Raw genomic sequence first — 137,621 nt, forward strand, 5'->3', positions numbered from 1 at the left:
TGATGAGAAAAAGAGGAAAATGACACTGTTGATTTCAACGGTGTCCTGTTTGTCCCTACAGGTTTTCTCTGCTACTATAGACTTTCACAGTTAATCTAAAAAGTAACCACCGGGTTAAATGGGAAAGATTAATGAGACCTCCCTGAAGAGTGCAAGTTTGTCCTAAAAACTAATGAAATAGCGTCCTTAATTCTGCAGGTAGAAATCTAGTTTTAGAATCAAGAAACAAAAACTCCCATGCAAAAGTCAACAAAAACTTTATTAAATAGAATTCCTATTTCACGATACACTAGTCAGCCGTGTCCATTTCTCACTGACTCTCCACAGCCACTTCCCTAACTCCGAATCTGCCGCTTCCCGACTCACCTCCTCCACCCTAATATTACTAAAAACCCTTTCTTCATTGTCTAATCATTCATTACCCAATAACCCGAAACGAACCTAAAATACTGTCCGCTAATCCTCTCTAAAGCAGGGTCTAGTGCCAAATACACCACCCCCTGACAGCCCTGCCGCGGGCTTCTGACAAACGGCCATGTCAATGGCTTGAAAATAATGCTTGCAAATGAGCTCTTTGAAAAGCCCATATGTCGCACCAGATCCGTGTCCACAACACCTGGATTCTCCACATTTACCGTCACTCCAGAGCCTAAAAAAATTTTCAAAAAAACGGCCCAAATGAGACTGAATTTAGCTAACCCTCACACCTGCCAATTTGGCTGCTAATTCTTTGGTGAAAAGCACATTGGCGAGCTTGCTCTGTTCATAAGCTGTGGCTGGATCATAACTCAAAGTGCTGTTTAAGTCATCCTTGTTGATTTTGCCCCGTTTGTAGGAGATACATGACAGATTTATTATTCGACTAGGGGCTGATTTCTACAATAGTTTTCAGTAGCAAAAAAAGGGCTTATATAATGACTGACCTTGAGATAATCCAGGAGTAAATTGGTCAAGAGAAAGTGGCCTAAATGGTTCACTCCCAATTGCATCTCAAAGCCTTCCTTGGTTTTTGATCCCTTAGGAGTCCGCATGACCCCTGCATTGTTGACTAATATATCTAGTTTCTGCTCTTCAGATTTAAAACAATTTACAAATTTTCTGATTGAATCAAGTGAGGCTAAATCACAAGACCTACAGTAAATATACTTGTTTTTTGTGTCTAAAACTATATCTTTACGAGCCTAAAATGAGAGAAAATTACAAGACAGGGGTAATGGGAATCAGAAATAAGAGGAAATAACTGATCTGCAGTGATAAGACTTAGGATTGAGATTTTTGAAACTAAAAATGGTTCTTGGTTGAATTGTTGCATATTTGCACAATTAGTTATTAAATAAAATACAACTTTGAAATGAACAAAATATTAACAGAGGATACAAACATTTGGAAAAAATTATACATGGTTTTAATATGAAAAGTCTCTATTCCTTGTTCCATTTTACTGGAGATTAAGCCGTGGTTAAATTTATCAAGTTACTAACTTTGTTAAAAAGTTTATTTCCATGGAAACTAAGAAATAACTAGAGACTTATTTTTTTCAGTTATTTCATGGAAACTATTCTCTAGATAAAATTTCCACTACTCTGATTTATATTTGTCTTAAACAGTACTTTTTTTGCATGAACCAATGCAATTATTAAGTACTAACCTCCTCACATCGCTCCATATCCTTGCAAGCCATATACACCTTTGCCCCTCGTCTTGCCAGTTCCCATACAGTCTCTTTGCCGATGCCAGAGTTTGCCCCAGTGACAATGACAACCTTTCCCTCAGCCCTAGTTGGGCCCTCATAGTAATCTCCGCCGGTTTTTTGCCTAGAGTCTCCTTTAGAGTCTTAAAAGACAGACAAAGGTTTGAACTTACTTAATTAGGACGGAGACGCCGAAAAGGCCACAAATTGCCGAGCTTATGTACACTGGCAAGGGGATTTTTGATGCAATACTCATTTCTTAAAAGTTTTGCATAAGTTTTTAAACTATTTGAGGGCAATTTTGAGTTAATATTTGGAATATTTGTATGGGTAAGTCTGTTTTAAACATTTGAGGGTTGAAAAGTTATAACCTAACTTTTTGTGGAAGATCTTTGAAAGGTAAAGCTTGTGCAAATACATCTATCTTTTCTTTAGATATTTAGTTAGAGTAATACAGAGATAACTAAAAGGAATTGAAGACGCAAAAACTGCTATCCTCACCTATGATGGGCTATAATAACTACTGTTTTTACAATTACAGATTTCATCTCGGAAAAAATAGTTTGTGTTTTTGACTCAATCTATCATTGTCTGGAACATTAAATTTAAGCAAGACAAGCAATGAATAAATTTTTTAGCGCCATCTGTAATCAAAATCCAACGTTATTGGAAGTCAGTCTTTGGGCAAACGTCAAAACATAAAATCTGTGAAAGTTCCTACCGTGATAGTTTTTCCAAAGAATTGTTAGCTGCTTTTTCCAATTTAAAGGGAAATTTTAGTTGAGATTATAAAAAATTAGTGCGTGGACCTCAAGCTTCGCAATGCTTCATTTGGTTGGCCCATAAATTTATCGTAATATGAGCTGTTGATCCCTTAAAACCTGGGTCTATTATTAGGTAAGTACAGAGAAAGTAGGACCTATTTTGGCTGGTGTTGTGTACCACACTTTCCCGATACTTATTTACTGCTTTCGTACTCAATTTAAGTTCAACAAAAAAGCTATAGAAACATGTGAGTAGACATTTTTTGTTTGAGAAATACAGAGACCTTTGAAAGTCAGTCTAGAGATTTATGTTTACACTATGGTAATTAAAAGTTTGCTAAGCATTACGTTTTAACTGTTAAAAGTGAATTTCCATCTCCTCCTACATCTGAATCATCCATTACTACTTATATGAACTTTGTCCAAAAATTCCCTTCATAAATCTGAGGGGTAGATCTCTGAAGTATTAGATTTAGTGTACGCATTTGAGGCATTACAACATATTTCTCAGTATTTTCAAGTTACTTTGATATATTAATGTTTCATCAGAAATCTACTGTTTCTAATAAAATCTCAAAAATTTGACTCCAAAATATAAAGCATGAATCTAAAATAGCACTTGGGTAGATTTTCTTGGTTTTTCAGTCAAGTTAGTTCAAGTTAGTCATATTTTTACTTATCTAACAATATAAGAGTGATATCCAAGGAAATCCTACTAAAGTTTATCTATCTGATTGAGAAGAGAACTTGTCTGTAATAAAACTAGCCTCAGAAATACTGGAAAATTGCATGATTGCTGCTGTGAAAGTTTTACGGTTTAGTCAAAGGTTTAACACAAGAAATCTAGTAATTAAATGCCTGAAAAATCTTGAAAATTGAGTGAGTTCTATAATAGTCCCTCTCAATGCAAAGGAGTTTTGGGACTTGTTTTGGACAGTATGTATAATGCTATTTTTGTAGGCATTTTAATAATTATAGTTGTAGGTGGTTGTAGATTAAGTAGTAAATTGTAGAGATCCTTAAAAACCACCCACACGCTCTTCTTAAAACTTGAAAAAAATTCCCAGATTCTTTGGCACTATACAAGTAGGGTCAAAAATAATACCCCTGAAAATTTCAACAAGTCTCACTAACATTCCTAAAAAATTGCATGGGAAACTCCTCAATAAAGCTGTGGAAATATCTTTACATTTTCTTCTAATGATGTACAATTTTAGAAATGTTCCAATGTTGGAATATGTTGAATCTCTAGTAAAAGTCAATAAATACCATATGAGACTGATCATGGTATAGATGGTTCTTTACATGACAAGTGTAATATGCACACGCGTATAACATTTATAAAAACGTATTATACGGCACCTCTGTACTCTTCCAAACAAGTTATAAAATACAGAATTATCCAGTAAAATATTATACAATAAAAATTTGAACGTCTAGATGGCCAATTTCATCTACTAGCATTAAGATGGCGCTATGCTTGCTCACGGCATACTATTAATAGGTATTTATTATGCATTAATCAAACTTTATCTTTTCATGCAAGCTTTAAGTAGTATCTTAAATAACTTTGAGATTCGAATTTAAAAGATTTTATAGCATATTATTTATGCATTGCAACTTAATATTGATGAAAGGGGGAGCAAACGCAGATGCTTTATAAGAACATCTCAAATGATACTTTTTTTTTCACTTGTAAAATGAGTTCTGGTGGTAGTGGCGATCAGTCGCTTCATGTTATATGTAATAAAGGTTTGCATAGAATAAACGTTGGAATAAAAATTGTTGCTGTATGTATAATTTATGGTATTATATCATACTGTAGTATCCACTAGTTTCATATCTTTAAGTATTGTACTTTCCCAACTCTGCCAATAACACATTGTTCATGACACGTATCGTCCAAAATTGCTAGTGTTCCATTGGCGTGGTTGCATGTTGGACGCTCCGTTCTTCCTATTTAACCCGTCGTTCCAAATCCAATCTGTCAATAATTCTAGAGAAAACCACTTCTACGCCTGTGAACTATTTTTTCGATTCAAAAAGGGAAATGGCTTAATGGTTCATGATACCAATCATCCACGTAGCCAACCAAATTGCTAGCGTTTTTCAGTAGTATGCTTGAATCTTGGGCGCTCCTTTCTTTCCCAAGTACCTTGGTACCTTATCTGTCATTTCATAGGCGTGGAAGTGGTTTATTCCATAATTAATATTTTTACCATCCAAAAAGAAAAACACTTAATGATTCGTGACACCAATGGTCATAACCACGGTGTCACCATGACCGGTGACGCGGTTGCATGTTGTACTTTTGCGCGAGGTTGTTTTTCAGGAACTTGCCCCCAGGATACGTTCCCCGTGGATTTACGTTAAATTTGCGTATGCATTGACCTTGTAAATAGAAGAATTGTTTTGCAATATAGTTTTGACGTCATTCCAAGTGAATTCTCCTGACCAAAATCTAAAAACTGGGCCTCTGATCCTACCAAATTTTATGCACTTTTGGTGACTACTAATTTAAGTTCAGACTACAAAAACTAATTATCTTGCCAACTTAGTTGCCCCCTAATCCCACAGATTTGCCGCCCAGATGAAATGAAGAACCGCCAGTCATCCAGTTGCCATAACATTTCGTGTTTCTCTCGACTGAAAACCTCGGGCGAATAAGCCCGCAAAAGTGGTACCTCACAACCCACGCTGCGTACATATTATAATTTTTTTGCAATTCAATTCCTGGCCTTGACATTGAACTTTGCGACTACCTACCAACCCACCTATTGGCCTGAAGGCGGACCACAATGTTGGTATAGGCCATGAATAACTATAATAGATTAAAACGTGTATTTGCTAAGGATGTGCATGCACATTTTCAGCGTCAATTGCTCGCTGGGTACTGCGTTTTATCAGCAAATTTCCGTTTTTGAGTGTATGTTCGGAACTCATTGGCGTGGAAACCGCTAACAACATAGGATATCTAGACTGTATCACTGATGGCGCTTGATGCATGAAGATGACAGTGTTTCAATGTTTGTTTTTATTAAGTGTTTCGAAATGCCCGCGTTTGATCAAATGATTTGAAATCAGGCCTACAAGGAAGTCGTTGAGAGAGATTAAAAAATAGCATATCCGGCTAAAAGTCAAACTAAAACGTCGGATATCCGGTTTTCGTGCCTGACAGGGACTTAAACTCGGAAGTGACTAAATTCTTTTAATTTTTTTTTAAAGCTTCTACTAAATTTTCACACTGCACAGTCGGGCTCGAGCAGATTCGGACAGAAAAGCAGTTCGCACCTGCACCTCGCCATGCTATACGCCCCAACCAATGTTGCCAATACCTTGACGAATCACCTCAACTCATATGTAGGACCGCTGAATCGAGTACGAGCACTGTCATTCATTCCCACTTTTTCAAACTACGGTTAACAAAGGATGACCAGTATATTATGAAAATATGTGGTTGACTACGTTCCGCAACGCCCTTAGTTGAAATTCCCAATCGAGAACTTCAAGAAACATATGCGCTGCCTCGTGGTGAAAAAGAAGAGTTAGTAAAACTGTCATTTAATGTCACTTTGAGGACATGTTTCTTTATTTGATTTATTTAGATAGCACAGCGCCCTCTGAGTTCGAAATTTCCAATCCGCAACTATAAGAATTGAATGTTCTGTCGAGCAGACAAAATACGAATTAACTCAAGGCTTAATCTGCATTAAATCAGGCCTACAAGGAAATCTAGTGGCACTATGCCAGTACAACATCAATCACACCAAGATAACTTTTCAGAGTTAATTTCTCAAATTTTCAGCGTTGGAAGAATAATCGAGACAAGCTGAGTGTTAAATTTACTCAACGCTCTAACGGCAGTAAATCCGGTGTACGAGGAGAGCTAATGCAACTACTTGAGTGTGAGTTTAAACAAGGAGAACTTGTGTTGGGCTGCTTAAAAATGAAAGAAAATAGCAACAAACTATCGCGAGCGGACGCCTCTGACCCATCGTCGAACTGCATAAAACTAATAAATGTTTATAAATCGACGAGCGATGTGCCTAATCCCGCGGCCTGCCTAATGCCGGCTCTACACCATATGGGTTACTCGGTTTCTATTCCTGCTGGCTGCTGCACGCGAATGCGAATTGTTTCTTCAGTAAATATTCGATAATCGCCGGTCGAGCACACATTTATTTTTTTTGCGCGCTGGTCTCTGTCGCCCGCTTTCAACCAGTGCGCGCAACTGCCCTTTGGTCAAAGTTTCGTGATGGAGTGTTGGATGCAGGACATGGTAGGTATTCACTTAATCAGGGGTGGTCAGTGGGTGGCTGGTAGTCAGTGGCCACCTCTGACTAACTATTAGGTAATTTTTCTGTAAAATCGCTTGTATTCATAATCTTCATCATTGTTTGTGATCCGCGCAAAACTCGAATAAATATAAAGGTACGGACTTGTCGCAGGTCAGTTTTTTCTATTCAGCCGGCCGCGACTGACATGTGACTCGAGTGTCGTTCGTGTATAGTTACTCTTCTAATTATAGATGTGGGTATGTATGTAATAGTCCGCGGCTCAAGGCCATCATTTTTCTACGATTCAATTTTCGCCACGCAATTGCAGCGGCACTTACGCCGCTCTGCAGTGGCTAGGTCAGGGCTGCGCGGGGGCCGTTAAGCCCCATAACTCGCCTACGACGCTATTTTCGCTTTTGCATAGCGATAAGGACGCGTTTTAGTTAACTGCCATGACCTTTCCAATGCCATTTGTCAAGGTCTAGTCGCTGATTAGATAAAAATTTGAGTACATAGCCGCATATTGTTACTTACCTCTGAGTAACACCAGTTAAAGGATTTTTTCCTGGTTTTTAAGTGCATAATAATTAGGCTTTGGAAGTTGTAATGTGGGCGGCAGTGTTCATTGCCAAGGCCAATGCTAATGGAGGTGTGCTGCGCATCGCGTTGTGTAGCAGAGGGGGTTTATTGCCTTAGTGTTATTAAGCAGGTCAGGACTTTACATAGCTAAACTAAAACAAACAAAGCCATAGTAAATATTTAGTGACACGTTTCCCAAAATTCACGTACTGAACCACTTTAGTTTAAATTTATCTTGTTCGCAAATATTATTTTGCGCATACTTGAATACTCTTATCATCCACTATAATCAGCGTTGGGCAGGTCAGTATCTACGTTTTGTTTGCTTATGAGAAATTCCTAATAGTTGCTAAATATATAAGCCCCCTATTAGAGAGATTAGATTAGAAGCTAGACAAAAACTAGGCAAAACTGGATAAAACCGGATTCGCAAATACTTGTATATTATAGGAATTATGGAAACTAGTTGTTATGCAAAAGGAAGTATATTTAAATCTGGGAAATTTTGAAGAGTTCATCTCACTTTATCTTCATTTAAGTTTAGGTTATTTCTTAATTTTAACTAATAGCGTTTTTTTTTCACGTCTAATGCCAAACTGGTGTATTCCGACATTTACTCTTTAACATCCAATAAAAAGGAGCAAAAATACTGCACAGATTACCTCGATGGCTATCTCACTTAGTAATTTACGCAATGTTTTGTTTTTTCATTATTTTTCTAGCTCTAGTAATGAAAAACCAAAATATTGCGTAAATTCCTAAGTACGACACATCGATGAATGTATGATAAAAAGTTGTCTTAAAGTCGACAAACAAATTATCAGCGCCATATTTAGAAAAAAAAACTGATTATCATTCTTCACAAACGAAATGTTATAGAACGAGACCAAAATTGTAGTGTTCAAGCTTATAAAAAACTGGAATGGAAAAGTGGTTTTAACCCTCATCCATATCTTACCACATCTAAGGAAAAAATGAATTTGAAAATTTCTGCTTTTTTGAAATAATTGAAAAACCAAAAATAATGTTATAGACGGTTTGCATCGTAAAACCACTTAAAAGCCGAAGTTTTCTCTCATTTAACCAAGCCTGTATCTATCACGATTTACAAGTTCCCCATGCTAGAAATTCCTATCTTAGATCTTTTTATTCATAAATTCAACCAGTTTAACTTCAATTTATCCTGTTATTTCACGTATCATATTGCGCATCATAAGTATTTGAAATGCTCATACATCAGCCACTCTAATAAGCATTAGGCAGGTCAGTACTTTATTTGACGCCGGAATAGTTCCGATATTTTCCTTGCCTTAAAGATCATATGGATTAAATTAGAAGTACCGACGCGTAGATTTAGTTAAATCTATTTATAATAGGATTTGCAAATACTGATTGTAAATATACAATTTTTCAAAGATAATTTACAGCACAACTCGAATGGCGTAGATAATTTAGTCTTTTTCTATAAAAATTTTTAAATACCTTTCTTTCGAGTGTTGTCCACGTGACTGCATTAGTATTTTACTGTTTCTTATCTAAATAAGTCGCAAATTATATAATGTTCTTTTGTAGCGATTTCCTTACATTTTCGAAGGTCATCAAATACGTCCCAACTATGTACGTCATTGTCTCTGACCCAATCAAAGCATAATGGCAAGTTATGTTACTAAGAGTAAAAGTGGGTCTTTTTGTGTTGAGTGTAGAGATTGAAAGTTCTCATTTCGTGCATCCACAAATGTGTATCCTCTATAGCACTGGCAGTGTTTCAGTTCAAATCATAAATTGCACCACGTATAAGTTTACAATTCTTGAGGGATTATTCGTCATAAAGCTCATTGGCGTACATGGTCGTATTAGATTATTTTTATTTTCCAAAGTTATCTTTACTTCTAGGCTCTCGTGTTTATTGTATTAGAAACTACCCCCACCCCAAAAGTTACTTTATGTTTCTATCCTGCGTGAATGATTGAAATTTCCTAAATTCTAATTCTCAGAATTGACAATATTCCTTCTTCCATGCCTGTTTATTTTCAGCATTATAGAACGTTGCAGAAATATAATAAAGGTATTTATTAACTTTGATTTCTTTACTTGAGGATGCAGGATTTTAAGAAATGTAGATGTCTTAATACGCCCCTGGGTGTCTCAATTTTGAGCTTGAAATCGTAACCAGAGGCGTCTCTTAAAAGGTTGTGCTAAAGTGGAAAATTTTACATTCACTCTGTTATTAAGATTCCACGTTTTTAATGAAAATTTTATTGTATGACACGGAAATGAGGGCATTAATTTTGGGCAGAAAAATACAAAAACTTCAGAAATGCCGTAATCTCAATGCGACTTAAATATCAGGAACCATAGGCATCCCTGAAGGGGTTATACTACAATGTTGCTCATTACCTTGGTTTTTTAGAGTCCGGGTTTTAATAATTGTTTAATCCTTGATACTGTATCCAGGGATGGGCGACTCATAAAGAAGTCTGAAACACTGCCTCTACTCGTGCTGCATCACCGTATTGCCACTTCAGGAAAAATTTCATCAGGCACTTTCAAATTCCTACGCAAAATGGACAAAAACGCGTTGATTTATTCATAAATGAGGCACTATGAGAAATATTATCGTCTAGGTCAAGTTCGCTAGATTCCAGTCTATTTATACTTGATATTGACTGTGCGAATCGTGAATAATGCAGCCGATTGTTAGTATTAAAATGTGTCTGAATAATATAAATATTTTAAGCTGGCGGACCGGGGCGAATTTCCCAGGGCCACTTAATAATATTCGTATTACCATAGGTCGCATGTAAATTATCGATAATGTAACTCGGAGTCTATTCGCTCAAAAACGAGTAAATTCTCAAAGATATCCTTCTATACCGGCTCTTTAGAGCAGCAATTGAAGTAAAATATAAAGAAATAATCCACCGTCAATAGCTCTGATTGACGACTATGTTGTGCTTATCATTTATCAGTTCGCGATGACGCTGTGAATCGATAAGTAGAGCTTATTTTACTCTAACATTTCGTCCCATTTTTGACCTAAAATGGCGGAAGTTGCCATTGAAAACATACCTAAAGTAATCTAACCTCAATACCTGAGCTTGACAGCTGTATTATCTTTATAAATTGTCAATTTGCGACGGTACTGTCAATTAGAAAATAGAAGTTAGGTTATTCTTAAATTTCGCGTCGTTTTGTGGTTTAAAGTGACGGCCTTGATACTGAGAATACACTAAAGTTTCGCCATCAGTCGCCGTTTTATATTAAAAAAATATATAAAGATTCAAATAAACTATTTATGCCAATGGATTTCAGAGGTAGTATCGTCTAAGTATTTTGCAATAATAGAAAAATGTGCACCTAGAATGAATAGCAGTAAACAGTCGTCTAGAGAATAACATTTTTTTGTCACAAATGGGAGCTAAATTTAAAAGTGGATCTACTCAACATTTATGATTGAGGGCAAATATAGCGTTTGTCATGCGTCAATTCTGTCGCGACATTGTCAATTAGAGCTGTACAGGTTATGTTCGCTGAACCGAGCCAATTTACGGTTAAAACGGCGATACCTGCCATTGAGAATATCGTCTGTATGTAAACTAAAACTTGTGTTAAATTAAAATTAATTTCTTTGTTTACAATAAATAAGCTCAAATCGCGTAAATTGGTTTTGTTTTTGTAAACAGATAGCGATAATTTCGGTTGCTGTCATCAATTTAGGAGCTCTAATCCTCTTCACATCACAAAAGAAATACGTCCATGCTATTTCTATAGATTTGACACTAAGTAACTGAGAAAAAACATCTTTATCAGCATTCAGTTTAGAATTTAGTGCACACCAAGGCCTAATATTCACGATGCTTCCACGAGAACTTATCACCATAAATCCTCGGATCATTCCTAACATTGCGACCAACTAAATCTAAACAAGAGATATTAAAAATCGGCTTGACGAGCGCATCATGTAAATGTGGACGCGCTAAGTACCAGCTGATGGTGGCAGCACATGCGTTCATTACAGATGCACTTGGCCTTGCACTTGAACCAAAGAGAATGAGCGAAAAAACGAGCCAGTGCTCAGTCAAGGCCGCCAACTTGGCATGCTGCTTTTTTTTTCGCTGCTTTGACTTACCGGATGACGGCTGTGCGGAAACACGATATAATACCAGCGGCGGACCCTGTAGATTTCTATTTTTGGTAATAAAATTACTGGCAACAATGCAAGAGCCGCGCCTAATATCATTGGATAATACTTAACCTTTCAGTTGGCCTCCTTAATGACCAGATCTAAGTCTACCACGTTTTAAGGTTCACACATCGTGAAATTATTAAATGAGTATATTTAATTTATTTCAGGTGTCAATAATGACAGATCCAGGGTTGGCACCCGCTGCCAACATCCAACAGCCAATTAAGAAAGAGCTGGACACCTTCGGTGAATGCTCGCCATCCAACAGCGACCTTTACTCTCCCACCACCACAACCACTCTGATCAGTGATAACGTCATTCAATCTTCAGACGTACGTTCGCATTTGCATTAAATTTCTTGCTTTATCCGTTTTTTTTTTGCCAGCGGATAGAGTTCAGGGATCACTATGAAACGCGAATGCAATCGCCAGACAGTCCGGAGAGGCAGTATTGTTCATCAACCACGCAGCCGCATACTGAAACCGGCCTTGGCCATTGCGAGGTAAGATTTGCCACTTGTCAAATTTTAACATTAACATTGTTTGACAAGTTTGTTGCAATGCTTATTCTTTACATCTAGAGTGACATAAAAAATGAAGATGACGCTCCTAAACGGCTGTGTCTTGTATGCGGAGATTTTGCCTCGGGTTTCCACTATGGAGTCGCTTCGTGCGAGGCCTGCAAAGCCTTTTTCAAGCGCACGATTCAAGGTGATCTCAACCAAATTGCCAAATGGAAATAAATAACATTTCTTGGAATATTCAGGTAATATCGAGTACACGTGCCCAGCTTCTGGAGACTGTGAGATCAACAAAAGGAGGCGGAAAGCGTGTCAAGCTTGCAGGTTTCGGAAATGTCTCCGATCAGGAATGTTGAAGGAAGGGGTGCGATTGGACAGAGTAAGGGGTGGTAGGCAGAAATATCGCCGCAATCCAGATAGTCCCTATCAGGTGCAGGTGGTGTCTGCGCAAAAACCCCATATTATGCTTGAGGGTGAGTCGAAAAGCACATTTATCGCTGCTGTAGTTGAAAATTTTCGTAGCGCCATCTGATGTCTTCTTAAGACACCCATAGCGAGTTCTCTAAAATAACAACAAATGATTCTATTGAAAGATGGATTTAGGACTAAATTGACAAGTGACATTGGTTGTTATTCGAATGCTGCTGTTTATTTATTATGAAGTAAAATTTATTAAAAGAGACTCATTGTACTCCTGTTATTAAGTCAATGGCGTTCAATATCACCTTTCCATTTGGTTAGTTTCAGTCAATTTTCTTAATTTGGTGAAAAAAAAATCGAACTTTCAGTGTGCATTAGAGTCTACTCAATTTAAATGCGCTATGCCACTGGCTGTTGCGCAACAAAATCACGAAACACATTCCGATGAAAGAGAAGCTTTATGCTAAGTTAAGTCAGTGGCGTGGACCTCGTCCATGCGGGTCTAATAGTCATTCATTTCGTGCGGGACAGTTGCAACTAAAGGGGAATGTAGCTGAACTAACTCACCACGACACTGGTTTTTATTGCGTTAATGTTTCTCAGGAATTTTGGTGTGCCGAGACGTTTCAAGGCATGACGTAGTTGTAAGCCCATTGGCGCGCACTGACCATAACGAAAATAAAAATGGTTTCCAATGATGTTGCGATTTTGATTAATTATAGCAATTGAAATAGGCCTTCCGCGCCAATGAATTTTTTGGTGAATATTCTTTTACTTGATCTTTATCTTACTGGATCGAATAAAGAACAATCGCTTAATAATAGTGCATTTGATGGCACGGCATGAAAAGGTGCAAAAAAAGTAGAGAAAATTGGTGTTCAAAAAAATGTAATAATATGAATAAAACTTTGATTGAGTAAAAAATGAGAAAAAAAAGAGAAATGTATTAGAGCTCACGACCAAATTAAAGAATAGAAATAAGAAAAAAATAACTACTGTGTGAATTCTCCTAAATATTTTCTATAAATAGTAAAATTTGCAATTTGATCGAGTAAGCAACAATGATGTGCGATGATGAGATTTTTTAAAATATTTATATTATTACTCCAAGATAGATTATCTGAATTAAATCATTACCATTAAAAGACGATAAATTTAAATCGAGAAGCCAGCAATCGTTACCGGTTAATGGTCGCCCGTAAAGGCTTTATTAGCCTGTAAAGTGCAGGCACGTGGAGAGTATAAAACTGTTTTACAAAAAACTGCGCATAGATGTAAATGATAATAGTACTGCGCACCCTGAACTAATCTCTTTTTTACCCTTGTTCAGGTTTCTTTTGGATCATTATCATCTGCATCTGACGTTTTTGTCCATTGCTTTATCCAATACTTGTATTTTTACCGGGAAAATACAATTTCAGACATAAAAATGCTTGAAGCGCTGATCGCCTGCGAACCAGAATGTCTAGAAATCAACACCACACTGGAAAACTCCAAACATCGGACTTTGGCAATACTGAGCGATCTGTATGACCGCGAATTAGTGGGAATTATCGGGTGGGCCAAACAGATTCCTGGTAAGTACGATTGGGGGGTCAAAAGTCATTATTTCACTGTTTGAGACAGCTCCGTTAGCCTTCATTTACACATCTTCTTCCTCTTATTGTGGGATCAAGCAATCATAACTCTCCTCTCAAGACAGCCTCCTTTATATTTATCTCTCACTCTTCCTGTCATTCTGGTCCTATTGGTGATTTTTCCTTTCCTTTATCTTCAATATGCGTTCTTTTAAGGTTTCCTGGATCTGTCGTTAAACGACCAAATGCGCCTGCTCCAGAGCACCTGGGCCGAAATCCTGACGCTAACACTGGCATTTCGTAGCCTACCAATGGCCAGTTTAGGGCGACTAAAGTTCGCCACAGATTTCACTCTAGATGAAAAACAGTCCAAAGACTGCGGTGCTCTTGAGCTCTATCAAACTGTAGGTTTTGCCATTTTTAGTTGTCTCTTTATAGCTTAAAATCAACTCATAGTGCGCTCACATGGTGGAACGTCTAGAAGGTCTTTCGATGCTCAAGGAGGAATACTACCTGCTCAAGGCACTGGTTCTAACGAATTCTGATGCCAAATTGGACGAGTATCATTCGCTGAAGAAGTTTCGTGACAGTCTGCTTTCCTCCCTAGGTGACGCCATGAGCGTTTTAAGGTGCGTTGATTGCTTGGTGAATTTGAGGGTGTATCCTAAAGAGACGTATTTCAGGCCGAGCGGCGTTCTCCATCAAATCCAACAGTTGCTGCTGTGCCTGCCCGCACTTCGTCAAGCCGATTTCGTAGTACGCAAGTTCTGGTGCGGTGTCCATTCCCAGGATTTAGTTCCGATGAATAAGCTGTTTTTGGAGATGCTTGAAGCTTCCAATCGGTAGCCCGCATAATATTTTTGCTTGCGAGAATTTGACCGACGTTTTAATGCTTTAGCGAACGTCAATGTACAAATTAATTTTTAAGGTGTCTTAAGGACACACGGGTCGAAGCTACGGTTGTGAGTAAGCCATTTATTATTATTATTTTAGGGAAAAGAGTATTTTTTCTATGTAGATAGGTGCGGTAGTTAATAGCAATAATTAAATTACTTGCCGATGAATTGGAGCGAGCATGTGATGTTACTTGGTAAGGTAGCAGTAGTAGCGCGCGTCGGTCAAGTTTTCCACCTGGCACAAACGTGATGGGACATGAACATGATTGCAGATAAAGGATTCAATATGCCCTTAAAGCTAACATTACTTTGCAAATATTATGAGGGTTAAGTCGTGTAAATATGACTATTTTAGTGTATATTTTATATACATGATTAGGTAGGGAAATAACGTGTACAATATTATATAATTATTTTTATGTTTATGTCAGGTCAGAAATGGAATAAAACAACTAAAAGCGTCATAATATACTTCAAAGTGCATTTTTTTATTCCCAGAATTCAACATCACTACATTTTCTTCATAAAGAAATGGCAGTACTAAAAGAAATAAACTTTGAGAAATTCTAATAACTCATATGGTCCATCTACGCCAATGAGTTTCACGGCGGATGTTACCTTAAATATTGTGCACTAATAATAAAATTTTCAATTTCGTTGAATAACGAGAACTGCGGTATAGAGAAAAATTATTTGTTGTCAGGAAAATGAGAGCCAGACACGAATCATATTCGGCGGTCTAGATCAGAAACAGAACCCCCTATAATTCCAAATTCTCTAGAAAAGTTTCAAAACAGAGGAGGAAAATGCTTAGTTTTCGAGGTTTTTTAAACATTACTCATGCAAAGTAAAAATAGCTTATACCGACCTCGACATTTCAAAATTGGTGATGCTACTGCTACGTTGCCGGTTCTTCTAACTAGGCTCGTGGCGCATTAGTTTATATGCCTTAGAAAGAGCAGGAACATAACCTCAACCCTCAAATTCCATCACGTTTATAATTGTTCCTAAAATTCTTTAAATGATTGTCAATTAAAATGAATAATACAAGTAAAAGAATATTCATACGTAATCTACCAGAAACATTGACTCAAGAACAACTGAACACTGCTTTTTCCCAGTATGGCCAAGTAAATTTAGTCGAAATAAAGGAGCGCAAGGAACTGGGACCTTACAATCATTCCTGGTTTTTTGCCTATATAACCCTAACCATCGATGACCAGGCCCTTACAACATGTAAGCTACCTTGTTTAGTTTATTAGATGTGCCCTGAATGGTGTTTTAAGGTTTTCAAGACTTCAAAAGCAAGAAATACTGTGGGGAGTATTTGCAACTTCAGATAGCTCGAGAAAGCTTTCTAGACAGGTTAAAGCGGGAGAGAATGGAACAGAGAGAACCTAAACAGGAAGAAAATGTGAATTCAACAGTTGAATCTCCAATTTTACCTAAAAACGTGTTAAATGAAGGGGTTAAACAGAAACAAAAACTTGAGCAAAAACCTGTGGATAACATTGAGGACTTGAAAGTAGAGAAATCACAACATATGAAACTTCTAGGGGTTTTAAGCAAAAAGGAAGCTTCAAAGCCTTCACAAGACAATAGGTAAGTGATGAAATTTAATCCTATTGTGTAGTCTTCCATTTAGTTATTTTAAAGAATGACAATTAACTGATATTATGGAAGTTGTGTTTATATCTAATACTCTAAAATAACTGAATATATTATCGTTTTTTACAGTTTTGATTTAGCACAAGACACCCTAACCCATGGCAATGAAATCAGAACACCTGATTTTATTGAGGTTCCAGCAAACAATTCGGTTATCTCTAGCTTTTGCAAATCTGAGAAGAAACAAGTAATAGATTATGTTATAAAGAGCAATAAGAATAACATTTCTCTCAACTCACCCCTCAAAATCCCCTCCTGGGAAGCAAAGCCAATACCTGCAGTATCCACAGTTATTGAAAAACCTGAACCCAAATTGTTGGAAAACAGCAGAGTGGCCAATGCTAGAAGGCTGCAGTCAATGCAGGCCATGACAAATAGCTACAAGACCCAGAAAAGGCTCATCAAAGTTTCCCTGGCTTATGGTGCAGAAAAGCATAATCATAAGATTGTTTTTGGAGATGCCAGAGAGTTTGGGAATGATGCAAAAGGCTTGGATTCTAATTATGTTAATGGAGTTAAGAAGAAAGAACTCTTTGAAGGGGATGAGTCAGATTTTGAGGGCGATTTTGAAATAAAGGAGCAATTTGAAGGGGACAGTGGACAAAAGGTAAGTGTCATAAAAACGTGAATATTCTTTTAATTTGATGAATTCTTGCTAAAACACTAAAAACATTAGAAATTGTCAAAAAGAAACTCCTTTAAAATCAAATTTCTCAGCTTTTAGAGCTTCAATCCCGGTACAAAAATGACAAAAGATTTATCCTGGATAAGAGATTTATTGACAAGGAAACCCCAAACGACAGTGCAGTAGACATTGACGATTTGGAAGTGGAAAAATCCCAACAAATGAAAATTCTAGAGGAGGTTTTAGGCAAAAAAATAGCTTCAAAACCATTAAATGAGAACAGGTAAGTAATGTAATTTAATATTGTTGTGTGGGTCTTCATCTTGTTTCACCGTCATTTTTACAACCTATTTTGTCATAAAACTTCTAAAATTTTAAGAAATGTATTGCTAAAATCTTTCCAAAACACACAGTATAATTACTTATCTTACAACTTTTCTATGGTAGCTTAAACAAATCCATGGTCAAATTTGACCCACTACAGCCCAGACATAAAGACTTGTTTTTAAAACCTGAAGGGGCAGTCACCAAATCAAAAAAATTAAAAAAGGAGAAACATAGTGATTCGATTGAAGAAGATTTGCCCCAAAACCCTACGCCTGTCGTTTCCAAAGAAGTCTTCTACAAAGTCCCTGAACGACTCAAAGAGACTTTCACCAAGACTCAAAGTCAATTCAGTGTGCTTGGAGCTTTTGGGAAATCTGAGCAAATGAATGAGGAAGAATTTGTCCTTGCAGATTCTAAAGATATCAAAGCTAATCCGAATTTGATGGGCAAAAACCCATTTAAATATGACTCTTCTGATGATGAGGACGAGATTGATGATATTCCTCATAAGGAAGACCTTAGTAAAGCTCCAGAGTGTAAAAGCGATCAGAAATTCCCAAATAACTCGTTTCAATCCGTTTTCTGGACTGAACCGTTCTTTTTCAAACATGATGATTTTCGGTTGCAAGGTAGAGATTTAGATGAAGCTTTTGAGAATTAGTTTATGTATATATATATTTTTTTGTTTAGAAGGGCAGGATTTTATCGAGAAAGTCGGAAGCGATCACAGTAAAGAGTTTTCAAAGCTGCGGAGGGATGTTAAGGGCATTGTTAGGGCTAAAGTGAAGAACACAGAGCGAAAGAATAAGATGTTTAAGAAAAAGCTAGGTGGCAGCAAGAGGAGGAAGCAGGTTAGGATAAAAAAGGCCCTGAAAAGGTGATCTAAGAGAGGGGAAACTTAGTGTTTTTTATTCCATTAAATGGACTTTTTTAATGTTTTGTGTTTTTTTTATCGTGCATTGTTGGCCTTCGGAACCTGATAATATAGTATAGTCAGAAGCAGTATGGGTCTCCATCTAAACCATTTTGTCAAAAGTATAGATAATATATTTGCAGGTCAGTAGGTTAGTTCTATTTACTTTAGCAGACGAACACCAGTTTGATTCCTTTAAATTTAAAGCTACATCAAACATCGCTCTGTTTGAACAGATAAATAAACTGATATCAGATCGTGAAAAATATACACAGTGTACCGGTTGGAATTTTCTACGCATATTTATAACTATTTGAAATTGGTTTTTCTGCAGGTATACTTTGCGGACGTTAATGTATCTTAATTGTGGGTATTTCTACAAGCTTATAGCTACTTATAATTTCTTTGTATCTCAAATACCAACAAAAATATAGATTCAGCAAGTCAGTCCATAGAGACTGATAATGTAGCCAACGTAAAAATGTTATTCTAGAGTGAAGATAACGTGTTAGAGCAGACCAGAATAAACGCGGGTTTAAATAAGATAAAATGGATTAGATATGAAGAAAAATTCCTTGGAAATTAAATTTTTACGGTGGAAAAATAATTACGAATAAGTAGGGTTAGGTTATTTACAAATGCAGCGTTGCCAGTTTTACCAACGACCCGTCAAATAAAGATGACTCATAAAGACGTAAACTTTTTGCCAATAACTGATTCAGATCAAAGTAAACAAATCAATGTTTGTTTTTTTTTTAAAGCTAAAATCGAAAATTGTGTGAAATTTGTAAGCAAACAATCCTTAAATTAAACCAAAACACATCTATTTTCCTTAAAAGTCCAATATGCCGGTGGACATTAAAGAGCTGACTGAAGGCTGGCTGGAGCTTGAAAGCGATCCAGGCCTCTTCACTCTTCTTCTTGAAGACTTTGGTGTTAAAGGAGTCCAAGTTGAAGAAATTTATGACCTAAACAAACCCCTGGACAGCCAAGTATATGGATTTATCTTCCTCTTTCGTTGGGTGGAAGAAAGGCGTTCTCGGAGGAAGGTGGTCGAGCAGACTGAGACTTTCGTGAAAGATGAAGATGTGGTCAACAACATCTTCTTTGCGCAACAGATGGTGCCCAATTCCTGCGCCACCCACGCTCTGATTTCCATTCTACTGAACTGTGCCAATATACATTTAGGAGACACATTGTTCAGGCTCAAAGCACATACTCATGGGATGTCTCCAGAGAACAAAGGATGGGCCATTGGCAATACTCCTGAGTTAGCTTGTGCACACAATTCACATGCCATGCCACAGGCAAAAAGGAGACTTGAGAAGAGCAGCGCAGTTGCAACAGGCCGTTTTACAGGAAGAGGTAAGAGTTGTGATGGGATGTTTTAATGTTGGGTAAAACTTATTCTTTAAACTGTCTAGAAATATTCTACAACAAAAACAATTACTAATAATATAACACAGAACATTTTGCACCTCAGGAATTGCTAATTTAAGTATGTTGCTAGAAATGTTATCAATTATATGTTATAAATTTTTAATTGGAATAAGGCGTTTCAAAACATTGTCAAAATGAACGCACATTTCAACCCACTATGAAATACATTTCTTTAGGAGAAGCCTTCCACTTTGTCAGCTTTGTCCCAATCGGGGGACGTTTATATGAACTAGATGGCTTGAAACCATTCCCAATTGACCATGGTCCCTGCAATGAACAGGACTGGACTGACAAATTCCGTAGCGTGATTCAGGACCGCCTGGGCATCACTGCCGATGAATACAATGAAATTAGATTCAATTTAATGGCAGTGGTACCTGATCGTAGACTTGCCATTCAACACAAGCTTAAAATGCTGCGCACTAACAAACAAATCGTGCTTGACGCGCTGCAGCAGATCATGAAGATTAAGGACAAAGGAGGCGGTAAAAGCCTGGAAAATAATCCTATAGAAGCTCCGAAAGTTGAAGCGAAATTGGATAATGAAGAATTGCATGGGGAGGAGCCAGTAGCGGTGCCAACGACAAGTAGCAGTAGTTTAACACTTTGTCCGTTGGATTATTCCACTCCGTTGACCATTCAGACCTCACCAGCGCCAAGCACATCAGGGACGGACACGCCGTCGGATGCCGGTTCAAGCTCAGCGTTTAATTCGCCCACCCAAGGGTGGAATTGGGCGAATGCCGCCCAGAATAGTCCAAATTCGAGGGATTTGAAGCGGTTTGTGGTGTTGAGGATGGCGGAACAAGAGAAACACCACGGTGAGTGACCAGGTATACTTTGGTTTCGGATTGCCAAAGTTATGTAGAAGCTGTAAGAAAAAGATGCCACTTCTTCAGATTTTCCGGTCATAAGGCAAACTTTGTATTTTTCCTTCAAAAGCTCTAGAAGAAAAACTAAGTAAACCTCCGGAAAAGAAGCCAAGCAGTGGTGTGGTGCACGCCCGAGTACACACCAGCGATGGGGACCCTGTGATCGCCGAAAAAAAAAATCAGGACATCTTGGAACCCCATACTTTTGCACCTAAGGATCTGTTAGCGCTCTTGCGTAATCTCGACAACGAAATTTGCCTCTGTGAGATGAATTTGAAAGACGAGAATGATAAGCAAAACAAATACAAAGTAGGTATATTGTTGATCTAAAAGACCTTGCGGGAGCATTCTCTGATTTTCTCTTTAGATCGACGATTGTCGTAGAACTCACAACTACGACGAATTCATCTGCACTTTCCTCTCGATGTTGGCTGAACAGGGGAAATTGGCCGATTTAGTAGAACAGAACTTAATTGCGCCGAAACGTCCGAATGCGGGCGTTCCAGCACCGAAAACTGTGAAAATTGGCAAAAATAAGGAGGCTGGAACAAACGCCAAACGCAAGAAAAAGGGTCGGTCTAAGGTTAAAGTGAAACGGCGGAGATAAATTTTAAAATATTTAGCTTTTATAGTAATACTACAATTACTTAATTTCTACGTACATATAAAACAATAACTATAAACTATTTAGTAAAATGTGTTTCTTTTCAACTACAATAAAAATGTAGCTTCCATACAAATATCACAGTGATATGCCAATAATTTAAAAATATTTTAAATATGTTTAACAAGGCGAAATTGGCAATTTAAACCATTGACATCGTCAACCAGAGGCGGACCTACTAAATTGATCACGATTGACTATTCTTCTGAAGTTGTTTTATAAGCAAAGATTTCTTAAATCAATTTTGGAATACAAATAACTTGTTATGCCACTGCGTTTTTACAAGAGAATTTACTGTGAAGAATTTGAATTTGTTTGCCAAAATGAATTGCAGCAAAACTTGACTTTTAAGTTGAAATATAGAGAACAAATGATTTCTATTAAAACAAAAAAATTATGAATGCACCTTCAGAACTCCCTCACTAATTAAATAGCACTATTTCGCGAAACACATCTCATAAGTGGGCGGCTTTTCTGGAATATTATAAATATCCAAATCTCCGCTTTCGAACCACTGTATCTCCTCCTTTGTCAGTTCTTCAGGCTTCGAATAAATTGCTGTGTTCACATGACTAGTTGATGAATTCAACCCAAAGGGCGTGGTCGGTTGATTCGGGGCTACGCCACCGAAAATCGTAGCCGAATAGCTTGGTGGGGCGTTTTGCGCCCCTGAAGTTAATTGGAGTTTTATTGAGGGCGAATTTGCCACACTGTTGGGATTATTTGAGGTTCCAAAGACATTATTGGGTTGTTGATTGGAGATAGGGAACATGTTTGTAGTTTGAGTGGGAGAAGAGAAAATATTATTTGAAGATGGAGGTTGAGCAAAAATATTTGCAGATTGTTGAGGTTGAGGGACAAATGCAGGTTGTGGATTTGAAGAAAAAATATTTGTCGAAGGGGTAAAGACATTGTTTTGTGTATTAGCAGCAGCTCCAAAGATGTTTTGGCTCTGCCCTTGTGGGGCTGCAGTTGACGAAAAAATATTGGAAGATTGTGCAAAAACATTGTTTTGCTGCTGCCCAAATACACTTGACGATCCCCCAGTTTGCACCAAAGCTCCTCCACTAGATCCAAAGATGTTTCCACTTGAATTTTGACCATATACCTCAGTATTTACAATAGGAGCAATATGAAACCCTTGCAAAACTGAAATAATCTCCCCAGATGGATTTTGCAAAGCTTTTACTTTCACTGCAGCATTCTGCATTAATTCCTGCAGTTGCTGTTTCTAAACATACTCCCAGTTACAAAACAATCCTTTCAAACCCAAAAAAAGAAACTTACATATGTGTCCAAAGTTCCAGCCTTGGCAGCTTCATAAAGCCCAAAGCGAATCTCCTCAGGGCTATAGTCCTCAAAACCAGGAAATGATGGTTTTCCTTTGAAAGGAGCATAGTAAGATAGCAGCCATTGGCCTCCTTTTTCCCATGTCAACATGTCCTGAGCCACCAGTTTGATCATGGTTAGAGGATTATTTTCTGAGTTAGGGGTTGTATTGGAAGCATTTTGAGTGCTAAATGTAGACTGGCGAAGTATTGAAGTGGACTTTTGAGTGTTATCATAGTTTGTATAAGAATATTTGCCTGCAATTTGAAGAGAGATTACGGGTTAATGGAGTGATTTTCTTGGGGGTTGTTAAAGTAGGTATTTGTGGCAAATTAGAAGATGGTATGGGCTGAATTGTTACCAGGAATTTGATGCTCAAAGTTGCAATAAGTGCCGTATTTGCAATTGCCTTGCAGGAAAAACTTGCACACGACCATTTTCTATGAATTGAAGGCAGAAGGAAAAATAGGATGTTTAAAAGTATGGAAAAATAGCAAAAAAGTCTAAATTTCAATTAAAGAACAAATATTTATATTTAAGTAAACAAAACAAAAGAGAGATTAATGTCAATATCAGTTCCTGTCATTTCCAGTATTATTTAATTCTAATATGGCGGCTTATATAGTCATATGTAAAATACCCCGAAAAGAAATGTTAGTAACAGGACCTAATCCAAAAAAAAATAAATTCAACTCGTATTCATTTTAATGTACACTTTCCTCTTACAAACGGTAAACATAGCGCTTTGGTTAAACTATTTGTCATTTACAATGCAATAGAATATGTCCAACACGTGCCTCTAGTATTTCAAACGCATATTGAATGTTGTTTTATTTAACTCCTTAAAGTAATTGGCGTTCAGTGTAGCCTGATCTATCGGTCTTAAGTTATTTGATATCATACAGAAAATATTAGGGAAGGTATTGTCAACGATGTAAATTTAAAAAGGACAAAGACAATTAGACAAAACTCTTCTTTAATCAATAAACTGTGGAACACCCGAAAATCAAACTTGCCATGCCAGTAGATTGATTATTTTCTAAACTTAGTAGCTCTTGGTCATATGATTGAAGAGATCCAGGGTAATTGCGCTTAAGAATACCGGAATCGACTTCTGATGACCCAGATGCAGCTGAATCATCGCCTCTAAGTTAGCGCTGAAGTCGTTCTCTAGCAAATTCAAACTACCATCTTCGTCCACCTCGAAACATAATACGTCCTGCTCGCTTTCAGCATACATGCTCGTTAGACTGTATTTTTTGACCGAATTTGAAGGTTTGTCCAATTTATACCCGAACAGCATATAAATCATATCTCGCAACTCCTGGTACAAGGACTTGAAGTTATCCTTCATCCTCTGCGTCTTTTTCTCGTTGTTTTTAATTTGCTCTTTAAGTGCCGCCACCTCTTTCGGGCAAATGGATAAATCTGCGAGTCTGCTAGTCTCGATACCTTCCTCCATTTTCTTCAATTTATTCTTCAACTTCAAATTCTCTTCTTGCAGCTCCTCTAGTTTCTCATGCCTCTGCGCCAGACAGTCGTTCAAAGGATTTGCGTTTAAATGAAATACCTGCCCTCCCATCAAGGTGTCTTGTCCCCGGGTGAATTCTTCCAGTTGAATCTCTAGGCGGTCTCGTTGTTGCCGCAATCGCTCATTTTCCTCACGCAGTTTGGCAACATCGTCTTGCAACCGCGCGATTTGCTCTTGTCTTACAGGCACCGCCTCCTGGTGCAACTGCGGCTGAGCCTCTAACAGCTCATTTTCGAGTTTGGTCACCAGATCACGGTAGCCTTCCACCACCTTTTCTAAGTTATCGATGCGCTCTTTCTGACTTTGGATGATGTTTGTATTGAAGTTAGCAGTAGTGTTATTCACCATGGTCAAGTCCTTTTCATATGAATCCAACTGGAGTCTGTAGCTGTCCCGCTCGCGGCTGACCAGCAGTAACTTTTTCTGCATGCGATGGATCAGGGTTTGCTTTTGGTCAGAGGTTGACTTAAAGCTAGTTAAGAGCTTCTGAATTTTTTCTAGTTCTGTTGAGGCGACTTTGGCATCCTGAAAATTAAATCTACAATGTTTTAAAATGCATGGAAAAAAATATTAGGAGAAAAAAAGTGTAAAGAAAAATAAGAAAAGTTGGTCACAGTTTACATTCAGTAGGGGACTATTTGCTAGTTTATCCAAAACTTACATGCTGTGCCGATCTCATCTGACTTTCATATTCAACCTTCTCAGCAGTCAAAGTCAGCTCCTGTTGCTGCAACTTTTCAATAGCAGTGCGCAGTAAATGCGGTAATACTGCGTCGCTCTCAGTAGTTTCACAAAAGCCCCTGGCTACAGCCCTCCATTCCCCAAGGTACATTTGGGTTTGGTCGAATTGGGCCTGAAATATTACATTACAAAATTTCTTGGACTATACAAATTGAAGTGTTAACTACTTGTAAATCTGCCACTTTCTTTTCTAGATCCTTATGTTTTACCAATCGTGTCTTCAGATGAAGGACTTCCTCTTCAAGGAGGAGTTTGTTCTTTAACTCCACTTTCAAGCGATTAAAGTCTTCCTTCAGTTGAAAGTTTTCCTTTTCCAGATCTGCATAGTGTGCTAATTTATGTGCCTGGGTCTAAGTTTAATGAGAATAATTGAATTGCTTGATTATTAAAGTTTTAAAGATTTTTTACCTTAGACTGTTGCTGAAACTCCAAATATTCCTCCTTGGCATTTTCCAGTTGTCGGATTTGATTTCTTGCCTTTTGCAGCTCCACTTTTTTTTGCTCTAATTCAATTTCAGAGGTGCTTTTTTCACTCAGTTGTTTTGCTGTTTATTAAACATTAAAATTAAATTAAAATACATAATTTAAAGGTTTCTTACTAAGCTCTGAAGCCAACTTTTTTTGAGCTGCAGCATCTTCCTGCACTGCCTCCAGCATGGTCTCTAACTCTGCAATATTCTGCTTCAACCTATAAACCTCCATATTTCCATCCGAACTGGATGTTTGGGACTGATCTTGCAAATCTGCAACCTCCTTTTCAAGCACAAAAATCTTCTTTTCTGTCCCAGTTTTCAGTTTATCATACTTATTTTTAAGCTCGGAAACCTGAACTTTTAGACCAGTTTCCCGCTTGCGCACAGTCTGCAATTGCATCTCCAATTCCTCAATAGTCTTTCTATCATAATCATGCTGCCTTTTCAAGTGTTCAGACTCATTGTCAAACATCAGACGCATTTCCTTTTGGACTCCATGCATGTGCTGGACCCGACCTTCTAAGTGAATAATAGTATTCCTTGCTTCCAAGAGATCTGCCCTTAGGCGGTTTATTTCCCTTGGTGATCCCACATAGGACAAGTTAAAGCTGTTTTGGGCTTTGAACCTCTTTACTGGGGTGTGCTCTTCAAGGCTGCTCTCCGAGTTGGAACTAAAAGACCTTTTAAAGGGCCTAGTGAAATCATTGGTTTTATCCGGGCAGCCGATTTCTTTTAGGTCTTGCACCATTCTGATTATGGTTTTGTTAATTACAGAGGGGACTTCACTCATTTTCTTTGAGGGGGACTGGACTATACTTCGGTTGGCGATTGGGACATAGTCAGGCGAGGAAAAGGGACAAGGGGGAAGGTGGAAGTTGCACTGAAGGGTTTTGAATTGATAAGGATTTGAGTAAACCCTAATTGGAGTGTTTTGAAAGGGTGAGAATTACTTCAAGCGTACAAAAACACCTCAAATGCCGGAGAATACAAAATAACAGGCAGAAGTGATAATGACAGGGACAGACGATTTATAAGTGCCATGTTGTCATTAGAAAGAATTCATAGGTAGATAATGTAAATAATTATAATTAACAATGTCATGGCATGTTTAAGTAGGCTAGGAAAATTATATTATTCTAGAAACTAAATATATTCTTATTTTATCTAATTTTATACAGGTTTTAATGCTTTCACGATCCACAGGGAGCCTGTTTACATTATTGACATACTAAATGCATTTTTGGAAATATGATAACGCATGGGTATTTTTATACGTCCGAAGGTAAGTCTCATATACCTGAATTAGATTTCTTAACCCTTTATCAGTGACATTCAGCCGTTCATCTGGAATTTCAAAAAATATTCTGTGACGTCATGTCGAAACGGCGTTTCAATCTTTCCGCTTCCAATGTTAAGACATTGCTGCCAAGTGACAAGTTTCTTAAAACATGGAGAATTTCCAAGAAAATTCTTTAGTCTTTTCGGAATTTCTTCTTTTTACAGAGCAATAATTAAAATGTTTTTTATAACATATATCACATAGTAATCAGATTAACAAGTTTCATTACATAATATAATGTAATTACTAGAATTTTTAGGAGGAATTGTCTTGAAAAGATCTAATAGGCCTCGTGAATGTGGCAACGCGGCATATGAATTACTATTCGTTCAGCTTTATAGTTTATGTACATTTATGTGGAGTTTTGGTCGAACTGACCCATGTTTTGAGGTTTTATCATTGGTTTTGGGTGATAATTTGACTCAAGTAAGATAATTGGGGGTTGTTAAGCCTTAAAATGTCTATGTAAAACGTGCACAAAATGCGTCTAGGAACATTCTGGAAGAATCATTGGCAACCTGCGTTCAATAATCCTGACCAATCACAGCTGTTTCTTGGCGATGCACACGCGCCTCAGCGTCATTTCGCCGTGTTGTAGGAAATTGCAGTGGTAACGTACGCCATTTTGTAAGCGTCGGCTTCGTTCGAGTGTGGTTCTCGCGCCAAGTCAGCGTTTTTAACACGGTAGTACGAGCTGAAATCGCGTTTGGAGACGAAAACAAAACGCCGGTATGGGTGACTATCAAGTTTCCGGGGTCCAGCAAGATGCACTGGGAGCTGTGCAGCTGGAACTGGGTGGAAATCCAAACGCTCTAGCCCTTCGCCGACCATTCGACCCCTTAGCACACGACCTGGAGGCCAGCTTTAGACTGACCAGGTTTGCTGATTTGAAGGGCCGCGGCTGCAAGGTGCCCCAAGAGGTGCTCAACAAGTTGGTGGAGGGCCTCCAACAGGACTACAATAGCGGAGGCGAGCATGAGCACCATTTTATGCATATGGCCATTCCACGCATTGGGATCGGCCTTGATTGTTCGGTAAGCCGGTTGCCATTGTTGTTTTGTTTTTGTTTTTTTTTTGTTTGCCTGTCAAACTTGCATGGCCAACGATGCTCATGTCAGGGGAGTCCCAAGAAATAAAAATTTTTTAGGTTAGTTTTGTTGACATAGCTCCTGAGACAAATTAAAGAACTAAAACTTAAAAAACACACAATACAGGATGTCCAAGATGAGGATGCACTGTATGAGGATCTCCAAATGGATCAAGAAAAAATTACATTCAAGATAAGATAGGCCTTTTCCTGGAGCTTTTCATAACCAATTCAGTGATGTATAACACAATAAGATTCATAGTGGTTATGTGAAACAAACCAATTTTTATAAAAAAATGCTATTGTCAGTTCTGACATGTCAGTAAATATTTCACAGTGTGGAGGAGTACCATAAATAATGTATGACAAGACTTTTTGATTGAGCTGCAAATGATTTGGGAAAAGACAAAAGGTTTAAATATTATTGTATTATCGTGTTTTATAACATTTTTATAGTTGTCTGAAAGATGTATAACAATAAATATTCTGCAAGAAGACAATCTAATAGATCTGCCTTTATCTTCATTAAAATTTTTTATTTTAATTCTTGAGATAAATGGTATACTTTTAAATACTTATTTAATAGATACTAAAATTGACATTTGCATTTTTTAAATTACCTAATTAAAAATAAGCATAATTTACTAAAACTTCTTTATTGGTGTGGAGCCAGTGGAAGCTGGGATGTGAATATCAATCACAGATATATTCAAAATTCATAGATTTCATAGAAATTTAGTTTGAAATTCTTTGAAACCCATGAAATGAAAAAAAATTAGAGTAATCAGGGATAAAAGTCAAGAACTTTGCAATTTGCATGTCTGTCCAATCCTTAACATCTAGATCATAGTCATAAAATTGCTTAACACTGTAGTAAACTTTGCCTTTTAGCAGTAATGACATAAAGTATGTGAATCCAGTCAGAATTTGAAACTTTCAGGTTTAAGGAGATTTATGTGCCATTAGCAGCATTAATGTTCTTTATTTGACAAACAATGGTCTGCAATGGTCATCAGAGCAGGTATAAGAAAGCATCTCAATGCTCCCTTTTGGAGAATGATTTGATGAATTGAAAATTATGATTGTTGTAGAATCTTTAAAATGCTATGCCATGTCTCAAATGGTTCTCCAGCAATGAAAAAACACTGCTCTTGTGCTGTCAGTGTGGGCTCAATGAGACCCATTCATTTACATTCTGAATATGACTCATAAATTTGAATTGATTAGTAATGAAAAGGCCCTAAAAATTTAACAGTCTCTACTCTCGATACTGCAATCATCCAAGTTTATAAAATATGATGCAGACCATTGCTTAAATTTCAGAATATCCTTCAAAACAATGTCTTTAAGTAATTCAAGTTGACTGTGAGACCATAAGGTAATTGCATCATCTGTGAATATTGTACAGTGTCCCCAAATGTCCATCAAGACCAGATTATTTATATATAAAAAGAACAATATGGATCTCAAATAAGCATCTGAGGAATGCCATACAGCACAGTAAGTGCCCTCAAAACTTTATCTTTTGTCTTGTGTCTATCTGGGTCATATCTCAGAGAAATGACAGGAACCAACTCAGAGTCACCCCTCCAAAAACCATATTTTTCAATTTTCTTTAATATATAACTACACAAGATTAAGTGTGTTTTCTTGCCTCCTTGAAGAGGCAAGCCTGTGAGTAAGTATGATACTTAAATTTTAACAGAAGGCACATCAGTTCTTCATATACATCTTTGCACTTACTCGCGAGGCTTCCTTACGTTTAAATAAGCGCAAAGACATGTTTGATAAGTTGTATGCCCTGTAATAACTCTTGAAAAAGTAGTTAAACTTACTGTAAGATTTAAGTGCTTGAAACACTGAGATCTTGTTAGTAGTTACAAAAGTTTTGTCAGATTATCATTATCAGTTTTATTTGATAGTTTTCTCTGTATTACTTTCAGGTCACCCCTTTACGTCACGGAGGTTTGGTCCTGGTACAAACCACCGATTTCTTTTACCCGTTGGTAGATGATCCTTACATGATGGGCAAAATTGCATGTGCCAATGTGTTGAGTGATTTGTACGCTATGGGAGTCACAGAGTGCGATAATATGCTGATGTTATTAGGAGTGAGCACGAAAATGACAGAGAAGGAGCGGGATGTAGTGATTCCCCTCATCATGCGAGGGTTCAAGGACTCTGCTTTGGAGGCAGGTACCACTGTGACTGGAGGACAAACGGTTGTTAATCCTTGGTGTACAATTGGAGGGGTAGCGTCCACGGTTGCTCAGCCGAATGAGTATATTGTGCCGGATAATGCGGTTGTCGGGGATGTATTGGTGTTGACGAAGCCTTTAGGAACACAGGTGAGCGGATGCACCTCTTATGATTATTATATATGAATATGTTCTCGATTTTTGTGATACGAAAGTTGGCAGTGATGGAAAAGTCGTCGCTATCCTTTTTTCATAGATATAGGGCGATTTTCAAAATCCATCGCAATTAGAACTCACTTGTCTTAAGTTTATAAGAAAGTGAAAATACGTTTGTTGGGTTTAAATGAAATTAAATCTGATCTGATCATCACTATGTTGGAATCTATGAAACCTTTCGTTTTATAAAACCTGGGCGGAAGCAAAGTGTTTCTAACTTCAATAATAACTAAGATTCCTTGCACAATGTAAAAAGTGCACCTTGAATTTTTATATTTTATACCCGACGCTTCTTTTTCTGACAAGAATAAAATTTTCTTTTTAAGGTGGCAGTCAACGCTCACCAATGGCTCGACCAGCCTGAGCGCTGGAATCGGATAAAACTGGTGGTCAGTGAAGAAGATGTGCGCAAGGCCTACCACCGCGCCATGGACTCCATGGCCCGACTTAACCGCATCGCCAGCCGCCTGATGCACAAATATAACGCGCACGGTGCCACTGACGTGACAGGTTTCGGCCTCTTGGGCCATGCCCAAACACTTGCCTCACATCAGAAAAACGAGGTGTCCTTTGTCATTCATAACTTGCCAGTAATCGCCAAGATGGCAGCCGTCGCAAAAGCATGCGGAAACATGTTCCAACTGCTTCAAGGTCATTCGGCGGAGACCTCCGGGGGATTGTTGATTTGTTTGCCACGAGAACAGGCCGCCGCCTACTGCAAAGACATCGAGAAACAGGAGGGTTATCAGGCGTGGATTATCGGCATCGTCGAGAAGGGCAACAGAACTGCGCGGATCATCGATAAACCGCGGGTTATCGAGGTGCCTGCCAAAGAGTAACCTCTGAGATTGATAGACTCGCAATTGTTTTTTTGGGGCGTGACAGTGGTGAGCGCGTCCGATTGACTGATGAGCCGTTTCGCGTTTCGTTTTTTTAACGGTTATTTTCGTCATGAATTAGGCATTTATTTCGTAATCGATAATGTACATTTTCCTCGATCGAAAGCCTTAATTTTTCACAAGTTTTTACTATTACTTATCTGTTTCTATTAATTTCTAGTTGATTGTATGGCGAAATGTATGTATTTTATCAATTATTTTCCAGCACAGAGTATCAGTTTCATCTCAAAGATCGCGTCTGTATTAGCTTGTAGTGGTATTTTGTAAAGTAATAATTTGTATGTTCCCGCAACGTAACTTCAAAGACAGAAATATATCCTATTTTTATTTGGACTATTGGTATTATTTGTTGCGGCGGTATTGCTCGTTTGTTATCCTCCAAGAAACGCTCTGCAATCGGGCACACATCATCAAATAAATCTAAAAAGACCTGTTTTGCGATGTGTGTTGGCATTATAGAACACTTTGACGATGTAGCGATTTAATTTCTACCAAAGAGAGTGATTAAAGACAAATTCGAGCTTAATTGAGATAAAATTAATATGTATCCACAATTACTATACCGCACTACGTTCGTTGCCTTTGGGAATTATCAGTATATATATGAAAGATGAGGCATTCTGCTCTTCATTGAATTAATTATGTTCGAATTGCAATAGATTGGAAACCGAGGTGGCATTTTGGAGAGATGCAAACGAAATTAGAGATTATTTTTTATAAAAATGTGCCAGTATAACTTTCGGATTGCAAACAACCTCGTATTTTATATTTTTTCCGACTTCATACAAAGCAAATTCCATATTGGATAAGGGAAACAATGGCGATAACAAACAATAAATACCATTTATTAAAGAAATATTTACATGAATATACAAGGCGTTTTAAAAAAACTGCAACGACAATAAAAAAAATAAAACTCGAGTTTTGGGTCATAACAACTGAATACAACGTAGTTGTTGTGATGTGTTCTTACAGAGAGAAAACCATTTAAACCTGAAATAATATCGCACGGTATGTTTATACATTATAACTCTGATCCTAATATCCCCGCACCCAAAGAAACTTTACTGACTGGAAATGGCACGACACCCTTTTCGGTGAAAAATTTTAACACCGCAATTTAAGAAGTGTTCATATCCGCCGAAGAAGCCGCTGCAATCACGTGCAACTGCTTTCCCTTGCTTTTGTTGAACACCTGCCCTGAACTAAATGGTTCCAACTTAGGATGCACCTCGCTTTTCCCACCTTTCTCTGAAATTATCAAGTTTTTATTAATCAAACACAGGGTTGGGGGAACTGACCGGTATTCGAAGGCTCTGCCGGAATGTACTTGGAAATGCGTACTAAAGGAAGAGGTAAAAACCCGCTGGTTAGCGGCATGACGTCCAGAATCACTCGCTGTACCGATGCATCTTCCTCTGGAATTTAACATTAATTCGAGTTGACGGTCAAAAAGGAAGCTTGTTACCAGTCACACGACTGAAAGAAATAACCCCTGCGGTTCTTCCGCAGACAGCCCAAACGCTCTGCTCGGCTAGTACCTCGTACATCACCTCGTCCCCTACAGGTGCGGCCCGATTCGTTATAGAAAGGTGTAAGTGACAGACTACACCCACGCGACAGAATTCGCTGCCTTTGGCTGGTTCCACAGACGCATCCAGCACATACAAAGTCTGCAAGAAAACTGTAGAAACAAAGCACATATAAAACGAAAAAGAAATAACCTTGAAGTCGGTAACGTCGAAATTATATTGATACGGCTTATAGAGGTCCGTCTCGTGCAGTCTATATTCAACCCCAAATTCGGCCTTGACGGAACTAGAGGCGGAAGAAATATGAGCTAGTTCCCATAGAAACGAATAGCTTAAACCATTAGAAATTATCTGTAAAAACGGTCTTTGATGTAAAGGCTTATATCGAAATCGTCTACCATGACTATGGTAATGGCTTTGACGTAGGTCAGATGTTAATATAACAGGCAATATTGCTATTAAAATTATTTGGAGCAACAGTACTGTTAGTTTCAACTGTCACAATAATTTCTGGGATTGTTAATTATCAAAATGGTTACATAGTAGTTAAAGGAAACTATAATCAACATGGTCAGTAGGAACGTCTCTATGATAGTTCCTGGAAACATTTGCGTTAACACTGTTTCTAGGAACAATAACGAAGATAACGTCTAACCTAACGTATGTCAAATTCATCAAGCATGGGGACGACACATTGCACATACGCACCAGACTAGAATCACAGTGTTTGGCCGTAACAAGGACGTCTTTGATATCCAATTGTGGTCGGCAGACTATCAAGTTGTCAACGCAGTGGCCGACCACGTTAACCTGGACGAATTTACGGTCGTCCACTGTATAGAGGCGCCACGTAGTGGACAAAGGCGATGAGAAATTGAGCGGTACCATTACCGGTTTAGGAAGCCATGGCACGTGAATGGTAACTATTGAATTTTATTGTATTTCGTGAACATCTATAAGAAAGAGAAAATCAAGAACCTTGATGATCCTTTGTTAGTAAGTCAGCCCAGACTCTCAGAGCTATCCTAGTGCTGGAGAACATAGGCCTGTCCCCTACTTCAATTTCCACGTTACTCGTCAGCACCTCCTTCGGGTCCACTTGCATAGTCAACCCCGGCGAACTGGTCAGCTTAATCTTGGCCTTCTGCGAAAAGAAAACTTTGTTCGCGAATCAAAAAAAAAAAAATGGCAGAACACAACTCACCGGATCAATTGGATAACTCCCAATAGTAAGTATCAAATTCATCCTCTGCTCGATACCGGACAGCAAAGGAGCGGCTTGTTTGTACAACCTCACCGAAGGTCCCACCTCCTTGATCTCTATCGTCAAACGAGGGTTAAGTTGGGTCGACACAAACCTGAGTTTATCAGTAAGGTGAACTGCCACCGAAACCAGCGAAAACTGGCCTATTTCTTCCGCTTTTCGGCTCAATTTGATGACGTTCAAACCCGGGGTGAGCAGCAAAGGCTTTAAATTAAATGTTTTAATACGAAAAATTATCAGTAAAATAGCGGAAGACACGTACCAACGTGTCCACTTCTAAGGATAGGCTAAAGTCAGTCTTGTAATGTTGGTGATGGTGAGTAGGAGCGTTGCTGTCTTTACGCAACAATTGCGTGAACTTCGCGGCGATGCCTGATGTTGCAAGTTGTTTGTCCTGCTTGTAGTCCAGCGTGCGCTTTATTTTCAGTTTTTGCATAATCGGGTCCGGGTATTTCAAATCCTGCGCGACAAAGAAGTTACATCACGCCAAGCTAGATGAACACACGAACCATTTTATTCAGAACTTTTCCAGTGTAGTAACGCACGTTGCTCTTGAGCTTGTCCTCCTTCTCAAGGGCGATGGCCAACAGCTCGCACAAAATTTCTCTGGGAAAATTGGACACCAGTGTGAGCTCGACTTCGATGTTGCAGCCCTGCATGGCCACCGCGTCACTCACGAGCCGCAGAGTATTAATTTTGATTATGTGCCCGAAGGGTACTTCCAGTGGTTTATCTAGCTTGTCTAGGGATTTGGTCAGTTCGTCGAAGTACGTCCACCTAACCAAAGTATCCATTTCCAAAGCGGCACTGACCGCCGCGCATGCTTTGATGTACTTGCGCACATCATTTGCGGCACGATAACATTCGGCCAGATTGAGCTGTGTCTGCGCCGCCAACTCATGCCAGCCGTCACTCTCAAACGTGCGCACCGCGTCTCCTAAAAACGCGGCCGACTTTTGCGTCTCTCCCAGTAAAAGGTAGAAACTTGCCACCTGTTGACCAACTATGCGTGCCATCCTCAAGCGTCCTACGTGCTTGTAGGTGCCCATGGCCAGCTCCGCCAATTCCTGGAACAATCTGTTACTTCACTATAGTCGAAAGATTGAAAACATTACTAAATAAGTTTTGACAAACACGTCCTGCGAGCAAAGCGCTTCTTTGAGCTTGTCTGTGGGGGAGGGCTGGTCAGGGGGGCCCGGGTTATCCCCCATTCCAGCGGACAGACCCACCACAATGTGCAGTTGTTCGGAAGTCGGCCGTCCCTGCGGCATTAGGCCGCACAGTTCCCCTAAACAGCGCAGCTAAAACGTGAAATGATAAACAAAACGTCAAATGTTAGAACGGCGATGCTCACCTTTTGACTCGTATACTCCCAGAGGGCGGCGGTGTGCAAGGAGTATTCTTCAACCTGATCCGCTTGATTGAATTTATCACATATTTGCAACACCTCAAGGCCAGCTAGAAATAACCAACACCAAACAGCCCCAGGAGGCGCAGTGATCTCTAGTACAGTCAGCTCTCTAACGCAAGTGTGCAAGAACGGCAGACACCGGGACGCCATCTTGAAACGGGAGCGTCAAATAGCGACAAATTGATGAGAACATATTGTCGAAATTGTCGCTGGGCGCAACGTCATAGTCAACCGTCAATTTGGTCACTGGGAATGTATCTCGTCAAAACCAAGGCACGGAATGTCGTTGGTTGTTTTTCGTTCTTATACAGTTATGATTGCAGTTAACAGATGGGGAATTCGAGTATCCGCACAAATGCAGCAATATGGTCAAGTTTTTAGGCTGTTCTTCTTTTATTATGTCGTTTGGTAATGGATCAGATGAATGTAGTTAGTGTTCGTTGACCATATTGACGTACTGGTGCGGGCGCTCGAATTCGCCATCTGGTAACTGTAACCAGAAACACATGTGAAAGGAATACGCTCACTGTCCAAATTAAAGTGGTCTCACGGAGTACCATCTGTTAAAACTGTCTCGAAGAATTTTAAAATTAGGTATCAAAATGCTTTACAGGAAATCATCTTTGCTGATGTCAATTAACAAAATAGTTACTCAGAAAATCACTTCTTAAAATAGTTGTGAGGAATGAGGTAATTATTGTCAGTGTCAAATAGATAAAGAAAAAGCAGTTTGTGACAAAATATTTACCTCCCAAACCTTGTTAACAAGTAACAGCATCTGCGCTTGTCGGGCGAATATATATGCTCGGAATTCCAGCAGAGAGGGACCTTCCTCAAGCACAGTGGAGGCCAGCCTCAGTCCCTGCCACTTCTCAAGGGGGTGTTGAAACTGACTTAACCATTTTGAGTTGTTGCAGGTGATGCAGTTGGCCACAAATTGCGAGAAAAGAGCGTCGAGTTCGTCGTATTGGACTAGAGCTTCGTCACTGAGACCCAACATTTCCAATACTTGCGCTAACTCTTCCTGTCAAGTTAGTATCAATTGAAATTTGAGTGCTGCAAATAAAAATAGAAAAGAACATACTTGCAGTAGAAAATATTTCATGAAGTTCCATCCAGGTTCGTTGCGTCTCTCTCGTTGCTGCCTTACATGATCTTCAAGGCGTGTTATGGCTCTAGCATAGGCAACTAAAAGAAGGTGGCGCACCCTGGCGACTAGACCCCGCCAAGACTCCGCGCTTTTATTTTCTGGTTTGCCTGGATTGATTACAGAAATGCATCGGTCACCTGAAAGACCTGGAGAGTCATGACAAAAGAACTTTAGTTGGAATACTGCACCTTGTTTTAGAGCAAAATCGGCTCGAATTTTATCCAGAACTGTGGTTCTTGGGATGAGTTGCTTGCTTCTCCGCCCATCATAGTTTTCAACTACAACAATGAGCCAATCAGGGATTTCCCTAGAGGTCAACTCTCTAAGCCAATTCTCAATGTCTTCTCTAATGGAGGCTTTGTAGGTATCCACATCCTAACATATCAAGAATATATAGTGAGACATATACAATGTGTGACATGACCCAACTAACATTGCACTCGGTCCAATAAATGTGAAACAAAGGTTGTCGTATCAGGTCCCATTGACCAGGTTTAGGCAAGGAGACGGGACTGAAGGGCACAAAATTGGCCCCAATATGGACATTCTTCACAGGTCGGCCCAGTGACCGTCTCCATTCACATACATCCTTTGGAAGAGCATTGGTCAAGTTTTCCTCTATAGATGAAAAGACCTCTAACTCGCCTGCACCTAATAACAAACGCGAAGCATCTAAACTAGCCCTAATTTAGAAGAAATATCGACCTACATGTTACAATAGGACGCCTGTCGATGACCGGTTGAGAGAGACTTTTCGAGTCCTCCTCCAAGGCGCCATTCATCTTCAGGTGGTTGCTCGTTAACCGGGAGGCGTGAGCGGTCTCATTGTACTCGAAAACGGCGGTATTTAGTTACGGGAGGTACGCAATTCATTCAAAAGTGTTTACTTAAAAAATGCCAAATATTTTGCTTATTAATTTTTTATTGACGTTTCTTAGATGGGTTAAATTGACAATTACCAGCTGATTGTCATGTCAGATTTTAATTAAATTTACTTCTGATGGATGAAGTTGCGTCATTGAGAATGAATGTACGCTACTCAGTATGCTGCAGTTGATAAATATTTAAAATTTGCGCTACTGCTACATGTTTTTTTTTAGATATTCTGGTCTCATCAGCATTTCTTTATAGTACAATTACATCTAAATTACTGAGACAGTTCAGGCACATTTTAAAACTTTTCGTTATTTAGCATATATTTACGTATCTGTTATAATATAAAATAAAACGAAATAACGCTTTCTTTCTCTATTTACTATTTCTATCATTTAATACAACGAACCTTTGTCCTCAGGATACAAGAAGTAAATAGTAATATCTCCTTTATCTGTGTGGACAGTTTCCTTGTGCCTAATCAGAAATATAGCTGCAATACCATAGGTCAAACAGGGCAATCCTGAAAATCGTCCATGTTAGGGTCAAATTATTAACCTGCTGTTAACTGCAAGCTTAATTTGATGAAATTCATCAAATTATTTGTTTCTAGTATAGTAATTAGCTAATGGTTAACTCAAGAGCACATTAACAATTTGGCCTTTATCAAATGTATGTTTGTTTAACTTGATTATCACAAAAATAGAAATATAGAGGCGTTTTACTAAAATAGTATTTCAATTTTTTAATCACTTAATTCATTTTTCCAACAAAATTTGATAAATTCTTTATATATTTCTTACAATAATTAATGCATTGTTATTGTACCAACCTTCTTGAAACCTTACCTAAATTAATAACTTTAATCGCCCTAAAAAATTGATCCTCCAAACTCAAATCCTGCTCCTTTCTCTTTGAGCAATGGTACTTAATATATGGGTAACAGCCTGTCCTGAGAATATGATAATTTGAATCCCCTACTTTCCAGTTAAAATGTGAATTGCCCCATTGATCATCATTGACACTGTTATACTAAAATAGGGCTAAGTGACGACCAGTCTGGTTGAAAAGTTGGTTGGATATACCTTACTTTAACGAAGTATGAGGTCCAAGGGGGCTCTTGGCATTGCTTTAGGTAGCTCGATAAGACTTCTGAGGAGGTAGGGAGAAGCAGCTTTTGAGGCCCTATTAGCGATTTGTAAACTTTGGATAACATTTTATTTCTATTAATCTTCTTTTAGTTTAGATATATATAATAATCTATTGTTTACATAATATACGTCAGCTGTTTTTGTTTACGATAAGTTCTAGGTTATGTTGTTTTTATGAGGTCTGTCAGACATATCTCATTTCTCTCACTAAAGCTAAATTTTTTGGTTAGATAAAGACAGAATACGGCTGATTCGTTTACTCATATTCACTATTCTTGTTTTTTATACTCCGACTGATAGAGAGCAATGTGGATTAGATTGACTAAACGAATCGTGTACCCTGACAAAAACGTCAACAAAAGCTAAAAATAATGGCCGACTTGCGACGTTTCCTAAAATTCCTTGTAAAGTCACAACAAAAACACTGAAAAAGCCACTAAAATCAGTCTTTTAGTGCTCGAAAACACGCGCTGAGAATCGTGCTAAAATGTAACAATTCGGTGTTTTCCACACGATTCGGCAAAGTGCGAATTTTCCGTGTTTGACCTACGTGAGTGCGGGCCCTACCGTAGAAGCGATTGCCCAATGAGGCTGCCTACTGTTGTATTTCCCACAGGTTTCATAGGCCCATTTCCGGTTTAAGACTGAGTACGAATTAAACAGTGAAAAGCACATTGAGTTGGAGATGGAGAAGGATCAGGAAGTGCTGCTTTCTGTGTCATCAGGTAAGGATTTTGGCTTGAAAAGTTGGTCTATCTGGACTTATGAGGCAGGAAAAGCTATACGGGTAAAGGGCGTGCATATTAGGAAATGGGGGCGTTAATCTTATTTGTGTTTGAAGGGGTAAGAAAAGAGCAGGTTTGCCTAATACCTAGATATATAATTGTATGGAAGTAATTTACTCATGGAGACATTGTGAGAACCTGAGAGGTTCTTGGTTTTACTGGTACTTCAGTCCTATACAATATTATATTATGGTGTCATGCGGCTTGATTTAATTTCCCCATTAACTTTGTAACCATTTTTATGATTCTCAATCTTGGGCCTAAAAGTAGCTTTACATATGATTGTTTAGTAGGTTTAATAGTGGAAGTGCATTATAGATGTGTCTTAATTTGGTTATTAACAAAACACACTTGTTTTTTAATTTTAATGTTTTTTTTTGGGAAGATTGAAGGCACTTGTCTTAGTTTTTCACATCTTAGAGAGAATTGCTTTTGCTGTGTGATTGTGAATATGGTAATCAGTGTACAAGTAAAATGAAAACTAGATCACGAAAGAAAGTCATTGCTTTATTAAGGAGAAAAATGTCCTGACAATCCTGGGAATCCTGTCCTCTCCTTACAATCTTATGCCTTTAAAAAAGATTTTCATGAAATGGTTTATTTCCCCATCAAACTTTTAAGGACTTACTCCCCTTCAGTACCTTCCTGACTTTAGATAATGTAGATGTAGAAATAAGAAAACATTTCTTTTTATTACAATTTTAGGTTGTATATGAGAAAATGTACAGATATATTAGTGATTTTCATCTAATGATGCAATAAATAAGAAAATAAATGTTTCAAAAAGCCATGAAGTCAAATGTAGTTCCTTTACCTTATTTTTTAACCTTGAAATTAAAAACTTATGAAAAGAGATGACAGCGTAGTATGAGAAACAATTGAAAGAAAAAGAAGGGTAAATTAAGGTAGCATGACAAACTTGTTTATTCTATTTTTTTTGCTACGCAGCCTTCACAAGGTTCTATCATTTTGAAAAAGATATTTTAAGCTTCATTCTATTATTTATTGTTTTTAAAACTGCTATTGAAAAACCATTAAAATCTGAGCATTACCTATGGATTTATAAATTTTGTTTCAAAGGGCTTTGAAGGTCGGGCTAATGACATTTTAATAGTACAAGAATGTCGGTGCTTGACTAAATTTCCTGATAATATAGATGTTGTGACTGACAAAGGTTTTAAACATTTAAGCCCTATAATTTTGCGAAAGAATTGTGGTTTAGCCAGATCTGCTAGTGTGTGTCAGAGTGAGGAATTAACTAAAGTACAGGTAAGAGAATAGACAGCTTGGGTATTCGTGTAGAGACTTATTTGCCGTATAAGAGAATTCAATTTCTTAAATCCATGTGCACATTTTAACATATATTCCATAGATCCCTTAAATGCTGCCATGATTATGTCATGCCGTATCATTATGAGCTCTTTTCTTGTATTATTATATGATGAATTTTTTAGTTACTTAGCCGTCTGGGTGGACAGATTTGAGGCTGTACGATTTAAAAATTTCCCGATTATTAGTGTTATTATTTATAATTAGGAATTTTTGGCAGTTCACGTGACATAACGACATGTAATTAAGAGTTAAATTCTAGTTTTATTTACCGCTTGTGAATTTCCAAGTAATTTTAAAACCGCTTTGACGCAGATTTAGACTCAGTGGTTTCTAAAATCTATTTCTTTCACTTCGCGATGGTTTTTATTTTTAATTTGTTTTAATTCCTGTTTAGCACTTTTTTTTTCAAAATAAAATTGTGAGGTTTCAATATGCGCGAAAGACAGTAAGGTGCCTATTTTTTTTTTCAGAGCCTTTACAAATTTTCATAATTTTGAGTTATAATGACGCTTTCTTGAAGTTAAGATTCTTTTAACCTTTTCCTATACTACCCCGACTCTTTGTGGTTATGACTACAAAAAAATTAAAACCTGAATTTTGAGCGAGTTACAAAAAAAGTCAAGGCCGTCAAATATGGTATTTTATATTGTTTCTTCCGATGTGGCGCCATTGGAATTAGTATCTTAAATCCAACTCCAGTGACCGTCATTGTCATGGTTAAGTTTTTTTAATGGTAAACTGCCCTAAGAACCCTGGAAACAAGTTGTCTAGTTAATTTAGCGTCGCCTCATTTAAATCACGGATGGGAGGAATTTAATCACCCTCGCTCAGCTCCATTTTTCACATTCAATCCTCATTAATATTGATAAGAACCAGCGCGTCATAGACCGGAGAGACCCCCGGAAAGGAGCGGCAATATCTCCTCTCCTCCTCCACTTTGAGGCGACAAAAGACGCTCAATCGCACGTGTAGGCTCAAATTGAGCTCTGAACGCCTCCGTACAGCCTTGAGGCAGCTCAATTCGCTCATAACTCGTCGATTCTAGTCGCCGATAATTATTAAGAGTTCGTCTGTTTTCCTGATTAGCGGATGTCGGCGGCCACTTCCTCCTAGAAATCCTTGCCAGAAGGACGGCCAGCTAAGCCCCTGGAAGCGTTGAGACGTTGGGGACGCGTGCGTCGCGATTCATCGATCGACGCAGCTGTCCAGGCCGGGCGTCCGGATCCTCAGTATTGTTCGCGCTTCCAGTTGGGACGGGTCGTCTGGATACTGCCTGGATTCTGTTTCAACGAGCAGGACAAATCCATTGAGCTGCCGTACAACAGGTACATTGTTGGATTTTGGGATCGTTCTTGTTGTTCGGCCTCCAGTTTGCTTTTCTGTGTTTTTATTCTGTTTGTTTTTCTTTGAGTGAGCACTTTTGAGAGCCCTTAACTCTCGATAAATGGTGATGTGCTTTTTTTATTTGGTTTTTTAAAGCTTAAAGTTTTGTTTTCAATAATAAAGCGAATGTGTTTAAGTTTTGTTTTGATTTGTTTTACAGTTTTTTTTAAGTTTAATGTGTGATTTTTATCTTTAGCAATAGTTTTAGGCGCATTTGAATAGTGACAGTTTCACGTCACAAATTGATATGATTATTTATTAAAAGTTTAAGAATTGAACCTAACACGGTCCTGTCGAGAATTTGGCTTATGCTAATTTAAACAGACAGTGCCGTATTCAGTTAAGTTTTGATGACATCTTAATACTAGTGATGATATTTGCTGTAAAAATACCGTAATTGATTACGAAATACAATTTGCATACATTTCCGTATATACAGTTCCAAAGGTCTTCTGTTGGTTTTTCCTATCGATAAAAATCCGGTAATGTCCAAGTAACGTCAAACCACTACAGATTTTCTCATTCTTATGAGGTTTAACATCAACAGTCCTAGGACGTTTTGGCGTCATTTCTGACTGTACGTTCTAAACATTTGCTGTTTTTTACTGCCAATTAAGGCACTATGACGTCAAAATGAGGTTACAAAACGTTTCTGTAACTCTCACTGGCAGCAAGCTCATTATACTTTGATGTTAATTTCGCGGAGTTATGGAAGTTTTTTCTCTTGATAGCTACCGTCACTTTAAAATACCGTTGCAGAATAAAGGATGGTTTATATTATCTGTTAGGTTACGGTTAGGTTAAATATTGTGACATTCATTTCATATCGTTTATTTGCATTAGTATGCGTGGTCAAGTCACGGTCAAATACTACAAAACGAACGCTATAACATTTGACTACACGGTGACCTGACTGATAATATGGGTCATAGTTCATTTTTGAAATCCGTCATGTCACAAGCAGGCTTTGATGTAATTTTTCGATCAGTTAGGTCCAGGTTACTGTGCTTTGCCACTGATTCAGTGACCGTGATGCCATGACGTTGTAAATCGACGTCAAAATTACGTCATTAATCCGCCCTTCTTCGCATTTTCTAGTTTTACAAAGTCTTAAGTGTAGATTGAAGATGCTGTTATTGATTCAGCTAGTTTAAATTTAATTTATAATTTTCAGTTGATGATACATAGTCTTTTCAGGAAAATGTTCCTTTTTCACTATTTCAAAGAACAATCTTCTGCAATCAATAAACTTTCCAAGGGATTAGTCATTTCCATATAATTCAGCGCAGAATCTACTCATCGTTTAATTCCACAAAACCTCAAAAAATGACTCAAAACGCTGTGTGTATGTATAAACCCGTTCCGCATTTTCATGACACCCAAAACTTATTACTTCTGCAAAATATTTTGAAGTCTTATTTAGCACCTCAAGTCAAATAAACACAAAACGTTACGTGGGCAATAAGTAATCTCAATTATTTATTTCCAGATAGCAGCTCCAGCATTGAAAAAATAATTATTCTCCTGCAGGTTGAGGGGTTTATTTTAGCAGGTGTAAACCGAGCGTTCAACGTTTCAGCCCTGACATGTTCAGATTTTCAGAGTTAAAAATCCCCAGTAGACCTGAGCTGTTTTCCCCTAAATGAAGCGCCTTGAAAATGGCGACTAACAAGCGGCGGAGGGCCGTTCTTGACCCACTTTCGGCTCCCATAAAGCAGCGAGGAAATTGATGGAAGCGGAGTTTCAATGTCGTCTGTTTTGTTTTTGTGAGAATAAAAACCTCTATGAGGAATAATCACTGCAGATTAGTCAGTTCAGGCAACGTTTACACTATCCACTCATGGTTTATTTAATTCGAATTCTGGGATAAACGATAACTTAATCGTCTTATGAGCTATTTGCAGCCAAATAAAAACATCATCCACCAATAGATTATCTGGTTTAAACGTTATTCCAGTTAAGGTATGCTAGTGACTCAGAGGGGGTGTATGTGCAATACTTAAGGGTAATTGTAAATGTCTTCGAATGTACAGATTTAGGGGATGTCGGGAACAAGAATTTTACATTCTTTTACTACCTAGAGATATTTTAGACATTTCCATAAACGTCACACTTGCCGACGAATCAACAAATGTGAACATTTCCGTAAGTGTCGCAAAACTTTAAGAATTCGGCAAAGACTTAAAAACTGTGGAAATTCACTAAGAACTTCCCGGAAATTTCCATAAACGTTCCACTTCGCAACAAATCAGACACGAATAAACGTTCTTAATGTCGCTGTACTTAAAGGAACAAAAATATTCGGCAATTTTCGCTGCTTCAATTCTTGAAGAACCATTAAGTATGAAACCTCGGTCAGGTATTTCTCAGTTTGCAGGACTAGTGACTTTAGGAAGGAAAAGTTCATAAATGATACGTTTTTCGAACCACCATAAAAACGGCAACGTTACCCTAAGTGTCGCTCAAGTTTAAAGACAGAAAACAATTACGATATTCTCAAATATAAGAAAATCTAAAAAGATCTAACTTTGAATGTAAAAATATTATGCTTTTCCTAGACGTTACGTCTGCCGTGTATTTAATTGACTTCAGGCATTCAACTTCGGTTAGAAAAGGAAATTATTATGTTTTATAATTGAGTGGCGGGTTGGCGGCCAACATCAGCCTCTCAGTCCAGAAATAGCTCCGCCGTCAGCGTGGTAATCGCACGTTATTTTTGACAAGTTTCAATTCCACTTTGTTGTTTTTGTATGTCGCTTTAATAATAATTGGAAAATGTGAAAATAAACTTCATTCACAGTGTGCCTCCTGACCGCTTCAAGTTTACGGTCACCTACTCTTCTGGAAACACCGGTTGTTTGCTGGAATTGCTTCGTTAGCCGAAATTCTTCGCAATTCTGTTATTTACGGCTGCACATACACGTGTGTATATTAGTTCAAAATGTTGTTTTAACATGTCCATTTTTAGATGAATGCGGCGGAAGCGGTGGCGAGGCTGATAGTGACGAGGACGTGGTCACCGACTACCACTCAGCAGCCGCCTACGAAGCCGCTATGTTGCCGGGAAATACTACGGCAGCTGCCCCCCGGCCGCCTGCCGGTCCTCTGCCCACCATCAGCGTCACGCCGCACTCGCCGGCCGCCGCCCCTAAGACTTACGCTGTGCTGGAGGATAGCCTTCAGCAGGTGCGTGAGCTGCACGAATCTGTACAGCTTATGAGGAACGCCACTGCTTCAGGAGGAGGTCAGAAAAAACTCTGCTTCTGTCAGCATCGATAACTGTCTTTTATTCATTAAAGGTTATTCGCATAATTCGAGAGAGTTCGCAGCGTTTGCTTTGAATCCGCTGCTCGCGCAGGTCGCCCGACTGAGTTCGAGTTGTCCAGTGTTGAACGAAGCTGGACACGAGCCTGAGGCATTTGGCGGCTCGCTGGGTTCCTCCCCACTGCACCTCCCGCCCAGTAGGAAGGGCAGCGGTGAGTTTTTACTCTTTACGCTATCCTACGGGTTGCACCATAGATGAAAACTTAATTTTTACTATTGGGGGGTTTGTTTAGGTACCCAGGATTGGCTGTCACAACCGGAAACTCAAAGACGGAAATCATGGACTGCCTTGGAAGACTTGTCCGGCACTGGGAAGATGGGCAAACATGCCAGGCAGAGAAGGTAAGATTGTCTATAAATCAGGTCATAAAATTAAAATTTCCTTCCGAAGCATTTCCTTGAGCTCAATGGAATCGGAAGCGGACGAGTCCTCGTTAATCGACAACGTAGATGGGAGTACCGTGCGCCTCTTGGGGCCGGAAGCCCCAGTGGTCATCCGCCACCGCACACGAGCTTCCACAGGAGGCGCCAGCACTCATTCTCTCAACGAAGCCGATTTGCAGGTTTTCGCCGAAACTCGTCCACGAGCACGCCCTTTCGCTAATAACGGGCGGTTTCAGAACGACTTTAATAAGATCAAAGCGAAGCGGGAAGCGGAGCAGATGCGGCTGCTTCCGCAGCGGCTGCCTCTGCAGAAATCGGTGTCTACCCCGTCGATCATAGCGGTGAGGGACTTAGCACCGGAGCCGACTTTGAGCGGAGCGCAGCCCACTTTACCAATGTAAGTTTGTTTTTATTTTGTGAGTGTACTTTTTTTTGTCCAATCACGGATTTTGAGGCTTGTTATGTGGGTTTTTGCACTTTTTTGTCCGTCATGCTTTGGAGTGAACGATCAGGAGAGGATGCAACGGGTTTAATAATGTCGGTAATATTCGGGTAATCCTGCCGACCGCATCAAACTTAACAAGGTTTTAAATCTGAAAGTAATCCTATCGGCTGTGCCAAAATTGGAGTGTTCATAAGCAAAGAAATGTTACCGGCTGCGTTTTATGCTGATAAAAGTCTGAAATTCGTTTTTCCAATTAATCTAAGATGATTATTGTTATAAATCAAAATAATCATACCCATTGCGCCTTACGTGACACTAGACTTTTGACGCAATGGTAGTTTACGCATCCTACCGCTTGTGTCAATTACTGTCGCAGTTCTTGTCGATATTTAAAGCCTGAAGTAACCGGGAAAACAATAAGTTCATAATGATTTAAATTTATCTTTTGGAAGTCTGCTCTATTCCGAGCTAAAAATGGTCGAAAGTAGTGCATGTGCTTAGCTTAACGTGTGACAGGGGCAGACCAAGCGGCACCGAGAGCGAGACCGAGGAAGAGGGCAGCCGTTCGGGGCACTTGCCGCACTATGACGGCCGCTACAAGCAGCATCTCCATGAGTAAGTACTTGTTTTTTTCGCTCCCTTGCAGCATGCCGCGTGTGTCCTCTTTCGTACTTTTTTGTTTCTGTTCTACAATTATTTATCCCCTGTTGACCACAATAATTCGTTACACAGCATCCCGTATGACAGGAACTCGGAGAAGAGGCGCAAGCGTGGCAGCTTGTTCTTTAGGAAGAAGAAGGTGTGTTTAAGTCTTTCGAATTGAGAAAATTTGTTGATTATTTTTCTCTATGTTTAGGACAAAACCAAAAAGGTTTCCTCCCATCAGTGGGTGTCGGCCTGCTACGGCTCCTGTCAAATCTGTGACGTCTGTGCAAAACCTCTAAGCAATAAGCCCGCCCTGTATTGTGAAAGTAGGTAATTTCTTCAAGAATCTTCTCGTGTTCATAATTCTCGTTTCAGCTTGCGGGACTACCGTTCACCAAAACACGTGTAAAGACAATATTTTAGAATGTATAAATGTAAAAATTAAAAGCGCCAAGGTGAGTTTTTTTCTATTAGATGAAGTTTGGGGGTTTTGTTCAGTGGTTTTTCAGAGCACGAGCAAATTGACGGGTTTCGGGGTGCCCCTGGGAGCAGTCAGACACACCTCTTCTAAGCGGGGATCAGGCTCCGCCCCTAATTCCGTGACTCCCACCAGGTAAGTTTGGTGTTGATAAGATTGGAAAATGTAACGTGAAATCGGGTTTATATAAGAGCTTACTACAGTCGCTGCGTGTTTTAGAGGTAAAAATTATACAAAATTGATTTAATATGGAAAATTTAGTATTTTGGGTGGCAGAGGCGATACGAAATATGGATAGTAAATAAAGTAATAATATCCGGTTATTCTGATATTTGCGCGTTTTCGGTTGTAAGGACCAAAGTAATGAAGCAATTTCCTACAGTGACTGCAAGTCTCACATTTTAAATGCAAACAGACGGTTATTTTTTCATATTTTCCAAAAAAAATTAAGCAAGAATTTTTTCAAAAGTTAAAATAGTGTAATGTTTACGGAATATGCGCTGTGGATTCGTGGTTTTCGAGGTGCAAATCTAATTTAATGTGATCAATTGTTTAAACTACCTTGTAATATATTAATTTCACGATGGCGACTGGTAGATAGCTCTGTAACTGGTTTGAAAATATGACGCCATTTTGGTTTTCCATAAAATGCCTCTTGCACCAACATTTTGAATTCCAACACGAGATGGCGATATTTCGTTGAAACGGAAATTTTGTAGTCTCTTTAAATACGCATTTTTTTCCAAAAATATATTAATGATGTTGACAGGTATGACATTTGCGCAATCAAGAACTATGGCGCAACGTTGCCACCTCACATTTTTTTGCAGTTATTACAAGAACTAGTTCAATACGCGTTTGTTGCATAACAGAAAGTTACTGTGTAGACCTTTTGACAGTTTTGTGTTGTTTGCGCTAGACTTTTGTAGACTTGGCGATTGGCATGCAGAAGAGTCGAGACTCTCTAAACGCGTAAACTTTCTCTCTCGCCTTCCAGCCATTCTTTTTCATTTTTCAACCGAAAAATTGACGTGTAATTTTCTAGAAATATCTAGCTCTATATCAGCTATCTGCGTACGTTCTTTAGGACCTAATTATCGTTGGTAATTGTATATATTTACTCATCACAAGTGTCTAAGGCTGTTTCACAGAAGTGTAAATTGATGCAAGTGTGGATTGGCCTTAGCTAGTAGTTGTTAGGTATTGTCTTAAGTCTAAGGATGCCACATACATATGTATACTCTCACAACATACTATTCTCTCTCTCTCTCTCTCTCTCTCTCTCTCTTTCTCTCTCCTTCTTTGTCCTGCCCCGCTTCGTAGCTTCTTTGCTTCTTTTCTTTTCGATTATTACGTGTTTGATGTGTACAATTGCACCGAAAGCGTCAGGAATGTTCGCCACTCTCTCTCTGTGTGTGTGTTTGTCTTGATGTTTAAATTGAACTGGGCGTGGCCAATACTACATATAAATGTTCCCCACCCCTCCTCTTTATAGGAGGAGCCAGCCGGGCTATTCGCCGTGGCGCAGGGTCGCCACCAAACTGGGAGTGAAGTAAGTCCCCCGTAGCCTAACCTCACTTCACCGTCTTGTGTCAGTTTTTCCTCTCCTGTCAGCTGTCATTTTCCCCTCACCAACCACTTTTGCACGCCTAGCACCGCCGCCGCTGTGCGGCGCCATCGTTCTTTCTGTCTTTCGGTTCAACGCATCTTTTTTTATTTTTTGGTTCGGAGCATGCGTTCGCAGCCCTCCTTCATTTCCACCACGTTTTTGTTGAGTTGACGCCGCCCCCGCCACACTCAAAACGATATCTTTGGTTTTTTTTCCGTTATCTACAAGGTGAATATATACATTTCGTCCTATCTTTGACATTGATTTTATCGAAGAAATTGTTAAATATAATAATTTGTTTTTTCAAATTTCTGAAAACACCCCCGACATGATGAGAAATCAATCTCACTAGCGTGAAATTGAATTTTTGAATTTAACGTTTTTCAATAAAGTCTGATGAGCTAAGGTTGGATGGAAATGTGAATAATTACCCTGTATAGAGTGTCAGATGCAAATGAACAACATGGGGATTTGGGAAACTGTAGGAGATTACAAGTAAATTAGAGAATATTTCGCCTTTTCTCTTATTTGCTCAACGACCGAAAAACAAAAATTTGGAGATATTTTCCGTAAAAAACCGTAGTGTAGCACATATTCCTTTTTAAATATTGAAATCGATTAAGAAACTTTTGCTTGTAACTATAAATTACTACAAGTTTTCTAAAATTTCCCCAAGCTGTCCATTCTAATTTTGGATACCTTGTGTACTTCCCACCATTCCATAGATACATACTTACTTTCCGTGGTGTTGCCACCCTGATTTGTAACAAGCTTTGCCTTCTTTCAGCCAAATTCTGTATGACGATAAAGATGGACACCACGACCACCACGACGGCACCAAGTAAGTCCCAACTTGTCATAAAGATTCAGAATATAAAAAAGCTTTTTAAACAGCTACGCTGATGATGTGGCCTTAGTACAATCGGAGTTTCTCTCGGACACCACCGTAACTGCATCAGATTTATGTACAGATTTAAGTTTGGGCTTACATGAGTCCGAGCCAGATACATGGTCTCGCTTCGTGGGGAAAGAAGTAGCCGGAAAATTGAAAGGAAAAGACGAAGTGAAACGACAAGAGCACATCTATGAGCTCATTCTCACTGAAAAGCATCATTGTATGACGTTATTGGTCATGCAGAAGGTATTAGAGTCTCTAATTTTGTTGGAAGAGGAGTTGTAGCGGAAGCTTCTTAGATCTTCGTAGAAGGACTACAAAAGTACTTTAATTTGGGACCGAACTTGGAGCGCATGTTTCCAAGATTGACGGATTTGATCGAGCTGCATTTGGGGCTGTTATCCAGGTTGCGGCATAGGCAGAGGGAGGGGCCGATTGTCAGTTCTGTAGCTGATATTTTACTGGAACAATTTTCTAGGGAACATGCCGCGAAGCTTAAGTCAGTTTATGGTAAGTTTTGAAGTACATTAAACGTTTTCAGAAAATATTTATGTTTTTGTATTAGCGATGTTTTGTAACATAAATTGTAATCCATATCTGATTCCGAATCTCTTTCAGGTGAATTTTGTAGTCGAAATCGCGACGCCCAAGAAATCTACAAATTTTATGAACAACAAGACCCCCGTTTCGGCGAATTCGTTAAGCACTGCCAAACCAATCCGCTGTTAAAGAAGAAAGGATTCTGCGAGTGTATTCTCTTCGTCACTCATCGACTCACCAAGTACCCTCTGATTATTGACGCTATGATCAAAACCAGCAAGGACAATCGCGACGAGCAGGATACTCTTAAAAAAGCGAAATCTCTGATTAACGCGATTTTGGTAGAGGTGAACTCGCAGGTGGCGGAGAAAGAGAAGGAGGACCGCAAACTAGACATTTACCATCGTATCGATGCCAAATCGTTCACTGTGCATCGGGGGCACAAATTCAAGAAATCGGATATATTGCAGGGCAACCGTTCATTGAAGTTCGAAGGAGTCGCTACGCTTATGCGCGGGCAACAGAAGATGCAGGTGGTGCTTGTCATTGTGCTCACAGACGTATTATTTTTCTTGCAGGAGAATACAAACAAATACTCGTTTTTTACTCCTGATAATAAGGTGCATTAGCGCTCTTTTCACTTTGTTTGAGAGAACTTAAAGAGATTGTTTTAGGCGGGAGTAGTTTCCTTACAGAAGCTTTTAGTGCGAGAGAAAGCGGGTCAGGACTCTAAGGGAATTTATCTTATCTCTTCAAACCCTGCAGACCCTGAGATGTTTGAGCTCAAAGTGCATAAGCCTAAAGATAAGCAGGAGTGGATTAAAGCAATTAGGTGAGTAAATTTTCTACTTAGAATTTCTTATTTGATCTCCCCGACTTATTACGGGCACATCAAAAATAAATTACGGACACGTAAAAAATGAGCTATTTACCCTTAGGGAGGCTGTGCAGTGTTGTCCCGAAGAAGAGGAAGATCCTTCAACGATGAGCGCAGAAGACCGTCAAGGGCTACTTAACGCCAAGCAGCATGAAGTGAGGAATTTGATCGGTGAGTTTCAGGTTTTCAGGGGGGTAATTGTATGATACAGTGTACATATTGACACATAAATGCATGTCTGCGAAACTCCATACATACTCACTTTACGTTATTGCGGGAGCAACGTTGGTGTAAATTGTTGTTTTGTCGTGCTCTGTCTGGTGCGCAGAAGCCGACGCGGACTTGGAAGGTAAAATTGGCATGCCTGGAAGTTCTGTTAATCATTTTTTTGGAGGAGTTGTGCGAGAAAGACTCGTAGCAGTGCTTCAATTCAGAAGAATTGCGAATTTTACCTGGGGTTAGGTCTGCAATGCAGACCCATTATTAGAATTTTGGTGTTTCTTCTGTAAATTTGATATTGTATTTGCATGCAATATCACTAACAATCGCATATATTATGAAAATTTTTTTGCCAAATTTGTTAGGTTAAAAATCGGGTGTGCATGCAGTCTATGCATTTTTTAAGGAATTTCACTTATTAAATGCTTGATTCAATATACGAGAAGATGTATCCTTCACAATATACTAAGATGAAAACAATAAATTGGCTAAAGTCACTTGGCAGTAGATCTGGGATGCGTGGAGCCCAAGTTGCTGAATTTTGTTGTCTTTTTGTTAAAATGTGCCAAAAGCGGTCTCTCACATGACAGATTTCAAACAACTGCAGAAATTTCGAAGCTTTTTGAAAGTGCCTCGCTTCGAGTCTTTAACGCGATGCATGTTGGAAATTATCGTAAATTCAATATTTAAAGTGATATTTTAATCTTTGTGTGGTCACTTTCACTAATTCAACTAGTTTAAAACTTACTACGCATGTGTAATTTTAGGTAATCGTAGCCACGTAGCACCCAAAAATACCTAGTAGATAACGGCGGTGAATTGCCCATTGTTGCCTTGTGAATAGTTCTCTACTTTTGAGTCGTATTTTGCGACAGTATGTTAGGTTTTTTGATCAATAATATCTTTTGCCGTGCATGTTCTCTCTCGCTTGTTCTCATATCTTCAATCGGAATGTACGCAATCGCACTTTCAGCCCTACTACGGCAGAACGACATCGAGCAGGCACTACTGCTGGAAGAAAAGATGGCGCTGCAGCTCAAATTGTTGGCGGCATCCGGCTTGGAGCCACCGTCGCCTCCTACCTACCGCCATCTGGTGAGCGAGAGCGCTGACACTGGGCAAATGTGGAAGGAAGTCCTTACTGCTGTGCAGGTCTCTTATAAAATTCAATCTATTCATGTTGTTTTTGCGTCAGGTATACATCTTATAGTTGTCGTAAAGCGGGAGCAGTTACTGCACATTGTAACTGTAAAATTACTTCTCTTAGTATGATGTCAAAGTGGTAATTCTCAGGAGATGTGTTCGGTAACCTTGGGTGTCAGGATTTTGCATTCTTCTAAGTATGATGTTACAGCAAAGGATTGCGATCTGTCAAAGTCTCATAATGATGAAGAAGTATTTATCAATGCAAATGTTCCCACTTTTCGAACGGTCGTGCTGTCAATATTATGAAAAAAATCCATACCCGAAGATACTGAACACCTTATTGAATGTTTTGGAAATTGACATTGATTTAATAAGTCGCCTATTATATATCAGGAATCTGTTAAATTGACGTAAATACAAGGTGAAAGGTTAGTTGGTCCGCTGAATTTTTTTCCTGAAATCGAACTAATTGGGACAGGAGGTGAGCCAGTTGGCTAGTTCGCTTTACGCCACCGGTACCAGTTTGTCGCGCAGCGTTAGTTCGGCTGGAGAGCACCAGAGTGACACATACGTGTCTCCCATCCTACCCAAGAGGGCAGAAACCTTTGGGGGATTCGACAACAATCAGCAGGGCCCTATGCTCAAGTCGCAGGGTAAAAAGTTGAGCACGTCGGGGGCAACCCCTGCCGGCACTCCCGATTACGAGAACTTGAAGCCCGGAGATTCAAGACTGTTTGTATGTATTATTCGCTGAATTTTTTTCCGATTAGATATTCAAAAAGAGATTGTGTTTTTTAGGAACGGTTGCCTTATAGAAACTGTGTGATATCCGGGAAACCGGTGATAAACGGTTCGCTTACGACGACGACGAGTAGTGAATTGCCGGTAACTTCTGCAAATTCGGGGGGTCCTCCGGACGCACCCGCGCTTCTTTCCTTAGGCCGCGAGCAGCAATATGCAGCTATCCAGCTCAGTCATTACGTATACACGTTATTATGCATTATTTCGCAGCTGATGACTACGAACGGCAGGTAAGAACTTGGCTTAAATTCGAAAACAACTGGTTGGGACCGAAATACTTTAGTCTGCAGGCGCAGATGTCTAATGTGAAAGGTGCAGACAAGCTGTACCGACACAACCAGCAACTAGAGGAGCTGCGTAATTTGCAGGACAAATTAAGCGGCGAAAAGGCTTCCTGGGCGGCCACGAAGGAACAGGAGGAAAAGGAACTGGAGGAGAAGCGACAGGAGTTGGTGCGCTTGCAAGTATTGGTGGTAGGGATTACTTGCTTTCAGATTGTTTAATTGAGAGTTTCTTCAGGAGCAAATCCGGGCGGAACAAAACGATATCTCCCAGCAACGCGAGCAGCTTTACCGCAAAATGGAGGTACTGTCCAGTCAGGGGTTGCTCATATCGCCGAATGTGGCCTTCCCGCCGATGGCGGGACCCACGGACGATAGCAGTAAAGATAGTTCTGAGGATAGCAGTCCACAATCGTCAGACACCTCATCGGCAGCTTCATCCGCCACTCAGGGTAGTTCTCTCACCCACTCAGCCTCCACCGTGGACAAGAGAACTAAGGAGAGTAAATGGTGCAAAGGTTAGTGAGAGTGTTTTATTGAATTTTAGAAAAAAAACTCATCAAAACTTATCTGCGACAAACTCCTTTACAGGTACCAACCAACCAAAGCAGCATCTTCCGCTCAACCTCATTTCTGCCACTAATCAACAGAAGGTGTCCCAGAACCTACCGATCAAACAACAAATCCCGCTGAAGCTAGTCTCTAGGCTCAGCACGGGAAGTGGCGCCGATTCGCCTAAACAAACAGGTCCGCAGCAGATTCTACCGTTGAAGCTTAGCCAGGATGAGAAAATCCGACGCACTAGCACCTCCGGTTACCAGAGATTGTCCGAAAATAGTTTCAGTCCTCCCTCTGAGGAAAATGTATGTATTAAATCAATGAGATGTGACAACACTGCCAATTTTTTTTGGGGTTTAGACGCCAACAACAACAGTTGCGCCCGTGCATTCACGGACTGGCTCTAGTCCGGCGATGATGCAGCAATCACCGCCTTCTTCGGGTGGCTCCTCTGGTCACGGCCACAGTCCGACCGCCGCCTCGAAAGCGGCAACGCGCACCAACACTTATCCGAAGTTTCCCGAGAAATTCAAGGTTAGAGGCGAGCAGCCACCCCCGCAAGACGAGGAGGTGATCTATTTCTGACGGTTTTGGAGGGCCACCAACTATCTGAGCTCCCTGATCAAGGGCAAAGTTTGAGAGACATTATTTTCACTTAAATAAGTCATTTGCGGTGTTGCCAAATGTATGGTTGGATAACAAAAAATGAAATGTGGCAACGCCGACAGAGAGGCGCAAGCCGATTGGATGGAAGACTACAGTGAGACGTGTATTTAGTTAACCTCTACGTTGCCAATTTTCATAGATAGCCTGATATTGTCAAATGATGTGAACGTTTTCATGGTATAACTTTGGCAGCGATGGAAGAGTATCAACCAGATGTTTCCAGTCTATTTTGACCCTGTTTTTAGCAGAAATAAGGCGGCACTCTCATAGGGAAGTGAGTATAACATTTTTAACTCACGGGGAATAAAGCAGCTGTTGTCAAATATTTTTCATTCCTTCACACAACGGAAGTCTCACTGATTTTTTAAAAAAATCAACAATTTTTCATTAAAACTAGTAATTCTAAGATTTGACAATAAATTAAAGTCCATGATCTCAACGTACAGCCTGAGGTGTAAATTTAGGAATGTTGTTATAAAAATAATTCGGCAGAGTAACTGTCATTTTGATATTAAATTAGTGCATTTCAAAATCTAGATGCACGGAGCTTTGGCAACACTGCTCGAAAAGAACTCGATATTATTGGACTATTTTCGTCGCAGTAGATTTGGTGCCCATAAGCAGATTTGAAAGTTAGAATTGTTTCGAACAAATTTTTGATGGTGTAGAAGTTTAGCAACATTGCCAAAGGTCAAAAAACTTATAATTATCAAAATTCTTCTTAGCCATTCACCTGCCAGTCGTGTTTTTAAGGTTATATTGATGAATGGACACGACAACTGTACACGTCAAATGACAATAACATGGCGGTAAGTTTGGTCGTCAAAATGGCGTCCCACTCGTGCCTCCATCCAATCGAATGCATGCTCCGATCGCGTGCTTAGCGTTAGCTGTAAAAAGTGTGTTTTAGGACTCTTTAAGGATCTCTTGACAATACCCGACTCAGCTGCTGCACCTGGTTTTTACTACTAGTCAAATGCTTTCCCGTTTCGTCTTTATATATTTTACAAGAACGATGTTAATTGCTCACTCTGCGTTGCGCCGTGTAAATAAGTCTTTCTCTCTTTATTTATTTTGCTCATTTTCTATCATTACGTAGGCTAAATACTCGACGAATTTTTATCGTTCCGGAACTCTCGCGTCTTCCTTTCGTTACCGAAAACGTTCTCTTTGAACTGAAAATAAAAAAATATGGAAAAGAATCTCGTGACAATACGTAGAACTAGCGCCCTTTGGGGTTTAGCTTATTACTACCGAAATGTTGTGTCAAACTTGTACATAAATCTATTCTTTCGATTCCTTAAATTTTTAGTCCGTAAAGGGGGAAAAAGTAGAAAAAAAGAAAATTTATAAATCTTGGAGTGCCAAACGATGAGGTTTCAAAATGTTGAAATGGTGGCATTACGAAAAAGAATTCAAAATCGCCTTAAAATAACACCTAGACGTAAAAATTGAAATTTATTTAAGTTGGATTTAAAGCTCATGTGGTATAAATTTGACAACCTTATCGCGATATGCAAAACGGTGGATCTACCAAAAAAAATAATTAGGTCTTTAATTTTGGAAAGAATTAAAACTGCGGGCAAATATTTATCGCCGTTTCAACATCTTAACACCTCAAAATCCCAATATTTTCAACGTTTCGAGTAGATTCATCCCTGCTCGTCATTAAGCATACACTGCTTTAGCGAACCGGCATAAACCTGATCGAAATTGAAGAAAAAATAATAATTTATTAATATTTAGATAATCAGTAGATCTTAGTTGAAATGTTGACATTTTTCGGAGGCGCAGCCGCGTTGCTCTAGTACATTAACGAGGGTTGTTGTGTATGTTATATTATTACATAAATTCTATTTTTCCACGCAGCTTAAAGCAGATTCTGCGCAATGAAACTAAACGGCCTATTTTTGCGTCACAGACAGAGCGAGTTATTTATTTAATGTGGAATAAACACTATTGTATGTGAGAGGTCGGCCCTTTTTTGCTTTTCTCGTTTGAGATTGGCTGCAAGGTCACGTGTAGGGCAAGTAAATGGACACCGTGGAAGCTTTGAGATTCCAAGATGGCGTCAGTTTAGAGTGTACAGCCATTTTATTTTTATTAAAATTACTTTCAAAATGGCTGCACACAAAACACCGTCTGTCTAAACAAACGAGCTTGACCGAAATTATCGACACTATGCATATGCAATCGCTGAATCTTTAAGAGAATTTGGTAAAATCTTTATATGACTGTTTTGTTTTTGTGAATCTACCTCCTAAAACTCGAATATTTTAATCTTTCTCTATCTGTCTCTCGAATCCTAAGAAACTAGGTTGTGATTGTGATATTTTGATGCATTTTCTCTCTTGCTCGATGAATCGTGCAGTAAAATCGTGTACTTAACTTCTACTTTTCAGCGACTAATTTAGAATAATTCATCCATGTATTCATCTTCATTATTAATCGTCCTCACCACCCTCTAGGTTAATAAGTATTATTTATTTGTACGATCACAGCATATTTATTGTTTTAACATTCCATAATATTCTACCGTTTTATCATTATTATCAGTATAATCTATAAAATACACGGAAATATTTTATTTTTCTATAACATTATCATGCGTATTACTGGGGTAGAAAGTTGAAAAATGTTTATTTTACAATACGTAATAGGCATAAGTCTTGTATATAACTATTGAAACTATTTATTGTAAATGAATTTTACTTAAAAATGATTTTTCTTGACTACGTAGCTTTATTTTGAAAGATTTTTAGCACTTTAACTTTCCGATTTGCGTTGTCGAATACGCATTCCACTGCCAGGTCTTCAATGTTCCAAGTGTAGTGTGAAGAGCCCAATTTGCGTCTCAGATACACCGATCTGGGGTCTTCTTGCAGCACTTTAGTGATCAATTCAGCTTTTTCTCTGGCAATCTGATTTTTTACATAGAATCCGTCGATAAAGGATGCTTTAAAGTATTACAAAAATACTGGAAAAAATCTTACATCTTACCTGAGTATCTAGAGCCTCAGCCTCAAAAGTAACCTCTAACTTATCAACTGACAGCTCAGAAACCCATCTTGGCACATCCACCTCCCCCTCAACTCGATCATACCTAGGTATATATGGCTTCACATCAAGCACTGGCGTTCCATCTACCATATCCACCCCTGAGAAATAAATCACTCCTCCCTTGATCCTATCAAGTTGCACTAAGGAAAGCCCTATAGGGCAGGGTCTATGAGGAGATCTAGTGGCAAAAACCCCAAGCCTTTGTCCATCAAGCCTTGGAGGAGCCACTTTGGCTTTCGCATGTTTGCCATGTACGTGGAAAACAAAGATTATCCATAAGTGTGAGTAATTCTCTAAACCTTCTAATAAGTGGCTTGGGTTAGAAAAGGTTTCTTTATTTAAAGTGAGGCTTGCTATTGCATTACTCATAGTTATTGAAGACTGTCGAGCGGTTCCTCGTATACTAGGAAATTGGGAGTTTATCGTGCCAACAGGGCTGAGATTTAACTTTGAGTTTTCAAGGGGAGTTGGGGGTGCTGAGGCTTTGCATTTACAGCATTGTCCCTTTTCAAGGAGACCTCGAATGTTACGGATTTCTTTGCGATGCACGTGCTGAAGGGTGTTCAGCTGCTTTCTAAAGTTTTCAGTACAGTTGAGAATTTAAATGCGATTTTTCATACCTGAGGTTATTTATTTCTTGTCTGGCAATAGTAAGTTGTTTCTGTAGATTGCTGGCAACGTCTGAAGTGGACATAGTGGGACCCTAAAGGGGGATTCAAGTGTTTATTTACAAACTGTGACGTTGAACGTAACCTCAGAAATGCTACTTGTCATTTATTAATTATCGAATAAGTCATATATAGAATGTATAGCCTCAAAATAGAAAACGCCGGGAAAGTTTTTCCAACATGGCCGCTAAGGGCTGATTGCCAAGTTGTTTGTTTTAAGTAGAAATATGCTTGTCTGTTATCAGGGAAATAATACTAACGTTTAGGAACTACTTTACATGTATTTGGCAAGCTCTCTCGTTCCATTAATGTCAACTATCTTAAATTCATAGTAACAAATTAAAATATTTAACGTCGAAGGCAATTCTGTTAAATATTTTAAAATTATCTTACTCCTATTGCTGGATATGTACACTTACTCATAAAAAATATACAGAGTTTCATTGTATTGTACTGTACTTAAGACTAGAACTACGGACTAAAAAAATTAATTTATACATTATAGAAACAATTTACACAAACAGCCAGTGTTTGGCCTTAAACCTCCTAACTAGTTTGCTCCTCCTAATGTCCTCGTGTTCCTCTATGGGAGATATTGAGAGAGCCATCCTCTGAAAAAACATAGTAAAAGAACTCTTTTGAAAAATGTAGGTACTACAAATAATAACCTCTCTAAAAGAACCAGCAGTTTTGCACAACTGCACAATGGCCCCTAAGGGAATCATCATGATTGAAGATAAGGCTAGAGACCATCCCACCCATTCCGCCCAATTGGGGTACAAGTAGTCATTGTAGACTAATGGTTGATGGTAGAGAAGCCCGAACATTACTACACACTATAAAGAAAATAATCGATTACGTTTCTATTATTCTTTGACCATGAGTAACTTGTTAATACCACAATGAAACTGGGGCTAATAAATTTCCAGCAGACCCTCCAATAGATGCCAGGTTTGATGCCCAGCATGGCTTCCACGTCTTGGGTCAACCGGTCCAAACCTGCCCATAATCTTCATTACTACATAACTGATTATAATTAACTAATACGGAGAACTCACCATAAAACCATGAGACCGCAATTGCTTCAAATAGAGCTGAGCATAGCAGAGATATTCCTGCAGAGTATGTGTCAAACAAGTGAAACATGTAAATTCCTCCCTGTAACGATAATTTTTAATGCTAAATCTCAAGTTATAGTTAATTTTTTACCGGCGTTACGTTGATTAGAGCCACAGAAAATGAAGTCAAAATGACAATCAGAGTGAACGTCTCTCTGGCGTATTTCCGATCTCTGAAGAAAACTGAGAATTCGTCCATGAGACCTGTTATCACACACTCCAGCCCTCCCATCTAAAAAAAACATTAATTTTTCCAGGATTCGAAACCTAGCAAACAACTTACAGCCGAGTCCACTCCCAGCATGATCAGCATAAAAAAGAAGAGCACTGACCACAGATGGGAGCCTGGAAGAGTTGCCACTGCTTCTGGATAGACTTGGAAAACCAACCCTGGTCCTGAAATGGTAATCAATTTATTATGGGATTTATACCCGAACGCCTTTCAAAAATTGTTTACTGGTAAACCTCGTAAGTGGCAATCATATTAGGCTTATCAGGTACTCACCTTCTGTGGCTACATATTTAATATCAACCCCCTGCTTATGCGACATGTATCCCAAATAGGTAAAAATCACAAATCCTGAGAAGAAGCTGGTGAAGCAGTTCACTATGGTGGTTATAATGCAATCCCTAAAACCTCAATTAAACTCCCGTTTTTATCAATCATGTCCACTCACCTGTAACAGTTATTATGGAAAGTATTGTAGCTGGCATAAGACAGATGTACCCCAAATCCAGCCCCGACAGAGTAAAAAATCTGGACAGCTGCGTCCACCCATACTTGAGTTTCTTTTAGCTTGGAGAGTTCGGGTTTCAAGTAGTAGGAAATCCCTCCCAATGCTCCAGGAAGCATCAGACCACGAGCCAAGAGGATGGTGAGTACTACATAGGGCATGGTGGCGGTCACCCACACCACTTTACCCGACGATTTTACCCCTTTGAAGAGAGAGACGTAGAGGAGGCAGTAGATAAGGACGAGGCAGACCACCAGCTGCCATTTGGGATAGCCCATTTCGTGTAAACCATCACTCCATTGCATCTCCAGGACTGCGCGGCTGAAAAGAGAAAATACTTGTAGTTTAGAGAATCACCGCATCTTTAAGGAATGCGTTGCATGATTTCATAGCTTAGGACAACAACCGACAGGTGTCGCTCAGACTTACTGGAAGAATTCGAACGCAGGGGTATGTTTGGTGTTCCAGGTGCTAGCGTTAAGCCCCAACGAAGTTCTGTTGGTCTGATTCAAAGTTCTGATTTCCCAACACTGTTCAGTGTTCCATGTGTTATTGCAATGTATCCAGGGCAGCTCTTCCGATATACTCGAGCCCAGGTAATAGAGAGCCCAAGCTGCAGTCACAACTTTACACATATAGTTTAAAAATAGATAAATTTATGCACATACCAAGAATGACATTGTAGTAGAAGGACACATAGAAGGCGACCAATACTGCGCAGAAGCCTACGCCCTTAAACAGCGGACATATCCGCCATAGGCTAATTGGTCCCTGTCTATTGAATTGGCCTAAGATTAGTTCCATATAAAAAAGTGGCACGGCTCCGAACACTAACATTAGGGTGTATGGGATGAGGAATGCACCTGAAACCGTAGGATAATGCAAACATATTTGTGGTTGAATACCTGTGGCGCCATCTATGAGCGGGAAGTGGCGCCATCTAATGGATAAATCAGTGCAAAATCTTTTTTCTCTCTTAAAGCACAATAAAGCCTTAATTAATTCATAAAAGTTGCTCACGTGGAATGCGGATAACAAAAGGTCTTATTAATTGCGCCCTTTTTATGCATCTAAAGGCGCTTTTAATTACTTACCCCCTCCGTTCTTGTAACACAGATAAGGGAAGCGCCATATATTGGCCAAATCCACTGCAAATCCTATGATGGACAGCAGGAAATCGGTATTGGAGCCCCAAGTTTCCCTGTTGTCTTCTGCGGTAAATGAGTCTGGATCGACTTCTCCTGCCTGGCTGGAAGTAGGAGAAACCACAAAGGATTCATGTTCGTCCTCCTCAAGTTGAACATGGAGATCCTCTGTAACATTTCTCCATAAGTTTCCTTTCATTTAAACAATTGGGACTTACTTTTTCTTAAGGTGCAAGTAATTACGAGGTTGGAGGAGGCGTTGTTGAGTCTGGATCGGCCTTTGCCTGCAAATGATGATAGATTGAAGATAGAGTTATTGAGCTTGAATAAGTGGAGTATTGTCCTCATGAAAATTCATCGGCGTCAAAGGTTTATAATTTCACGGTTTTTAAAAGATTTCACCATAGCAGCTTTTCCCTGCAAACAATGGTAGTTTGGGGTTAGAGCCCCTGAATAGAGACAAACAAAAGTATCTGCTCATCGCCCAGTTTGTGTTTAGCAGAAAGTTTTTAAATGAGCTTTTAAAGTTTAAAGGAGCTTTGCCAAAGAAGCTTGCCGGCAGTAATTAAGACGGATTTATTCGAATGCTCGCAGAAGAGCTTCCAAACAATAATAATTGTCGCAAGTTTTTAAGTCTTTGTCTCAATTTTTCGGGATAATTACGATGTTTTAGTTTCGGCATTTTCTAGTTTTGTTTCTTTGAATTTTTGTCAGACTCTACGCCGCTGTTTATTGATTGTTTATGGTCAAAATTTCATTATCCGTTAAAGTTGAGTAGATAACACTGGTAGTGCTGTTCATGTAAAAATTCGTTAGCACATTAAGTTCTTATTGACCCATAGAATTTTCCAAATTAATCCTTTGTTCTTACAGTCTTGTACTGCAAATTACAGCCTTACTACGCCACTGCCTCTTAACTGATTAAATAGGAAATTTGAGTGTTTATTCATCATTATTTATATATTATCCGCAAGGAATTTCATTGACGTAAGGTATCTATTGTAATTTAGATGCTATAAATTTTCTATAGGCAGTGGCGTACTGAGGTCTCTGTACATTCTCTTTTGAAAGGAAAATTATCCGTTTATTTTGGAACAAAATAAAAGAAAGCTTCTTCTACGTTTCTGATTATCAAAAAATTAAGGATATTTACACATCCTGAAGATTATTTTCTAACAAAAAATTTAGAGACATATCTTTTTTTCGATTTCTAATTTCTTGTTTGAAACATTTCATGGTCACCCCTTTTATAAAATTAAATGAGAACCCTCACGTCACTGCCTTTTTTTTGCTTCTTTACCATAATTTAAAAAAACTATTCCCCTCTAAAATCCATTAGCGTAGTTAAAGCTAAAACGTTACGATAATTAAATAAAAATTAATAAGCATGAAGGGCAATGACTGTAACTGCAATATTATACTTTGAAGGGCCTAGATATGATTCAAGATGGTGCCTTTAAAAAGTCGAGAGGTTCCACTTAAAAGAGGCCTGTGCAGGGATTAATCTCGTCCTTGGAAGGGGAGGGGGGCTTAGAGGCGCAGCTCTCGTCGTCCTTGGTGAATTTTTATTGTGTGCAACGAAAGGGGGAGAGAGCCGACAGCAATTACATGTAAATGAATAAATTCGCGTCTCCTCAGGTATTTCCAATAGCGACGCAAGGTGGAGAATTCCTGATCGGTTTCGATAATATGCCACGCTGAAGGCCTTCGATGGCGTCATAAACGGCCAGGAATTAGAGATTGAAGGATGAGAAATTTAGTAAATCGAAGAGGATTTAGTTAAAAGTGTTAAATTGTTAGGAAAAGATGTATTCAGAAAATTTATGGGACTCGGTAGATTATTGTATGTGTAATTATTAAAACCTCCGTTGGTGTGCAAGCCCGGGTTCAGTAGACAAAAATTTGAGCATTCTTCTTTACATCAAGCTTTCTTTAAATTTATCGCTGATAACGCCAGTGTTTTCAAGATAATTTTAAAAATTAATTTCCTGTTGGTTTGGTTTACTCAGGCGATCATCCAATCCTTATTGCAGCGGCGCTCAAGCCCTGATTCAGATGGTAAAACAGTTATACCAACAGCCTATATTCTAACATCTTTTCTGATTTCCATCTGGAAACGTTACTGCTTTCGAGCCTGCAAATTTATAACACTCAACAAGTATAATATGGCGACGTAGAATCTAATTTTTTACGTTCAAATTATGCATCTCAAATTGGCATCTGCAGAACCGTAGACAATTTATTTACCATTTTTTAAGTCAATTTTCATGCCATCCCAAGATAAGACCATCATCACATGCGTTCATTCGCGTGGAAATCAGGGAATTTTTCAGTCAGGACGCCACTGGAGTTTAATCACGATTGAGACAAAATCTTTTCAAATTTCACATTTTTATCCAACGTTATTTTGAAACATAAATTTTGAAAGCCGCGGCGTTTCGTACTGAATATATTCCGACATCCTCAGGATTTCTCCATCACTAATATCACCAAGTTCTCTCTAGTTAAGTATTGGAAATCTGACGGTTTATTAAACCGTAGGTATTGTCGGGTATCGGTGACGGAGCAGGGGACGACCGAAAAGGGAATAACTCCGATATTGGAGGCCTGGAATGCGGTAATGTGCAGCCAGCTTGGCTTCTGGAACGGTGCGGAATGTCCTAATAATTGTCCGAATGGGAAAGAAGCCCACACTGACGACTCTCTTTTCGATAAGGTTCGCGAAGCACAGGTAAGTGCGTCGTTTCGGACACATTACCGAGAATATCTCGAAATCTGACGAAGTTGTCTCTGTCTCCACCTTTGCCGCTTTTCACCTATGAACTAAATTGGCCAACATGCAGGACGTACATAAAATGGCGTGCAACTTGCTCAGAATGGTTTTAAAGAATTTGAAGAAGCATTTTCTGTAATGTGAGAAATAAGTAAATGTTCAGCATGGGCATGTAAATAATGTTGGCAAGCGGCGATTATGTAGGCTTAAAATGTTTTTCCTGCAGACGAACCTTCTTGAAAAATCTTTTTGACCCGACCCTGTTTGCACCCAATTAACAAGGGAAATTGGCTATCCTCGTTGCACCGACCTTATTAAACGAAATCGACTTGTAATTGTTTATAGCTCTCGGGTGTCACTTCGCTAACCTCGTTATCTTTAATAGCTACATTAAGGCGTCCAATCCGGACGCCTCGCGTCCCGACGCTCTTTCTTCTTTACCATCAGCGTCTCCCGCTTTTTTACGGCCCGATTATCGGCGATCAAAGAGGCCCGATTCTTTTCTACATATCTCAATACAAAGATAAACGACGGCATTTCGGCTCTAGAGAAGAGAGCGGCTCTAGATAGAGCCGGAGAGAATCGATAATCTCTCTCTCCTTTATTAAAAGTCCTCGAAGTTGTTTATGGAATTCCAATTTGAGCCGAGTGTCTCGTAATGAACATTGCTTGCCCAATTTCAAGTGCGAGGTTTATTAATTGAGCCATTAGGGATGCAGGTGTCCGATGGACATCCATGGATTCTCAAGACTTCCGATCATGCTTAAAAATTTGAAAATTAGGATTGTTTGGTACCTGAAACCAAGGGGGTGCTGTTGGAAGACTCGTATCCGTCATCCAAAGTTGAGGTGGGGGTTGAGTGAATGGTAGTAGTCTTTTTTAGGTCCTCGTCACTTTTTTCGGCCCTCAGAGTCTCGTTACTGCCGAAGTCTTCTGCGGGGACTCCGTTTTGGCCTGAAAAAGTCCCATTACAACAGCTTTCATCATAAATTACTAGAATTGAGAAAAAGTAATTAAAAATATATTAAGTGGATGCCGACGCCACTAATGCCTCTGTTACATACATATGTATGTATGTGTTTGAGGATATGCAGAAAAATACTTAGCTGTTCAGTGGTCCTCCAGTGGCGATGTTAGATATTTTTTAACTCTTGGCAGAATATCCAACTACTTCGTGATGTTCCAGTGGCGGTGGCAATTTTCCGCTATCCATTGCCCGAAGCAGAATTTCTTGCTGATTGATTTTTAAAGAGCAGGAAACTGACTGCTAGGCCAATGATGCTCAGGGTGCAAATAGCATGTAGAAAAACTTGTAAAAAAACGATCAAATATTTAGGGCCGCGCTAGAGCCAGTGCCAATTTTTAAATTCTGGATTGAGTCGAGCCTCTCGAATCCGCGCCATCTACGCCAATGATATTCGTTCTACAAATCGAATATCTGTATGAGAATTTGTGGGGGTACCAAATTTTCAACCTTTGCTGGCCTTAACCAGAGTTTATCAGCCATTTTGAATAGTTAAATTTGAAACACTTATTTCAGCCATTTTTTTCTGGACTTATAATAGTAAATTAAAAGAAATATCTATTATTCTATAAATTTCGCTAGTGCTGTGTACATATCCTGGAAAATCCAGAGAAATGCGCACCTTAATATATGCACTATGTTAATGCGGTTATAATTAAGCGAAACGCGCATTTATACGGTTTGTTGTGAGTCGCCACTGATTGCGGCGCAAAATTGCGGACTGTATTAAACGCAAATTAAGCCCAGATTTCCCTTTTACTCTCCACGATTTTCTGGAAAATGCAGAATTTCGAAATACTATGTTTTATCTCTATGGATGTTACGAAATTCCATTGTGCAAGCTCCACAATGCACAGTTTTGAAATCTTGATACGAGTCTGTACTTGGTTAATATCACTATTATTATTAGTTTTGCGTAATGTTAGTTGGGTCAGATTCGAAGTGGTTTAATGGATTTAGTGATAAAATTTAGATTAAAAGGAGCGGTCTGCGCATTGCTGAGAATGTATTTAATTTTCGTGTATCTTTGTTTCAGATCCGATTCGCTTGCGATTGCTAAGTTAGGGCCTAGACTGGGCAAAGTTATGGATTGATATTATACTTGCTTTCTGAGTTATGAGTTATCGAAATTGGAACTCTGCCCGATGCTTTGATTGAGTTAATGATTTAGAACGCCCTACCTCTAGGCCTGTGTTTGCGATATTCCACTAACGGCTCAATTTGAGTGAAATTGCATTGCGATACTTTATTTACCTTCTAAGTTATGAATTTTCAGAATGTAATAAAGATGTATTTCCATGACAAAAATCCTCTACAAATGGTTATATATAGCGCGAAAATTCTGCCTTCATTCCTTAACCGAATTCCCCGGAAAATTCCGGTCTGAAATGATGTGCAACAGTTGCCAATTCTGTTTCAATTTTAGTGTTGTAACAAGGCTCAAAAACAAAATGGTGGGCACTAAGAGCGTCCTCCATCTGCTTTATGCTTCTCTCGAACCATCATCTCTGACACGTCATTTCAGGCTAAAATTTCCTGCAGAATTCAAATAACTGCGTAAAAATTCGAAAAATCTGAGATTTTTCAAAATTCTCAAAATTTTCAAAATTGAGAATTCAACTAGAACTTACTTTTGAAAAACATTTCGGAAAAGCTGCGCGACTTGGGCTTCTTCGGCTTGGCGCAGCTCCTCAAGATGTCCGCTGACCCTTTGCGCTGTTGTCGCTTCTCGTCTTCCTCCTTAAGGTTGTTCTGGACCGTAGAGATTTTCTTCTGTTCAGCCATCGCCCTTCTAAAGGGCTTCAAAGGAATGCTGTCGTATACATGCGACATCGCAATCAGCGGCGGAGCGACGTGCCGCGCATCATGATTATCAACGGCAAAAAGAGGAGGAACGTTGACCACGAAACAGTCTCTAATTTCAACCGATATAATTAGAAGCTTTAGACTTAATTAGCCGCTTTGGGTGTAAATTGGATTGTTTTTAGCTGGTCTGCGCTGATGAATTACCCATGGTATTGATGGGAAAAGTAAATATTGCATGCGGGGGAGAAAATTATGTCTACCAGGGACAAATGTGAGGTACTTTTGTGATTATGACCAGTACTACATCACTTTATCTGGTAAATTGGTAAATTCAGACACAGCTGTCATAATATGAGTGACAGAAGTGATGCGTGATATGTCTGTCAGAGCCACGATTGAGTTTTTTATTTGCAAAAAAAATGTTTAAACTTTCTTACTGGCCTCTGTAGATGCATTAATGACTTTGCAAATCCTAGATCGGAGGCGTTGATACGCCTTTGATTTTTTCTCCAGTGAGATTAAATTCAGTGTATTTATTTTAGAATGAAATCATCCGTAAGTTGGTTTAAGGATACGTCTTTGACTTTAATATAATTGTTAAAGAATAAAAAGGTGTTTCATGTCATAATAACTCTTCCACCTCTACATTATAAGTGATGACTTTGGTCCAAAAATGGCAGAAGGTATGATGTGTCACGTTTAGCCGCCATTTTGAACTTTTGTTTCTTGTCATGTCAATTTAACTCGAAGTAAAATGGGGGAAACATGACATGAGGATGGCGGAAAATATAGTTATTCAGTTGCGAACGCCATGCCGAAACGCTATAATTTCCAAAATTCCAATTTATCTATATGTAACGACGTTAAAGTATTTAATTAAAAAAACGTCTAGTTAATTCTCTGGCTCTCAAATAATATTTATAACATTTTTTTAATTCTCTTGGATTCAACCATGTTTAACACTAGCGTTGCAAAGAAACCAATAAGTGCAAGTTAAAAAAACTTTTACCGAAAAACAGTCTGTTAGCAAACGTTTAATCACAATTTTTTCGAACTTTCTAGGCAGGAAACGCGACTTTGATTAGTGATACAAAGCCGCCTCTTCAGCAAAGCTAACTTTTAATAAAAAAGCAATATTCCAGCACGATGAAACGCGATATTAAGCCGAGCCTTACAGTTTCAATTTTTTAAAAATCCCCAGCCCCGGGCGCCTTTTTAAAGAGTTTGTGTTGGAAATTTTGCGTGTGTATATTTTGCCGGTAAAGGACCTAATCAAACGGTCGTTTATCCAAGAAAAATTTACATTTTTTCACCAAATTAATCCTTCAATCTAAAATTCAATATTTGCTACAAAACTAAACTAAAACACTGAACAGAAGAAACTTAAGTTTTAGAACTCCCAACCTTTATCGCTCTATATAACGTTTATAATCCACCGCTAATCTCTTTAAAATTTGTGCCTTTACTTAATCGTTTTCCTTTAATTCATCTTCCAAATGCTAAAAAACAATTTACCAGCCAAGAACAATCCACTGGACACACCTTCGGATTTTACCGACCACTGAAAGTTCGCACAGAATAACACAAAAATAACTTTCTTAAGTTTCTTTCTACTTTCAGCTGAAGTGGAGGAGAAAGTTAGTTTGATGGACGTTTAGCGTGAGGCGTCGACGTCGCACTAAAGGTCTCGCGACGCTCTGGAGAGGATGAGAAGCACCAAGAGGTCGGTTCAAGAGATCGCGCGCTTCTGCTTCGCCAAATCGAAGTTTAGCGGAAGAATTGGGTTAGTAAAGGACATGAGCGGAAATTTTGGAAATGCTATAAAAGTCTGGTAATTGTTATAATCGAAAACATTTCTCCAAGGCAAGCTATGAAGACCTCTAAAAGGGTTTTTTATGATGTCTGGAATAAATTTCGAAAACTATATTCTGTAAATTTTTTGGATAAATCCTTTTAAAGATTTTTGAAATTTTTGCACCTTGCAAGTAGTTTACAGAGACTATGAAGATTCTATTTGGATTGTTTTGGGATATTGTTCTTCAAATTTTCATATTGCTTTAAAATTCCTGGTTAACAAAAAGTACGGTTTTGAAGGCACTTTTTCATTCGCAAGAAATTTTCTGATTCTCGGAAGAATTTCTTACAGATCGTTATGGATGGCTAGTAGTGTTTTTGAGGAGTTAGGAATTATTCTTACACTCAAGGATTGCCGACAAATTTTTGTCTGCGCTCAAAAAATATATAAATGATTTCTAGACTGTCCAGAGATGTGAAACATCTTCCAAGGCTTGATGGAGTTCCTGTTGATTTTATTTCGATTCTTTTAGAAAGTTCTAAGGGTTTTTTCAGATTTTCGAATTTTTGTGATACGTAGGAATTTGTAAAAATTTTTGGTTTGTATTTTTTTAAAGAAGTTTTTAACCTTCGTTAAATACTGGAAATCTCAAATGATTTATGACACCTCTTAAAGGTTTAATCCAGCTTTTGTGGATTTTATTTGGATCATTATGAAAAATTCCTAGTGTTTTTCAAAGTTTTCGTGGTATTTTGAAATTCCTTAGAAACTATTTCTCACTTTAGAATGAAATTTTGCATCAAAAATGCCAAATATTTTTAATTTCTAGCGATTTATGGCACTTCCAAAGGTTCTATACAGTTCTTGGAAATTTTATATCAATCCATTATAGATGTATGGGATTTCAGATTACTTTTTTAATTCAACGCGAAATTTTGAATTACGTGGAGTCTTCACGTTCAGTTTAATCTTTATCGTCATCATCAGTATCCTCTTCATCACCATTATCCTCGTCATCAGCATCATCATTATAATTATCACCATATTCATCTTTATCAGTATCATCTACTTCGTTCATCATTGAATGCGGGAACAGTTAACAGAAAACATGAAAAGAAAACTTCGCTTTTAAATATATAAACAATTTATATATGAAACTACAACCTGATTAATTGATATTTGAAATAATTTAAATACAATGCAGGTAATAAATTGAAGCTCTGCACAGCTGGGGACGCAAGACATTTATTTCACAATGACATGACATTGGTGGGAACGCAAGATCGACATGAATTATTTGTCATTTGTGTAATTAATGGATGTTAAAACGTTATATAATTATGTCACAATGACATATAAGTATGACCAGTGGAGTTATCAATGATATCATAATCGTAATGTCATTCATTACAAGTCAGTTGTTTTTATCTCAGTGCCATCTAGTAACAATGTTCCTCGTCCACAACTACACACAGCATAAAACTGATAAGTCCGATATAATTTCTTAGTTGTTAAGTTTACAGTTACGTGTGTTATAAAATATAAATGTTCCTCTTTATATTGAACGGCTGAAATGAGACAGAATCTACGTACTGACGAGGAGAAACTGTGATGGAGCTCTAAAGTAAAATCAGTCGTTAGGTTAGGCCTAAAAATATCTTAGAGACAAAGTAACACAGAGCTTGTTACGTCAATGCTTGGCGGAGCCTCAACCAATCATTTGCTTGATATTGAGGATGCCCCCGGCATTCAAGAAACGTTGGTGTATGAACATACTGCACATCGGATCATTTGCATGATAACCTGTTTGTTGATGTTTTTTTTGCGTATTTTCTTTCATTCTAATATACGGGATTAGAATCTCTTTTGTGAGGTCTTGACTGGGCCCTTTAGACAGAAATTGCTGAGGATTTTTATCGTCTCAGAAGCAGAAATACCTGGAGGTTTCGTTTTTCTTAATAAAACCAAAAGTCTTATTAAAGAAGAGTTTTTGACTCTCATTGGGGAGGAAGTTCTGAGGACTTATGATCCTTCTAGGGATTTTCACTGGTTTCGTTTAAAGGGAAGATATTGAGGTTTTTTACCTTTCCAGGAAGGAGGTTCTAGGTAGACTGGTCCCTTTAAAGAGAAATTTTAGGGGCTTATTGCGTTCCTTTTTTTATTGGATGTTTTACTGAATTTTAGACCCCTGTTATGGAGAGTCCTCTAGAGATTTCTAACTGGCGTTCTTAAGGAGGAATTCTTTGCGAATTTGGCTTCTTCTTATTGATAAGATCCTGGCGGTTTTAAACTATTGTCGTTAGAATAGAGTAGACAAACGTTTTTTACAGAGTTTTCATCTATTTTTAGAAAGGGACCTGAGACTTCATTTTCAGAGAGGAGATTGCAATTCTCTAAGAGAGGAATATGGAGATGGTTAACTGACTTTAAGTGAATAGATTCTTAATGAAATTGACTGACCCAAACTAACCTTTGGCAGAATTTTTTGGATATTTAATTTAGATATTTATGAGTGTCATGTGCGAGATATTTGGTAAATGATCTTGTATTGTCTCTGACTCACAGAATGTATAATCTAAAGGGTGACCAATTAACTCACTGTCAACCCAAAATATTTCTTTATACATTTCGATTTCTGGCAACTTGGGGGCATCCCTCAAACAACTACCCACACCTTACAACAAAATAACAGAGAGTAGTAAACATGGATACAAATACCGCTTAATATAGTCGTTTTGGTCGCTTATAAAGTCCGCCTTTTATAAAACGTATCACAAAGAAACACCTCGTTTGAACCAGAAAACCAGTCTTGAAGTCCACAAACCACCACCTTCGTTAGAGATCCGAACTAATGTCCTCAGGATCTTTCTTGTCTTCTTTGTCCTTCTTCTTGGATTTCTTCCTCCGCTTCGAATCCCTAGTCTTCGGCGACCGCTCCAGAAGAAACAGCGCTTCATGGAAATCATCAGAACTCAGATTTGATTCTTGTACGTGCAGCACTGAACTCAAGGCACCGTCCGTTGAAGATTTTGGGAATCTGCATGAAAACTCTGCTAACAAACCTTAAGCTGAAACGAAGATGACTAACCTGAACATTTCCCTTTCTCTTTCAGGCTCATTGGCGCTCTTGGACTTAGTACTATCCTTTCCAGATCTGGGACTTCCATGGGGTGTGGTCACGTTGGATCGGGAGGACGCGGGCGTGGTTGAGCGCACCAGGGAGGGCGTGAAAGGTTCCGGAGGGAGGGAGGCGCTGTTATTGAGACTGCTACTGGACACACTAAGGGAACAGGAGCTGAGGGGGGCTGGCACACTGAGGCTTGATGATCGGGATTGCCTTCCAGAGCCTCCTTGGATGAGACTTATGCCTGGAGAGTTTGGTATATGAGGAGATAGTTCTAGGGGAGATAGTTTTAGGAGGAGATGCTTACCTGGCGATTTGGGTTCGGGTGTGCGCGATATGGACACTCCGGAGATGAAGAGGGTGGGCGATTTGGGGATGCCAGTCTCGCTCTCATACTCATTAGAGCTGTCCGTTTCCAAAGTGGTCTTCTGAGGGCTTTTGCAGATTTTTATGCGCAAATGAGAAGAGAATCCTGTAAGTGATAAAACCAGGAATTAATTATCAATTTATGGTATTATGAATCGTATCATGGATGATTTTGGTGAAAGATGCATGGAGTGCGACAGTGCAATTTGACCATCATTTTGAAATTTTGTACGTGTAATTATATATGTGAAAAATATCAAGGCTTTCACACAAAGATGACGCAAAACTATAGTGAATCAAGTTTGGGTGAATTCAAGTCTAATTCAGAAGAAAAAAGGTCTCAGGTAGCAACATATGCTTCCAAAACAATGCGATTATCTCACCCTTTCCACTCTTTTTGCTGAGATTATCTACTAAAAACCCTGTGGACTTGGAAATGTTGCCCTGACCGGCACAAGGCTTCTTCTTGGGGCTATGCTTCTCGCTCTTGGACTCGCCGACTACCGGCTTCTTGGAGAAGAATGAGCCCCTTGACGGCTCCCCGTTACTTGCGTGATCACAGTAGTTTTTCGATTTGTTGTCGTTACTAATTAAACCTGAAACCGCACGTTAAAATCTCGTGCAGGTTAGAAAAGAAAACCGCTACCTATACTCTTATTAACAGCTATCCTGGTGAGGTAAGTGGACTTGGGCAGATGCGCTGAGCATAGCTTCGCCTTGAGGCTTGCGAATGGGTTATGACTATGCTTTTTGCACTGGATTTCTTTGGCAATTGGGTCAGTCTTTTTGGTTTCTTCGTCGTACACTTTGCTACCTGAGGGGGAAATTGTTAGATCAGAATTAGAGCCAAAACAACCAGATTAATACTGATAGAAAGTGAATTTTCATTGTTCTTGGAATATTCCGGCTTACCTAAATCATCATCAGTCATCGAATTGAGTATTCCGCATACCTCCATATCGGCGTTAATCGAGTCCGAAATGGTAGTGTCCTCCATGGAACTCTGAGTTTGTCCGAAATCCTCCTCTGGATGTGGATGTTGGAGAAGGAGGAATTGTCTGGTTTTAACTGAAGTTGACGGCACCGCCAGAAATCTGGAAAAATAGTTATTTGAAGTATATTTTATCGCATAATTAGGTCAGCCTTAAGGAGAATCCTCTGAGCGTGAGTTCTCAAATAAACTTACCGTCTGACCATATCTTCAGGTTTCTCATCATGCTGACTGCTGTGATCTGAATCCAAATGATATCGCGGCTCGTCAGCCCCATTCATCCGAGTCAAAGGCCCTTTATACGTCCTGCGCGCACATAAGTCACCGGTCGAATGGCACCTCTTCAAACTGGACAGATCTTCGTACTCGTCATGACCGAAGATATATCCCCCTAACAAAAAAGTTATGTAAAGATCCTCAGAAAGTATGAAGTCTCACCGTTTTCATGGATATCGGAGATCATAAACCGACCATCTTCGTTTCCTTTACAAGACCTAAACACCACATCTCTGTCCGTCTCCAGGCGATCCAGAGTTTTGAGGTCAATCTTGTGATTTGCCAGAGATTTCAGGAAGTAATCCACCGTTAAGTCTGCGTTGGTTTTTTGATATCCTGTACATGTCTGTCAGTATCATAGAAGTAGTAGATATGGAGTTTTTGTACCGTTTATGCGCTCTTCGAATTCCCTTTGCTCCATCTCCCTGCGGATCTTCGCTGTAGACTCCTGCAGGGATAAATGTATGGCCAGTTTTAGCTGGTCATCCGCGCTCTCGTTGCTGTTGGTGGATATGCTGGACCCGGGGTCGGGTGTGATGGGGGTGCGGTCAGACTGCTTGACTTGATCTTCGATCATTTGGAGTCGTGACATCTCCAGCGCGATAATTAGCTCCACGTTATAGTCCGGTCCTAAATAATATCAATGTATAAATGTATTTCAAGCGAATTTTAGCACCAAATGTGAAGCACTAAGATTCTATAATGGAGCTACTTTCCAGGCGCTCTAAATATCTGTGTGTAATTAATCACTGTTGAAAATTATAGCTTGATTCCTTTTTTTTTGAAGTACTGGATCAGAATGTCCAGACATTTCCACAAATGCAAAATCTGCCCTCTAGGCTTGAGCTAAATTTGAAAAATTGTAATTCTGAAAAGGGTCTCTAGCTAGAAGTCTTCTTTCGTGCTTAATCACTACTCGCTTTATGAGCTCGATATGAAACTTTTTTTTATAAATCTTTGAATCACACTATCCAAGCACGTCCAAAAGTCAAGAACTGCACTTTAGAGCTGAGCAAAATTCGATTTTAGGTGGGTACTAAAATTCCTTTGGTACATTTTTATTTTTTCAGAGGACTGTTCTCAGATCTTGCTTACTTGTGCCACAACCCTGACTGCTGCAAAGCAGTCCGCATTCGTGTTCCCTCACAGGGGAGCGAAACATCTTCTTAAGGGTGACACTCATGTCTGTCTCCTCATCAGTGTCATAGTCTCCCGTGGACCAATCACAGTCCTTCGGCCATGAAGAGGTGTCTGCTAGATCATTCTAGAAGAAGCAGCAAAAGAAATTTGCCTAAATTTAATAAGGATATTATCACATGCGAGATTCAAATTTTTGATACTTTCAAATAACCTGCAAACTTTTTAAATATCATAAATGAATTTTGGAGTTTTTTGGGATTCTGGATTTTTTTATTCCATGGGATGACTGGTTTCAATAATGAGTAGCTTTCAAAAGCCGAAAGTCGCATTAGAGAATTGCACTAAATTTGGAAGATTGTAACTATAGAATGGACATATCTAGAGAGCTCCTTTCTGGCCATTCTTAGTGCCCATGTATACTTAGATCGCTGTGAAAAACTGGGGCTCAATAGTTTGCCTTTTATGGAAGTGGTCTAGAATGAGTGATCATCTCCTAAATTGGAAAATTCCACTCCAGAACTGAATCAAATTTTAAAAATTGTAACTCTAAGAATAAAAAATCTAGCAATCTCTTTTCTGGTCTTTTTTGGAGCTACTGGACAAAGAGTGATCTCCAAAACTTAAAGCTTGCACTATCAAAAATACTCAATAACGTTACGTACAAATTTTCTCTTCCTCTTCCGTAAGGTTGGAGGAGTTTCTGGAGGTATCAGCCCTTGGGCTACAGCCCTCACGAACTCGTGCCTCTTCCTCCTGGTGAGGGTGGTGGTTTGGATGATTACCGCTTTGGGTGTGCGCAGATACGGTCTAGCAATCATTTCACTCAACTTCTCTGTAGTTTCTTCCAGTTCATTCTTCAGTAGAGAAATCGTAAGATTCAAAATTCCCGGGAGTGGCGAAAGCTATACCTGCATAAACTCGAATATGTGCTTGTTGTACCCATCATCCTCAAGGTAATATCCATAGGCGTAGGAACCGCATAAAACTCTGCGGGCTTTCAGTAGCTCCCTCACACCATCCTCAATAAATCGGGTGCTTCGCTCTATAGCTTCTTCTCGTCGTATCCCTAAGCTACTGGCCAGAACCTCCATTTTCTTCTTAACACTGGTCAGTAGTGGTTCCTCCATTTTCTGGCTGTTTTCATGGTTCCGAAATCGGGTGTAGTAATGCAAGAACCTGGTGATCTCCTGTAACTCTGCGTTCTTCTCCATGGCGTCAGTCACCAAGGTACCCTACGGGGACTCAGAAGGGTAAAATGCTACTTTCCAGAGAAGATAAAATACCTGTTTTTCATCAGCTTTTCTCACAGCCTCAAAGCGATTGCAACGAAAGTACCCTCCGGTGGCTGAGCTGTGTTTCTTCCAGGATTCCTGGCACACCCAACAGAAGTCGAATTTGCACTGTAATTACTTCATAACACAACCTGGATAACCACCAAAACTGAAACAAACCTTGGAGCACTTCATGTGGTTGCATCCTTCATTCTTCTGGATGGGGCTTTTGCAATTGGGACAAGGTTTAGAATTGGTAACTAACCACAAACAGTTTGCGGCCTCCTCAGACCCAGTGCAGGCAGCGTTTAGTTCTTCAGGTTTCACTTCCGAGATTTTTTTATGCCACTGTTGCCACTGCTCGCATCCGCAAGGGGCGTGAGCCTCCCCTAAAAGAATAAGAGTGTTTAAGAGTATTTTATAAATGGGTTTTCCACATGGAAACACTTACCCAAACATTCCCAGCAGAAGAAATGAGCGTTGCCACAGTCCACTGCATGTGAGGTCAGAGGGATGGGTTTTCTGTTGGGGTGGGACTTTCCAGGGGTTTGCTCGGCTTCGGGAAGCCTCACAGCTCTTCCGCATCCAGGAATGGGGCACCATTTGATGGTCTTATTGCTTTCTACAAAAGCCTGGAAAAGAATATTCTTCAGTAAATAGGAACATTATTTGAGTATTTAGACTCTACAACTCAACTTGCCTTGATGTCGAACTGCAAGTACCTCCTGGCCATTTCTGGACTAACTAATTTCTCAATGAATTCCACAGGAACTAAAATGTGACATTCGTAAGCTGGACATAGGATGTGATGGGCATCTCCATCCTGGATTTTAGTGGTGAGGTAGCTCTGCCAGCAATTTTTGCAAAAGAAATGTCTGCAGGACATTTTGAGCGGTTGGTCCCATTCAGCTGGGATGATGTTGAGGCAAATTTCACACTTAAATTTGAGATAATAATGGCTTGTTGACTGATAAAAGAGTCGTTAACTACCATGACTTCCAGTCTTTCTGATCCGGTATCGGTTGATATGCTCGAATCGATCGAGGTAGCATGAGAGAGGACAGATACTGGGGCCTGAACTCCTGCAATTTCGCAGCACTCTACGGGGTTTTTCATCCATTTTTCCAGAAGGAGCTCACGTGACCATTCTAATTGGAAAACATTGCCTTTAAAACCTTTGACGTTATAAAAATATTTACCATTGTCCCTTAATAGAGCCTCAGCAGTGAATAAAGGGATCTTCAGCATATCCGAAGTATCTACAAGCAGTTGATCCTTGGCTTCTTGCAAGTCCTGGCTACGCAATCCACTATACACCTCCTCTTGCTCATTGATAATATCATCATCTTCATTGACTACATCTGGATTGTCCGCCTGATGAGCAGTGAACATTGAGTACCAAAATATGAAGTGCTTAATAAGGACTTACGAAAACCATGCGACTTTCGAGAAATCCGGCTATATCGTCATGACCAGCACGCATTGCCAAATCGCAGGGCGTCATTTTCTCGTTGTTTTCGAGGAAGAGGGGGGCGCCATTGTAGACTAGGAGTTCTGCGCAGCGGCGCAACCCTGAATGGGCTGCGCAGTGCAATGCGGTGTTGCCCAACTAAAAGTTTCTCAGAACAACTGTAGGGTAAACAGTTGCTTCTTACCTTATCTTGAGCGGCCATGTCCGCTCTTTCTCTAGCACCGCCCTGTAGCTGCGCACCTCTCCAATGTAGCAGCAGCTGCACGCAAGCCGCTCTACGCTCTTGCGCGCCGTAGCTGCTGTGCGGAGCGATTTGGCAGGTGCTGTGCAGCACAGTTTCGTTAAGGCCGTTTTTCTTGTTGGGGTTGCCTCCGAGGTCGTTAAGGAAGGCGCGTAAAAGATGTTTCATGCCTTTAAGAATGATTTTATTAAAATTTTAGATAAACTAGTTCGGGACTTCTTGGTCAGTTTTAAGACGCAGAAAATTCACTTTGGAAGTTAGGAATTTTCCTTAGAGTTTCAGTCGAACTAACTTAGACTTCAGTCGAACTAACTTGAACTAATTTAAAGTGGCTCTCAGACGGCACTGTTCCTTCACCAATCAAGTTGCAAATTTCACTGTTTATAACCGACAATTAGATCATCGTTTACTTTCATAATTAATGGCGTAAAAAGTCTCAATAGGCAGTAAAAAATTTCCTAAATTTGTCTTTTTTAAAGAGTACTTTATCGCCACATTAAATAAGTCTACTGTAAGCCACTGCTTCTTGAACAATCTCGATAAAAAAATCACTATTTATGGCCAATAATTGGGTGGTTATTCAATTAACTAGTCAGTGGCGTGGAGGGTCTTTGTGGACGGTACAAAATTTGCTTTCTTTTCAAACATTTTAAGAGTCCTTTGTCTCCTCATTAAATCCGTCTACTCTACGCCACTGTACCTTGACCTCTTAAAATGCAAAATTTCATAATTTATTTCAGGTACTTTGATGATTCGTATCTTCACATTTCAGTGGCGTATGAAGCTTATTTGAAAAGTTACGATTTTTCAAAATTGTACTTCCTTTTTTTAGTCAAATTCAAGTGTGTTTCCGCTTGTCGAACTAAGCCTCTTCTACACCACTGTTTCTTGACCAATCCAGTCGCAGATTTCACTGATTATGTCTAATAGTTGGACGATTATTCCAGATGATATTCCGTGGTGCAGAACACTAATCTGAAGTATCCTTTGTCGACTCATCAAATGAGACTTAGCTACGTTACTGATTATATAATAATTCAATGATGTTGCAAATTTTATCACTAGTTCTTAATATTTGAGACAGTATTGTCTGTGAAATTCAGTACCGTAATAAGTGCATTTCGGCAGTTGTAATTTTTCAAAAATTATCTTTTATTTTAAAATGTCTTACTTACCATGTTTGGCCGCATAATGAAGGGCAGTATTGTGATTGTGGTGCTCCCCATACCCCACATTGGGGTCGAGGTACTTGCGCAGCTCCGGAGAGTTTTGGTAAATCTTCATGGCGGCATATTCGTCTCCTTGTTGCAAGTTCTTCTTGAATTTGGACGAGGTGCTACCCATGGCTGATCCCGACTCGACGACTCAGTTGGAGATGCGCATTTTGTCAGGAAATGCTGCCTATGCAGGCCTGAGATGAAAACACATAAAAATTATCGTGTAAATGAAGGCGATTGTTGCTATTAAACTGAACTAAAAATATTTGGAAGCGTTCAGTGCCCGATAAGGAGACGAGGCGCAATTTGTTTTTGCGTCGTCTAATTGAGGAGGAAAAAAGTATGGGAAACGTCACGCGTGTGCAATGATAATCAGCTAATTAAACTTTATGTTTGGTCGTACCTTTGTTTGCAATGCACACAACACGTGCAATTGCGTTGTAAACCTGAAACATGTCCGCAATAATTGAGAGAACCCTACAAAATCCCTTCATGGAAACATTTTATTTACGTAAATCTCCAAATCCGACTCGTCGCGAAAGCAGGATTACTTTGCCTCCATTTTTTCCATTAGGACTCCGATTAGTCCTGATTTAAAATTAATTTGGAACACTGCCACGAGACCTATCTAAGCTTTTGTCCAATTTTTAATTATGATGAAAAAGTTGGAGAAATCTTACGTACGGGAGCATGGTCAAAATTACAAAAACAGCTAAAATAGATTTTAATTCCAATGGATAGAAATTAACAGACTTGAGAGTCGTGACGGGCCACCTGAGATGCCGAAGAGTGAGGGAAACATGACCAAATTTCCAAAGTTTTTTGGCCGAATTTAAGTCTCCCGGGATGTTTCACTCACGACTTTGGTGAGTGAGTGAGTTTTCAGGAGTTTTCTACATAGCTCCCCGGCTATAAAGATGATCATATGGAAAATGGTGATGATGATCACATTATACTCTACAAAACTGCGAAAGCAATTGGCGTAGTATAATAAAAAAAAAACAGTTTTTAGTAATTTTCCCTCATTCGCATAGTTGCATTTCCCTTTGGTACATTTCTATTTAGGTCGAAATTCATGCGCAATTTTTGGGATTCACAGAGAAAATTTCACGCTTCAAAACAACGTAAAAGCACTTGGCGTGAATTAGTTCTGAAATAAAATATAATTTTAAAAAAAAACAATTTTTTCAATTTTGGATATTTCTGTTGGATAGATTCCTGCCCGGTACATTTCCGTTTATTACGAGATGGATTTATATGTACATCACACGAATTATAGAGAAAATAGTTCTCTACAGAGCTACGTAAAAGTCGCAGGTGCAGTTTTAATCACATTTAATTTCGAGTCCCTAAGACGCGACTTCTTATTAGTTTTAGTACCCATCTAAGAATTGAGAGGCTTCCTCGTGAGTCGCCTTACAACTATAACAATTTCCACAATGATTTTATTATGTTCCATATAAAAACCTGAACCAGCTACTTGAAGTGTACGAATATTCATGTTAAATTTTCACCAACCGCTCAGAATAATTAATTTCTCATAAGTATAGTTCCATTACTCAACTCCTCTTATTTAATGAAAAAATAACATTTCCTGTTTACCCCCAGTAGCAACTTTCCATTATCTCCAAAAAACCTTTGCCAAGTGTCTTTTGAGGAATATAGAGAGAAAATTATCCAGAAACCCTGGAACAAAGACTTTCGATGTCGACTATGAGCGTAATGGAAATATGATTCTGGAGTGTCTAGTGAGTTCTACTACGGATTTTAAGGGCTCAGAACTGTGAATGTTGGAAAATGATGATCTAAGACTGGCGAAAACATACGTTTCAGTGTCTTGGAAAACTCACTGAACAAGGTTACCGCCCTGGAAGGATTCAATGGAGATCCGGAAACAATGGAAAGGCACTAGGACACTTTATGTATTTTCCAGGCTTACCCGTCTTCTGGATAGTTCGTTATCTCCCATTTTCACTGGTTATTTTGGTAGTTTTGTGACGCGAGATTGACATTTTCAAGCAGGTTTGCCTGGAACTAAACAGGACGCCAAGACCGATCGATCGATCCACGCACGAGCACCAAAGCTCTTCCAGATTTGCCGCCATCTTTCGAAATTTTACGGCCGAAATGGGCATTCAAACGCGGAAACTTCCTTGTAAATAAATCACCCCCAGTTTTCTCCCCATTCGAAGAATTTATGTCATAAGTACAGAATTTCCTAATCAATAATCGTTCGATTTTCTATGGCCGACACGCGTAAAACGACGTCATCTGGATATGGAGAGCTATAAATCAGCACCCACTACCCCCGATTCTGAAAACCATTTAGGATTTCTTATGATGTCAATCATAAAGCCAGTTCTCCGATACATATATTGTAATTTTGTATTTTTTTCGCTAGGGATAGCGCGTATTATCGACACAAGACAATGGATTTTAAATAGTACTGCCATTAGTACCGTAAATTTGTCATTAGCGCACTATAATAATTGTCGTCATTAGTCTTAAGAGATAGCGAGCCTCTGGAGTATGTTTCAGATAATGATAACCGCTGAGAAATTAGTGCGGGTAATGACCATTTGCAAAACCACCTTCCTGCCATAAACCTGTAGCGTGAGTTATCACGGATAACTTCACCGATGATTTTCTCGAATATGTCACACAAAATTAAAATTTTTGAAAAATCGACCTGGATAATTTTTACTTATAAAATTTGCTCTCTGTCGTAAGTCTGAAAAATGAGTTTTTCATTGCTAATTGCAATAATTCATGCTGGTCGTTGTGAGTCTGAGGGGTCTCACGTCATTAGCGCATTTTAATTTTAAAAAATTACAATAAACTATCTCTTCTGATTAAGCACCATTGGCAGTTTTATCACGAGTCCGTAAAATTAATTTTCTCAGCGCACTCACGACGAAGGCGCTGTATTTTAAGGCCTTTGACTAGCGCCCTTCCGTCCATTTGCCCTGTTATAAAATAACTTGCAGACACTTGACAAAAAAATCGTCACGGGTCCGATTTTCAATTCCCAAGAAGGACTTCGAGTAACTTGAGCCGAACCGATTACACAGCAAGAAGTATCGATACCCCCAATTCTCCTCATCCCTACGGCACGATCCTGCGGCGATAACTTCGCTGCAAGCAGACTCCATGCGCGGCGTTTATCCGGCTACAACCGGCACACATTTCGGCGTTTTCCCTCAGTTTTTCACGGCCGTTTCGAGCGTTTGAAATGCTTCCGCGTCGTCCCGATCAAGTTTCGTCCGGAAACTTTTCCCGATCGCTATCGTGGTGAACGCATGCTGGAGTGACCGTTTTCCATGTGACTGTCGATTTTCGGACGATGTGATTCGTTCGGTTGCGAACACGTGGCCCGCAGAGACGACAAACACGAAGTTCTACGAAGTGTTCGAAATCAAGCGATGCCGCACAGAGCACAATGGTGATGGCAAGAAGTTCATCGTTGTACAGACTGGGTAAATTCTCCTAATGCCACTTAGATTGTCCTTACTTTTTTCCCTCTAACAGCAATAGCGAAAACTAATAGAAAAATGGGGCTTTAATAAAAGGTGCGCCATACAACGCTCGATTATGTGGCTCTTAATGGGTTTGTTCGGACCGACCTCTCCTATCATCGTATTATTGCTGTTATTATTAATGAGAGCTGACAATATTTACTGATCCAAAAATTTTACAAAAAACCCAGGGTGAAATTTATTTCTTCCATATACTTAAGTATATCGCGTAACCCATGACAATCCCTCGGTAGATTGTAATGGGTCTGTTGAAAGTTTTATTTGCGCTATGAAACCAAGAGCAAACGCTATTCGTCCCTAAAGAGGAGATCTCCGAAATAGCAAGCTGCTTTTAGGAACTCTAGATACATTTTGCCTATCATGGGTTTATCCAGGTTGACTTTATCATCGGGGAGTAGATATTGCTAACAGACTCATAACAAACTCGAGATTTTTTTGTTTGCAACGCATGACTATTGTGAGGAAATAAAAGTGCAATGAACTGTAATTGTTCTCTGTCTGAATCTGAAGGAGCCTGATTGTCATAAATCAGCCAAACACATTTGTCAGATTCTCTCATAAAATTGCGTAGATTCGTTCTTGATGAATGATGATCGATATGAAGTATAAGGGAATTTTCAAAATTTTCCACCTAGAACTTTTGTTTTAGTCCAATTAGTTGTGGTCTAAGAATTCTCACGGATGTAAATGAATTTTCATGAATCTCGGCTGAACTCATAGTTTCAACTTTTGGCGGTAGTTGATGTTTATACAGAAGTCGGCCACACTTGTAAATTGATAATTAGCCAGAACGCACGCAATGAACAACAAAACATTTGCAGATCGAGCATTAAGATAGGCTACGTAATCGCATTTTTCGTTGACACATATATCGTTTTCCCCAGGCAATAAGGGAGAGATAAAAGCCTGATACAGGGAAAGATAATGGCATAATACAGGGAGCGAAACAAACAAATAATTCATTTATGCATGGCTAAATTCAATAATCATTTCACACCTGCTAACTGCCATATGTTGCCTAGATTATGAACATAATAAAAAAAAACTCAAGTGAACATAAATCGGGCAGGTGTGCAGGCTATAAGCATAATTTTTCGTAAAGAGGGATGAAATTTTACAGTTTTACGACCTATATAATAAAATAGCGTCTATATCCTTCACCCACACATAAAACTTTTAATTTCGTTCAAATCCCATTAATAACGTCATTAGATGCCGCTTTATTACGCTACTATCACTGCCCGTACATTCCCTAATTTATACGACCGATTCTTCGTAAAACGACCATAAAATCACTTTATAATGACATATTGTAAAAGGCGAAATCTGTCTCCAGAACGACACTTTGGGCTTTTTAATTGGGATATAATTGCGTTCATGGCAAAGCTAAAAGCTTTCCGTAATTCGTCTTCCTTTCGTTCTTTAAAAGGCAGGGGAAGAAGGAATCAAAACAACTATGAGACTGAATGGCCATTAACCTCGGATTAAAGAGCTAGACACTCTTTATGCCATTTTTCCAGGCTGGAGTTTCTGTGGGAGTAAAGTTTACCTCTTCGATTGTTTGCAATTTTGACGTAAAGTTTTTGCTTATTTTAGAAACTGCTAAAATTGACGAAAGATAATAGCGTAGTTTCCCTATGCCAGTATTGTTATCGAATCGATCCTTCTGCGTCTGTTTTGCAAGGTGTTTTACTATTGATTGTGAAAAATTTGGAGGTATATTTGGAATGAGGAACACGAGGGCGTGACTTCATTGTAGGGGATCAACAAAAGCGGCAATAGGTTTCTGTTTTATATGCAAATTTTCAAAAAAAAAAAACCAACGCGAAGCTAAATTTGTCCTCGTTTAATTAATTCTTTCATCCACTGATTGTGTTCAGTAGATTTAAATTTAAATTGGTTATCGATTAGGCTCCTCATTTTGGGCAATATTATTATGTCGTTTGAGCCAGGAAGAGATTTCAATTTGAGAGCAAGGCAAATTCCATAATGTGTTTCTTTGAAGGCAATTCCTCCATGAATTCGCGAGATATCGTGGCTCAAAGTTTGAATATTGGCAAATTGAAGCGAGCTCCCCTTCTTTATCGGTCCTCGAAAAGGCAGTTTGAGGCACTATTATAGAAGTCTGATATACAAATCATCAAACAACAATATTTTTGCGAAATTGCGACGTGAAGTGAAACTGCAAAAAAGAAAAAAATATGTTTCCTAGTGCTTTTCATCGCGTTCAATACAAAGTGTTCTCCACTCGGACGGCTTGTTGATGGCTTGCGGATTTACGTTTGAAATACATTCTTGAATAACTGCCTCAAGAGTATCGCTGAAGTGTCTTTGCAGATAAACATTTTGCGTTAAAAATCCCTACCTCTAAAAAAAAACCCAGCGGGTTCAAATCAGGTGACCTAACAGGCCAGAAATGCTCGATGTTGCCTGCAATTACTCTGTCTTAGAACGTTTCCAGAAGGCGTTCTTTAACGCGCCTTGAATTATGTATAGCTGCTCCGTCATACTGGCACCACAAAGTGTTCCTTGCGGCCTGAGGCATGCTATCAAGAACTTCGATTAATTTAGTATTTGAGAAACCTCCGAAATTCTCGGAATTTAAGTTTCGCTTAAAAAAGTAAAGACTGATCACTTGATTATTCATCATTCGGTACCACACATTTATTTTTAAATATTATTGATAGCGTCCTTCAATTATAAAATTCGGATGAATTTGGGATTGCTATCTAGAATTTTGTGAGCTCACCACTCCATTAAATGTGAAAGAGGTTTTGCGTGTCCATGATTTTCGATAAGAAAAATTACTATTTTCTTCTCGTTTACCTCCAAGCTAAAAGGAAAAATCCAGCCACGTGTCGAAAACATGTTCTTTCAAGGTGTTTATACATTTTGGTTTGAGTAGATGGAATTTGTTTTCCTCACAGGCGATCAAAAAACCCTTAAGGGTTTTTTGATCGCCTGCGAAGCCTTATCAAATTATTGCGTACTAAAGCAGCTAATTTAAATTTAGCTATTAACCTAATGACCCCGTTGAGTGCTGAACGTTTGGGTGGATGTTTGAATACCAGGCCTGATAGCAGCTATTTATCAGTGAGGTGCATTTTCTCCAGAAATTAACACAATTTCAACTTTTTCTTGAAGAGATAGCTCATTGCTTGCGCAATTTTCCAAACTCTCAAATTTTATAAATTTATAAATGTTTACGGTCCGAAACTGGGCTTTCCGGATGGTTTAAATTCTGAAAAAAAATCTGAATTTCTCTGGATCCAAACTTTATTTTACATAAGCAGTAGAATCCTCGAGGATGATCGCTTTCATGGCACGAAATCTTGGTTAAAATTGACTATGCGGGGAGATTGAAAACTTTTAGCATTATTTGAATTTCCACTGGTTTGAAAACTCTAGGATAGGCTTAGGCGACTCTTTCTTTAAGTAAAATCGCCTTTCCAAAACCGGCATTTTCCCTTTTTTCCAGACTTCTCCTGCAATTCCACTCACGACACCCTAAACGGCCTAATATTGTCCTTTCTGCGGATGAGCCACTTTAACAAATCGCTTCGGCTTCTCGGGATAATAAAATAAATACGCTATCACCTCTGTTAAAATTCGCATCATGGCTAGAAATCACACAGATCAGAACGGCATTTTTGCCGAGATTTTCACGCTTCAAGATACATTTCAGACAAATCCCATCCCATATTGTTGGGGATAACTCGCGCTTGCGTTAAGCTCTATTTATCATCTTTTGATGACTTTGCGACTCAACTTTTTCTGCGATCTGCAGTTATTAATGCAGTTGTGTATTCCCGAGGGTTGCTCGCCTCCCTTGTCCTCTCACACAAAGTCCGCATCGTTATCCGGAAGAGGAGAAGTTTGCAGTCGAATGAAATTTCCAGGATTTAAGTCGTTGAGAATTTTTAAACGAGTGAACGCTTTCGAAACGAGATAAGTTTGGCGTCATTGCTGTGGATTGAGTTTGTTCCAGACAAATGTTTGGTGTGTTATTCTACAGGATTGCTTGAGTCGATAAAACTCAACTTAATTGAAGTTTTTCTTCTGACCACTTTAAGTTGCGCCAATTAAGTTTCTCTTTATGTTGAGGGTTTCTAGAAAAATTGATACTTGTAATCAAAAAGAGACGTGCGAGGCTCGAACATAAAGTTATGATTTTTGAACTTGAACTGACAACAATCGAAGAAATCTTTTAGGGATTTCTAACGTTTGAATATTTCAAGCAACAGCAATTAATAGGAAAAATAAAGAATTTAGGAACTACAATTAATTAATTAAGGAGCGCATGTGGGTTATTTAGAGCGAGAAAATCGTTAAAGTGCACAGTTCCAAACGAAGTCACATCGACCTAGATTGAGTTATCTCGGAGGCCGATTGGATGTTTGTCCTTGAATCTAGGGAAATCTTACTATAATGCGTATTTTCAGGGTTAAAATCAGTGTTTTTTTCTTTCAGTGGAGATGGAGAGACCAGCTCTATAACGGAAGGGTTGCGCTCGGCCCTTGCCCGACTGCGACAAAGATCAACCCCCGCAAGCCAAACCTCCCCGTTGCACCACCCCCGGCCCAACGTAAGTATTCATTTTTCATCCCCTAATTCATAGGATTAATCGCCAAGAATAACTCGCTACATCATCGTTCTAACAACGACAACATTCTGGGCTAATTGAAATTTCGCAATAACCCGACGGGATAACGAGATGGAAAACAAGCGTCTTTACGGGGGTTTCTTTTGGGGGTGAATTAGCTTAATTTGCGGCTAATTGCCGGGTCGGGGGCGACTGAGCCGCGAAGGGAAATTCCCCAACAACAAAAGACCAACTTCTACGTTTATGAAGTTTGATTAAGGGGAAAGTTACTTCGTTCTCGATTTTACTTAAAAAATTACTTGTAATCTCAGAAATAACCCATTAAAGGTAAACTTTTCACCGTCGCGAAGAGCTTCATGAATTTACTATTGTTGGCCTGTAATTGAAAAACTTCCTAATACCATAGGGGGCCGGAAGTGCCCTTTAAATTGTTGGTTTTTAATTATTTATTAATCTGCAAACGAGACCCACATAATTAAAGGTTCTTCAAGGGCAGAAACATCTACCGAATTGACAATATGGAACGGCAGTTCGTCGTAATGGGAGGTCGAATTTTTTTAATTTAAGTCTCTTTAAAAGCATTTTTCAGCAGAAATGGGTTTGTAGCCGTAAATTTACGCAAGAAGTGAGCGGAGTGCAAAATATCCATTTGAAAGTTTATTTTAAAGCAGCTATTCTATGCCATTGTAGTTTGACATTACACTTCACATTTTCGTTAGTTCTATATCTAAGCAGCGCAGAACCCAAAAGCTTGCACGGTACTCATTTTAATTTCCTTTTAAACCAATTTCCGAAAATCTTTGATAATCCGATATGACCATTAGTAATGTGTAAATTAGAGTAAAATCCAGAGGCGTGCATCAAGGTGCGACATCAGTTCCTGCTATTGGGTACGCAGTACTAAAATAAATCAAGGGTGTACCAAATATATTTCGGATCTAGTTAATGCAGTCTCTGACAATCCACACAGCTCAAAGGCGTACTCAATTGCGTTGATTCATTTATTTTAATAAGATGGGAAAAAGATTAAGTAACAAACAATTTTTTTATTACTAAACAATTACTAACCTAGACATTATATAAACTTCTTCTATTACTAAGTCATTCTTTTTTAATCTTCCTCCTTCTTCTCTTGACTCCTTGACGTCACCACCCGCTCCGCAACCTTCCTGCCACTATCAATAGCTCCATGCACCGTTGCAAAATTAACCGAGTTCGTAGCCTCCCCCGCAAACAGCAATACCGGAACCCCCTCCTCATTCTTAATCGCTTCTCCTAAATTCAATCTCCCTGTTCTAGAATCCCCCCTCACTGACTCGTATGAATAGGTACCAAGAAAATTATGGTTGTTTCGCCATTGGGATCTAACAAATTTCTTCGGCAGGGTCAATTTAGGGAATGAGGGCTTGAAACAATAGGTGACAATAAAATTTAAACCTTTTAGAACCTCCTCAGGGGTTAAATCTTCGATTCTAGGGGATTCTTTCCCTACGAACCATGACATAAGGACTTTAGGGTTGTCTTGCACTGTGGTTAAACCTGTGAATGACTGAATCCATGTGAGGTTATTTTTGGTGCTCAGGAGGACATGTTTGGCACTGAAGAAGCAGCTGAGGATTTTTGGGTGTTCTTTATTCCACCATGTGTCTTCAAAGAGAAGGGCAATTTTGGTCATTGTCCCATAACCGATGGCTTCTATTGCGGACTGGTATTGCTCAGGTAGAGATGGATGGAACATGCTTTTGTAATGTTTTTTGAGTACTCCTAATGAGGGGGTGAAAATTACTTGCTTTGCCGAGAGATTTGTGCCATTCTGCAGGGTGATACTGATAGAGCTTCCATTGTTCCAATGGGAAATTTTTGCTACCTTGCTTTGCAGCCTCACATCAATTTTCAGGGGATTTTGTTGATGATTTCGCATTAGTAAATCTAGGACATTCCTGTATCCTCCAGAAGAGAAGGAGAGCATTTGGTCTCCTGGGCATTCTTCATAATCAGAATGAAGGCTCAATTCGGATAAATCCAGGCAGCTTTCAGAGGCACACTTATAGTTCCCTAGCCATGGGTAGGATTGGTTTAACAGCTGCAGTTCCTTCATTTCCGCGCTTTTCACCAGAATTTCAAATAATCTATCCAGACATTCTTTAGCTTTATCAGTCCCCTTGCAGGCATCTCCCTCCTGATTATTTTCTCCCTTTTTGTGCACGATCGAATGAGTCAAATTCAGCAATTTCTCCTGAAAAGTATGATCTACAGCTAGTCCATTTGCACTGTAGTGCAGCTCAAATCCTGGGGTATCAGAGTCTAGCAAGTTCAGTGGAGCTGCGAGTTCATACACCGTGTTCCCAACCTCCCCATGGCAGAACTCAGCTCCCAGATCCACTACCCCATCCCCGAAGGGGATGGTGTTAATTCTCCCTCCAATGCGGTTCTCTGCTTCCAACACTGTAACATCATTAACTCCATGGTCTACCAAATGGGCAGCTGCAGCTATTCCGGCTGGACCGGCGCCAATCACTACTACCGAACATTGGCAAGTGTTCAAGCACAAACTCACTAGAAAAAAACTTAGAAGATTCTTCATTTTCTTGATTTTTCTCGATTAATGCTGCAGTTTGGGTTACCGAGTCTAGATTCCATTGAGCGTGAAAACACTTCAATGAAAACATAATTCGCCATGAATAACCATTTCGACCGTTATTAATCAATTCAAGCTGTTTCCTGTGTTTTGTAATGCTGTTCGTATTGTAGAGAGATTAATCTGTTGTATAATACGTGTTTGTGCAGGTTTGGACTTAGAAATAATTTATAATTCAGATGGCCAGGAAATTAAAGCAAATTTGCTTCTACGGATTAGCTTACTGGGATGTGTTACTGAGAAAAATAATTATATTAAAATCGGATTTTAAGCAGATCTTGTTAAAGCCATGATAGCCATAGAATAGAGTTCTCTAAGTATTTGAAATTCACATTTTGTCGCACATGAGGTTACAATCACATGTAGCAGGTGCAAGTGCAAAAGAAGGGTGATTTTTCAAAGTGATGCATATCTGGAATTTTCTAGACAATTCTGGAAACATTCCTATTGTTTAAGTTAGTTAGAGGGGTCTATTTTTCAATATAGCGGGTGGACATAATTTTCTATATAATTTTGGAAATGTTCTTGTTTCTAAGAGGCTCAAATTTTGTTTAGTAGGAGCCGTCACAAGGTCAGATTTAACGACCTTATTTTGTGATATAGTCCTTAAGGAGAGGGTTGGTTTTTGAAACCGGCGAAGAAGCAGGATTTTCTAGAAACCTCTGGAGATGTTGTTATTTGTTTCCAAAGTGAAATGCCGTTTAACTTAGACGGTCAAAAGTGGATTGTCTGGAGTTTCGGAACTTTCAAAATTTTCTTCTGCACTTTTCCAGATTTTTCGGAAATGGTTTTTTATGTTTTCAGAATGAACTTTCCATTAACTAACTCCATCAGTAGGCACAGTTTGAAGCGAATTATAATGCATAAGAAGAAGGTTGATTTAGACAGTACAAATATTTCATTTTTAATTATTCTTCGAAAAATACAACACAATATGCTCATAGCTTCCAGAATGCGCTCCAATAGGTTGATACTCCCTAGGAAATATCTAAAATCGTTACATAGTAAGAATCAAAATTCACGATATTTTAGCCACAGAAACTGCACAGACCCATCATTTACAAACAAACTAAACCCTTCAGGATACATGTTTAAACTTCTGAAAACACAGAACAACTCGTTAAACGGAATATCGATTTGGAATTAGCGCTGCAAAGTTGCCCATTAAATCCAGTTGGTCAGTTTTCCATACGGCATCGCCACAGGTTACAGTATTCATAGTTCAATAAATACCAGCGCATGTGTATTGATTTCCAACTCCATTGGTACCTGCACAATCCAGAAATCATACCCAGATTCCTGATGAGTCTGGAAAACCATCATTATCAACGAAATCTGGATTCAAAATAGGCTAGAATAAGCCAAAATTGGGATTTCCAGACTTTGCAGATTTGGTGCATAAACTCACAACCAGCCTCCGATCTCGATTCGCAGTGCTTCCAGCTTAGATCTTCAGGACGATGTTGGTGTGTCACAGGTACCCAAAATCACCAGCACAGAAGGTTCCTGAAGGCTGTGGAAGGAAAGTGTTTTAAATTTTAATCCCGGATTTCGTACTCATCTGGAAGCCCCCAATGAGCAATTGTTGTTCTTAAACGTGCAACAGAGGTAGACTGGCTTAAAGATGGTTTCAAAGCACCCAAAAATGGTGTTAATTGTTCCAATCGGGAACCAGCTATCTGTATCTTCTTATCATATGACTTAATGAGTGTCTTCACTTAATCGATTAATCAGTTCCATCCAATCCAAATCCATCCTCTCGAGAATATACCTCTAGTAGAAAAATCAGAATCTCCTTCCTGTCCTCACTTTCGGGAGGAACTTTTATGAGATGTGGTGTTCCAGAACGAAGGGTGTTTCTTGAATTCTTAGTAATGTGTAACTAATGAGCAAATCATTTGAGATCGGGAGCATATGATTCTACTCTTCCTCCCCGATGATGTCCCTGAGGTCTTCAAGGTAAAAAGCAAATTCATCGGGATGTCACACTCCTGAGCAGATTTTTCTCGGGCTTCTCAAGAGGTAGTAACCAAGTCCAAAGCAGAAATTTTCCAGAGAATATATCATACAACTCAAAAAATAACATTTTCAGATCATAAAATGCTGCTTACTCACTGGAGCCTTTCCTTAGGGGATTGCTATGAATTTTAATATAATTTCTGCTTCGATATATTAGTCCCAATGGCTCTCCTAATATCCTCATTAGAAGTAGAAATTACTTGTATATGGACTCTAGAGAGTCGTTTGGATATCCATAGTGCCTTGAAAAGGTCAAAATTACTCAATAACAAATTTTGATAAAACAAACAATGATGACATTGACCGTTGTCGGAGCAAGGTTTTGATAATTTCTTTTATTTTTAAGTCATTAAAATACAATTGTTATTCGTCTTTCTGTTTATTCTCCCATTGCAATTATTGCAAAGGAATTTTCAATCAGAAAATAATCAAAGAATCTAAGAAAATGTCCTCAATGGATATTTATCCAAAATCTTCCACCACTCCTCCAATCGGTTCCTCTCAGGAATATCCCGCTTCATCTCCAATTCCGTACCAATATCCATAACGGCAATGTGCTTTTCCTCTTTGACCCTCAGCCAGGAGGGACTCCCGGAGTTCTGAGAAAGAGCAGGGTTTCCATTTCTGGCAAAATTGGTCCACAAATCCACAAACTTCCTCATTGATTTGTCCTCGATGCTTCCGGGAGTAATTGGAGGGGTTAAGGAGGAGTGAAAGAGGTATCCCAGCTCATCTGAGTGGCCCACTCCTGTAAATCGATGTTGAACAAAGTGAAATATGGATTGTCGAAATTTTACCGGGTTCCTGAGTTTTATTAAGGAGAATCTTCAACTGATTTAGGCCTGCATTTAGAGACATTCGGTATAGGTAGATGGGAAGTGTTGATGTTTTGAGATGAAGCTTTAGAGACTCAAATATCCCCACCAGGAAGAATGAGTCCGTCATAGGCTGAAGAGAGTTTGATGATAGTCAAAGTTATGCAAGAAATTTACATACCCCATAACTAGTCTTCAATGCTTCAGGAGGGTACAATTTTCCCAGGGCCTCAGCAATCTCCCTCCAAGAATCACTGCACTTTTCCACCCCTAAGTTAACAGGAATAATCTGTCCTAGCTCTAAATCTGGAACTTTCACCCCCATTTTCTTCCCCTCAATCTTATCCAAGTCCAAGAGCATCCCTTCATCTTGGGTGTACCCCATCATAATGGGAACTTCATTGTAGCCCCCTTCTTTGATTATATCCACTGGATTTTTATCCAGGAAAGCTGTAGGGTTTGGAGTTTCTATTACTGCCGAAAAAGGTCTTCTATCTGCTGGATAAGGTGACTATATGGTTGTCCATTAGAAATCTATTTTGTCCCTAGATAAAAGCTTACATCATAAATCTTCTCCTGGACCTTGAAAATTTCTCTAAAATCCATAGTTTTTAGCTTTTTAAGTGCTTCTGCTTGATCCTTGGAATCAGGAACAAGCTCTACACCGTTGTTCTTTGACCCCCAAAACCAAGAGTTCAAAGCGCAGCCGCTCTGCAAAATCGCCTTATGAAATAACCCCTTGGAGGCCTTGGAGAGGATATGTGCATGCACTGAAGACCCCCCTGCGCTATTTCCGAATATGGTGATATTGTCAGGATCCCCTCCAAAGTTCCTGATGTTGCTACGCACCCACTTAAGAGCGAGAACTTGATCTTTAAGACCCATGTTACCAAATACCCCCAAAGAGGGATCATCAAAGCTGAGGAAACCTTTTTATCTTCATTATTTCATAGTTGCTCTACTATTAAACCTACCAAGAGCTCCTAGACGATAATTGAAGGTCACCAGGACAATATCTTTTAAAAGGAGGAAGTCTGGACCATATACATGAGGACTGCTGGATCCCACAGTCAAACCTCCCCCATGGATGAAAACCATCGTGGGTTTGAGGGTAGAGTTAGTTTGCAACGGCTAAATTAGGGATTAAATACATTGAGGGTGAGAGTTTTTGCTCACGCGTTTGGTATAAACATTCAGGTAAAGACAGTCTTCTGATCCCGTAATGTATCTCTCGAAGTCGTCTCTGGAAATGCAGGATTCAGCTACTTCAGTGGCGTTTCTGATCCCTGACCATGGCTCAGGTGGCTCTGGAGGCTACGAAAATCCAATTTTAGAGTTTATGCATAAATAATAGGCCAGTGATGAAGGGAGAAGGTGGAGAACATTAGAAGAATTCCAGTTCGATTAATATTGTTATTTTCCCAAGCAGATGAAGCTAGTTTAAACCTCCAACGCCTGTAGAATGTCGATTCATATCATAGGTACTGGATACCTCGAAGTATGAAGGTATCTAGTACCTATGGTATTCAGTTAACTGGAGGCGCTTTAGAGGGCCTCCAGTCAACAAGATACTTCAGGGGCCTTCAGGGCCTCCAGTCAACACCTCTTGTGTACGACTTTAGTACGTCGATTCATTTGGACTTTGACGTATTTTATTTTTTCATTAGTGGAAATGACTTTAGAAAAAACCTTCGCTTTCTCTACCATCAAAAACATCAGCAGCAGATGGCGACACATAAAAAATCTGCCCAACTATGATAATTTTAAATCCATCACCTACCTGAAACCTTCTCTCCCCCACTGGAGGCTTCGCATAAGGGATCCCGAAGAACTCATAAATCTCTTCACCATCGAAATTTTTTCCAATTTTCCCTCTGAGCTGGCCAGATGGGATGATTACCAACGGATTACCACTGCTGGTCATTTGAGTACTAAACATTAAATAGTTTCATTACAAGGAAAGGGTTTTTTTGTTCGAAAGGATCAAAGCTACTTACGACGATTCCGGAGAGATTACTGCGATCACTCCCGCAATCACTAGCAGTATAGTGAAATAATGCATTTAATTTTTGTCTAGAAACCCCACTTAAAGCTTCGAGACACATTTGTTAAGAGAGAAAGTAAATGCGACCGCTTCAAGGCGAAAATTGTCGGTCGTTGGGAACTAAAACTCGCTTTAACGAGATTAGATCTAGCTTTGGCCTTGACCGTCGCAAGAACATCGTTGACTTTTAAAGCAGTTATTCCTTTTCTCGGGTGAATAATTTATAAATAAACAATTCTCTAGAAATCGCATTTAATAATCAGCAAAACAAGTTCGTTAACAATTACTTTATTTTATCAAAGTCAGTACAAAATAGCTTCTCTTCATCTTTCTATATCTAGTGTTATTCAAATTTAATCAGAGGCCACTTCTTCAACAACCCCCACCACACTTCCAAGCGACTCTTCTCTGGAATATCTTTCATTTGCAGCTCGGACCCAATATCCAGCACCCTTATGTTATCCTCACTACTAACAGCCTCCCAAGTCACATTCAGGTTCGTGCCAATGGGAGTTGGATTCCCATACCTAGCAAAATTGGTCCACAACTCGACGAACCTCCTCATAGACCTGTCCTCTAGGCTTCCTGCGATTATTGCGGGGGTTATTGTGCTGTTAAAGAGGTAGCCGAGTTCATCGGTGTGAGCCGCTCCTAAAGGTTATAATTCAAGGAAAATTGGGAGAGCGAGTGGGAGATATTACCTGGGTTGTCAAGCCATCCTAAGAGGACTTTCAGTTGGTTTAATTTGGCGTCTAGAGACATTCTGTAGACGAAGATAGGATGAGTTTGGGTCTTGAGGTGCAGCCTCACAGCTTCCATTGAAGATACCAAGAGAACGCTGTCTGTCAGTGGCTAAATTTTTTTTATCGGATGTAGTAGCTATTCTCCAATAGTATTTTTAATTTAGTTCCTATAGCTATCTCTAACAGTTTTTAAGATATTTCAAAATTTTTGAGAGCATTTCCTGAGAGTGTTTTTTTAATGGAGCTAACAATTATTTTTCGTTTCACCATGGAAAACTCGATTTTTCCCACGAATCATGAGATTTATTCACAACTAACTAAATACCCACTTATTAACTTCTTGTAAACAGTTTTCGAAATATTTGACATTAATTACCTAATAAGTTCAGTAGTTCCAATACTTACATTATAGCGCTCACTATAGGGCTTTCCTTGGTACAGCTTCCTCAAAGCCGCCACAATCTCCCTACTGTCCGTACTGTTAGGAGTCACTCCCATGTTATATGGGATGATCAGCTCCAAATTTTCATCCGTGAGGTTAGTACCAATGTACGAAGCAGCCCCATCAACCAAATCATAAAGCATCCCTTCGGTGTCCGTGTACCCTAACATAATTGGAACCTGATTGTAGGTTCCATTCTTGATGATTTCTACTGGGTTAAAGGGGATGATTGCTGAAGGATTGGCATACTCCCTCACTGCACAAAAGGGGCGTTTATCGCGTGGAAATGGAGACTATGAAGATTTTAATTTTAAGGAAAAAGTGCTTTTTTTTTAGTAGAAAAAAAGCTTACATCCACAACTTCACTCTGCGCAGCATAAATTTCCTGCACAGTCAACCCTTTCAAAACCTTCAAAGCCTCTTCGTTAGTGTTAACATTCCTCCCGGCCTTACCAGCCACTTCAATGGCGTTATTCTTGGAACCCCAAAAGTCGGGAGTGAGGGCGCTGCCACTCTGCAAAATAGCCCTGTGGAACAACCCTTCTGAGGCTGCTGAAAGCACATGAGTATGGGAGGAAGAAGCCCCCGCACTATTTCCAAATATTGTGACTTTATCTGGATCTCCATTGAATTGCTGAATGTTCCTTTGCACCCACTTAAGGGCGAGGACTTGGTCCTTGAGGCCAAGATTGCCGGGCAGGTTTAAGGATTCATCATCGAAGCTGAGGAAGCCTGCAAACGGGACTCATAAAGAGAAGGGAATGATGACATTTGAAGGTACCTAAAACTCCTAGGCGATAGTTAAACGTAACCAAGACTATGTCTTTAAGGAGGAGGAATTCTGGTCCGAGAACTCTGGGTGTGCTGCTGCCCATGGTCAGGCCTCCTCCGTAGATGTAGACCATGACCGGGTTTAGCTTAGAGGATTTTTTTCTAACGTCGGGAAGCTGTGAATTTAAAATGCAATTTAACACTTATTTAGGCATTATTTAAATGTACTCACACTTTTGGTATAAACGTTTAGGTAAAGACAATCCTCCGAGCCCACAATGTCGGTGGAAAAGTTGTCTTGGGAAATGCATGTGTCCCCGGGTTGGTTGGCATTGCGTACCCCTGTCCAACTGTCTCCGGGTTGGGGTAGCTGTAAATGTATTACTAGAAATATAAAGTTTGTATGCTATTCCACAGATCGTATACCTGAAATCTCAGGTTGCCCACCGGAGGTTTCGCATACGGAATACCTAAAAATTTGTAGATGGTCTCCCCATCAAAGTTCTCCCCTGTAATACCCTGCAGATTCCCTTGGTCAGTGCTCACCAACAAGTTTTGGTTAGTTTGCCGAAAGTATCCACTACAACCAAATAAATTCCCACCCGGAGTACCAAAGAAACCAAGTTACTCACTCAACGAAAAATACACTGCACAGCAATCCCAACATAAAGGGTAGTTTTATGCCTGCCATCTGAAGTTCTACTGATTTTTAGCCAAAATGGAATAATATTCTTTACAATGGACGATTATGTAGTGTAGAAATAGGAAAACCCATAGCCTTAATGTGAATTACGGCTTTTCCGCGAATTGTTTTTATTGGAGCATGTTGATAATTTAAATAATAAACAGGAGATAAGTAGTATGCAAAACAAGTGATAATTGTTACATTTGAGGTCAATATCGCCTGGTCTGCGGGGTATATTCCCAAGAGTCATACGGAAATTTGTTGTGTGTGGGCCAATGATGCGATAATTAGATTATTAAACAAGTCTTGGTGAAGAACTGCCCACAGTTGCCATCTTGTAGAATCTATAGGACCTATTTTGGTTACCAAAGATGGCGACCTAATTGTGCTTCCATCTTGCAACAAAATGCTGCTTTCCATTTCCAAATAATTGTGTGATCGAAAAAGTGCCAAGATCTGTCATTTCGTAAATCTTAGACAGTTTGTAGGACTTACAGCACTTGTTTAAGTTATCAAAGATGGCTCCTTAACTGCTTCCATCTTTATGGAAAGTTGTTTTCAGTGGCCATCTTGTGGGGAATATCGAAATTCTTTTAATTACCAAAGATGGCGGTTTCCCATCTTCAGGCACTTATAGGCTTTAATCAAATATTTCTCATCGCGCGACGTATGAAAACCTCGTTAGCAAATTTTTCATCATTTTCATCCTCCGCAGTTGCAGTAGCTTCATTTTTAATAATTTCGGTAGCATTTCCATATTTCCTTTTTATCCCTAGGTATCCCATATAAATTGATTCCAAAGAGGAAATTGGCTTACTTCAACCATAAGATATCTGATCCGCAATGGTGCAATCCTTTCTCAGGTCAATCAGTCGAATTTATCGCTTTCCAGAAAGTTTCCTGAAACTGGAAACTCGTCCATCGCTTATATCAATAAGCCGAGTTTCTAGATTTATAAGTTCCTGTTTGAGGCGCAAGTTTCAGTTTCAGTTATGGCCATAATCCAGACGCTTTGGTATTTCTGTCAGCTGCATTTGGGGATGAAAGGGTTGATTGGGGGTGAGCGGTCAAACATAATATATCACACTTGTAATAGGATATCGATTGATTATACTTGCTCCGGTTAATGTATCCCAGTTTTTAGTCATGATAATTGTTCAGTTTCCGGTTAATTTTACTGAAATATACATGATGTTATGCTACTGAGTTCTCAGCACGATTGAAGCGTTAAGGGTTCCTAACAGCTAGCAATTTTTTGTATTTAATAGAGGATTAAGACAGTGGCGTAGCGCGTCGTATAACTACGTTTATCGAATTTAAATATTAAAAAAAGAACTACTCTAAGATGAATAACTGCACGCCCCTGGATTTATTGAAAGTCATTGAAATGACCGATGCATAAAAGATGCACTTCTTTAATTTTAACACAGTGACATTACAAGAATATATTAGGGATTGATTCACACCACCCTTACAATTATTTTGATTATTGAATTTGCAATTTCAGTTAAAATAAATTCACTTTTAAAAACCCTCTCATAGAAGGTAGAAAGCATGCTTTTTTAATATTAAACAGTGGCGTACCAGACATTCATCACAGAGCACTTTTCGATCATATGAAAAGGGCTCAGGTTCTGATATTGGCCACGTTTCTAGACTGTTTTAAAGTAATGGTATCACGAGCAATTTGGAAAAAATACACCGTCTTCATTAAAAATTTATAAATGGATTTAATCCCATTTACTGGGGCAAGTTAGTAAATATTGAAGTAAGTGGATTTCAATTTTCCCCCCAAGTCGTGTTTGCTTATTAATATTTAAAGATCCTTATTTAATATTTAAAGAATCCCTTTTCGAAGGTTTAATAAGAGATTTAAAGCAGATTTTCTATGTAGAGTGGGCAAGCAGGCAGAGTAAAGTAGCTCTAATACCTTAATGCACTACCTAATGTTAAATAACAATAAATATCATTTAGTGATATAGAGCACTTTTTTCAGGGACGCCATCTATCTCTCACCTCTCTAAAACATCTCTACGCAGCTAATCAACGTATAAGAGCAAAATTTTTTTATGAGAGGTGTTTATCTCCAATTAAAATGGTTTGGGAGGAAAAGAGAGAGCAAGGAGAGAAATAACGAGCTCTGCAGTATCAAGGGAAAGTTCCAAAGTGGCGATCGGATAAACGAAAATAATTCAATTAGGGCCTTTATCGTTGTTCGTTGGGGATTTCGAGTATCCGTGTGTCGCTAATGGTTGGAAAGGGCGGCGCTGAGTTTGTTCTTGTAATGAAGAGCAGTCGAGTTGGTGTTTTCCCTGTTGTAAAACAAGCTCAGTTCTTTAAGGTTTTGACTAGAGAGAAAATGCGGGAATGTGTAGATGGTTTTTGATTTTTTTAAAGACATTTGGATAATGAATAAAGACATTCATTCAACATCATATTCAGCCTCAACAGTCAGTTCTAGGTAGAATTTGTAATAACTGTCAAATGTGGATGCACTACGCCCCTGTTTCCTCGCTTACGAACTAGCAATTTACTGTTTATTCGCTATACTCGAGCGATTATTCGCCTCGAGTTTCATGAGGGCGAAATGTGTATTTTGGCAGAATTTCGCATTTTTGTCATTAAAATACCTGAGCAGAACTCTCAAATTATAAATGGAGCCCCAATGGGTGCACTTGACATTCAAATTTGCTCCCATGGTTTCATATTAACCTCGAGAAAGCGTTCGCCAAAGTGGCAACAACAAACAGGGATAATAAATGACTTTGGGGTCACAGCTACAATTTCGTTTTCGGGGCGGCGCACTATATTAACGACGAATAGGAAAATTAAATTCGAAACTTTGCTGTTGCGAGGAATTCCGCCTGTGTCTCTACGTAATAAAATTGGAAGTAAATTAATGGAAATTCGTAATAGAAATTGCTGACATGGCGCAAACAGGGACTCCCTTTTAGGTTCCATTACTGTAATGAGTCCCTGAAATATACACGCTTCGATTTGACTAAGCTGCACATCAAGATTCATTATAATAGAAAAAGCGTAGCTTCATTGAATGATCGAAGCTTCCTTTGGCGTTATTATCGGAAATGGGACATTTACATCCGAGTTTCCCAAGTTTCCAATATCGCGAATAATCCCCAACGTCAAAGCTGAGAATTAAATTACTCGCCGCCTGCATAACGGCAAATTTAGGTGTTGGCAAAGCCGGTGGGAAACTGTGTTTAATGCTCTCGCCAACTTGCCAAATACACAGTTCCAAATGGTAAAATTGTTTGTAGTTGTTGTCGAGAACTAGAGAAATCAAGCCCGAAACGCTGATCGTTGCTACTGAGTGTGATTTTTCTTTCAGGTCGACGACGAGTGTCTCGCCAGTGGTAGCAACTCCCCGCTGATCTCCTCGACCTCGACCAATCACTGCCCCTCCAGCCCGCGCCCCAAGATGACCGTCAATTCGCAGTCGGGCCCCCCGCCGAAGTCCCCCCGACCTCCCGACGACCTCATCGCTACTGCCGCCTCCGCCCTACGTAGGCTACACTTCAAGACTGGGAGAAATGCTACCAAGACCGGCTCCAAGCCATCCCAGGTAACCAAGAGAAAAGTCGCATTCCCAGGTCTCTTCCACGTGGGATCACGACCTTCCACAAATTCGGGCGCTGCGTCGATATAATTGAGCTTCGGCTGCCAATAGGTCGTCATTATCGCCTTCTTCGTTGTGCGGAGAGACAGTCTCAACATCTCATGTTCTCAAGATCTTCCATGTTGGAGCAGCCGAACAATGATTATTGATTTGTTATTAAGAGTACCTTATCAGGCTCGAGAAATCGAAAAGCATAATATTTTGCCTATAAATTTTGAGGTCTTAATTTGAAGTTCATAGGAGACATGTCACGAATATCTCCAAAGAGTTTAGTCTGTACCTGAATATATATTTGGGGAAAATGCCAGGAGTACGTGGAAACCCGACTTGATAGTAACAAGCAGGTCAATTCCGGCCACGCGTAAAATCCAGATTAAAATAAGATTTGTGATTACATTGTGAGGTATTTTGTTATTCATGGATGAATTGAAAATTTTAAGGTTCACGTACTTCTGTGTGAACGTAACTTTCGACAATTTTCGGTGTTAATCCAAATAAATATCGTGACATAATCAGATAGTTAACCTACCTGACGATAAGTCATGCTGCTTTAGGTATTTACGCGTTTAAAATATCAATATTAAAAGATGAAGCGTTTCGACGATTAACAAAGCCATGATAAAGCTTTAAAACGAATTAAGCACAGAAATAGATTTCGAAATAGAAGAAAATGCCACTAAGTCCTGCCTTAACCATCGGGAGAAGGCGAGTTACGCCTTCGGCAAAACCATGCAAGCAACACTAATCCGGAATTATGTTCCTATAGTTAGAGGCTCTTTCTAAATCTCCCGAGAAACTGGGCTACTTTCCAGATAAGATCTAAATTAGTCAAGAATATAGCGAGTTAAATTCCAGTGCATAGTTGTTGTATCGACGGCAGCTCTAAGCTATATGCGAGGCGAGAATGCGGAAATTGAGGAGTTACCAAAGTATTTCAACAGTAAACTTTATATCAAAATGAACAGGAGCTCTATCAAATCGCTGCCAGATGTCTGAGCTTGTATGGCCTTCTTAATATTTTCGGTCCTCCGAGCCAATGTAACCTGACTCGAAGGACTAAAATATAGCTCTAGGGCAAATCTATGGTGAATTTAAAGTTTAATTTTAAAGCCCGAATATGCAAACTATTTTCAAGTCACTGAGGGTAATCTCCTCCTCGAGTCGAGCCATATTTATTTGCCCTCTCCGGCAGGAGAATGCAGCAACAATCCTGAAATATGGTGCGATTCATAGACCCGTTTAGCCTCGGTAGAATGATTTTCTTGAAAGGGTCAAAATTAGTGGGAAGTTTTACGTAGGTACTAATTTTAGACATTAGATCCTTGAGAATTTTATACTCTTAAGGATAGTTCTTTCTAATAGTCAAAGTTTACATGTATGGAAAACTCTAGTAGACCGGTCAGCACTATAGGGCAACTCATACGCTTACACACTTCTATCATGGAACAAGATCAGTAAGAGGAATATCGAATGAGCATTAAAAGTTGCTCGCATTTTTTATTGTTATTATACAGGGAGTTTTATACATTTTGTCAAAAAGTGATTTTGGCTATAACTTTGTTTCCTTTTTTCATTTTCGGGTGAAGTATTACGCTGTTGTGCATGAATAACATAATGTATTCAGAGTTCAAAAAATCCAGGACCGTTTTAAAAAAAATTAGTAGGTATTTTTCAAATGAAAAAAGTCATCCTGTACACGAATTTTCGATAAAGCACTACGCACATTTGATAAATGTTAGATGAACGTTAAAAGATTAAGTTAATTCCAGTCAACAAATTTGTCACACTCTTCATTGCTTTGCAAACAACGGAATTTACGAAAATACTACAGTTATGGATATTTGGATATACCTATTACTTCGTCTAACTATTAGCAAATGTCGATAGCGCTTTTCTGATCATTCGCATACAGGGTGGTTCTTTTGATCTGAAAAACTTACTAAATTTTTTGAAGGCGGTTCTAGATTTTTTGACCTCCGAATAAATGATCTTACTCATACGCAATAGTGTATTGTTTCAGCAAGAAGTGAAAAAAAGCAAACTGAACTTTATAATGCTCATTCGATGTTCTTCTTAGCAATCTTGTTCCATGGTAGAAGTATGTACAGTTCCTCATGACTCACCTTGCATGCATATATGCGCAATGGTCAAAACTTCCATATATGGAAAATTGTTGTAACACTGGTCAGTCACCTTTAAACTTTTAAATTTGGTAACTGGCGGTTTTACCGTCCTCTTCAAATCAAGTTTGAGTATTAACTTGACTTCGTGCTTATTCTACCATCCCTTAGGGCATCAATTAGGCTCGATAACGACTCAATTATCCACCCACTACACACTGACCGCAGCCTGCGGCTTTAGCGGTTTAAACCTACCTGAAACTGACCTATCGATTTGCCTTTGATATGTGGCAACCTGGCACGGTTCTTTTGTTTATGCTCGGACCAATTATACACGTCGAAGATTATCGCACCTGTAATTGAATTGTCATACACAACTGATAATGGGTTGGTGTAGAATTGCATGGCAAAGGCCGATTCCTGTAAACGACAATAAAATAATGGGGCTATGCCGTGGAATATTTGCCGTGTTACGATGTTAATGTTCGTTGGGAATAACGATCGCGAACAAATTATTGTCATTTCAAGGCCTGGGGGCGCAAAGTACGTCTAATTTACCTCGGCTGCTAATATATTAGAGTGCCTACGTTAATAAGGGTTGTCGTGGCCTAATAAAGTCAAGTGAAGCAGCTCGCTAAAAATTCCTAAACATCGAAGGGCCAAAGAAGTTATACCGCAGACGAGCAGTCATCAGTGCACACTCTCCTTTATTAATCAGTTCTTTAGTTTGGGCCACAGAATCGTTAAACTTGTTTCCTTTTTCTCCCTAGAACCAGCCAGTCCCCAAGGTGATAGTAATGGGCTCAAGCACCGCATCAGAAACCACCATCAACACCTCAACAGACAGTTCGAATACCATCGTCACCACGGTGACCGCCACCGACGGTGAACTCACCGAGGGTAGCCTAGACACCGCCGAGCAAGTGGATTATTTCTCCACGGAAAACTTTCCTGACGGTGGGCGGGCAAATGCAGTCCTGCAGCCCATCCCTGCCACCCCCAAAACACCCGCCACTGCTCGGCAGAACACCCCGCCCACCTGCAAGAACGAGACCAAGTTCACCTTCGACGTGGTCATCGAATCTTCCAAAGGGAACCTCGAAGGCACCCCGAAAGTGATTCCAGAGAAGCAACGCTTCAATTTTGAACCGATGGACACTACGGAGCCTCCATGGGAGGAGAAGACTGTAGAGAAGTTGATGGAGGAGCAGGTGGAGTTGTTGAAGTGTGAAGCGAGGCGCAGAAATAGCTATAAGCAGGCTGCCCAGAATTATGATCAGCTGGATATTGAGAGCGATAGTAAGCTGTATAGCGGTGCGAAGAGGAATAGTGACGTGGGAGGCGTAATGAGTGATAGTAAGCTTCACAGCCAGAGGCAGAAAGAGCATCGGAGGAGCTTTAGGAGGAAGTTAGAGGTGAGGGAGGAAAGGGTAGAGAGGACATCGCCGAAGAGGAAGGTGGAGAGGGGGCCTGGATCGTCCTCGCCGGAGAATGAGACTGAGTCTCCGAAGCCCAAGCAGAGGTCAGTTTCGAGAGAGTTTATGTACGTTTAGTTTATGAGACTTTATTACAAATCTATGTATAGTATTTTCTATCTTGTCCTGCAGAAATTGCTATAAATTTTCCACGAAAATTCTCTAAATCCTGCAAAGAAAGTTGTCGAGATATTCATCAAATATTGAAATAGATATAGGGCGAGCAAAATAATGTACCTGCGACGAACATTCTGGAAACTTGTAGTGAAAATTCGATTATTATGCTCTCCTAACTCTCTATATTTCATCTAAAGAATTGTCTAGATTTTCGAGACACATTCATCCGGTCAAGCTGATATTTCAGTTCTTTCGAGACAAATTTATCTTAATCTTCTTCTGGCACGAAGGACCAAAAGCGCTTCGCATTGAGACCTTTCCAGCCCCGATAAAGGAAACGTATTGCTACTTTAAAACTCGGTGATCTACAGGTTTGTTGGTCCGATGGGATTTAATGCGACATATCTGTTTTTCCCGTCTCTTTGGGGCACGATTTCAAAGCAAATTACTCCTTTCATTGGTCGGTAATTAGTGGAACGGACCGACATCGCGATGATGGCGACATTAAACAAAACTTCCTGAACCCCCGAAGGGGATTTTCGGCCCTCGCTGGCGATCCATCAAAACAACGTTTAACCGCGACGATGCAAATTTTCGGGTTATTACATTTAGTATAAAACGTTGTTTGCAAAAATGGAATATCCGACCCAAAGTTAAACGCAGTAAATATGAGTCAGTTGAATGAAAACCTGAATTGATATCTCTGTAGACGTCAAGAGCACCGTATATGTCTAAATAGACCGATTTCCGTAAAGGCTTACGTAACCGCTGCAGTAAGGGGGCGGCATTGGGAGTGAAAAAATACTAATTTCCTCGCGAAGAGCGCTGAATTGCGACAAATATTTATCCATTGCAGCGAGATAATAAATCCCCACGTTTACCACCCTCTTTTATTGCCCATTTTTGTTCTTCGGGGGAAGCAAACAAATCCCTTCCCCAAAACAGCTCATTTAGGTTGCACCTCGGAGAAGATTTGCATGTAAATTGGCACCGTACACGCGGAATTTGCATAGTTTTCGGGTATTTATGCTAAACAAAACCACCGCAAACAAGGTCCCATTCGCCCTGCTTTGTGGCGCATCAACTAACGCGCAGATTGTTGTTTTAGACACAAAAAGTCGAGCCGCAGACAACAAGCCACCAGTGGCAGCGGGTCCAAACCTCGTCCCACAAGCGACAAGTTTGTCTACGACCAGCAACATTTAGCCAAATTCAGGACCAACAATGCAGGAACCAGCTATGCTGCGCAGCCGCCGCCGTTGCCTGATTTGCGCATAGATTTTTTCAGGTTAGTCGGACGCCTCTGGCACAATAATAAACTTATACATAAATGCATAGAGTATTTATTACACTAATTTACATATAGAGTTTTTTGTCTCTATTAAGAAAATGAAAAAAATAATCAATCTTACTCTAAACTGACACTTTTTGTTAATCTACTGAATTTATTGTACAATCTACTAATTTAATTTTCAGCGGGTGAAACCCTTTTTCATGTATGAATAAATTAACGAAACTTTCAATCTTGTCTAACATTTTCACCGCATTGCCAATTTACAGAACGTGTAATACAATCTACACATAAACAGTTTATAGAAACCTATACCATTAGGAAATTTTTTCGGCTATAAAATCTACAGACTTAATTGCTTCAAAGAGTGCCTTAATTTTGCTTGGGTGGTTTAAAATGAGAGGCGTCATCCTCCTAAGTTACTACACACATTTGGAAACAGATTGATCAGTTATGGGTACTTGTGCCGGACAATAATATCCCAATATGTCCTTACCTAACAGACATTAAAACCCTCTGAGATAGGCCCGAAATTCACTTTTAAACGCAGGGTGCAAAGACGTCGATTAATTTTTTCTATTAAAATTTGAAGGTATATCGGTAGAATACAAGTAACATAGTCTTGGTCCTACTAGTAGATTGACCTTTCTACTTTCTACTCAATTTATGACATCTTTTAATAGAATGGAAACATACCTATGGAATATCTCCAAGTTGAAGTTATGAATGTCATGAACATATCTACTACTACAGTAAAAAAAAATTTGAGATCTACCAAGAGAACAAAATGTCTCAAGAGGATTCTAATTGAACACAAGGCCGGTACGTCGTAAATGACCAATTTATTATGCAAAACATGGGTATAAAAGGAAAAATGGTTTAGAATCTCGAAAACATGCTGATTATGTCGCATTTTATTACGAGGCAAGAAAGACCTTTAAAAACGGGATAAGGAGAGGGATTAAATCGCAGCATTGTGAAAGTAATTAGGAAACAAGAGAGCTCGGAGTAACGGCCATTAGTGCTCCTGAAAAGAAACTCTATAGGGTTGAATGAGGATGAATAAACAGAGTCTACTTATAGACTTCTAGGCATCTTTCAAGAGATAAGTAAAAAAGCGGAAAATATACAGCAGATCACATAGACCTATCAATTTTAATGGGATAAAGATAGATACCTGCAGCAATTTTTTTCGAGGCATAAAACTGCAATGACACGAAGAAACCAAAAAGACGCAACGTTGGTGGCTTTTGCCAGGAAAAATGAGTGTCGGGGCTCCTGGAAAGCGGACGCGACACAACTTGTCGCGTGACAGGCGACAAAAAAGCCGGAAAACCGTTTAAAACGGGAATTCGCGGCGACCTCGGTCGTAAATTACGGTTAAAACGACGCGCAGCTGTCGCTTCAAAGGGGCTTCTTTGTAAATTTCCATGTCTCACTGTTTCAGCCTGGAACAATGAAAGTGAAAAATTACCTTTCGGAGACCCTCTAAAGGAGGATATTTTAAAGATATTTACCCTTCTTTGACAATTGATCGATTATCATTTTTGGTAGATTAGAAACTGACTTCTGAAGCGATAGCAAAAAATTCGGTAGATCCGTTTATCTGATAGGTGGTTAAATTCTTTTGGGTCACAACAATCATTTCGGTAAATGGGAAGTCAACTACAATGTGGCTGTTTACCGACTGGACTGATTTGCCGGAAATTCCAATTTCGCGTATTTAAACAACTGAAGAGCTATTCATCTCTTGTCCAAAATCGAGATCAAGCACTTAAAACGTCGTTAAACCAGTTAACTAACCTGGTCTAACCCAATTTCCAACTTCAAAGCATCCAATTCGGCAAACTTTCAATTTAATCCTCACTCTGAAACGATATAATATAAGACAAATGAGTGCATTAAAAAAAACGTATAATGAGCAATTCCTGTGAAAAGTCGGCTATTTCGGTCGTTCCGAGTGAAGATGCGACGCGATTACTTATATTTGTTTCGATTCTACTAAACCTTGACTCGCCGACGAATAAATAGACCCGTTACCCAATTTTCGGGTTTTATTCACTATTCCCGGAAGGTGGGTGATGTAAACCGTTCACCTGAAGCGGGATAAACCTGTTCACATGTTGCGGGAAATCAGATTTTGATTAAGGGAGATCTAGATTTCCGAAGTCGGCGTCAATGGTTTGTTTATTTGAACATTTGTCGGGTAAACCAGAGTCAAAACGATGAAACGCATAAGGAATGTTTAGTCTGATTTGATGTCCGATTTCTATTAATTTTGCCCAACTTTTTCGCCACGCTATTGAAACGTATCTGCCACTTGATAGAACAAAAATAAACTATTTTCCAATATCTACCGATTTATTTCTCTCTCGACTTGATCTTAAAATAGTTAAAAGGTTTTTTTATTTAGTGAAATTTCTATGTCCCCAATCTACTGAGTCCTCTCTTCGACCGCAGCTGATGTGGTTCTAAAGATTTACTTCCGCAACGTTTAAGTCTGTATTTTAATCACTTGAATTTAGAAAGCTCTTAGAGAAATTAATCTGCTGATTACTTCTGCTTCACGAGTCATCAGAATACTCGATTGCTCTGCTTAAAATTCTTGTGTGACTCATTTCCAACTTGCGATATTTAAAAACATTTTTAATCTACCAAGAATTCAGTATAATTTTGAAAAGTTGATGTAAGGATAAACGAGGAAAAAGTAATTTAACTTGCCTGAAATTTCCTGATTGCTTCCGTTTCAAGGCGCATTAAAACAATTGTTGATTTACTCTAATTGAATGATTTTTTCTGTTCCTCACTTCAGCTTGAGCATGTTCCTGACCTAGCAGCATTCAAAGCCTTCTACACGATTCACAGCATGTTTCGTGGTAATGGAATTGTCGATGCTTTTGTCTCGTTTTACTCTACCAAGAATAACGAATTTAGTAGAATACATGATAGTTAACATACTGATTTTTGAGAAATTTATCTACTGACTGACGATATTTGGCAGAGGTTCTCAAGTTATCGTGTGTTCTAAAATGACACTTTTCATTCTGAGAATTACGAATTACGCCGTTTTATTATCTCAGCAATATTCCATATCTAAAATACACTTTCAGGAAACATTTGCCATCCAACCCACGCAGTCAAAAAACAGAAACACAATCATCAACACCTGCCAACACAGATTCCCATGTAAACATTCTCTCTGGGAAAATTTCCCTGTTCCAGAAACGACTAGCAGCAAACAAAAGCAAAACAAATCCCGAGTATTCCCTAAGTAATTAATCTACCGATTTCTGACATTGCAGCGAATCGCTGGAGCGTCGGCGCAGCAGCATCCTAGACTCTTTGGCGTCGGCCGCCGCCGCATTAGAGAAACGGGGCAGCGTGTGCTTAAACAAATGCCTGCGCGAGGTGGGTGCGCAGCTGGATGCCGTGGTAAGCAGTGGCGGCGCATCACCCATAAATGTCACCACGAATCCGTTGGAGAATCCAGTTCATTTCGGCGGAGGGCGCAAAGCGCCTCAAGCTACTATCGTGGTCAGTAGAGTTTCCTTTTTTATTGAACTTACTGGTGAGTTGCGGTGATTAGGTGCAACAACCCTCAGTGTCTTTGGAGCAACAAACCTCAACAATTTTACTGAGAAACGGAAGTGACTTTTTGGGACAGCAGGAGTCCAACGCGGCCAAGTTCGCCGCCTTCAAGAGCCAAAAAGAAGAGAATATGAAGCAGTTGTTGGATGTGGCCAATAATCTCACTCTGGAGGAGATTCACGATTTTGAAATGAGGTGAGTTTTTGCTTCCAACAGCTCCGTTACAGAACTTTATCTAGTGATTTTTCCTGTATAAGCAAGCATTAGGAAAACTAATTTCTAAATTGGTTTTCTGTGATTAATCACTTAACAATACTTTAGTTTGTTTTGAATCTACCAGAAAATATGGTCCAACCATTTATTGATGTATAATGCAATTTTTGGGTGATTTTACTAATGCGTCGATCCCCTTTTACAGCTCCCAGTAATACAGCGTTGATTCCTAAAAAATTTTACTTTTTATTAGTACTCTTTGAAGGCGAATCCTCTGCTAAAAACCTATATTAAAGTCAGTGGTGTAATTGCTCCTAAATTTTTTCTATCTACGATAGTCTTTGAATTTTTAAGACTATTTAACCCCTTTGAAAACGCTGATTACTACGGCTTTGATATCTGAAAAGTTTACTTATCAAATTCAGTTTTATTGAAAAATGTTCTATTAACTCCACTAGAGACATTGGCGTAACTTATATTTTAAAGTCCTGAAACCATTTTTCAATTTCGTGTTGCGATGATAATTTTCCGGCTATTTAACTTCTCTTGAAACCTCCATTACTATGATCTTGACGCCTGAAAAGCCAGCTTCCTAAATTTAGTTTGTGAAGAAGAACCCTCGAGGCTTGACGCTCTATTAACACCAGGGGCGTAGCTTCTTTCAAGATACTCAAATAAATTTTTTAAAGTGAGGTTTTGAAAATTTCAGTAATTTCCCAATTTTCTTTCCTTTCCTTTCAAAAATATTGACTGGAACGACCCTGAATATTCCTCCATCTTCCACGCAATTTGAAAGACATAGGTTTAAAGTGAAGCCAGTTATTCAGGTATATCAAATTCGAAATAAATCTTCTCTCATTTTCAATAAACACAAAAGGGATTTCTGTAAAGATCCTCTGGGGAAAACCAAAGCGCTTTTTAATAAAGTAGCAGGATCGTAAATGTCAAAGCGGCCTGCCCGAAAAAGGAAACCCCTTTTTCTCGTGTGTGTGCGGCCTTTTTTATATATTACTCGTCATTTCCTTTTCGTCTCATTATTTCAATAAAACGCCCGGTAAAGTATAGTTGCGAAAGCACCCGGTATTCTATTAGTAATATCTAGGTCGCAAAATCTCAGTTTGTAGTGTCAACGGGTTAACTGCGATGGTTGATCGACAGCTTTATATGTTTTAAACTGAATTAAAATCGTATTCTCTAGAATTAAAAATGAATGTGAAAAGCGAAACAAAAGCGTAGGTAGAGGTGTAACAAAGAACCTTTGGAATTCAGCCGCAGATATGCCAGTTCCTTCCTCGGAAAATCTCTTCCCAAGGGCACAATCCACATTACATCCCCCAGAAGCCCTAGTTTTATTGTTCCTTCAATCTATTGTTCAATTTTCATTCAATTTCCACTGGTTTTAAACATTGAAATGCAGTTGAGACCTGTCAAACCGCCGTTATCACCCGATTTAAACCCACGTGAAGTCGCTAATCATTGCGTAAAACGATTTGGAAATATGCGTTTTACATTGAATAATAAACAGGTATGATAAACGACCTCTATATATCATGTAATAGCTCCCTTTATTAAATAAACAGAGTTCTATTGTTTCATCAGATTTACTGGTCCAAAACAGGACCATATTTTTCGAATGGGAATAAATAAACTGGAAGCTAAACCGAACCTCTTGTGATGCAGCTCAATGTTGTAAATTTGTCTTTTTTGAAATTGGGGTAAAAATAGTACTTTTTTCGATATTTGAGATCTAATTAAAGCTTTGTATGTGAGTAGATTTATTTTATTCTCGTTAGTGTTAATATGGACTTCTTTTCATGTCTGCAGAGGTTAAATGGGAATAGATGTGTTTAGATTTCTACTTTACGAAGTGGTATTTATTCTATGATGAGTGATTTTTCGCATGTGTTCGTTTATTTTCAAGGTAGAAGCATACCGCAGAAATTAATTTCTGCGAAAAAATTTTCTGAATGAGGGGGGTCACGTCAGGGATAAATCTCGAGTAATAAGAAAGTTAGATAGGGCTTTCTCTAGAATATATCCTCTGTTTTAGAAAATTTCTTTAAATGTCCTAAAAGAAGCGACGCCACTAGCTTTAAAACACCTCGATGATTCTCCTTCAAAAACTAGGTTTAGTACGCTAACTTTTCATGCATTAGGGTTGCAATAATCGATACTTAGAAAGGAATCAAACAGCCTCAAAATTAGTTCATCACAACACACAAAGACGCTACGCCTCTCTTTTTAGCGGTGTGTCAGCTTTCACATATTTTTCTGAAAAAGTGCATTTAAAAAGCTGATTTTTTTAAACATCGGGGTCATAGAAATCGGGATTTTAAAACAGGTCAAATACTTTCAATAACCTCTGAAGCAACACAATATATTTGGAAACGTTTTTCAGAGCTCTGAAAGAAGCTACGCCACTGACTTTGGAATAGTGTTTGTACTCGATAATTACGTTCCAAAAAGTAGTAGAAACAAACATTTTTTTCAAAGATCAGGATCGTAGTACAGTTATCTTAAATTTTGCTAGATCTTTATGTTTTCTGTTCTCCTACAGCTCTATTAAAACAGATTTTAACATTTTAAGTATAGAAGAAAATTCTAGTACATTCTGAATTGATCTAGAATATTTGAGATATAATTTTGTAACAGCCTCCCAGTTGACCCGATCTGGACCCCACCAACTGCGACAATTCACCGGGAAATCCAGAAAGTTTATTCACCCATAACCGAGTTATGCAAAATGGAATAAAAGGAGAGGAAGTCTTTGACTTCGAGACCTAAAAATATAGTGAAACTTTGAATGAAAGAGACCTGTATCTTTGTCTCAAGGTGGAGACAATTCGATTGTTTGAATACGCACTTAAACCATGTTTTCGAATTCGTAATCCGATGATCAGAATATATATAAATCGCTTCTCCCAAAAATAAATGGAAGAGTAAACGAAAATAAAATTATCGGTTTGTGTATGTCGGTTCAACGTAAGCGGGGGCCGCCAAGGATGCTGAACATGTGGAGAAAAAGTAATTAATCTAACTTTATAAAATGCGCTTATAACAATTACATCCCTAAAATATTAACTTCTATTATCATTGATGATGGCATTGCACGGAAACCTTCGTTTCAGGTATGGAAGTCCACATCATAACCGATCTCAATCAGTCAAAACTCCCGGAAGGTCTTCGGGTCGGCCAAACTATCTCTGTCTTCCTCAGCAGCGATCCAGGGTAGCCTCAATGCCCAATACCGGAGTGGAGGAGGAGTATTATAGACTCAGGCATTTTTCCATAACAGGCAAGGGAGTGGTTAACAGGGGAGACAGCCTGAAGAGTCGCAGATCTAGGTCAAATAACTCGGTGGCTTCCAGCAATTCTAGGTAAGTAAGAAAAGTTGCTGTAGTGATGAAATAATGACTGTTAGTTCAGAACAGATTTATTCAGGTTACTAGTAGTCAAAATCAAGGTGAGATAGGTTAACCGAGATTCAAGTGAAAATTAGATTACTCTATTATGCATGAAGTTAATAAATCCGGTCAGGATCAATTCCCGACACAATTGTTAGATCTTTATAAAATTAGTAGTGGTTTTGAATGTGGGCGTGTCCACCTTGAAACCTCCCCTTCCCAGATACCCATAAAACCACCGTAAAACTCCCATCTATGCTCTAAACCTACGAACGCGAACTCTTTCAAAAAGTTTTTCATCCCAAGCAATAATTCGTATTAATGTTTATTCTAAATTTTCCTTTCAATTCTCACAATTCTCTTCGATTTATATTGATATGACGCATTTTTAAGACTTGTACTCCCTAAAACACCATCATGGAACCAATCCCAAAAGTAGCACTAAACTCGAACGAGTCCTTCAATCCAAGAACATATTTTTTCTGAAAGTTTTTATGCCAAGCTTCGTGTACATCGTTTCTTTTTATATTTATTTACTTAACGCCTCCAGAATGAACATACTTACATCCCATCGATTCTACTCGTTTAGCGCCTGAAGCACTTATCACATGGCTAGTTTAGGAACATTGCATGAAGCTATTAAACCACTAACAAAAAATAAGTTCAAAAGAAATGCCAGGGATAATTCCTCTCGCTCAACTGAGACACATCAAATGCGATATCATCATTATTAAATTTCCTGTCAAAGAACCAGAGTGGAAGAATTTCTCGCCTCGGCAAGCCCTTGTCCAACCATTTCACAATTTAATACATACTCGAGTACTTTAGTAATGTATCCCCGGGAAAATAATATTTATACAGTCGGCGATGCAAAAGGTTGTTAAACAAAAGAAGACCAAAACAAAAGGCGGTCGTGAACAATGGCAGCTGAACCTTTGACCCCGTTCCGTGAGGCACAGACATTTCTATTTCTGCATTTTCTTTCGAATGCTTGGAATTCCATGGAAAGGAAGACGAGCTAATTTGTGTTTTGTTGAAATTTCTTGCGCAAAGAGACCTGCGCATAGGACAAAATTAAATCTGTGATGTGGAGACATATATGGCTTGCGCATAATTCCGGTACGATACAAGTGGAAAATTGCATACCCTGAAGGATTTCCATTCAGCCAACTGGAAAATTTGCCTTAACGGCCCGCGGAAGATAAGGTCAAGTTAAATTATAGCTGCCTTGCAGGATTTTATTTTGCATGCGGTAAATATGCAGATGTGGCAGCAATATGCCCTGTTGCATTAAAATGAACCTAGAGGGGATTATCCTTTTAGCTAGCATTAAAAAAATGTGCTGGCATTTGGGATTTTCCAGAGATAGCTAACTCTGGAATCTATTTTTGTTTCCCCTCTCACTCCTGGGTGTTTCGCACATATTTCCGGGCTACTTCCCAAGCTTCACCAACAAAGATTTACTACCCACCACAATGCATGAAGTCAGATTATGGAAGTTAAAAATTTATATACGAAGCTCCCTTCATCGCAAACGAAGATCAATGAGGCCGAAAAATCTCCCTCGTCGAAGTTAACCTTTCGGATAGGGCAAGTTCCCAGTTTAAGGTCGCCCTACCGTAAATGTATCGATATAGGGAGCTGATGACAAGTGAGGTGTAAGAGAGTATCGATTCCAAGGAAGGAGAGGGATGTTTTGTGGTAATATGTACGATATGAAAATTGACTTCGCCATGGTTTTAGTTGGCTTTGCCGAACAATTTTCCATCGTGAGGTTCAGTCTGCATCTTAATTTTATAAGTTTTCTGCAGTTCTTGGTGTCCCAGATAAAACTCGTTTAGTGCTTGATTTTAGGAAAGATCGAAAAATCAATTCAAGTCTCAGTAGTCAGCTCTAACCCCGATTATGATTTGAAAGGTTCGATAATCTCGATGAAAAGTTTTGGAGATTTGAAACCTAAAAGCGTTGCGAATTTAGCCGATGGGGCACAGGAGACAAACACATCCTAAGGCTGTGCTTTTGAGCGATCAGAGGTCACGCAGGAGGAGTGGATTAAGACCCAAATCAATTTTCATTTCAGAAAGTAGTTGTTTTGAATTTAAATTTGTGTTATTGTTACAAACAAACTCAAGAAAATGTGATTTATCCCCATCTGCATAACACAGCTTCGGGCAGATTCTCAAGTCGATCTTCGCTAGAGTAAATTTTCGGTTTTACCTACGGTAAACACGTATTCATGTTGGATTCTCTAAATCCGATTTAACTAACACGAACTTCGAGACGACATGCTGAAACACTCAGCTGGTACGCCTCTGTTTTGAATCAAATTTCGTTGAGAATTTTTTTTGTATACACCACCACATTCAATTTGCCACAGTTTCACCATTATATCAATTTTGATTTACGAGTTATGGATTTTCAAAATCAATGCCTTCATTAATTGCCACGTCAAATTTGGGTTAATGACCTAAAACAGCCAACTGATACGCCTCTGTTTTTGTACCTTAAATTGGCCAAAATTTGACTGCTGCTATAATTGTAGTTTTCAAGTTATACATTTCTAAAATAAATACCTTCTTTAAGACACAAAAACAAGGAATTTGTATTACAGTACTAAATGTCGGTTAGAAAGTTTAGGGTTATTTGAATTAAAATTTGCCTCTACGGCACCAGTTTGATAATAGTATTTATTTGTTCTCAACAGCTTTCCCTAATGGAAGTTCGTATTGCTGTGTACTTTACTGTTACAATGGAAAGAGATAATAATTAAATAGGGCTTTTCCTCCCATAATACAGACACACGACCCCTTAGTTAATTGTTTTATCGAGAGTAATAAACAAGATTACGACCGTTTGGTGTCTGAAATGTTGTTGGTCTAATATAGTCCAGAAATTGGTGAAATATTTACACAATTCCTCTAACCAAATCTAAAATATAGTAATAGCCAAAAATTTTTGAATAAAAAAAAATTCCAGTATTATTATTCGTCTTTGTGTATCAAAATAACTGTTAACTCTAAGCTTTAGTACTAACTTGGTTAACAAAGTAACAGTGAACTTCATCAATTTGACTATTAACTGAACAAGATAATTTGTAAAAAGTAGATAGATACCAGTCTTACAGCAAAAAAAATTTAGAGAAGACAGTTATAAAACTCTGTCCCTTCATCACTCTGAAAGCTACATTGATAGTATATTATGTCAAAGGCGATAAGCATTAGTTCCACTCTGCGTGCCAGCCATTACACAATCATTAAACATGGCAACGAAATACATTTGTAAATGAATCAAACTTTTATCTGGAATAAACAACGGTTGCTAGTCTTCCAGTTGAGCGCGCCTGATCGAGTATTGTAATTTGAAAAACGATCAAACTTTTCCTATTATTGCAGCAACTTTTTGGCGCATCCCGGAGATTAACTTTCTGCCGTATACATCCTGAAAACCGCAGCGTTTCGGATTGCAGATTGCGACTTACCAGGAGATAAATTGTTCTGATTGAGCCCTACACCAATTTCGTAAGTTTGTGTAGCGATGAAGCGACTTTAAATGCGACCGAAGCCGATTACCTTTCTTTATTCACAAATTCCAGCTGCTCTTAACCTTTTAAGCAATAAATGATTAGCCCGTCGGTTAGAGACTTTATCTAATTCAAATTCCGCAGTTTACATTCGAAGCGAGAATTTGAGTTTTAAAAGGGCAGAGAGGGAAATTTACTACTAAAGAGAGATTCCAAGATATCAAAATATCCACTTGCGAATGCGAAGCTTTGGCAAATATTAGCCCTTCAATAGAGCGCACTTTCCAGAGGGAAAAGACAAACATATCGCACTCTACTATAGGGAGTTATTGTTTCACATACTTTAAACTTCATCGAAATGTACATATGACGCTCTTTCTGCAGGTCAATTGGAGCGTTATAGAGCAAACCTCCTCATCTATACAAAACCCTTTATGCGGCAGGGTCGTGATCAAAAGCGCAGTGCAACCGACCCGAACGGGGCAGTGCCTTTGAGGCAAAAATAGCTCATGTTGTCGCTCAATAATTAGCGACAGCTATTTGTTTATGGCTTAGTGGCAGATAAGCCACGCCATAGGCGACATGTACAATTTCGTGTTGCAGAAGAGCTTTCTAGGGAAGTACGATCAGGTGAACAATAACCATAAGGAGAGTCTGCCTGTCGCATGTTATGAAAATCATCTTTCTCACACGTAAGTTTTCTGCATGTATTTCTAGAGAATTTTACGAAACATTCACTAAATAACCTTTAACCATTCGGCAAGTTCAATCAACTCTTAGTAGGGTAGTTATGTTCATTAAACCTTAATCACTACCTGCTAACCACAAACGATCACCAAAGAACCATTAATCTTCACCAATTTAACATCACCCTGTGTTAACCGTTAGGCTGTGTGAGAGCTGTCTTGATAGCCATTAACAACAATAAATCTCCCACGTCAGTATAATAGTATAGAATGCTGCGTGCCAAGTCGAGGGAGCCGGGTTCGAACCCCGGTAAATACCGACTATTGTATTTATGTAAAAATATTACAAAACACAAAATTTGTAAAAATTTAGCTGAAAGTTGTAACCAACTAGTAGCTATCATAACAAATAAAAAAACCTCAAACCTTAACAGTTAACCATCATCTAGCACCTTTGCCATAAAAATGTCTATTAACCACATCGAACTGATCGCATCCACCAAATAAATGTTAATATTCAGTAATGTGTTAACTGTTAGTGCAGTAGTTAATTTTAATCTCAATAAATAACTACCTAAAGTAATTAATTATAAATCCACAAAGTTCCTAATTCACCCAAACTAACCGTAAATATTAGCGGGTGAATGTTTAAATAGCAACAGTCGGTGATCAACGAACGGTAAAAATTTAATAATAAGTTTTTCAAGTTTGTCAACACTTGTTACGTTATTATTTTAAGAAAAGGTTGATCGTTAACAATAACATATTATTGAATAGCTATTTCCTTTACTTTATGAATATGAGAAAGACAACTTCTACCTACAAAGCTACCGAAAATATCAATTATATGAAAGGGACTATCAAATAACGGGTTCTATAGCTTTCCAAAGTTAATTTGATGATTATAACACGTTAACTTGTCAGCGATGTCTAAGGACACGGAGTAACTTGTGATTGGTGGTTAATATAGTCTCAGTGGATGTTTTAATAGTCAAAAGGCCACCTTTAAACCAGGTGCCGATAATGCCGCAAATTTAACAGCAGCCCTGAGTATTCAGAGCAAATCAAATTACTGCGTTTGTAAAAGCCCATTTCTGTGCGCAGTGAATAAAAACGCTTTCATCGTTATTAGATTTACGACACTTTCCAATCCCCCCCTCCCCCCTCCCCCTCCAGGGGATGCGAAACGGGGTTTGGATTGCGTGCGCCGAAATCGCACATGCTCCCAGGAAATTAAATTCGTTACTTGTTTCTTAATGTAAAGTTCTTCATTAAGTCAGAAAAGTTTAACAAAGCCGCTTCATGGTCAGGCACTCTAACACAAAATTAATAACCGGAAAGGTTACGATAAATCCCTGTTTTCAAGGAAATTAATTTCCACAACAACCGTGTAAATTTCTCCCTTTAGGTTTAAAATTAAAGCCGCTTCCGCTCTAATGGCCGATGTGTCCTACAGATCTAAGACCATGTGATTTATATTTCGGTTGCCTTGGCATCACTTTATTACACATTAGATTCGACCCCGACGCAGTATTTCCTTAAAATTACCTCTATTGTCATTCCTAGCACATTCTTTCCTAACTACACAACTTATGATTTCTTCAGGTCCGCAAAATCGGCGCCAGGGGTCAACTCCAATTCGTCTGTTATTGTGCTATAGAGAATAGGCCTAATGCCTCCACAGACCGAAAGAAAAAGAACTAAGGACGATAGGAAAACTCACAGAATTCCTCGTTATCCATACATTTTGCTTTAGCTGTTTAAACCAATAATTAGGTTGAGAAAGTTCGCACAAATCGATGGCAAATATAATTTATCCACGTGGCCCTCATTTTGTTCCAACAAGGGAAAACTCATAAAAACGGGAGGAAATTGTAGTTTTAAATTAATAACGACACGTGTGTGTTAACTGAAATACGTGAAGCTATAAAGTTTAACTACCTTTAAATCTTACTATTTATAGACAGTACTTGAGGGATTAGTGAACCAGAAATTCATTGGTGAAGTACGGATGTTTTGGTAATTGCAATTTTTTCTTTTTGTTCATTTTTGTTAAGTTTTCAAGTTATGACTCATTGCTTAATTGAAAGTCCACTACATCCCTGTTTTTATAGGAATTAAGCTGAAAATTTCCCTGTTTATAGATAATACCCAAGGGATTATTGGGCCAGAAATTGATGGGAATAGAAGACCTGTTTTCATAGTTATATCGTTACCTCCCGAAATCTCGTTAATAATGACTTAATATCACAAAGAATCATAGATTATAGTACTATGATTTTTCCTTTCATTTCAGTACCGAACAACTTGCAGGACCAACTTCAGCAGCCGGTTCTGCTCGCACCTCAGCATCTTGCAGCTTGGCATCATCTAGAGAGAGCTCCACGTCTGCTCCTGGACCCTCCCCCTACAGGGTGTTAATGCTGGGTGGTCCAGCGGTAGGCAAATCGTCCCTTGTGTCCCAATTTATGACAAGCGAGTATTTGCACGCTTATGACACAAGCATAGGTGAGTTCACGATTAGTTGAGTTATTCTTGGTCTAGTGTTGTGGTAGCAATTAACACAGAATTAGAGGTTTTTATTCGTTTGTCTCGTTCTGGTAGGTGGTATATTAGGCACGTATGGGGCGTGACGAACGAATCCGTGTTGAGTGGGTCGATCTTCAGTAATAGACGTTCCTACTGGCGGGCGAAGCATTGGGTCACATTGAGCATCACGTAGTTATCCAAGCTCCACCATCTCGACGTTGATTGGTTCGTTATGTACCATACGTGATGTCGTGCTCTGTCTATCAGTATGAGGAGAGGAAAGACTAAAAACGCATAATTACAATTAATCAAAAAAATAATTTCTACTATTACCTGTGGACGACACATCAGGATTTGCGAAATTTCCATATAGGGTGTTATTCAATTCATTCTAACGGAAAATTGAATTGAATAAGTGATTTAAATATCGGTTCAACCCATGTCCGTTATTAATCAAATGGCATTTATTTAACGATAAATTTATCAGGGACGAATTGAATCTGCACTGCCTGCATTTGACTACCCTAGTGTAAATTGCCAGACAATTAAACCACTCGTTTTTTGTTTAATTAAATCCCCTGAGGGATAAATTTGACAATCTGTTTTACCTACCTACGAGATAAATCTGCAGATTGGCCCAATTTAATGATATTGGAAAAAAACTAGCAAAAAACCTCGTTCGCTTTGCTCCCTCTGGTGAATGTTTCTGATTTTCTCCATGTTAAGCAAATTAAATTCAGCCGGGCGTTCAAGAGAGACATTTACATATCCACTGGATTTGTCGGAATTTGAATGCCCTCTCTCGTTATTTTTATTACGAGAGATTATTCTATCGACTGGCACCAGCGACAGAAGAAACTTAGCTCAAGAAATACTTATCACTTAAAAAGAAAAGGGAAACTGCTTGAAAGATCCTATAGACTGAGCCTAATGGAGCGACAAATTCAGTTACCGTCCTAATTACTCGGACTGGCCCTCGATAACGAGATTAAATGTTCCATCTTATCAGCCCTTAAACCCTGCTTAAGGGCCGATTAAGCCTTAAGTTAAACGTAATCTTGTGATTATGTCTTATACAAACGGCCATTCTTTCACCTGTTTCGCCTCTCGATCTCGGCTATCAATTATTCATCCCTCTATTGGTCTCTACTGTGCTCTAAATCTGATTATTATTCCTGACATTTTGGGCTTTGATTACGCCAGCAGGAGATGTGCTCCAATTACATTACAGAATTAGAGTGTCTGTCTGAATTAGCCTGTAGATTTACCAGATCTAAGTCCAATTTCTACAATCGGGTTACTACAACCATTAAAATCTTAACATCACAGGTAATACCCTTGTATAAGTGCCTCTCAGAATTTAATTTCGTAAATAACTTACTTTAAGCCATAGCTGTCTACGTAATTGTAACTTGTGATAACTATTAATTGTTCTTGTTAACTGTTACCACGATAATTATTATTATGATTCAATGAGAAACTTTTTCGGTACCTAAAACCCTTGACAAACAGAAATTTATTATAGACGTATCTTCCTTTCAGTTCTATACCTATATAGTTTTGATAACGGTTACCCCATGAAGACAACTGCTGTTAACGTAAATGTCTTGTTTTTAATGTAACAGGAATTAGACATAGACATTATTACTAGTAACACTGTAGCTACTTCTATATTACTCTTATATTCTGCTAGTAGTTACAGTCACCAAATAACGTGTTAACTGTGAACATGTTAATGAAATACGTCATGAAGCTTGACACAGTCTATAATCAATCATATTTTGAATAATTTATTCAGTATATGATAAACATGGAAAAGTTGGTTAACTGTTAACATACTCGCATTAATCTGTGCCGCAACTCTCCAGCGCAAAATTCCGGACAATTTATTCATTTTGTAACAACGTAATCATTATTGCCCAAAATGATTGCAGATAAAATGAGAAAAAACTCAGAAATCTTAAACAGATTTGAACCCAAATTTAAGGCCACTTTTTTTTCCTATTGCCCTTGCAAATAACTGTTAAATTTTCACCAAAGTGTCTAAATCCTCAGTGTTAAGGAAATCAAGCAAAGACGAAAAATGAAATATTAAAGATTGTGAGGAAAGAATGTGAAGATTATTAAAGATTTTTTGGCTTGTAGTTTTCTTAAACAGTTAACGTGTTAACTTTCATGTTAAGTCAACCGTCTGAAGCTGTTATTAGCCTGGAATTCAAACTTGTTAATTTCTGTAAATTCTAACTGCCAAACTTTGACGGAATTTAAGTTTTGAAAGCAACTGTGTTAATGCGATGTTAAAAACTTTTAGCTCACAGTGTTCTTTAACTCTTAACATGTTAACTTTTCGTGATAAATGAATATTGAAAGTCTTTAGAATCATGTCTTTAAATTAGTTCACAGCTAGTCTAATTAAATTTTCTTTAGCAGAAAATCGACATAATTTTATACGTAAAATCACCAGTATAAAAATATGTAGGAGATTGTGCAATCAAGTTGTCTTAAGAAAAAATTCAAAATATTTCATTTTGAAGCCAGCGGAGATATTCTGACAATTTCTCTCAAAATGTTATATGAAAGATTCTCGAATATTCTAGAAAATGCGTTAATGCACAGCTATTTAAATTGTGCTGAACAGTAAGATAATAATATTTTTATACATTAATTTGCATTGAAAAATTATATTAAAAAAACGCATTAAAATGATTGTTGTTAGAGCTTCACTCAGACATAGACTAAAGCGAATTCATCCGATAGGAAGTTATCCACAGTGGCATTTTCAATTTGTAGACTCATTCCCGTATCTAATTCAGCCGGATTTTCATAATGTTCGAATTTGTTCGAGTAAAACTTTCCGGAAAAGAACGCTCCATTAAAAATCGCCTGGATTTTTCAGCTGAATTATATCGTTCGATCTTCATATCTCCAGCTTTATACGAGATTATCCTGTAGCCAGGATTAGGCTTCGATGTATACTCATAATTAATGCCGGCGAATTTATGTCTCTCTACAAATAATTACTTCCACCAACAATGAGACCTCTGGTCAAAAGCTTTTAATTACCGTCCCGAGAAGCCCGAAAAGAAGGCAGGCTTAAGTTTTCATAGCGGACAAACCAATTACGTCCGTTCCATGCCCAAATTCCAGGTATCTAATGAACGGTTTTATTAAAGCTCCCCGCATCCCGCTCAATTTAGGGAAGAGTATAATTATCCCGAGTTTCTTTTGTTCCAGATGACGAGAGCGGCGAAAAGTCGGTATCGGTGCTACTGGCAGGCGAAGAGTCCGAGCTGACATTCATCGATTTCACCACAATGGATTTATCGGTAAGTGGTTGCATCAGCTGAAATTGAATGTTTCTAACGATTCTCTGGGAAAAAGTTAGTTGGAAACTATATGTTACTAGCCGGACGTATAGTTGAAAATAAAGAAGTTGTCAAACTTGACAGAACGGTGACACGTGCTTCAAAATTGACATCAAAATTGAGTTCCTGCAAAAAAGTTAGTTGGAAATGACAGGTTACTCGGTGGGTCTATCTTTGAAATTAAGGAAGTTGTGACTTGATGAATCTATGGCAGGTACGTCGAAATCAACCACAGAATTGTGTTTCTGAGAATGAATTAGTCGGACTCAAGACCTTACCCGGTATGCTTTAAAAAAATGCTCCTAAAATGAGAAAGTTATTGGTTTTGGCAAGATAGTCACAATACGTTAAAAGTGACATTAGAATCCTGCTTTCAACAAATAAGTTAATTTGAAATGACATGCGACTCGGCACGCATATCCTTGAAAATATGAGTGATATAGGTTTTGACATGACAGTGACAGATATGTCAAAATTGACGGCATGACTAGCTTTGAAAATACGAAAGTTGTAGGTTTCAACAAGACCGTGATGTGCGTATTTTTCAATATTTTTGAAAAGATGTTACTTAGAAACAACACTTTACTCCATATATCTACCTTCAAGAAAAATCAAGTTAAAACTCATCCAAAACAGCTCAATCCGCCAACAGCCGTAAGGTTATCAATTTACACAACTTTCAACCCTCATACGTCTCATTTCCCGCGCTAAATTGAGACAAAGCACGACATGACAACAGCGCGAAACTCATTGTTTCCGTCCGGCGACGCACTATTTAAGGCAGACAGAGAATAAAGATGTCGGACACTTATAAATAGGGAACAGCTAGACTACGTGACTCAGAAAAATTGCGGCGTTTTATCAGCAAATTGCCATTGTAACGGCAATGAAGACGGAGGACGCATATTATTTCGTGTTTCTCTATCTGGCGCTCTTTCCGTCTTTCTGCACTTTCACTTCGATTTAGCGCGGTATGTTAATAAGTTCAGGTTACTGTGTTCAATTCGAAGATAACTTGGCAACAATGTTTTAATAGTGATAAATAAGTCACTCTTTTTGTAGCTTAAAAGATGGCAACACTATTTGAAAATTAACAGGTGTCAGTTTATAATGACACTCAGCCATCTAAAGGCAAAAATTAATTAGAGAATAATTTATAACTTTAATTCAAATCTTTTGCCAAATAATTTCCGGACTTTTCACCAAATCTGCATACTTTTTTGCGATAACTAGCGGCAACATTACTCTTAAAACTGACGGCTGTCAGTTTCTGGTGACGCAGCGCCATCTTGAAACAATTGTCGGTGGCGTTGTTTATTTTTTAATTTATTTTTTATTTAATTTTGTTAATTTATTTTCTTGCAGTTTAAATGTTACAAGTTACGATTCAACTGAATTTACAATTTCATGTTTTCTTTCCGATACACTGACCTCAAAAAGCCCTGCAGGTCCATTCACTTGCATGTTTAAACCATCATCGTTCAAAGTATCAGATATGCGATTAGGACTTAGTTGGAGGGTCTCCCGCACCCCCTTTCCGACCCAGAAACGTCTCTCTTCGCGGCGTTAACTAAGATAAATTCCCGCTTCCAACACGGGTAGAAACAAAGTGGGCCGACGCTAATCACTGTCTTGTTTCCCTTGATAAAAGTGAATTTTTGATGTAAGGAAACATTCTCTTCCAGCCGGACTCATTAATTAGGAAATACAGCGATCCGCACGCCTATGCAGTTGTCTACAGCTGTGCAGACCGATCCAGCTTTGACTGCGCAGAGAAGATTTTGCAGAACTTGTGGACGCTGGATACTATAGGGACTAGGGCTGTCATTTTGGTATCGAATAAGGCAGATTTAGTGCGTTCACGTGTGGTCACCACTGAAGGTAAGGGTTATTAATATTTCATAATCATGCGTGACAACTGACAGATTAAAAGCTCTAGGTGACACAGCGTTGTCGTGAGGCTAGAGCTAGAGGCGCTGTAGCTAGTGTTCTGCAAGCTAATTAATGAAAGAGATCAATGGATTTTTTCGATTACAGGACGTAAATTTCTGCTCATACCGCGTTCGCAGGACAGTTTAATAACCGAATCGAATTATCCTTAATATTCTGCAGCTGCAACCTCGTCGTCTCGGTAATCTGTAGACCATGAGGATGATTTATTCGGGCACTCTTAATGCCCGGAGCACCTGCAGCGATTTTTAGCTACATTTCCACTACTTCATTTTCCCTTCTTTCAATAAAGTCTTTTTCAACAAACGTGTAAGTATAGTAATTCGATTTGGCAACCATGTAAGATCCCATTAATAAAAGTTTTAACAATGACGCGACCTTCAAACGGACGAAGCTATTGTCCGTAAATGACACTTGTATTGCGATGGCTGTCACTGTCAAAATTGACAGCTCAAATTTTGAGGAGAACCAACAACAAAATTATTGCTCTGTTATTTCTTCACTGTCGTGAAGTGTTCGAAAGAACGAATCGAACCTTTGATGATTTCGTTCTCCTCGCACGGCAATGTTGCTTGATCTTAACATTTGCCTTTATTGGACAAGTGACATTATTGACATTTACACGTCGCTATTTTGCTGGCAGCTACATTGCCAGAATGGCTAATTTAAACACTCAATGTTTTGCTCGTTTGTCTCTGTTTCTAAGTTGTTTATTGCACGTAAACCGTGAATAAAGTACGAGGAATCTTGACAATGTCGTGACAAGGAAAAATAAGGCCTGCACGTCTATAATTTCCTCAATGAACCGTGAAATAACGCGGTAAGCGGCTGTTAATCATAATCAAGCCTGCACGAAACTGTTACAGGCTGACACGTGTCTCGGCTTCCATCCACATCTTCCTCTTTCGTATATTACATTTTTGCGTTAATGCATCCACCTTAATCCCTCTCGTTGAAAATACCATTACTCTTGCAGCCCTGCGGCGACAGGATTAGCTGTCGCAGAGCATCTCCCACAATTGTCACGAAACCTGAGACAATACACCTTCACCGATAGGTATTATTCGATTACAACGCCCTCCCAAGTCCGTACTTCGTCCTATTCTACAGGCGACGACAATAATGCGGTGAAATGTGTATCGTAACTTATTGTATTATGGAGAATATGTCTTATTAAGCCCGGAATTCAGTTATTCGTAGTCCGGGAAAGCTCTCTTCAAGCATCACCTCTTGAGGCAATAGCTACCTAAATAGCTTTCGGTTCTGGAATTTTCCAGACAATTTTTATTTTATGAAAACATAAAATAGCGCCTTTTTGGCGATTTGAAAGTTTTCCAGAAAAATCTAGCTCATTCTGAATAGTTCTCGACGTATTTAGCAAAACTTTAAGCGTACTCTCGACACCATGAACATCAGCGTATTCTAGTAGCTTCCGGAAGTTTTGGGTAGACGTCAACCTCCAGATAATTCTTGTTTTATGATATCATAAAGTGGGGTTTCCTGGGGGTGATAAAACAATATTTTTGCGCCGTCCTAAATGGTCTGAAACAATAAGCAATAAAACGAAGTGGAATGAAAGAGATTCACGCTCGACATGAACACTTTTATGGCGACAAAAGACGGGAATTTTTCTCGTTCTGCAATCGCTGAATCGAACGTGTCGAATTGAATTTTAAGCAGTTTTGCATTTATCGCTCAGAGACAGGTGCAATTTGTCAGCTTACAATCGGATTTCTGCTGTTGGAAATTATTTATTCTTTTCCTCTACGTGTATTATAGTCTAATCCCTTTCTTATTGTGTATAAAGAGTGCAATTTATAGTTTGATAAGAAAATAAGCAATGGCGTAGCACGGTCATTAAATTTTAAAGTTCCCGAATTTTCAAAAATTCCCATTACCAAAGTAAACTTTTCACACGAACGTATTTCAGGCTGAGTAGCCCCTCAGGTATTGTAAATACACAGTTAAATTGGCAGTTTCACAAGTAAATAAACAGTGGCTTAATGCAGTCGAATTTGAGGACACTACAAATCACAGTTGTTCAAATTTAGAGAGGTGCCAAACTTTAAAAACTGTTACCGCCGAAATAGACCTTCCGCATCAATTAAATTCGGGCTGGACAATGATTACATTTAAAACCCCGACTGACCAAAAGGAATTCTGGAATGACCTTAAATTAGTTTGTTTCGAAGAGTACTTCTGGCGCCAATTCATAATCGCCCATCCGTACTTATCACCTACGTCCGAAACTTGCGCAGAGATGTGAAAACGTTCAAAATTGCAGCTAAATTCTTAACAGCATTATGGGTTAAACGGGAAGAGAGTTTCGATTTATTTTGATAAGTTTTGTGCAGTTTTCGACTTTCTGAAGCTCCACGGGGCTTGACTCCCTAACTGCCCTCGAAAAAGATCTGAAGGGCCCAGCACCAGCGAAACAGTGATAAAACTAAAATTTAATGATAGTCGAGAGAGCTCTGATTGGTTAAAAGATGGCAAAATAAGCTCCGCCTTCTCAGAATCTATAGACACGTAGCGCGTTTCATCAACTAGTAGTGGAGAGCTCGACTTCGTCGAAGTTTCAACTTCTTATCTGGATCTACATAAAAATTTAGAGAACTCCTTTAATGATGAATTTGGAAAATTCCTTACTTTACGATTCGACCTAGTTTCCGGCAACAACAAACAGCAAATAAAACAGTTCCGCTTTGATGAAAGCTTCGTCTTGACTGGGCTTAAAGAACAATAATTATTCCATAGCCCTACGCGTTCCGGACTTGAAGCGCGCCGGGAAAATAAATCGCTATGGCAAACTAAAGTAATTAAATCGTGGTGAAAGAAAATTTCCTTTGTTGTGCGTACATCAAGGCGAATAATTTCTCTAGCGACGGGTAGCAACACAGCATTCGCCGAGATCGTCAAAAACAGATTTGCCAAAATAATTATTAGCTTTGAACTCGAAATGTTGTACCGGTCCTGCTTTCGACGACGAAGACACACGACATGTGTTCGCCGCCACTGTATCCGTCCTCATTAAGGACAGGACTACGCGCTCGGACATTTTAAAGCGGCGCGGCTTTTGTCCTCGATGCGAAAGCTCCTCGCTGGCCTCGATTCCCGCTTTTGTTCGGGATTCAATCGAAGGGACGTTGCCCTTAATGAAAATCCAGGTTGGTGTTGTCACTGTAAAAGAAAGGGGGAGAATTGTTTTCCAGAATTTTCATAACAGAAACTTTCAGTTCCAAGTGCGCTGGAATGGAAGAGAGCGAATGTTTCGAGAATACGCTAGAAGTCGCTTATTCTGTGTGGTTCAAGAAGCGCTACAAAGTGAGTGTCAATTTTCTGGAAATCTCGAGAATACGCTAGAAATAATTACTCCTACGTCGTTTGAGAACGAACGCAGTTATATTCCAGAGTTGTAAGGGTAGAATTTTATGCAAATTTTACTATTCTGTTTGCTCCAAAACATTACAGAAGTTTGAATGTCCCTACTTATATCAATAAGAGTTCTGTGACCACATTATTCTCTAGTTTATTGCAGTCATTAATTTAACATCTTTTTGCAGAGGGCAAATCAATGGCAACAGCGTACGACTGCAAGTACATAGAGACCTCTGTTGGCATCAACCATAACGTGGACGAGCTGCTGGTAGGAATCTTGACGCAAATCCGGCTGAAGCTAGAGAATCCCGAGAGATCGCGCGACTTGTTCCGCAAGCGCAGCTCATCAAAGAAAAACCTGCGCAATAGGTCTCCTGTTTCTGGCTCAGTTACACCCGTTACAGGCAGCGCGCAGAACTCACCGAAAAAATACAGAGGTACGGAACATTCTAGAACATTCTAGACCCATTCTTAATGAACTTTTTTAGGAAGTAGAACGTCTGCAAGTCTGAAAGTAAAGAGTCTTCTAGGGAAAGTGTGGGCGAGGGACAGCAAATCAAAATCATGCGAAAACTTGCATGTTCTCTAATTTAGTTGTTAGTCCGTTTAGGTTCTGAGTTCCTTATCATTTTACTAGTATAACCCCGTTTTGGTTGTTATAAAAGACAATCAATTGTCGTTTAAGTTTCTCTTGTTAGGTGAAAACCAAGGTACAAATTGTAAGGTTAAGGTAGTACCGGCATTTATATTTTTAGAGTTTTGTATGTAGGGGGCTAGTGGGAACCGAGAGAGCGCTGTTTCAAATCCGAGGTATCAAAAAATTACGCTTAACCCTCACCAGTGTTTATATCAGAGTACAGGGTGATCGTTCCGAATATTTTTAATCCTAGATTAGTTGTAATTATACACACACTTGTAGCATAGGGCTGTCGATTTGCTTATTTATAAAATGTACATATTTTTTTCAAGTTTGTTTTCAGTAAAAAATTCTTTATTACGTAATGAGTTTGTGACCAAAACTAATAGTCGATATCAAATACTAACATTTAGTCCCTTTATTTTAGGGCAAACGATGCTAGAATTGTACGGTTATAATATACAATATGATATCAAAGCCTCTCCCTAAATGGAAGATTTCAAGTGTGGTACCTACACCTGGGATAGACGGAGCTGTAACAATAACACCAAAGATCACTTTGCCTGCTCTAGAACCTGACTAGAGTCAAATCCTTAGCCAATCAGAGATAAAGTTGACATGTATACAATGCCAACAAAAATCAGGATCTGCAATTTTCTTAGTTTTAAATACCAGAGTTTTAACTATCATCGAGTCTATTTTAGTCAATTTTAGATTCTTGCTTTTACTTCTATTATACCCTTGAGTTGACCCTGATTTAACTCTGTTGGTGGTTGATACACTTTGGAAAAATTATTTCTGAATTGTTCTACTTGCTCGTTTAAAATTATCAATTTCAAAGGCTACCTCTAATTAAGGGCTTTTAAACATATGACCACTCAAAATTAGGGATAATGTTTTTGTATCTTTTATAGTGACATAAAACCCTGAGGTGGGTCTATAGTCGTTATCAGGCGTATAATAATGCATCTGGCAAGTCCGTTGTTCGACAAAATAAATGAAGAATAAACATGGTAAACAACTTAAAATACTCGCCGAATTCCCTTGGCATATCCCTGCAATGATTTTGAACGCGTCCCTAATGGGACCTCAATAGGGATCTTTAAACCATGAAGAGAGTCTAAAAAAAAAAGCAAAAAAAATTCATTTGAATATAATTCATGTTCTAGAACTGTCTCTCAAGAGACCCTAATAACCTCAATAATAACCCCAAGTTGACTTAAGTAAACCAAATTGACTTAAAATCGTTTTGTATGCATTTTAAGTGAATGCAACCTGAGATTCTGAACTAACCTGAATACGAACTCTTAAGCATCGAAACTGTTTTGAAATAAACAGAGCGGCAAAATTAGAATTTGGGGCTACTCTTTCTGTTCTTCAGATATGTAGACAACGTCATCAATCTAAAAAAATTTGAAATTCTACTTGACGCCATACGTCAAAAAAGTCAACTAGAGAAAAATTGAATATGTAGACAATTTTATCAATCAAATTATTTATCAAATCTGCGATTTTGGTTAGTAACTTTTTCAAGAGCGAGGTCAGACAAATATCTAATTTCAATAATTTCTCTCATCGGTCACACCTGCTGTTTTGAAGCGTCTCTCTAGCATCGTCGGCCATTTTGTTCCGGACAGCTATTCACGAACATATTCTTCGCAATATTCGTGTTAAATGTTAGATTTTAAGCGTGTTATTAATCAATTTGGGTCCATGTCTTATCGTTAGAACCTAGTGTTAGGGTTTTATTACTACTACGAGTATTAAAGGCTATCGGTGCGGCTCTGTGCAGTGCCGATAGGTGCGAGGTATAGCTTTAAATTTGGAGACGCGCACGCGCGGCGGAGGAGCACCACCCTGTGCGTGCCTAAAGTAGCTTTAACATTATTCAGTATTATTAATTGGTGCCGTGAGAAAAAGTGGCAAACTAGACTGAAACCCAGAAACCCATTTATGGAGATTGCGAGCGAGACGAGATCTACTTAGTGAAGAGGCACGCGACACACGCGCACCTTAAAAGGTCGATGCCGCTTTTTCTGACCAAGTGGAAAGTTAATTAATTCTATTCGTTAAGGCTTTGTACATTACCGGCAGCTATTGGAAGAAAATAAGTTGTCCACACGTTTACGTGAAGAATCAAATTATTTGCAATCGGGTGTTTCTTGGAGGACGTTTGTCCTCCAAGATTGTCCCAACAAGAAACTCGTTGACCAATTTTCGTGCCTTTGTTAGGCCTGGTTAGGTATTTGTTATGGTAGAAAAATAAAAGTGCCCCATTTTGTTTTATACGGCTGCGCAGCGGCGCTTTCGAGCATGAGGGTAGAATCGATTTTCAGATCCCTCCCTAATTAACTTGGCAGAATGTTGGCGAAGATGCTAACCTACGTAGAAGAAGAGCAATCAGGTGGCCAAGGGCTTCGAACGGGGTTGGAGCAACTAGGGCAATATGTAAAGGGTTCAAAGAATTACAACAAATTTTGCTAACACCATCTTTACGTTTCCCAGAAATTGATCAAACGATCCTCAGCATCGCATACTTATCTCATCTAACCTCATTTCTATGAAAGTATCGATTTTAAAGCTCATTTCTATCACAAGTGCTTTGAAATGATACTCCAAATTGCTACATAAACATGCAATGTAGTTACTGTCAAAAATGTCAACAATTCGTCAAAAAAACACATTTATTCTAACTGATACTTCATTCTCGGACCTGACGTCTGCGCGTCGAAAACACCACCATGAATACGCTTAATTTCTGTGAACTTAATTAAGTGCTATTTACAGGAAATGAATTTAGTCGTTATAAAAGTCGTTTTTACCGGACCGCACATGCGCACCAATCTGACACATATTTATGAGACTTTAAATGCACAAAAGGTAAATTGAGAAAGTTCAAGACTTGAGACCTTAAAATGCAAAATTTAGGTCACTGCCATCAGTTATTTAACTATTCAATGTTGATTTAATCGAAATTGTTAAATGTGTTAATTAAAGCGGTATTAATATCATTTATAGAATTGTTAGAATTTAATAAATTATTAAATAAATTTAAATAGGGAATGCTCAAAATTTAAACACTTCTTTAGGGTGTTGATTTTAACGGATTTAAAGCTTCGTTTAACAGCAAATTGAATTGAGAAATCCACTGTCCTGGATATTAATTTTAACTAAACTAAATTTTGATTTGTGTGTTAAATATTTAAAATGTTGATTTATGTTTTGATTATATATACTTATATCCAGTAATATTTAGATGTCTAAAATCCTGATTTAAACACATATATTGTAATATATTCCATACGTTTAAGGCGGATTGTTATGTTTTTTCACTTTTGTTTGGGAAAGCTTCACCCACGATGACAGGTTATTGGAGTGGTAGTATTGCACACTATTCTCAATTAAAACTGAAAATAACTGAAAGAAATGGGTTACGTTTGGAATTTTTAGCGCCAACGCAAAAATAGACTTGATGAATATGAAGTAAGTAATACAATTAGAAAATGGAAAATAGCTTGCCAATTGAGAGCGTTTCAAATTATGGGAATTAATGTAAATGAAATAAAGATCCCACGGAAACGATAGAAAAGCGCATTAAAAAATTTAAAAACAGATTCACGGATGCAGAAATGTATGTACCTATAAATATATGTATTTTTGTTTTTAAACTTAAAAAGTTAAAATGTGGAGGGAAACTATATGACAATAGAGCCGATTGATTGACATTAATGAGGTTTATCTAGTATTTCCGGTTTAACCGGAAATAACCTAAACTTTCGATTTTTAGATGTAATGCCCTATAAATTTTTACTTTTTTGGAATCTAGATGTTATTTTTAGTCCGATAAACACTTTTTCCCATTTATTATTTATTTTTAAAAACTGTTTATCGGTATTTAAAACGTTTATAAAAGAAAAAGTACTCAAGAAAATGACAAATTAGTATTTTTCCCCATAATTCTGACCTAAAATTGTACCTAATACGTATATCTCAGTGGCGTAGCTCGACATGAAAAAAACACACACAAAAATTTTAAATGATATATTTTTAGAATAAAAATGACCTCAAGATTCCAAAAAAGAAAAAATTTATAGGGCATTACATTTAAAAATCGAAAGTTGAGGTAATTTCCAGTTAAACCGAGAGTGCTAGATAAACGTCATTAATATCAATCAATCAGCTCTTTTCTCATATAGCTTCCCTCTAAATTTCAATTTTCTTAGTTTAAAAACAAAAAAGTTATAAGGGCGAGCCACCTTGTTAAAGCAGCCGGTATATTAAAACCCAAATGCATATTGATTAGTTTTTAATTTACATAAAAATGGTCCATTTGATAAAACCATTTCAATTATCGAAAATAAATTTGAAAATAACGGTAATTTGGAAAGCGCACTAGACCAAACAAAAATATTAGTGGTCTGACTGAGGTCGACTTATTTCCAATATCAAAATAGTTATTATCGGCAGAATTTTAAAGTAGCAATAGGACTTTCATGGTCTTCCATACTTAGCAATTTTTTCATGGCAAACTTTGAAACCACTTATATTTACAATTATAATTTTAAGCTCTTCGTTTGATGGAGATATATTAATGATCTTTTTTTAAATATACAAGACCAATACTCATCATTTGGATAACTCTTGTAGCCATCGAAATTCGGAATAATCTACTATGAAAATTACAACTGAGAAAGAACACAGTAAAAGACTTTCTTTTTTAGATGCTTTAATGGAAAAAATTCACAAAGATTCGAAATAATTTTTTTACCGGAAACCAATTCGCACAGATCGTTACTTGAATTATAACTCTAATCATTCAATTGTGATAAAAAAAGGGATCGGGGTAAGAAAATGTCTAAATGAACGGGCAAAATGAATATGAAATGAAGGAAATTTCGCTGGCGAAAGACAGGAACAGACTCGTGCGTGAGGCGTTTTCCCAAACAAAATAAAAGAGCGATTTTTAAATTTAATTTGTCCAAAAATAGCAGCCATCAGAATTATAATTTAAACCGTTGATTTAGGGACATGCTTAACGGAGATTTAATCCTCTGTCGCAATTGGTTTAAACTAAATTGGTGATGGAAATTTATATCATTTTCTGAGTACAGTAGTAATACTTAGAAAATATAACTGAGAACCAATTTGCATGTGATCGGGTTTCACCTTCATCACCTAGACCCAGTAATACTCATTCAACATCTAAGGGCTCTGATTTAATCCAATTTAACAGTAGATGCGTCCAAGGTTTAATCCTCAATTTAGAGCTCTCATTTAAATTGATTTAACATGTAATTTATCCAAAATACAAGTATTTAGGACGCTGATTGAAACTGATTTAACATTTGATTTAATGGTATATTTAACTGGGATTTAATCCTCTGTTGATGTTAATTAGCCCAAGTTTTAACGTGGAAAAATCACTGTATATTTTCAAAAAATGGAAGTTCGGATATTCGGGTATAAACCGTAGTCTAGAGGCGCGTTAAACCGTTGTATTTTTGTTTATAAACAAGATCGCTGTGTCTAATGGAAAAAGACACGAAGTCGTATAATAGCAATAACAAAAATTCGCAAAGAGCAAAAATTTGAAACTGTAACAATTCCCGATGTATTTGGAGCGTAACCGTAATTTTAATGACTACTACTCAAGTAGGGATTTAACTATAATTACTTAGTCGTATTTATACATACATTGTATAGCATAAACACACCATTATTACATGTTTCGAGGGAAATAACTTATAATTCACCAATTACCTCAATCGTAACATGCACAGTTTGGAATTTTGAAATTTGTAAATTTATATTAACGTTTAAGTAGAGGTTATATTATTACTATCCATGGAATAATAATATTTATATATTTGCTGTGAATTAAGTGCAGTTTTATTCACAGCTCACCCTCTTAATAAATGACCAGTTTTAGTATCCCTACGAGAAAATTACATTATGTGCGTCAGTGGCGTAACGAAACGACGCAAATTGTTAGAGCAACTACCACATCTTAAGCTTCAATTCGAACTAAATAATTCACAAAATTTTAACTAGGAAGCCTCTGAACACTAGAACAGTGCAAAAATAAATCAATTTATGAAAAATTTTATAATGCCACTCGACAGATGAATAAAAAATTCACACAAAAGCAAGTACGCCACTGAACTTCGATAAGGATTTCATAACCTTAGGAAATTAGCCCATAGCCAAATTTGGTGTTCTGCTTGCAATTGTTCAGTTAGCCCTAACCACAACATGACAAATAGACTGATTTAGGTGGAAGCTAAATTAGAAATGTTTACCTTTCACTCGGCTTTACGATATCAGGGTGCTTTAAAGAGCTGGACAGATCTGCAGGCCGAGCATTATAGGTGAATATTGCAGAGCGCCGAGTGTTTTAAGAAAACTAACTGGACCGAGTAGGACAATGTGATACAAATCTGTCCGGTGTGGGGACTGCTAGAAAATGTTTTATTGTGAATTAGTAAGGGATTTAGTAAATAAATGCTCGGCTGTTACCATGCCGCTTTCTTTGACTTAAAAATACCTAATGGGGACTTGTAGTGGTTTTTTAACTGCACACGACATTTTAGTGTCCAATTAAGCGAATCCTAATCAATTACCGCAATTGCTCAGCCACTTGACAGCGATATTTAATCGTCAGTAATTTTAAAGAATGCGACTTTGTGCGTGTCGGCGCACTTACCCCCTTTGCGTTAATTACCCGCTGATAATTCTATAATCAATCAATTAATCAGTCAACAGAAGTGGGTTTTAAAAATGACCTTTCCGAATGATAAGTAGCAATGCAACGTGCCTTTAAGCCATTTTTTTGTCGCTCGCGCAGTGGAAAGGAAGCCGGCGCACTTAGCGCTGATTATTAATTTGAATTATCGAGAAGTTAATGCATATTCAATTGCAATAGACGCAATTGGGTTTTAATGATCTCCGCGACGGACAGATTTAGATTCGCGCGACCGTTTTTAAATACCTACCCGACAAAAATATTAAACAGCTATTTTCTCAGCAAGACAAATCGGTAATCAATAAGCCCTTTTTTGCGACTTTATGGTCAAATTAATCAGTTTTCCGGTCGAGAGCCGATTCTCTGCAACAATCTAACTTGTAATAAAACATTTTATTCTAATTAGATACGGATGTGAAGGAATGTGGTACTTCGACACACTCTGCCCCAGATTCGACCTTTTCCATCAATTTTTCGATTTTATTCCATTTCGGATGCGTTCAAAACTCCTGCGAGACCACCGCTGTGCCACTGCGACCGAATACATCAATCACGCGAACTTTCCATTTTATACCAAAGACCATAAAGTCGGAAATCTCATGGCGGACGCGAGCGCACTTCACCTACTAGCCAAGTGGGTCGCCTCGAACGAAGCAGTAAAACTACAGTTGGGTTATGGCAATTAAAAGAATCTAATTTCACGCAGAGATATGAGAAAAACAGATAAGAAATCTAACTTAAAAAATCTGTAAACGGGCTGCTGCGCAGCATTACAGCGTTGCGTTGCTACGCTACGTACTTTACACCACTCCTTGCAAAAACAATTAAGGGCTGATGCGCAGAGATTCCTAGACTGCAGATAAATACGACAGATATGCCATCATTGCGCAGCTTTTGTTCAACGCAATTACTCCGCACGTGATACCATCTCCGCAGTATACAACGCCACTGTCATCCGCTTTTTTCTCTTGATATAGATCTCATTATATGCAAAGCGGGGCTGCGCGAATCTCTAAATCTGGCCTTAAAATGTCTTGAAAGAATGCACTTCTTCTCATGCTTTCGTCTTCAATGCATGAAGTATAGGAATGTTTGGGTGAAAGAGGGATAATGTCCTATGAGAAAGATGATATGAGCATTCAGGGGGGGAGTAATTATTTAAGGTAAGTTTGTGAAATGTTAAGAAAAGTGAAGGAGTGATAAGATTTGATTGGCTTCTGAGCCAAAAAATTGAGAATTAGTAACTGGAACTTCGTTTCGAATTTTCTTCAATAGCTGATTAATAAGACGAATAAATTTGGCACCGGTTCATTTCGAGTCAACCCGACCCAATTCCCTCAATTAATCGAAACTTGACCCAAAAAAATAACATCTCAATAAACAAATAAACACATTCGTTTTGACGATTAATCAATAGATTGAACAACAGTTTCACAAAACACATATTTCAATTGCATCAGTAACCTCTGGCGT

At 38.8% G+C, this 137,621-nt stretch overlaps 17 protein-coding genes across 35 annotated transcripts in view; 6 read left to right on the plus strand and 11 right to left on the minus strand.

The window, feature by feature from the left end:
- Positions 1–242: 242 nt before the first annotated feature.
- Positions 243–2,030, minus strand: LOC136411100 (retinol dehydrogenase 13-like). Its single transcript, XM_066393520.1, has 6 exons — positions 1,864–2,030; positions 1,649–1,814; positions 924–1,181; positions 708–876; positions 442–649; positions 243–385 (listed from the first exon to the last, which is right to left on the minus strand). Exons 1-6 carry the CDS (start codon positions 1,944–1,946, stop codon positions 280–282), a joined length of 990 nt encoding a protein of 329 aa, XP_066249617.1. The 5' UTR covers positions 1,947–2,030; the 3' UTR covers positions 243–279.
- Positions 2,031–2,368: 338 nt separating this feature from the next.
- ERR (estrogen-related receptor) lies at positions 2,369–15,380 on the plus strand. Of its 7 annotated transcripts, none has more exons than XM_066393517.1 (9): positions 6,521–6,733; positions 11,664–11,828; positions 11,882–11,998; positions 12,077–12,206; positions 12,262–12,489; positions 13,858–14,013; positions 14,230–14,417; positions 14,470–14,642; positions 14,697–15,380. In XM_066393517.1, exons 1-9 carry the CDS (start codon positions 6,710–6,712, stop codon positions 14,857–14,859), a joined length of 1,344 nt encoding a protein of 447 aa, XP_066249614.1. In that variant the 5' UTR covers positions 6,521–6,709; the 3' UTR covers positions 14,860–15,380. The 7 variants fall into 7 exon arrangements, with proteins under 7 accessions (XP_066249612.1, XP_066249609.1, XP_066249614.1 ...); XM_066393513.1 differs by lacking the exon at positions 6,521–6,733 and adding an exon at positions 7,297–7,440; XM_066393515.1 differs by lacking the exon at positions 6,521–6,733 and adding an exon at positions 2,369–2,587 and having other exon boundaries at positions 14,470–15,380.
- Positions 15,381–15,873: 493 nt separating this feature from the next.
- Positions 15,874–18,419, plus strand: LOC136410755 (probable RNA-binding protein CG14230). The gene is made up of 6 exons (XM_066393065.1): positions 15,874–16,145; positions 16,196–16,511; positions 16,647–17,184; positions 17,295–17,485; positions 17,650–18,158; positions 18,220–18,419. The coding sequence occupies exons 1-6, from the start codon at positions 15,947–15,949 to the stop codon at positions 18,408–18,410; spliced, it is 1,944 nt and encodes a 647-aa protein (XP_066249162.1). The 5' UTR covers positions 15,874–15,946; the 3' UTR covers positions 18,411–18,419.
- A 754-nt stretch (positions 18,420–19,173) lies between these two features.
- calypso (ubiquitin carboxyl-terminal hydrolase calypso) lies at positions 19,174–21,450 on the plus strand. The gene is made up of 4 exons (XM_066393026.1): positions 19,174–19,807; positions 20,059–20,703; positions 20,825–21,063; positions 21,122–21,450. Exons 1-4 carry the CDS (start codon positions 19,288–19,290, stop codon positions 21,359–21,361), a joined length of 1,644 nt encoding a protein of 547 aa, XP_066249123.1. The 5' UTR covers positions 19,174–19,287; the 3' UTR covers positions 21,362–21,450.
- LOC136410732 (nucleoporin NUP42-like) lies at positions 21,371–23,271 on the minus strand. Of its 2 annotated transcripts, none has more exons than XM_066393028.1 (3): positions 23,109–23,271; positions 22,706–23,004; positions 21,371–22,643 (listed from the first exon to the last, which is right to left on the minus strand). In XM_066393028.1, the coding sequence occupies exons 1-3, from the start codon at positions 23,182–23,184 to the stop codon at positions 21,855–21,857; spliced, it is 1,164 nt and encodes a 387-aa protein (XP_066249125.1). In that variant the 5' UTR covers positions 23,185–23,271; the 3' UTR covers positions 21,371–21,854. The 2 variants fall into 2 exon arrangements, with proteins under 2 accessions (XP_066249125.1, XP_066249124.1); XM_066393027.1 differs by having other exon boundaries at positions 21,371–22,649; positions 23,109–23,269.
- A 441-nt stretch (positions 23,272–23,712) lies between these two features.
- Mad1 (Mitotic arrest-deficient 1) lies at positions 23,713–26,501 on the minus strand. Its single transcript, XM_066393142.1, has 5 exons — positions 25,619–26,501; positions 25,428–25,564; positions 25,187–25,369; positions 24,940–25,131; positions 23,713–24,803 (listed from the first exon to the last, which is right to left on the minus strand). Exons 1-5 carry the CDS (start codon positions 26,280–26,282, stop codon positions 23,793–23,795), a joined length of 2,187 nt encoding a protein of 728 aa, XP_066249239.1. The 5' UTR covers positions 26,283–26,501; the 3' UTR covers positions 23,713–23,792.
- A 674-nt stretch (positions 26,502–27,175) lies between these two features.
- On the plus strand, positions 27,176–31,563 carry Sps1 (inactive selenide, water dikinase). The gene is made up of 3 exons (XM_066393518.1): positions 27,176–27,865; positions 29,862–30,266; positions 30,659–31,563. Exons 1-3 carry the CDS (start codon positions 27,563–27,565, stop codon positions 31,169–31,171), a joined length of 1,221 nt encoding a protein of 406 aa, XP_066249615.1. The 5' UTR covers positions 27,176–27,562; the 3' UTR covers positions 31,172–31,563.
- Positions 31,564–32,055: 492 nt separating this feature from the next.
- SIDL (SIDL trafficking protein particle complex subunit 10) lies at positions 32,056–37,520 on the minus strand. 2 transcript variants are annotated; one of them, XM_066393040.1, is made up of 16 exons: positions 37,298–37,520; positions 37,022–37,239; positions 36,777–36,963; positions 36,523–36,725; positions 36,187–36,462; positions 35,382–35,588; positions 35,143–35,328; positions 34,552–35,094; positions 34,290–34,487; positions 33,968–34,231; positions 33,742–33,907; positions 33,472–33,686; positions 32,956–33,114; positions 32,700–32,904; positions 32,533–32,649; positions 32,056–32,482 (listed from the first exon to the last, which is right to left on the minus strand). In XM_066393040.1, exons 1-16 carry the CDS (start codon positions 37,368–37,370, stop codon positions 32,352–32,354), a joined length of 3,348 nt encoding a protein of 1,115 aa, XP_066249137.1. In that variant the 5' UTR covers positions 37,371–37,520; the 3' UTR covers positions 32,056–32,351. The 2 variants fall into 2 exon arrangements, with proteins under 2 accessions (XP_066249137.1, XP_066249136.1); XM_066393039.1 differs by having other exon boundaries at positions 34,537–35,094.
- A 305-nt stretch (positions 37,521–37,825) lies between these two features.
- On the minus strand, positions 37,826–38,776 carry LOC136411202 (uncharacterized protein C15orf61 homolog). Its single transcript, XM_066393700.1, has 3 exons — positions 38,552–38,776; positions 38,310–38,493; positions 37,826–37,984 (listed from the first exon to the last, which is right to left on the minus strand). Exons 1-3 carry the CDS (start codon positions 38,675–38,677, stop codon positions 37,857–37,859), a joined length of 438 nt encoding a protein of 145 aa, XP_066249797.1. The 5' UTR covers positions 38,678–38,776; the 3' UTR covers positions 37,826–37,856.
- Positions 38,777–38,937: 161 nt separating this feature from the next.
- On the plus strand, positions 38,938–57,712 carry cyst (rho guanine nucleotide exchange factor 18 cysts). Of its 7 annotated transcripts, none has more exons than XM_066393679.1 (26): positions 38,939–39,337; positions 41,816–42,054; positions 45,081–45,356; positions 45,412–45,588; positions 45,670–45,778; positions 45,828–46,217; positions 46,782–46,880; positions 46,998–47,064; positions 47,122–47,236; positions 47,286–47,365; positions 47,420–47,523; positions 48,884–48,940; positions 49,785–49,838; positions 49,892–50,138; positions 50,192–50,402; positions 50,511–51,052; positions 51,107–51,264; positions 51,371–51,480; positions 51,638–51,658; positions 52,502–52,680; positions 53,153–53,410; positions 53,473–53,705; positions 53,759–53,939; positions 53,995–54,274; positions 54,348–54,619; positions 54,675–57,712. In XM_066393679.1, exons 3-26 carry the CDS (start codon positions 45,167–45,169, stop codon positions 54,897–54,899), a joined length of 4,359 nt encoding a protein of 1,452 aa, XP_066249776.1. In that variant the 5' UTR covers positions 38,939–39,337; positions 41,816–42,054; positions 45,081–45,166; the 3' UTR covers positions 54,900–57,712. The 7 variants fall into 7 exon arrangements, with proteins under 7 accessions (XP_066249769.1, XP_066249774.1, XP_066249776.1 ...); XM_066393676.1 differs by lacking the exon at positions 41,816–42,054 and having other exon boundaries at positions 45,828–45,999; positions 46,057–46,217; XM_066393672.1 differs by lacking the exon at positions 41,816–42,054 and having other exon boundaries at positions 38,938–39,337.
- Positions 57,390–58,793, minus strand: LOC136411199 (tRNA (adenine(37)-N6)-methyltransferase-like). The gene is made up of 3 exons (XM_066393696.1): positions 58,661–58,793; positions 57,981–58,614; positions 57,390–57,901 (listed from the first exon to the last, which is right to left on the minus strand). Exons 1-3 carry the CDS (start codon positions 58,732–58,734, stop codon positions 57,713–57,715), a joined length of 897 nt encoding a protein of 298 aa, XP_066249793.1. The 5' UTR covers positions 58,735–58,793; the 3' UTR covers positions 57,390–57,712.
- A 111-nt stretch (positions 58,794–58,904) lies between these two features.
- LOC136410951 (sodium-dependent noradrenaline transporter-like) lies at positions 58,905–69,036 on the minus strand. Of its 2 annotated transcripts, none has more exons than XM_066393331.1 (15): positions 68,851–69,036; positions 67,134–67,417; positions 65,274–65,432; positions 61,924–61,989; positions 61,655–61,873; positions 61,229–61,423; positions 60,990–61,173; positions 60,504–60,881; positions 60,332–60,456; positions 60,110–60,222; positions 59,918–60,058; positions 59,767–59,866; positions 59,607–59,707; positions 59,377–59,544; positions 58,905–59,319 (listed from the first exon to the last, which is right to left on the minus strand). In XM_066393331.1, the coding sequence occupies exons 2-15, from the start codon at positions 67,333–67,335 to the stop codon at positions 59,221–59,223; spliced, it is 2,250 nt and encodes a 749-aa protein (XP_066249428.1). In that variant the 5' UTR covers positions 67,336–67,417; positions 68,851–69,036; the 3' UTR covers positions 58,905–59,220. The 2 variants fall into 2 exon arrangements, with proteins under 2 accessions (XP_066249428.1, XP_066249427.1); XM_066393330.1 differs by having other exon boundaries at positions 67,134–67,500; positions 68,824–69,036.
- Positions 69,037–71,191: 2,155 nt separating this feature from the next.
- LOC136411205 (ankyrin repeat and IBR domain-containing protein 1-like) lies at positions 71,192–79,554 on the minus strand. Its single transcript, XM_066393703.1, has 21 exons — positions 79,159–79,554; positions 77,927–78,153; positions 77,701–77,880; positions 77,471–77,645; positions 77,262–77,419; positions 76,972–77,208; positions 76,723–76,903; positions 76,452–76,660; positions 76,284–76,400; positions 75,909–76,232; positions 75,663–75,854; positions 74,956–75,124; positions 74,248–74,490; positions 74,023–74,196; positions 73,780–73,975; positions 73,506–73,687; positions 73,240–73,407; positions 72,977–73,189; positions 72,535–72,699; positions 72,192–72,471; positions 71,192–72,140 (listed from the first exon to the last, which is right to left on the minus strand). Exons 1-21 carry the CDS (start codon positions 79,325–79,327, stop codon positions 71,939–71,941), a joined length of 4,161 nt encoding a protein of 1,386 aa, XP_066249800.1. The 5' UTR covers positions 79,328–79,554; the 3' UTR covers positions 71,192–71,938.
- Positions 79,555–82,355: 2,801 nt separating this feature from the next.
- Positions 82,356–129,766, plus strand: LOC136411190 (uncharacterized). 2 transcript variants are annotated; one of them, XM_066393681.1, is made up of 13 exons: positions 82,356–82,676; positions 87,207–87,321; positions 100,846–101,079; positions 104,024–104,775; positions 105,954–106,133; positions 109,439–109,667; positions 109,723–109,919; positions 113,066–113,314; positions 119,844–120,055; positions 123,311–123,402; positions 125,127–125,322; positions 128,955–129,206; positions 129,258–129,766. In XM_066393681.1, the coding sequence occupies exons 3-13, from the start codon at positions 100,936–100,938 to the stop codon at positions 129,356–129,358; spliced, it is 2,604 nt and encodes an 867-aa protein (XP_066249778.1). In that variant the 5' UTR covers positions 82,356–82,676; positions 87,207–87,321; positions 100,846–100,935; the 3' UTR covers positions 129,359–129,766. The 2 variants fall into 2 exon arrangements, with proteins under 2 accessions (XP_066249778.1, XP_066249777.1); XM_066393680.1 differs by having other exon boundaries at positions 82,357–82,676; positions 109,439–109,670.
- On the minus strand, positions 88,371–90,079 carry LOC136410982 (spermine oxidase-like). Its single transcript, XM_066393377.1, has one exon. It carries the CDS (start codon positions 89,921–89,923, stop codon positions 88,451–88,453), a length of 1,473 nt encoding a protein of 490 aa, XP_066249474.1. The 5' UTR covers positions 89,924–90,079; the 3' UTR covers positions 88,371–88,450.
- Positions 92,403–94,992, minus strand: LOC136411193 (esterase B1-like). Its single transcript, XM_066393686.1, has 8 exons — positions 94,809–94,992; positions 94,592–94,742; positions 93,988–94,125; positions 93,786–93,942; positions 93,373–93,740; positions 92,993–93,322; positions 92,794–92,944; positions 92,403–92,744 (listed from the first exon to the last, which is right to left on the minus strand). Exons 1-8 carry the CDS (start codon positions 94,871–94,873, stop codon positions 92,434–92,436), a joined length of 1,671 nt encoding a protein of 556 aa, XP_066249783.1. The 5' UTR covers positions 94,874–94,992; the 3' UTR covers positions 92,403–92,433.
- Dab (DAB adaptor protein) overlaps positions 95,142–137,621 on the minus strand; it is an 83,313-nt gene continuing 40,833 nt past the window's right edge. For 2 of the 3 annotated variants that reach the window (XM_066393669.1, XM_066393670.1), the window contains exons 11-12: positions 95,557–95,695; positions 95,142–95,506 (exon numbers count right to left, since the gene is read on the minus strand). In XM_066393669.1, coding sequence (XP_066249766.1) covers positions 95,199–95,506; positions 95,557–95,695 — 447 coding nt within the window. In that variant the 3' untranslated portion in view covers positions 95,142–95,198. The remainder of the gene's footprint in view (positions 95,507–95,556; positions 95,696–137,621) is intronic. The other variant, XM_066393671.1, reaches the window with a different exon arrangement.

This window comes from Euwallacea similis, chromosome 9 (genome assembly GCF_039881205.1).
Source record: "Euwallacea similis isolate ESF13 chromosome 9, ESF131.1, whole genome shotgun sequence".
Classification (NCBI taxonomy): Eukaryota; Metazoa; Arthropoda; class Insecta; order Coleoptera; family Curculionidae; genus Euwallacea; species Euwallacea similis.

Bases quoted from the DNA above. Each gene is read 5' to 3' on its own strand.
- cyst (XM_066393672.1), top strand. From the start codon at position 39,298: ATGGAGAAGGATCAGGAAGTGCTGCTTTCTGTGTCATCAG. The intron at 47,524-48,883 runs GTAAGTTTGGTG...TCCTCTTTATAG, and splicing joins AATTCCGTGACTCCCACCAG to GAGGAGCCAGCCGGGCTATT. The intron at 51,659-52,501 runs GTAAAATTGGCA...TCGCACTTTCAG, and splicing joins AGCCGACGCGGACTTGGAAG to CCCTACTACGGCAGAACGAC.
- LOC136410951 (XM_066393331.1), bottom strand. From the start codon at position 67,335: ATGTCGCATGTATACGACAGCATTCCTTTGAAGCCCTTTAGAAGGGCG. The intron at 60,059-60,109 runs GTAAGTTGTTTG...TGTTTTTTTTAG, and splicing joins TGCTGGGAGTGGACTCGGCT to ATGGGAGGGCTGGAGTGTGT. The intron at 59,867-59,917 runs GTAAAAAATTAA...TTATCGTTACAG, and splicing joins CTCTAATCAACGTAACGCCG to GGAGGAATTTACATGTTTCA.
- LOC136411100 (XM_066393520.1), bottom strand. From the start codon at position 1,946: ATGAGTATTGCATCAAAAATCCCCTTGCCAGTGTACATAAGCTCGGCA. The intron at 1,815-1,863 runs GTAAGTTCAAAC...AGGAGACTCTAG, and splicing joins GGCGTCTCCGTCCTAATTAA to GCAAAAAACCGGCGGAGATT. The intron at 877-923 runs GTCAGTCATTAT...AAACTATTGTAG, and splicing joins TACTCCTGGATTATCTCAAG to AAATCAGCCCCTAGTCGAAT.
- LOC136410755 (XM_066393065.1), top strand. From the start codon at position 15,947: ATGAATAATACAAGTAAAAGAATATTCATACGTAATCTACCAGAAACA. The intron at 16,146-16,195 runs GTAAGCTACCTT...TGGTGTTTTAAG, and splicing joins TGACCAGGCCCTTACAACAT to GTTTTCAAGACTTCAAAAGC. The intron at 17,486-17,649 runs GTAAGTAATGTA...TTTCTATGGTAG, and splicing joins AAACCATTAAATGAGAACAG to CTTAAACAAATCCATGGTCA.
- Mad1 (XM_066393142.1), bottom strand. From the start codon at position 26,282: ATGAGTGAAGTCCCCTCTGTAATTAACAAAACCATAATCAGAATGGTG. The intron at 25,565-25,618 runs GTAAGAAACCTT...TTTAATAAACAG, and splicing joins AAAGTTGGCTTCAGAGCTTA to CAAAACAACTGAGTGAAAAA. The intron at 25,132-25,186 runs GTAGTTAACACT...GTAATATTTCAG, and splicing joins AGAAAGTGGCAGATTTACAA to GCCCAATTCGACCAAACCCA.
- calypso (XM_066393026.1), top strand. From the start codon at position 19,288: ATGCCGGTGGACATTAAAGAGCTGACTGAAGGCTGGCTGGAGCTTGAA. The intron at 19,808-20,058 runs GTAAGAGTTGTG...ACATTTCTTTAG, and splicing joins AGGCCGTTTTACAGGAAGAG to GAGAAGCCTTCCACTTTGTC. The intron at 20,704-20,824 runs GTGAGTGACCAG...TTCCTTCAAAAG, and splicing joins GGAACAAGAGAAACACCACG to CTCTAGAAGAAAAACTAAGT.
- SIDL (XM_066393039.1), bottom strand. From the start codon at position 37,370: ATGAATGGCGCCTTGGAGGAGGACTCGAAAAGTCTCTCTCAACCGGTC. The intron at 37,240-37,297 runs GTAGGTCGATAT...GTTTGTTATTAG, and splicing joins CAGGCGTCCTATTGTAACAT to GTGCAGGCGAGTTAGAGGTC. The intron at 33,115-33,471 runs GTGCGTATGTGC...CCGTTTTTACAG, and splicing joins AACACTGTGATTCTAGTCTG to ATAATTTCTAATGGTTTAAG.
- LOC136410982 (XM_066393377.1), bottom strand. From the start codon at position 89,923: ATGAAGAATCTTCTAAGTTTTTTTCTAGTGAGTTTGTGCTTGAACACT.
- LOC136411193 (XM_066393686.1), bottom strand. From the start codon at position 94,873: ATGCATTATTTCACTATACTGCTAGTGATTGCGGGAGTGATCGCAGTA. The intron at 94,743-94,808 runs GTAAGTAGCTTT...TTTAATGTTTAG, and splicing joins GTAATCTCTCCGGAATCGTC to TACTCAAATGACCAGCAGTG. The intron at 94,126-94,591 runs GTAGGTGATGGA...GGATTTTCGTAG, and splicing joins TGGGGGAGAGAAGGTTTCAG to CCTCCAGAGCCACCTGAGCC.
- LOC136411202 (XM_066393700.1), bottom strand. From the start codon at position 38,677: ATGTTATCCAAAGTTTACAAATCGCTAATAGGGCCTCAAAAGCTGCTT. The intron at 38,494-38,551 runs GTAAGGTATATC...GCCCTATTTTAG, and splicing joins GGACCTCATACTTCGTTAAA to TATAACAGTGTCAATGATGA. The intron at 37,985-38,309 runs GTAAGGTTTCAA...GACGATTTTCAG, and splicing joins GATTAAAGTTATTAATTTAG to GATTGCCCTGTTTGACCTAT.
- ERR (XM_066393511.1), top strand. From the start codon at position 7,369: ATGCTAATGGAGGTGTGCTGCGCATCGCGTTGTGTAGCAGAGGGGGTT. The intron at 11,999-12,076 runs GTAAGATTTGCC...CTTTACATCTAG, and splicing joins CCGGCCTTGGCCATTGCGAG to AGTGACATAAAAAATGAAGA. The intron at 12,207-12,261 runs GTGATCTCAACC...TGGAATATTCAG, and splicing joins TTTCAAGCGCACGATTCAAG to GTAATATCGAGTACACGTGC.
- Sps1 (XM_066393518.1), top strand. From the start codon at position 27,563: ATGGGTGACTATCAAGTTTCCGGGGTCCAGCAAGATGCACTGGGAGCT. The intron at 27,866-29,861 runs GTAAGCCGGTTG...TATTACTTTCAG, and splicing joins GGATCGGCCTTGATTGTTCG to GTCACCCCTTTACGTCACGG. The intron at 30,267-30,658 runs GTGAGCGGATGC...TTTCTTTTTAAG, and splicing joins CGAAGCCTTTAGGAACACAG to GTGGCAGTCAACGCTCACCA.
- LOC136411205 (XM_066393703.1), bottom strand. From the start codon at position 79,327: ATGGGTAGCACCTCGTCCAAATTCAAGAAGAACTTGCAACAAGGAGAC. The intron at 76,904-76,971 runs GCAAGTTGAGTT...ATTCTTTTCCAG, and splicing joins ACTTGCAGTTCGACATCAAG to GCTTTTGTAGAAAGCAATAA. The intron at 73,976-74,022 runs GTGAGACTTCAT...CTTTTTTGTTAG, and splicing joins CTCCGATATCCATGAAAACG to GGGGATATATCTTCGGTCAT.
- LOC136411199 (XM_066393696.1), bottom strand. From the start codon at position 58,734: ATGTCCACTTCAGACGTTGCCAGCAATCTACAGAAACAACTTACTATT. The intron at 58,615-58,660 runs GTATGAAAAATC...TGAAAACTTTAG, and splicing joins CAAGAAATAAATAACCTCAG to AAAGCAGCTGAACACCCTTC. The intron at 57,902-57,980 runs GTAAGATGTAAG...GTAAAAAATCAG, and splicing joins CTGAGGCTCTAGATACTCAG to ATTGCCAGAGAAAAAGCTGA.
- LOC136411190 (XM_066393680.1), top strand. From the start codon at position 100,936: ATGACCGTCAATTCGCAGTCGGGCCCCCCGCCGAAGTCCCCCCGACCT. The intron at 101,080-104,023 runs GTAACCAAGAGA...TTTTCTCCCTAG, and splicing joins CCGGCTCCAAGCCATCCCAG to AACCAGCCAGTCCCCAAGGT. The intron at 109,920-113,065 runs GTGAGTTTTTGC...CCTTCGTTTCAG, and splicing joins ATTCACGATTTTGAAATGAG to GTATGGAAGTCCACATCATA.
- LOC136410732 (XM_066393027.1), bottom strand. From the start codon at position 23,184: ATGGTCGTGTGCAAGTTTTTCCTGCAAGGCAATTGCAAATACGGCACT. The intron at 23,005-23,108 runs GTAACAATTCAG...TTCAAATTGCAG, and splicing joins CTTTGAGCATCAAATTCCTG to GCAAATATTCTTATACAAAC. The intron at 22,650-22,705 runs GTAAGTTTCTTT...GAGTATGTTTAG, and splicing joins CTGGAACTTTGGACACATAT to AAACAGCAACTGCAGGAATT.